Genomic DNA, 144,179 nt, shown 5'->3' on the forward strand with positions numbered 1-144,179 from the left:
AAAGACACAATTAATATTTAAATCCACGATCTAATCCTTTCCTGCCTCGACTAATGCAACTTCATCCTCTCTGGTCTCCCTAGCTGCAGCCTAGCTCCTTTACAATCCATAATAAATGTCTCTGCCAGGCTCATCTTCCTTACATGTCGCTCTTCATCTGCCGCACCTCTCTGCCACTCCCTGCACTGGCTTTCTCTTGCCTCCAGGATTAAACACAAAATTCTCACTGACTTATAAAGCCCTCAACTGCATTTCTCCCCCCTACATCTCAGACCTTGTCTCCAGATACTCTCCCTCCCAACCCCTTCGCTCCGCTCATGATCTCCTACACTACTCCTCTCTTGTTACCTCCTCACATTCCCGTTTACAAGATTTTTTTCCAGACTGGCTCCCATGTTATGGAACTCTCTGCATCGCTCCACAAGACTCTCTCCTAGTTTTAAAAGCTTCAAGTGCTCCCTGAAGACTCTACTATTCAGGGACGCATACAACCTACACTAACTTTCCTATCTCCACTGCTATCCCCTTAAACCCCATAGCATGTAAGCCTATGAGCCCAGCTGTTTGTAGTCCACCTTCATAAGAGCCGACTACAACAGTGCAACTCTCGGCAGGACCCTCTACCCATTTGATCCCTGTAATTGTTTTTATATACCACCAATGTTCATAGCGCTGCGGAACCTGTTAGCGCTCTACAAATACCTGATAATAATAATTACTTAAGAGCATTAATGCACCAGCAATAAGTAGTAGAATAAGACTAGTATAACACATACTATGGTATTCACTTACATGATGATATGGCATAGCAATAAATAACCAACATAAGATGTAAACTACGGAAGAAGCAACACACGCCTACGAATACTACTGCAGAGCAATAGATAACAGAAATATAGAAGTATAGGTATAACTAACACATTAGGAATCACTGCACATGAAAAATATTGCACAGCAATAAATACCATTATACAAGATATGCAAATTAGTCTAGTATGTCCACACATTTAAGTAAGAGATTGAACAGCAATAAAAAGAAAGCTACCATTACTGTAGTGTGCACAGAAAATATACTATGTAACTGAGAATACATAATTTGCGCAACCACCAAATACTGTAGTATGCAAGCACAAGTGCTATAGAGTAAGGCTTATATGTTCCACACAATTACTGCACCGCTATAATTATTACAAGTATAAAGACCCCTGTAGGAATTACTCTGTAAATAAGTCAATACTGATGGAAAAATTAATTGAGCTTATTACCCACAGCAAATTGTTCTGAGATGGTTATGTATAGAGAACAATCAAGAATGGGGTCCTAGAGTGATTTGAAGTGCAGAGACTATGGGGATAGTAGGTACCCTATTGTCCAAAAAAACAACAACCATGTAAGCAGAGGCACAACAGGTTATCCTGGGTGCTAAAGGAAGCAATCACTAGTACATATAACATATAGGGACACTCCCATATATAAATTCTCAAGCTATCAAAAGGCAAGGAGCCATCATGAGGAAATAGAGAAGAGACCCACTCACCTGTGAGAGCGACTAAAATGTGCTGTTGAGGAATCGAAAACTCCTACTCCACAGCTGAATGTTGTGCTTGGTGCCCTAAGCAGTACTAAGATGCCGACCACTATATACCTGTGGACACTAAACGACAAAATGTACATTTGCACAGACAGTACTCTCCTAAAGCTCTCACTTCAAGGAACTATCCATTGAGGGTATTCCTGGGATAAACATCCTTATAATTCTTAAAAAAAAAAAAAAACACAAAAACAAAAAACACTATCCTTGCCTGCTCCTTGTTGAGGAGGCAAAGAACTACTGGGAGAGGGGGAAGTGGGAGGGATATTTAAAGCCTCGCGGTAGGGTGTCTGCCTTGAATTCCCACATGTAAAAAAAACAAAACTGGAACACCTCTATCCTTGCCTGCACCTTGTTGAGGAGGCAAAGAACTACTGGCAGAGAGAGAGGGAAGTGGGAGGGATATTTAAAGCCTTATTGTAGGGTCTCTGTCTAGATCCCCATAAGGAATTTTGTGAACTATCACAACCTTAGAAAGAAAAATAAACTGCTATCAGTCACCTAGAAGTTCATAGCCCATGCACCTCTCCCCACATATAAAGTAATGTCCCATATAGACAAAAATATATGAGTGATGTGAACTGTCTGAAATCTTTGACCCCTGGCTATGTTGTATTGTGTCAAACTGTACCTGCAAATAGCCTGTGGGCTATGTGAGTGTAATCAGTGAAACAGTACTTACCTGAACTGCACTCATTCTGTTGTGCTTACCCTCTACAGAAATGACTGCTTCCAGTAGATAGCCAATCCAGTGCTGTGAACATAAAAGCAGAGGATCACTGTGAGAAGTATATGGACGACCCTACAGGAGGCGGCTAGGGAACTGGTCCCTGTATCAGGCTTGTGACTAACTCCTTCACTGGGATTGTGTATGTATATATATATATATATATGTCACTTCCCCATACTCCAATATCCCCTCTGTCTTTCAGTAGCTGCTGAGAGGAAAATGGGCCTCAAATTGTTCTGAGGACAGCACTCTACGAAGAATCTGGAACACCTCAATTCTTCACCCACCTCCTGAGAGACAAAGAGACTGGCTTATCGGTGAGGTGTGAGGGATAGAATACTCTTGAAGTTTTGGAAATCGCTGTCTGCTCCTAGTAGCCAGGAGTTAAATACCAGAAGTAATGAACTTGTGGACTCTCACCACCTTACAAAAGAAATTAGTTGTATTTGCTTTTAAAACATTTATTATGTATATCAATAAAAACATTCAGAATAGATCATTAGAAACGCAGTACCTTGCATTGGTTAGACAATCATCTTTAGACATATCTTTATTAAAAAAAGATTTCTCTTTACATTGCAAGGCTCTCCCAACACAATTTTCATAGTGTGACAGGTGGTTCCATAATTGCATCCAAACACGAGACATGTACTTTGCTCCATGTCTTCCATAGTAACAGATGCAAGGTACAAACAATTCAGGTCCCTTCTAACACAACAGCACTATTAGCCGTAGTATAAAATAGGATACTGTTCCTTTAAATAGTAAACCTAGTAATCGTGTACTGTGCTTCAATGAAAAAAAACAAAATTTATGCTTACCTGATAAATTTATTTCTCTAGTAGTGTATCCAGTCCAAGGATCATCCATTACTTGTGGGATATTCTCCTTCCCAACAGGAAGTTGCAAGAGGATCACCCACAGCAGAGCTGCTATATAGCTCCTCCCCTCACTGCCATATCCAGTCATTCGACCGAAACAAGACGAGAAAGGAGAAACCATAGGGTGCAGTGGTGACTGTAGTTTAATTAAAATTTAGACCTGCCTTAAAAGGACAGGGCGGGCCGTGGACTGGATACACTACAAGAGAAATAAATTTATCAGGTAAGCATAAATTATGTTTTCTCTTGTTAAGTGTATCAAGTCCACGGATCATCCATTACTTGTGGGATACCAATACCAAAGCTAAAGTACACGGATGATGGGAGGGACAAGGCAGGAACTTAAATGGAAGGAACCACTGCCTGTAGAACCTTTCTCCCAAAAACAGCCTCCGAAGAAGCAAAAGTGTCAAATTTGTAAAATTTTGAAAAGGTGTGAAGCGAAGACCAAGTCGCAGCCTTGCAAATCTGTTCAACAGAGGCCTCATTTTTAAAGGCCCAGGTGGAAGCCACAGCTCTAGTAGAATGAGCTGTAATCCTTTCAGGGGGCTGCTGTCCAGCAGTCTCATAGGCTAAGCGTATTATGCTCCGAAGCCAAAAGGAGAGAGGTTGCCGAAGCTTTTTGACCTCTCCTCTGTCCAGAGTAAACGACAAACAGGGCAGATGTTTGACGAAAATCTTTAGTAGCCTGTAAGTAAAACTTCAAGGCACCGACTACGTCCAGATTATGCAAAAGACGTTCCTTCTTTGAAGAAGGATTAGGACACAATGATGGAACAACAATCTCTTGATTGATATTCCTGTTAGAAACCATCTTAGGTAAAAACCCAGGTTTGGTACGCAGAACTACCTTGTCTGAATGAAAAATCAGATAAGGAGAATCACAATGTAAGGCAGATAACTCAGAGACTCTTCTAGCCGAGGAAATAGCCATCAAAAACAGAACTTTCCAAGATAAAAGTTTAATATCAATGGAATGAAGGGGTTCAAACGGAACTCCCTGAAGAACTTTAAGAACCAAGTTTAAGCTCCACGGGGGAGCAACAGTTTTAAACACAGGCTTAATCCTAACCAAAGCCTGACAAAATGCCTGGACGTCTGAAACTTCTGCCAGACGCTTGTGCAAAAGAATAGACAGAGCAGAGATCTGTCCTTTTAAAGAACTAGCTGATAAGCCTTTGTCCAAACCCTCTTGGAGAAAGGACAATATCCTAGGAATCCTAACCTTACTCCATGAGTAACTCTTTGATTCACACCAATAAAGATATTTACGCCATATCTTATGGTAGATTTTCCTGGTGACAGGCTTCCGAGCCTGTATTAAGGTATCAATGACTGACTCGGAGAAGCCACGCCTTGATAGAATCAAGCGTTCAATCTCCATGCAGTCAGTCTCAGAGAAATTAGATTTTGATGATTGAAAGGACCTTGTATTAGAAGGTCCAGCCTCAGAGGCAGAGTCCATGGTGGAAGAGATGACATGTCCACTAGGTCTGCATACCAGGTCCTGCGTGGCCACGCAGGCGCTATCAGAATCACTGATGCTCTCTCCTGTTTGATTTTGGCAATCAGTCGAGGGAGCAGAGGAAATGGTGGAAACAAATAGGCCAGGTTGAAGAACCAAGGAGCTGCTAGAGCATCTATCAGCGTTGCTCCCGGGTCCCTGGACCTGGATCCGTAACAAGGAAGCTTGGCGTTCTGGCGAGACGCCATGAGATCCAGTTCTGGTTTGCCCCAACGATGGACCAGTTGAGCAAACACCTCCGGATGGAGTTCCCACTCCCCCGGATGAAAAGTCTGACGACTTAGAAAATCCGCCTCCCAGTTCTCTACGCCTGAGATGTGGATCGCTGACAGGTGGCAAGAGTGAGACTCTGCCCAGCGAATTATCTTTGAGAGTTCTAACATCGCTAGGGAACTCCTGGTTCCCCCTTGATGGTTGATGTAAGCCACAGTCGTGATGTTGTCCGACTGAAATCTGACGAACCTCAGTGTTGCTAACTGAGGCCAAGCTAGAAGAACATTGAATATTCTCCTCTCCTCCTAAGTCCACGATCCCTGAGCCTTCAGGGAGTTCCAGACTGCGCCCCAACCTAGAAGGCTGGCATCTGTTACAATCGTCCAATCTGGCCTGTGAAAGGTCATACCCTTGGACAGATGGACCCGAGAAAGCCACCAGAGAAGAGAATCTCTGGTCTCTTGATCCAGATTTAGTAGAGGGGACAAATCTGAGTAATCCCCATACCACTGACTGGTCTGAGATGCAGGCGCGCAAATGGCACTATGTCCATTGCCGCTACCATTAAGCCGATTACTTCCATGCACTGAGCCACTGACGGGCGTGGAATGGAATGAAGGACACGGCAAGCATTTAGAAGTTTTGATAACCTGGACTCAGTCAGGTAAATTTTCATCTCTACAGAATCTATAAGAGTCCCTAGGAAGGAGACTCTTGTGAGTGGTGATAGAGAACTCTTTTCCACGTTCACTTTCCACCCATGCGACCTCAGAAATGCTAGAACTATCTCTGTATGAGACTTGGCAATTTGAAAGCTTGACGCCTGTATCAGGATGTCGTCTAGATACGGAGCCACCGCTATGCCTCGCGGTCTTAGAACCGCCAGAAGTGAGCCCAGAACCTTTGTAAAAATTCTTGGGGCAGTGGCCAACCCGAAGGGAAGAGCTACAAATTGGTAATGCCTGTCTAGAAAGGCAAACCTTAGGAACCGATGGAATCGGTATGTGAAGGTAGGCATCCTTTAAGTCCACTGTGGTCATGTACTGAACCTCTTGTATCATGGGTAGGATGGTCCGAATAGTTTCCATTTTGAATGATGGAACTCTGAGGAATTTGTTTAAGATCTTTAGATCCAAGATTGGTCTGAAGGTTCCCTCTTTCTTGGGAACCACAAACAGATTTGAATAAAATCCCTGTCCTTGTTCCGTCCGCGGAACTGGATGGATCACTCCCATTACTAGGAGGTCTTGCACACAGCTCTTTCTTTATCTGGTTTGCTGATAACCTTGAAAGATGAAATCTCCCTTGTGGAGGAGAAGCTTTGAAGTCCAGAAGATATCCCTGAGATATGATCTCCAACGTCCAAGGATCCTGAACATCTCTTGCCCACGCCTGGGCGAAGAGAGAAAGTCTGCCCCCCACTAGATCCGTTTCCGGATAGGGGGCCGTTCCTTCATGCTTTCTTGGGGGCAGCAGCAGGCTTCCTGGCCTGCTTGCCCTTGTTCCAGGACTGCTTAGGTTTCCAGGCCTGTCTGGAATGAGCAACAGTTCCCTCTTGTTTTGAAGCGGAGGAAGTTGATGCTGCTCCTGCCTTGAAATTTCGAAAGGCACGAAAATTAGACTGTTTGGCCTTTGATTTGGCCCTGTCCTGAGGAAGGGTATGACCCTTGCCTCCAGTAATGTCAGCAATAATTTCCTTCAAGCCAGGCCCGTATAAGGTCTGCCCCTTGAAAGGAATGTGGAGTAATTTAGACTTTGAAGTCACGTCAGCTGACCAGGATTTAAGCCATAGCGCCCTACGCGCCTGGATGGCGAATCCGGAATTCTTAGCCATTAGTTTAGTCAAATGAACAATGGCATCAGAAACAAATGAGTTAGCTAGCTTAAGCGTTCTAAGCTTGTCAATTTCATTCAATGGAGCTGTCTGGATGGCCTCTTCCAGGGCCTCAAACCAGAATGCCGCCGCAGCAGTGACAGGCGCAATGCATGCAAGGGGCTGTAAAATAAAACCTTGTTGAATAAACATTTTCTTAAGGTAACCCTCCAATTTTTTATCCATTGGATCTGAAAAAGCACAACTGTCCTCAACCGGGATTAGTGGTACGCTTTGCTAAAGTAGAAACTGCTCCCTCCACCTTAGGGACCGTCTGCCATAAGTCCCGTGTAGTGGCGTCTATTGGAAACATTTTTCTAAATATAGGAGGTGGGGAAAAGGGCACTCCTTGCTAATAATTTCTGTAAGCCTTTTAGGTATAGGAAAAACGTCAGTACACACCGGCACTGCATAGTATCTATCCAGCCTACACAATTTCTCTGGAATTGCAACTGTGTTACAGTCATTCAGAGCAGCTAATACCTCCCCAAGCAATACACGGAGGTTCTCAAGCTTAAATTTAAAATTAGAAATCTCTGAATCAGGTTTCCCCGAGTTAGAGATGTCACCCACAGACTGAAGCTCTCCGTCCTCATGTTCTGCATACTGTGACGCAGTATCAGACATGGCTCTTACAGCATTTGCATGCTCTGTATCTCTCCTAACCCCAGAGCTATCGCGCTTGCCTCTTAATTCAGGCAATCTAGATAATACCTCTGACAGGGTATTATTCATGATTGCAGCCATGTCCTGCAAGGTAATCGCTATGGGCGTCCCTGATGTAATTGGCGCCATATTAGCGTGCGTCCCCTGATCGAGAGGCGATGGGTCTGACACGTGGGGAGAGTTAGTCGGCATAACTTCCCCCTTGACAGAACCTTCTGGTGATAATTATTTTATAGATAAATACTGATCTTTACTGTTTAAGGTGAAATCAATACATTTAGTACACATTCTCCTATGGGGCTCCACCATGGCTTTCAAACATAATGAACAAGTTGGTTCCTCGGTGTCAGACATGTTTAAACAGACTAGCAATGAGACTAGCAAGCTTGGAAAACACTTTAAAATAAGTTTACAAGCAATATAAAAAATGTTACTGCGCCTTTAAGAAACACAAATTTTCCCAAATTTTGAAATAACAGTGAAAAAATGCAGAGCATTGCACCCACTTGCAAATGGATGATTAACCCCTTAATACCAAAAACGGAATAACAAATGACAAAAACGTTTTTTAAACAGTCACAACTGCCACAGCTCTACTGTGGCTTTTTACCTCCCTCAATACGACTTTTGAAGCCTTTTGAGCCCTTCAGAGAAGTCCTGGATCATGCAGGAAGAAGCTGGATGTCTGTGTCTGTAATTTTTAATGTGCAAAAAATGGCTAAAATAGGCCCCTCCCACTCATATTACAACAGTGAGAAGCATCAGGGAACTGTTTCTAGGCAAAATTCAAGCCAGCCATGTGGAAAAAACTAGGCCCCAATAAGTTTTATCACCAAACATATGTAAAAAACGATTAAACATGCCAGCAAACGTTTTAAAATACACTTTTATAAGAGTATGTATCTCTATTAATAAGCCTGATACCAGTCGCTATCACTGCATTTAAGGCTTTACTTACATTACTTCGGTATCAGCAGCATTTTCTAGCAAATTCCATCCCTAGAAAAATATTTTAACTGCACATACCTTATTACAGGAAAACCTGCACGCTATTCCCCCTCTGAAGTTACCTCACTCCTCAGAATATGTGAGAACAGCAAAGGATCTTAGTTACTTCTGCTAAGATCATAGAAAACGCAGGCAGATTCTTCTTCTAAATACTGCCTAATATAAACAGTACACTCCGGTACCATTTAAAAATAACAAACTTTTGATTGAAGAAATAAACTAAGTATAAAACACCACAGTCCTCTTACGACCTCCATCTTAGTTGAGAGTTGCAAGAGAATGACTGGCTATGGCAGTGAGGGGAGGAGCTATATAGCAGCTCTGCTGTGGGTGATCCTCTTGCAACTTCCTGTTGGGAAGGAGAATATCCCACAAGTAATGGATGATCCGTGGACTGGATACACTTAACAAGAGAAAAATTATTGAGCCCCAATGTTATTTAGCAAAGTTTAAGAAATAAAGTAGTTAGGTGATCTATACAACAACTTCTGTAAGCTTCACCTGGGCCCCGTTTGATATGACAAACAAAAAAAATTAAACCTTCAGTCACCCTGCCACAGCTCCGCTGTGGCTCCTACCTGCCTCTGTATAACAAGTGAACCGCTTGTCTAAGGAGACGTTCCTCTCTGTTATGCTTGCAGCGCTCAGAAGCTGTCAGCACAATAGAAATATCCACCGGGCCTGAAAAGATACATAATAGCGCTAAAAAAATCGTACAACTGAAGCCCCGCCCATCATGGGCGTTAACCAACACGGAACTCGGGAGAGCTGGAAAAAAACTCTAAAACACAAGTTTGCCAAAATTCTTACAGCCCCAATACCAATAAAGGCAAAGCCCACTATTACTCCCATTATCTATTTCTAGATAGGAATGTAAATGTCCCAGCACTTCTGGCTACCAACTGCCTGACTGTCTAGGAAGCGTTTAATGTCCCAGTGCTTCTGGCTAATGCATGTCTGGGAAGCATAACATATAAGGCATTTGTCTGTTAAAAAGGCATTTATATTGTGAAGGAAAAATATTTTACTAGAATCCTCCTCAACAATACCATAACAGAGTACAGTTAGATCTGAGTATCTGCTGCAAGCCCCAGAAGTAAAACTGCACCTACCTTCATGCTGAGTAACAGCATGAAACCACTCACAGTGTCCAGAGGTCCGACTATCCCCTCCAGAGGTCCTGTGGATAAGAAGGGACTTATGCAAACTACTAAGACCATCTCCAGGCAGCACCAATAAGGGAGGCGCAGTGAGAGTAAAACACCACCAGTTCCCACACAATTGGTCTTCCAGAAGTTGCCCGGAATAAAAATAGTACACTTAGTTTAGATTCTTCAATCAAGATTTTTTTATTTTTAAATGGTACCTAACACCTCACTTTACCTCTTCCTATCACTAACACAGGCAAAGAGAATGACTGGGGGTTGGAGGGAAGGGATCGTACCTTGTAAAAGAAATACACTTACCCATAGCAAATCAGTACTGAAACATATTAGCAGAGGCTATGGAATGGGAGTAGAATGTAGATCTATAAAGGGAGGCAGAAGACACATCCCATTACAGAGGGTTGATGAAGGATTTCCCATGAGGTGAAACCATTGGATCATAAACCATACCCCAAATACATCCCTCTGAAAAGCACTGTACTCTGAGGAGAACTGGGCATCAACATTGACTGAAAATGCCTTTCTCTGAAGAACACATGCCAATTCTTCAACCACCTCCAGCAGAGAGTAAAGACTAAGGTATGCGTGAGGTGGGAGGGGTTTTATAGAGCTCTTGAGGTTTGGGAATCTTTGTCTCCTCCTGGTGGTAGAGAAAAGTGATTCCCATGAGTAATGGGTTGTGGACTCTCACCACTTGTATGAAAGATTATTTTGTATAATATAGCAAACATTGCTTTCCATGTGACACCTGGTTTGCAAAACATACATACATAATTACAAATCCATAGCAGCTAATTCCGAATAATTTACAGAAAATGCTTACTGTAATCTACAAAAATGTTGTTTCATATAAAGCCTAAATACTGATGCATTAAAACATAACATATATTGCAAAGTAATACAATGATAGAATTTATTGAAATTAATATTTTATACAAATTCTACCACAGTGACAAGGTTTTCACCACACAAAAAGACAGACCAAATCTAGACCTAAATGAAAATAAATTAGGCACATATTTTCTACAACAAAACTTCCAAATTCATAAAGGGTTGCATCACTTTAATATCGAGGAAATATATACACATATGATTTAACTTTTATTATTATTGAAAACTATCAATACAATTTCTAAAATGTGATTTTAATGGACCATTTTTTAGTATTCCATTTACAGTAACAATGCACTAAAAAAAACTACACTAACCAAAACAATCTCTGCAGACTATAGAGTGAATTCTTTATTGGTGTTAAAAATAAAAATCAGAAGAAACAAAAATGTGGGGAAAAAAACAAAATATAAAAGTTATTTCTGATAAACAACTCGTAGATCTATTGGAGTTATTTAGCTCATGAGAAAAAGTAGCACTGTAAGATATTGTAAAGAAACACTGCTATTAGGAATTGTCCTCAAATATATACATATTTCATATGGCTATTTTAACATGGGTAATCAACGGAACATACTTTTGTTCTATAGTTCTTTGCAAGATGATATTTTGATTGACTGAGTAGTGTGCACACATACTTAACTTGTTCGAGTATCCCTTAGAAAAATGATTGCTGCTACATATTCTTACATAGTAAACTAGTTCAGCTTAAAGGGACATATTTAAAAACGTTACATCATTTAGTTGAGCAGCGGTTACAAATGTTAAATTAAAAAAATAATTATATATTTTGCATGAAAATTTTCATTTGAAACTATTAGGAAGTGCATGATTTCGTACAACTGAGTCTTGAGACTGTACTGCTATTGGGCTGATAGGGACAACTCCCAAAGACAATGGTTTATTCAGTACAGGAAAATCAATTTTGTTAAAAAAAAAAAAAAAAAAATACAAAAATAAAAGCAATGCAATAGATAATTTTAGCTAAAACAGTGAAAACAAAATTGAGTGTCATGTATGTCCCTTTAAAAAGTAAAAGGTAGTAGACAATACTCCCTTGCAAAATTAAGTGCAAATTCAATCAAAGATCATCAGGTCGCAAGAAAAATTCCTCTTTAACCCATAATAACCTCCCAAACGAATAATATACAAATACATTATACAATAATATTTAGAGAGTCAATTATCACTCTTTTGTAACCAGATATTGCACCCCAATGTGTATTAGGATTTTTTTTATTACTACTACTATCATTATTATTGGCTGGACAAGAATACTGTTTTCTCTAAACATTTTTTACTTTTTGTGCAACACTGCTTCCAGACCCCCCCCCCCAGCAAAAAATAAAAATAATAATAATAAAAATATGCTGTAATGATAAATGTACCAGCACTTCATGCATTACAGAAGTTAAAAATTCAGGAAAATAAAGCAATATCTGCTTTCTATATATAAGGTTAAACTGCTGCATTATATCTTGTTGTGTAATCATAAAATCAATTATATTTGAATCAAAACCTACGTGCTGGTGTTTAATCAATGTTATCAGTAGCAATAAAAAAAAAAAACAACAAAAAAACAATCCCTACTGATCTCCTGATAAAGTAGTCCAGAAGAAATGTGTACGGTTGTGATAAATATAGGCCTATGTCACAATATAATATTTTCACTCAAAAAACAAACTGTGTCTTTGGCCTATTTTGTAGCTGCACAATAAAAAAATAAAAAAAATAACCAAAATACCCTGAAAAAGACAGTTTTTCCAACATAAAAATGTGTATTTAATTTTACACAAATTAACAAACAAGTTTGCAAGTTTACCAGTAAACACTGAAAAGAAAAAAAAAAGTGAGCTGGATCGTTACAAATAATTACAGAATGCTTTAGTGTCAATACAAATTTTTCTTTAAAAACTCTTGACAAATTTCAGTAATAAACTGCAACACATGCTCTATAACGGAGTCCGCAAACTGGTAAACCCTTCATGCCCAGTTTTAAACGCTTAATGCTGGTGATTCATTGGTTTTAAGGCCATGTTTATTCTATAGCGTTGTTGATGTACCGTCAGTTCCTAAAATATCATTATTTTCATAAATTACAGTCTTCTCAGAGTCATCTTCTAACCCTGCCCTATTGTCTATATCTGAGTCATTGTCGTATTTAATATCATAGAATTCTTCATTCTCACTATCCTCTTCAATAGGTTCTTGTAGGCTTGGACTTGGCAAAGAATCACTGTCACTATTGGTTCCACATGAACTGGATGACAGATCATCATCAGAATCTGAAAAAACCTCTGCGCCGTGAAAAATATAACGATTTGGTGCTAGAAACAAATACTGTTCACCTGGGGGGAAAAAAATGACAAACAGTGAGAATCATAACAGTACATGAATAGATAAATCCACAAGGAATACATTATATCTGCAATATTTAAAGGGACAAATTACTGTTCCGTACTATCTCCCCTTTAATGTGTTCCCAATGATCAATTTTACCTGTTGGAGAGCATTAAATGGTTTACATATAGCTCCTTTACCTTATTTTATTATTTGAAACTGCTGCTTTTGCCCATTGAAACCAACATCTATACTCACTTTTAATAGGACGGCAATGGATATAGAACAGTTACGTAAACCAGATTTTGCAGAAGAAATCACACCCCAAGTGGGGGTGGGAGAAATAGATAACAATTGAAAATTAACATTTTAGTTAATAGACTCTTAAAGTGAAGGTAAAGTTGCGTCATATGAAAAGCAGGATTTGACAGATCAATAAAAAATAAACATAAGTTTAATTCATAATTTTTTTTCATTTTGAATATTAAACAATATAAATGACACTGCAAACCTTAAATCCTAGAGTCCAGCGGAATGTCCGGCTCTGTCACATATTTTGTTATGGTGACGAAAACGCCAGCATCAAGTTGAAATCCTGGCCGTTAGGCAGCCACAAGTGTAGACAAACCGCCCCCTCTATCTACAGCGCATGCTCAACACAATGCGCACATCTTAGTCAATAGGGAGTGAGCCTGGCTGCTTACGTAGAAAGCGGGTGGGGCCGCTTTCTACATGGGATAGAGCACTAACCAGGAAGTCAAATCGAGGGTGGAGCGACGGTGCTGTCAATAGCAAAAGTAATTGTTATTAAAAGTTAGCGATTTCATATATTAGCGCATAGGCTACATATATGAATGATCCGAGAGCCGCAACTTTACGTTCACTTTAACACCTGCTTAACATTTTCTGAACTGTTTTAAAGGAATCAAAATAAGCAAATACACTGTTCTCAATGAGGTATGTTCATCTTACCACAAGCTCTTCAAGAACACTCCTCCCATTTTCTATGCTTATCCACAGCTTATGTTTTCCTACCTATGGTGCCACCTTGTAACGTTCACACTGGCGCTGCAGTCATGTGACACGTGTGCACCCAAGTCATGTGATGCGCACGGCAGCTTCTTTTGTTACCAATGGTATACAGGGCAGGCAAATCATCAATGCTCATTCACTGTAATTCAAAGCGTGCAAATTTTATATGTATAATACCGTATTGCATCTTCTTTTACCAAACATATTGTAAACGTTTTATCTATTGAACAGATCTACATTCTGTATGGTTCACTGCTATAACTGAAAGCACTAGCAATCTCCGATGTTCAGTGGCAGAGGGGAGGGAGGAGAGAGTCTAGCAGCGTTTTTTTTCAACTCCGTGTTATTCAGAGTTCTCTGCAATACCTGAAGAGAAATGTCTCTGTGTGTTACAGGAATTTACTTTTGTTTTCACCATCACAATATTTTAATGATCAAACAGCACCACACTTTTTATATAGATGCATAAAAAGTGTGGTGCTGTTTGATAATTAAAATATTATGATGGTGAAAACAAAAGTAAATTCCTGTAACACACAGAGACATTTCTCTTCAGGTATTGCAGAGAACTAGTTGAAAAAAACGCTGCTAGACTCTCTCCTCCCTCCCCTCTGCCACTGAACATCGGCGATTGCTAGTGCTTTCAGTTATAGCAGTGAACCATACAGAATGTAGATCTGTTCAATAGATAAAACGTTTACAATATGTTTGGTAAAAGAAGATGCAATACGGTATTATACATATAAAATAGATTGTTGTCCTCAGATATTGCAACACACGCTCTGAATTACAGTAAACGAGCGTTGCAGATTTACCTGCCTTCTATAACATCAGTAACAGAAGCTGCCGTGCGCATCACATGACTTGGGTGCACATGTGTCACGTGACTGCAGTGCCCATGTGTAACGTACAATACAAGATGGTGCCATAGGAAAACATAAGCTGTGGATAAGCATAGAAAATATGAGGAGTCTTTTTGAAGAGCTTGTGGTAAGATGAACATACAACATTGAGAACAGTGTATTAGCTTATTTTGATTCCTCAGATACAATTCAGAAAATCTTAGGCAGGTGTTAAGTGTCCCTTTAAAAAAGCTTGTAACGAGTAATGAGATAATGAGATCTGTTCTCTATGCAAATTCAGCCCATTTTAATGGGTTGTGGTTTCTAAGAGCAAAAATAGTTATTTCACATACAAAAAACAAAACAAAGGAGCATTTTATACACTACAACAGGTATGACAAGGCACTGGAAACACATAACGAAAACTAATTTACAGTACACTATACCTCTAAAGGGTTATAAAAATCACAATTTTTACTTCAGATAGAGCATAACATTTTAAACAACTTTAATAAAAATAATTTTTATTGCCTGGAGATTTATGCACCGAGAGAAAAGGGATTACACCTTCTTTTCCCATCCCAACAAATCTTACAGCAGATTAGACTACATCATTACAAATCAGAGTGGCCTCACCCACATAAATAGGTGCGATATAATACCTACTTTCTGGTCAGACCACTCATCAGTCCAACTAAAATTCACTTGGCCCAATACCCCCCTTAATCCATATCAATGGAAAATGGATGATAGTCTCCTCGATCACCCAGACCAAATCCCTAAATTAACCAGATCTATTGAAGAATATTTTGCCATAAATTCAAACTCGATTAACAATAACTTCTCTATTTGGGAAGCACATAAGTGTGTACTCCGTGGGGAGCTAATCAAAATGAAAGCCCACTACACTCAGACCAATCGTAAAAAATACCAAGACCTGACAACAAAATATGCTCAGCTTGAGTACATACATAAGCAATCTCCAACAAATACTAGCATTCTAACCGAAATCCAAACAACTCGAGAAGAACTAGACAACTTTTTAGACATAGAATACCACTCCCAATGTAAAAGAACTAACAGCATGTTTTACTTCGAAAATAATAGGGCCGGCAAACTTTTAGCTAGAGCGTTAAAGAAAAAACGATTCAAATCACACATTTATGAGTTACACAACCCCAGGGGAAAACCACTCCAAACTACCCCAGACATCATGAAGTCCTTTCATGAATACTACACATCACTATATAATCTCCAATCAGAACCCCCCACAATGGATCATACAGCAAAACTTATAGAATATATAACAAAATATCCAATGCCAGTGCTGACAAACGATCAAAAAGATCAACTTAATAAATCAATATCCCCCCAAGAAGTTCAAATAGCCATTAAGACCTTAAAAATTGGGAAAAGTCCAGGACCAGACGGTTTCACAGCCAAATACTATAAGACTTTTTCGGCCGCACTAACGCCTCACCTCACTACGATGTTCAACGAAGTAACAGATGACAATCCCTTCCCATCTTCAATGCTAGAAGCCCAAGTAGTTGTGCTACCGAAGCCAGGTAAACCCCCAGACACACCTGCAAACTTCCGCCCTATTTCCCTTTTAAACTTTGATGTAAAACTCTTTGCAAAAATCATAGCCACCAGAATAAATTTAATTCTACCCTCTATTATACACATCAACCAAGCAGGCTTCACTCCTTCCAGAGAAGCTAGGGATAACACCACCAAAATAATAAACCTAATGGAATATGCAACAACTCAAAAAATCCCGTCAGTATTCGTGTCAATGGATGCGGAAAAGGCCTTTGATAGGCTAAATTGGTCTTTCCTGAAACAAACTATGCACGTATTTGGTTTCCCCCAAGAGATCATAGGAAAAATATTTACCCTTTATAATAATCCACAAGCCAAAATCAAACTGAATGACTCTATCTCTTCCCCTTTCAATATAACTAATGGAACAAGACAGGGCTGCCCACTCTCACCCCTCCTCTTCATAATGGCAATGGAGGTGCTAGCCTCTCAGGTGAGAAACAACACCAATATCCAAGGGTTCCAGATTGGTTCCACTATATATAAGATAACTTTATATGCAGATGATATTTTCCTAACATTAACAGACCCTGAACAATCATTACCCCCCCTGATGCAAACTCTACAACTTTACGGTACATACTCCAACTTTAAAGTTAACATTACGAAATCTGAACTACTGGCCACACACTTACACTCAGACATAATAGACAGAATCCAACAGCGCCATAATTTCCGCATACAGCCCAAAGCCATAAAATACCTAGGAGTATACATTGCACCATCCGCGGATACCATGATCTCCTCAAATTATAAAACTCTTACCGCAACAATCCACAACACCCTTAATACATGGAACCCTAAACCCCTCTCCTGGTTAGGGAAAATTAACGCAATCAAAATGATCATCCTACCTAAAATTCTATATGTTCTGCAAACCCTCCCGATCACGCTCCCAGAACATCTAATATTCTCCCTACAAAGACAAATCAATTATTTCATATGGTCACGTAAACGACCTCGAATTGCCACCTCCACTTTATATCGTCCAAAGGAGTTGGGGGGGTGGGAGCTCCCAATATATCACGTTACAGACAGGCAGTATTCCTCACACGAATAGTCGACTGGTGTAAACATAACACGAACAAAGAGTGGGTCCAACTAGAGCAAACACTCTCTGATAAGAACTATCTATGTGGGAATTGCTGGATCCCCAACGCCCACCGTAAATTATTACACACAACTCCAAGCCTGGTGAGCGAAACGTTTAGACAATGGGACAAAATACTCAAGAAACACCCGAAGATCTCCACAATGTATTCTCCCCTAACACCAGTTAGCAAAAATACCCCGCTCTCCTCCTTAATAAAAACACCTAATGCAGCCCACTCTTCCTCCTTTTTGCAAAGCTCAATCCCACATCACCTCTTATACAAGGATAACGGCATCCAACCCCAACAGGTAGTCAGTGACATTCTTGGAACTCACTTTCAAAACTGGTTCACCTATACACAGCTGAAACACTACCTATCCACACACCCTTTTAGATCCCAATTAAATAGACGCCTATCCCAATTCGAAACAATATGCTTCCAACCCCACCCACAGAGGGGAATCTTATCTTTAGTATATAACATGCTAGCGCAGGTGTCCCATACAACACCCCCCACTTATATAGCTAAATGGGAAACAGACTTAGAAAATACCTTAGACCCACAAGACTGGACTATCATTTTCCAACAAATGACTAAAGCCTCATCATCTATCTCAATGCTAGAGATGAATATAAAACTATTGAGCAGATGGTACTACACACCTGCTCGACTACACCATTTATTTCCCAACGCGACTGCCATGTGCTGGAGGGAGTGCGGACAGCCGGCAGGTTTCGCACATATATGGTGGACTTGCCCGGTAGTAATATCCTACTGGCACGCCCTCAAGCCAGAGATGGAAAAATTGCTGGGGGCGACACTCCCATTCACACCGTGGGTTTTTCTATTTAATAAATTTCCTAAAATCACATGCAAATTAAAACGAACACTTCTCACCATCGCAATTAATACAGCAAAGAGGTTAATACCACTGAACTGGAAAAAAACAACCTTGCCATCACCTGCAATATGGAAAGCGAAAGTCACACACTATCTCCACTTAGAAAAATACCATTACACTCACACCAAACGAATAGACGAATACCATAACATAGTATTTCTATGGGAGGAATACATAAACAATTAGCACCAACTAATTCCCTCACAATCTCTCAGGCACCGACCAAACAAAGAATCCTCAGCTATGATTTCCTAAGACCTAGATCCCTAAAATAACTATTAAATGTAACCCATCCATAGCAGTCAGGAGGCAGTCACTCTTACTAATTCATCACTCATAGATGATTCATACATATAGACGGCAACTGTATTGGTACTTTCCATCTAAACCACTAGCAATAGCTAACCTCGAGTCTTTCTGTTGTAAGAACAGTGAAATATTTGTAACAATGTCCTATCTATTGTAATAATCATCGTTGATTTGAAACTTTTGTTTTTATGTTAACCTATGTATACCTTGGAATATTCTCAATAAAAGTATTAAAACCAAAAAAAATAAAAAATAAAAAAAAATAAATAATAATTTTTATTCTCTTTGTATCATTTGTTGAAAAGTATACCTAGGTAGGCTCATAAGCTGCCGATGGGTGGCTGCCCATGTATACCTACTATGAATGGCTTACAGCTAGCTCACAGTAGTGTACCGCTGTTCCTTCAACAAAGAATACTAAGAGCATGAAGCAAATTAGATAACAGAAGTTAGAAAGTTGTTTAAAATTATATGATCTATCTGAATCAAGAAAGATTTTTTCGGTTTCATGTCCCTTTAAGCAAGCACTACCTATCTCCATTATTACAATGTGTTTGGAATGGTGTAGCCTATTCACACCATTTCTAGCAGTTACTACTACAAGAAAATAAATCTGTGTAAGAAAAAGGAGTGTACAGTTTTTTCGGCAGCTGCTGCCAAACATTTATTAATATATTTTACGTTAAAGGGACACTGTACCCAAAAATTTTCTTTCGTGATTCACATAGAGCATGACATTTTAAGCAACTTTCTAATTTACTCCTATTATCAAATTGTCTTCATTCTTTTGGTATCTTTATTTGAAATGCAAGAATGTAAGTTTAGATGCCGGTCCATTTTTGGTGAACAACCTGGGTTGTCCTTGCTGATTGGTGGATAAACAAACCCAAAAAATAAAAAAGTGCTGTCCAGAGTACTGAAACCAAAAAAAAGCTTAGATGCCTTCTTTTTCAAATAATGATAGCAAGAGAACGAAGAAAAATTGATAATAGGAGTAAATTAGAAAGTTGCTTAAAATTGCATGCTCTTTCTGAATTACAAAAGAAAAAAATTTGGGTTCAGTGTCCCTTTAAGTTCTTGCAAATGATAAACTAAAGTGAGTTTTAGGTCATCTGTGTTTATTTTCTTCTTTGTTCTGTTAACCTTGGTAGAGCTGGTTAAAATGCACAGTACTAACAGCTGAGAATCATAGTTCCAATATATTTCGTTCAGGTGATTTTAAAGGGACAGTCAACACTAAAATTGTTATTGTTTAAAAAAGACAGACAGCGTCTACTACCCATTCCCCAGATTTGCACAACCAATATTGAGATATTAATAAACTTATAACATTTAAACATTTTAACATTTTTATTTGCTTTTCACAACAGGAGACTGCTAGCTCATGTGGGCCACATAGATAACACTGTGTTCACGCCCGATAAGTTATTTAAGATTTAGCACAACACAGTACTAAATGCAAGTCAATAGACAATAAATAAAAAGTCATGTGATCAGGGAGCAGTCCGCAGAGTCTTAAATACAAGGTAATCTCAGAGGTAAAACGTATATTAATATAACTGTGTTGGTTATGCAAAACTGGGAAATGGGTAATAAAGGGATTATCTATATTTTAAAACAATAAAAATTCTATTGTAGACTGTCCCTTTAATAAATCATGCAAAAATTACAGTTACAAGTGTGCACAAAATTAGACGTGTAAACAGGAGTACTGGATTAAAAAGCTCAAAATAGATATGTGTATGAGTGCATTTGCAGTTAAAGGGACATAAACCCCAAACTTTTTCTTTCATTATTCAGATAAAGCATGAAATTTCAACCAACTTTCCAATTTACTTCTTATAATCTAATCTGCTTCATTCTTTTGATAAAAAAAGAATATCTAGCTTGGCTCAGGAGCGGCAAAGCACTACTGGGAGCTAGCTGGCGATTGGTGGCTGTACTTATATGCCTTTTTATTTGCTAACCAGATGTGTTCAGCTAGCTCCCAGTGTTGCATTGCTGCTCCTTAAACTGTATGCGCTATCTGAATGAAAGACAAAAATGTTTTTTTGATCTTTTAAATAGAAACAATTTTGCAATATACAATTAAAAGTTATTACTGCTGTAATGTGAGTCTTCACTGACAATACACACAACCACCAGCTCTGTGAGCAGGCATAGTGTTTGAATAATAATCACACACAGCATATGCAGCTGAAAAAGTAATAACTTTTACTACAAGCATTTTTGCGAATGGGAGTATACAGCAAATATATTTAAAGGGATGTTAACCCGTCTGTTTCATTGTTTTAATAAAAAGCACTAAGCAGTTGCTTATACTAATCACATTCCTTACAATATGTATTATTAATCTATTTAAAAGGATTTTACTTTTTATTTCTTTACACTACATTTGTGCTTCCTGTCACAGTCCTACAAGGAGGCGGCGGCCTTTGCAGGAAGATTTATCTTAGCCTAATGTCAAAGTTCTAGACTTGTGAATAGACTAGATAACAGGGAGTCAGACTTGCTCATGACAAGAACTGACAGAAAAAAAATTCTCTGCTCTTAAAACGCTGGCAGCAGCGGCTGAACTGAGAATTTCTAAGTGCTAGTTTTGCAAGAAAACAAGTTATTTGCTGGGGTTTTGTTTTATTTTTTTACACAATCTTTTTCTTTTCATATTTACTTTAATTTAACATATTTGTTTTTACCAAAAATACACTCTTTATTCTTCCTTCATACACTTCTGCCCTTCACTTAGCCAAGCAAACCTACTTCTCTTCTCTCATATCTACTCTTTCCTCAAACCCTAAACGACTCTTTCCACCTTTAACTCTCTCCTCTACCCACCTGCTCCACCCCCCCCCCCCCCCCCCGTCGGTCTTTAGTGCTCAAGCCCTGGCAGACTACTTTTTAAACAAAACACGTACTATCCGAAGCAACATTGCAACACCAACCTGCAATATTCCAACAACAGGCCCAATTACACCTTTTGCCACCCTCTGTATCTTCCATCCAGCCACTGAGAATGAAGTTTCTTCCTTACTATCTTCCTCACGCCTCACTACCTGCCCTCTCAACCCTATCCCTTCCCATCTAATACCCTCCCTATCTTCCACCCTCACTCCTGCTCTTACCCACATCTTCAACCTCTCTCTCTCTCTCTCTCTACCGGCTCATTCCCATCTTCTTTCAAACACACAAAAGTCACTCCCATACTCAAAAAACTCTCCCTCTACCCTAATTCTCCTGAAAGCTACCGCCCCATATCACTGCTTCCACCAACATCAAAACTCTTTGAAAAACTAGTTTACAATCGCCTAACCCACTTCCTGTCCGCCAACTCCTTGCTTGACCCACTGCAATCCAGATTACGCCCAAAACACTCAACTGAGACTGCTCTTACCAAGGTTACAAACGATCTCTCTGCAAAAAATATTGGCCACTACTCTATACTCATCTTACTCGACCTCTCAGCTGCCTTCGACACAGTTGACCACCCCCTCCTCTTACAGACCCTTAGCTCTTTTGGCCTCTGTGACAATGCTCTTTCCTGGATTCACTCCTATCTTTCTCACAGGTCTTTTTCTGTGTCATTTGCCGGCGACTCCTCCTCTCCCATGCCTCTGTCTGTTGAAGTACCTCAAGGATCTGTTCTGGGTCCTCTACTCTATCTATACTTCTTTGCTGGGAAAACTTATCAACAATTATGGCTTCAAATATCACCTCTATGCTGATGACACCCAGATCTACCTCTCCACCCCTGCTCTCTCTCCCTCTGTCCTTTCCCATGTCAGCGACTGCTTGAATGGTTGTAAATCGAAACCGTTGTAAATTGAAACCCAGTTTATAATGTAAGTCAATGGGAAGTGAGGGAGATAGGATCCAGGCCCCTCTCAAAATTGTCATAAGTAACACCTAATACATTTTTTTTTAAAGCTTTTAAATGAAGACTTTAAATGCTAAACAGCATTGTAAACCTAATAAAATAAATCACACAACACAGAATATATAATTAAACTTAGTTAAATGAACAAAAACATTTGCTAAACAGCATTATAAACCTAATAAAAAAATCACACAACACAGACTTCACTTGCATTTTTCTGCAAACAGTTCTTTCTATGCATTCCAATGTGGACTGATTTATAGACAGGAAGATCTTGTTCCTTTGAAATCTGCTTGATAGGTCAGGTCTGGTTAAGCTGATTAATTTCAGCTTGCTTGGCTCTGCTGCAACACAAGCAGACAGCTCCACCTACTGGCTATTTTAATAAATGCACTGCTTCTCAATGCTTTTCAATAGCAGTCACATGACTGGAAAAAAACATAATTTATGTAAGAACTTACCTGATAAATTCATTTCTTTCATATTAGCAAGAGTCCATGAGCTAGTGACGTATGGGATATACATTCCTACCAGGAGGGGCAAAGTTTCCCAAACCTCAAAATGCCTACAAATACACCCCTCACCACACCCACAAAATCAGTTTAACGAATAGCCAAGAAGTGGGGTGATAAGAAAAAAGTGCGAAAGCATAAAAAACAAGGAATTGGAATAATTGTGCTTTATACAAAAAAATCATAACCACCACAAAAAAGGGTGGGCCTCATGGACTCTTGCTAATATGAAAGAAATGAATTCATCAGGTAAGTTCTTACATAAATTATGTTTTCTTTCATGTAATTAGCAAGAGTCCATGAGCTAGTGACGTATGGGATAATGACTACCCAAGATGTGGATCTTCCACGCAAGAGTCACTAGAGAGGGAGGGATAAAATAAAGACAGCCAATTCCGCTGAAAAATAATCCACACCCAAAATAAAGTTTAAATCTTATAATGAAGAAAACTGAAATTATAAGCAGAAGAATCAAACTGAAACAGCTGCCTGAAGTATTTTTCTACCAAAAACTGCTTCAGAAGAAGAATACACATCAAAATGGTAGAATTTAGTAAAAGTATGCAAAGAAGACCAAGTTGCTGCTTTGCAAATCTGATCAATCGAAGCTTCATTCCTAAACGACCAGGAAGTAGAAACTGACCTAGTAGAATGAGCTGTAATCCTTTGAGGCGGAGATCTACCCGACTCGACATAAGCATGATGAATTAAAGATTTCAACCAAGATGCCAAAGAAATGGCAGAGGCCTTCTGACCTTTCCTAGAACCGGAAAAGATAACAAATAGACTAGAAGTCTTTCGGAAATTCTTAGTAGCTTCAACATAATATTTCAAAGCTCTAACTACATCCAAAGAATGCAATGATCTCTCCTTAGAATTCTTAGGATTAGGACATAATGAAGGAACCACAATTTCTCTACTAATGTTAGAATTCACAACCTTAGGTAAAAATTTAAAAGAAGTTCGCAACACCGCCTTATCCTGATGGAAAATCAGAAAAGGAGATTCACAAGAAAGAGCAGATAATTCAGAAACTCTTCTAGCAGAAGAGATGGCCAAAAGAAAACAAAACTTTCCAAGAAAGTAATTTAATGTCCAGTGAATGCATAGGTTCAAACGGAAGAGCTTGAAGAGCCCCCAGAACCAAATTCAAACTCCAAGGAGGAGAAATAACAGGTTTTATACGAACCAAAGCTTGTACAAAACAAGGAACTTGCAGACAAACCTTTATCCAAACCATCCTGAAGAAACTGAAAAATTCTCGGAATTCCAAAAGTATGCCAGGAAAAATGATGAGAAAGACACCAAGAAATGTAAGTCTTCCAGACTCGATAATATATCTTCCTAGATACAGATCTACGAGCATGTAACATAGTATTAATCACAGAGTCAGAGAAACCTCTTTGACTAAGAATCAAGCGTTCAATCTCCATACCTTTAAATTTAAGGATTTGAGATCCTGATGGTAAAAAAGGACCTTGTGACAGAAGGTCTGGTCTTAACGGAAGAGTCCACGGTTGGCAAGAAGCCATGCGGACAAGATCCGTATACCAAAACCTGTGAGACCATGCTGGAGCCACCAGCAGAAAAAACGAGCATTCCTTCAGAATCTTGGAGATTACTCTTGGAAGAAGAACTAGAGGCGGAAAAATATAGGCAGGATGATACTTCCAAGGAAGCGACAATGCATCCACTGCTTCCGCCTGAGGATCCCTGGATCTGGACAGATACCTGGGAAGTTTCTTGTTTAGATGAGAAGCCATCAGATCTATTTCTGGAAGTCCCCACATTTGAACAATCTGAAGAAACACCTCTGGGTGAAGAGACCACTCGCCCGGATGTAACGTTTGGCGACTGAGATAATCCGCTTTCCAATTGTCAATACCTGGGATATGAACCGCAGAGATTAGACAGGAGCTGGATTCCGCCCATACCAGTATTCGAGATACTTCTTTCATAGCCAGAGGACTGTGAGTCCCTCCTTGATGATTGATATATGCCACAGTTGTGACATTGTCTGTCTGAAAACAAATGAACGATTCTCTCTTTAGAAGAGGCCATGACTGAAGAGCTTCTGAAAATTGCACGGAGTTCCAAAATATTGATTGGTAATCTCACCTCCTGAGATTTCCCAAACCCCTTGTGCTGTCAGAAACGCCCATACAGCTCCCCAACCTGACAGACTTGCATCTGTTGAGATCACAGTCCAGGTTGGAAGAAAAAAAGAAGCCCCCTGAACTAAACGATGGTGGTCTGTACCACGTCAGAGGGTGTCGAACAATCAGTTTTAAAGATATTAAATGAGATATCTTTGTATAATCCCGGCACCACTGGTTCAGCATACAGAGCTGAAGAGGTCGCATGTGAAAATGAGCAAAGGGGAACACGTCCAATGCAGCAGTCATAAGAACCTAGAATTTCCATGCATAAGGCTACCGAAGGGAATGATTGAGACTGAAGGTTTCGATAAGCTGAAACCAATTTCAGACGTCTCCTGTCCAACAGAGACAGAGTCATGGACACTGAATCTATCCGGAAATCTAAAAAAGGTTACTCTTGTCTGAAGAATCAACAAACTTTTTGGTTAATTGATCCTCCAACCATGTTCTTGAAGAAACAACACTCATAAAAAGCTGGAAAGGGTCTTTCCATTGAAAATGAGCAAAGGGAATTGAATCCAATGCTGTTAAAACTTCTATGCATATATAGCAACTGAAGGAAATAATAGAGACTAAAGGTACCGACAGACGGAACCCAATACAAATTGTCCCTTGTCTGATAGAGACAAAGATAGTGACATAAACCATCTGGAAACCTAAAAAAAGGTGACCCTTGCGTGAGGAATCAAGAGCTTTTGAAAAAAGATCCTCTAACTATGTCCTGAAGAGCAAGTGAAACATATGAGAATCCGCATCCTCAGGAAATAATCTGAATGAAAACAGAAAAATGAAGAATACGCATTTATTGTATCTAAAGAAAACAAATAATGCTATCAATGACCACAAAAAGGCAGAATAGTTAGAATAAACTCCAAAACCCAGTTCCTAGAAAAGGAACTGGAATAAAAACCCCAGAAGATTCCAGGTCTGAGCAGCGCTTGAACCCCATGGGTACCCAGCCATGCCTCAACAGTATCCAAAATATATAGGACAGAAACACACTGAAAGAAAGTGTTAGCCTTACTGGAATAAAATCAAAGAAATTTGGACAAAATAGAACCAAATACATTTCAAAGAAGTCTTAACCTGCCCCTTACCAGCCAAGCTGGAATACGGCACGTGCATCGCAACATTAGGGAGCTAATTTCGAACCCCAATTAAAAACATGTTACTTGGGAAAGAACTCTGGATTCGTTCCTTAATAAGAACAACCAAACTAGTATAAGCTTAAAGTTTTAGTCTTAGAACTCAATCTTGAAGCCCATAGTAACAGTTAAGAATTGAATCCAATTATAATTGATTATCTTAGAACAAAAGAAATATGGATTTTCTTTTTTTTTTTTTTTTAAAAATCAGAGAATTCTTCTAGCTAAAATAGCTAAAGACATAGATTAACCCTCATGTGCGAATATATTCAATAAAATGAAGACACAAATGAAATCATTAGCATGATAATCCAGTTTAAAGGACCAGTCAAAACAGAGGACTTGCAAAATGCAAAACAACAAGAAAAATGCAACGGCACCTAGTCTAGTAAATGTTGTCCCTTAACAATGCTAAAATAAATCATGATCTGATACTTGATCTTAAAGTAAACAGAAAAAATGAAGCAATTGCAATATCACAGGACCAAGAAAAGTACCTGAAACTAAATAATTTTCCAAAAATAAGATACAACTATATAAAGGAAAATAAATACTATTTTGCTATAAAAACAATAGCATAATTAGTAGGAGTAGAGATAGCTCCAATAAATTGGAGAACCCTCCAAATTGAATTTAACTGCTGACAAAGAATATAGTTTAAAAATAAAAGAAAATTCTCAGCCTATTCCATTCCCTAGTATGGGGAATTGGAAAGAAAACCTCTGAAATCACAGAAGAAATAAAAAGGCAGAAATAGTGTCAGCTAGTCTTAAAGAACTAGTTACCTTAATATCCAAAATAATCAACACCTCTTCAACAAAGAACAAATGTACTTTAATAATAAAAAAATTATATAAAAAAGTAGAATTTCTGAAAGAGAAAAAAACCATCATCAGAGAAGGATAAATCAGTATGTTGATGGTCATTTGAAACTTCAATAATTAAAAAAGAAGTGAAAAAGACCTAAAAATCGTATTAGAAGGCACGAAGTCAGACATAGCCTTAATCAGAAAAAATATTTCTTATAAATCTTCTAAACATTTCTTGCACTTAAGAATGGAAATGTATAAAGCATAAATACTAATGGAATCTGCATGTAAAAGTATAGCCTAATAACTTATTACAAACCATAGCTAAAGATAAACATTTATAACATTTAAAATAAATGAACTTAGCTTTGGTAGAACTGAAACTCAGTTAAGCATTTTTCCAGAAGTGGCTTCTGACTCAGGGACAAACGGAGACATCTTGCAATATGTAATAGAAAAAACAACATATAAAACAAAATTGATCAAATTCCTTAAATGACAGTTTCAGGAATGGGAAAAAATGCCAGTGAACAAGCTTCTAGCAACCAGAAGCAATAAATAATGAGACTTAAATAATGTGGAGACAATAGTGACGCCTATATTATATTTTTTAGCGCCAAAAAAAAGACGCCCACATTATTTGGCGCCTAAATGCTTTTGGCGCCAAAAATGACGCCACATCCGGAACGCCAACACTTTTGGCGCAAAAAAAGTCAAAAAAATGACAACTTCCGGCGACACGTATGAGCGCCATATTATTTAAAATATATTTAAAACTTTATATAAAAAGTGCCCAACCATAGCTTAAAGTGTCACAGAAAATAAGACTTACTTACCCCAGGACACTCATCTATAAGTAGTAGAAAGCCAAACCAGTACTGAAACGAGAATCAGTAGAGGTAATGGTATATATAAGAGTATATCGTCGATCTGAAAAGGGAGGTAAGAGATGAATCTCTACGACCGATAACAGAGAACCTATGAAATAGACCCCGTAGAAGGAGATCATTGAATTCAAACAGGCAATACTCTCCTCACATCCCTCTGACATTCACTGCACGCTGAGAGGAAAACCGGGCTCCAACCTGCTGCGGAGCGCATATCAACGTAGAATCTAGCACAAACTTACTTCACCACCTCCATAGGAGGCAAAGTTTGTAAAACTGATTTGTGGGTGTGGTGAGGGGTGTATTTGTAGGCATTTTGAGGTTTGGGAAACTTTGCCCCTCCTGGTAGGAATGTATATCCCATACGTCACTAGCTCATGGACTCTTGCTAATTACATGAAAGAAAAGGTTGTTATTCTGAAACTGTGTAAATTGAACCGTTGTAAAACGAGGGCCACCTGTACTTCTTCACTGGGTAAACTTATCAACAGTTATGGCTTCAAATATCACCTCTATGTTGATGACACCCAGATCTACCTCTCCACCCTTGCTCTCTCTCCCTCTGTCCTTTCTCATGTCAGCGACTGCTTATCTGGTATTTCTTCCTGGATGGCCTCTCACCACCTAAAGATTAACATGTCCAAGACTGAGCTCCTTCTTATCCCCCCCCCTTAAGCTCTACGCCAACTTCTGACTTCACTATCCCTGTTGACGGCATCACCATTTCCCCATCGCCCCAAGTCCGCTGCCTCGGAGTTACACTTGACTCAAATCTATCCTTCGTCCCCCATATCCAATCACTTTCTATATCCTGCCGCAATCATCTACGCAATATTTCCAAAATTCGCCCTTTTCTGAGCGCTGAAATCACAAAGCAAATAATCCACTCCCTTGTTATCTCCCGACTTGACTACTGCAATAACCTACTCTCTGGCCTTCCTCTTTCCCGCCTCTCCCCCTTTCAATCCATCCTAAATGCCTCTGTCAAGCTGATCCACCTTTCCCGTCGATCTGTATCTGCTGCACCTCTCTGCGAGTCCCTTCATTGGCTCCCCATTCACAGCAGAATTAAATTCAAAATTCTCACCCTTACATACAAAGCTCTCACCAACGCCGCTCCCCTCTACCTATCCTCTCTAATACACAAGTATACTCCAGCCCGTCCACTAAGATCCAACAATGACCTGCTCCTTGCATCCGCAACTATCACCTCCTCTCATGCTAGACTGCAGGACTTCTGTCGTGCAGCACCTACCCTCTGGAACACTTTTCTGTTCAGGGAAGCCTACCACCCAACTCAATAATAAATTAATTTCACTTACCTACATTTCCCTCATCTAACTCTGTATTAACATCTTTCCCAATCTTGCAGTCCTCACCTCCTGTTTCTCAACCTCCTACCCTTCTAGATTGTAAGTTCCCACGGGAATAGGGCCCTCAATCCCTCCTGTATGCGTTTGTAAATTTTGTCCTGTCTCTTACAAGTCTTGTATTGTTTTATGTAAATGAATTGTATCCATGGACAGCGCTGCGGAATATGTTGGCGCTTCATAAATAAAGTATAATAATAATAATAATAATAATAATAATCCCTTTATAACTAATGCATACATTTCAATTGTGAACTTTTCATCCCTTTAAGAGCAAAGAAGAGCTTATATGAGGTCTACTTCAGAATACTTATTAGAAATAATAATAAATAAATTAAATTACTTTTTTACATTTCTGCCAAATTTTGATTAAACCTTAAAAAGGGACATTAAACACTAAATAAATGCTAGATAGAATGATGCATTTAAGAAAAGATCAGTCTCAGAATAACTTGTAGATGTATTTTTAAACGTTTCCTTAGCTGTTTAAATATTGACCAAATAATTGTGAAGTTTTAGTGTCTATAAAACAATGGGAGCTGCCATGTTGTAACTTGTGTTACCTTCTCTGCTGTGGCCAATTAGAGACAGTTATAAATAGGTCACTAGAGTGTGCAGCCAATGGCTGTGTGGAATATAACAATGCTCTGCACCTCCATTTCTAACTAACTGAAAAGCTCACAACCTCAGAATGGAATTACAGGAAAAGGGAACAAAATAAATAATGAAAGTATATTGCAGTTTTTTTGTTTGTATATACACACATATATATATATATATACACACACACAATTTATTTTATATTACCATCTTAAAGTGTTTAATGTCCATTTAAAAAGATAAAGTAAATATCCATGTATATTTTATTAGACAAATCATTTCAATTGAGAAAAGAATGATGAAACATACAAAACTATATCCATATACATGGTCTATACTCACCATCTAAACGTTTGCTTATTTGTTCCTTTATAAATTTATTTTCCAGACACTTCTTTGGTGGTTCAGTATATGAATCCTTTTCCGGGATTTCTTGATCAACACTGTTGGGATCTGATCCCTTTGCAGATTCAGTGAGTTCTGATTGTGGACCAATATCACTCTTCTGTGTATTATCTGTTGGAAATAGGTCTGTATTTCCACCAATACAATTTTGTGAAAGTTCTGATTTTGTAGAATCACAGATATTTTCAGACTCAGTCAAATTGTTTTCTGGTTGAACCAAATTGCCTTGGCATTCATAATCCTCCTTTGTATTTAAAGAATTAGGCTGGGAAATATCTGAACTGATAATTGCCTTGTTTGGTCGAGGAGGCTTCTCCGTAATCTGTGAAAGTTTTAAGGAATTGTTACAAAGTTGGGTGTATTTTCCCTCCAGTCTTTGACATAACTCATTTATTATTATGTCGCAATCTCCAAGTAGCTCTATATCAAAATGTAGATGAGACAATGGTTCTCTATTAATTAAAATTTGAGGCACATCATGTGGGATTGAACCTAAGAGAAAAAACAAACAAACAAAAAAAAAAACAGTCTTATTGATCAATATGCAAGAAGAACAAACAGTTATAATTGGTTATGTTCTGTGGGTTTGTCAATATTGTTTTTAAACTTGTGTTTTAAATTTTCATTAATCCGATATTACATTAAACCATTGACCAATTATGATATTTGCACTCCACTTAGTAATACCAGCGTACGCAAATTGTGCTCATATTACAAGTTAGGTTTGGAGAGCGTGCTTCCATAGGCTCCAATGGGAACCTCATTCTTATGCAGTGTCTGACACGGCATGAGAACCTAGTGCAGCGAAGGGGTTAAGTCGCACAGCAATGGGCACCAGATCTTAAATAACATAATTTATGTAAGAACTTACCTGATAAATTCATTTCTTTCATATTAGCAAGAGTCCATGAGCTAGTGACGTATGGGATATACATTCCTACCAGGAGGGGCAAAGTTTCCCAAACCTTAAAATGCCTATAAATACACCCCTCACCACACCCACAATTCAGTTTAACGAATAGCCAAGAAGTGGGGTGATAAGAAAAAAGTGCGAAAGCATATAAAATAAGGAATTGGAATAATTGTGCTTTATACAAAAAAATCATAACCACCACAAAAAAGGGCGGGCCTCATGGACTCTTGCTAATATGAAAGAAATGAATTTATCAGGTAAGTTCTTACATAAATTATGTTTTCTTTCATGTAATTAGCAAGAGTCCATGAGCTAGTGACGTATGGGATAATGACTACCCAAGATGTGGATCTTTCCACACAAGAGTCACTAGAGAGGGAGGGATAAAATAAAGACAGCCAATTCCTGCTGAAAATAATCCACACCCAAAATAAAGTTTAATGAAAAACATAAGCAGAAGATTCAAACTGAAACCGCTGCCTGAAGTACTTTTCTACCAAAAACTGCTTCAGAAGAAGAAAATACAACAAAATGGTAGAATTTGGTAAAAGTATGCAAAGAGAACCAAGTTGCCACTTTGCAAATCTGATCAACCGAAGCTTCATTCCTAAACGCCCAGGAAGTAGAAACTGACCTAGTAGAATGAGCTGTAATCCTATGAGGCGGAGTCTTACCCGACTCAAAATAGGCAAGATGAAATAAAGATTTCAACCAAGATGCCAAAGAAATGGCAGAAGTTTTCTGGCCTTTCTAAAACCGGAAAAGATAACAAATAAACCAGAAGTCTTTCGGTAAGACTTAATAGCTTCAACATAATATTTCAAAGCTCTAATAACATCCAAAGAATGCAACGATTTCTCCTTAGAATTCTTAGGATTAGGACATAATGAAGGAACCACAATGTCTCTACTAATGTTGTTGGAATTCACAACTTAGGTAAAAATTCAAAAGAAGTTCGCAACACCGCCTTATCCTGATGAAAAATCAGAAAAGGAGACTCACAAGAAAGAGCAGATAATTCAGAAACTCTTCTGGCAGAAGAGATGGCCAAAAGGAACAAAACTTTCCAAGAAAGTAATTTAATATCCAATGAATGCATAGGTTCAAATGGAGGAGCTTGAAGAGCCCCCAGAACCAAATTCAAACTCCAAGGAGGAGAAATTGACTTAATGACAGGCTTTATACGAACCAAAGCTTGTACAAAACAATGAATATCAGGAAGAATAGCAATCTTTCTGTGAAAAAGAACAGAAAGAGCAGAGATTTGACCTTTCAAGGAACTTGCGGACAAACCCTTATCTAAACCATCCTGAAGAAATTGTAATATTCTCGGTATTCTAAAAGAATGCCAAGAAAAATGATGAGAAAGACACCAAGAAATATAAGTCTTCCAGACTCTATAATATATCTCTCTGGATACAGATTTACGAGCCTGTAACATAGTATTAATCACAGAGTCAGAGAAACCTCTTTGACCAAGAATCAAGCGTTCAATCTCCATACCTTTAAATTTAAGGATTTCAGATCCTGATGGAAAAAAGGACCTTGAGACAAAAGGTCTGGTCTTAACGGAAGAGTCCACGGTTGGCAAGAGGCCATCCGGACAAGATCCTCATACCAAAACCTGTGAGGCCATGCCGGAGCTACCAGCAGAACAAACTAGCATTCCTTCAGAATCTTGGAGATTACTCTTGGAAGAAGAACTAGAGGCGGAAAGATATAGGCAGGATGATACTTCCAAGGAAGTGAAAATGCATCCACTGCCTCCGCCTGAGGATCCCGGGATCTGGACAGATACCTGGGAAGTTTCTTGTTTAGATGAGAAGCCATCAGATCTATTTCTGGAAGTTCCCACATTTGAACAATCTGAAGAAATACCTCTGGGTGAAGAGACCATTCGCCCGGATGCAACGTTTGGCGACTGAGATAATCCGCTTTCCAATTGTCCATACCTGGGATATAAACCGCAGAGATTAGACAGGAGCTGGATTCCGCCCAAACCAAAATTCGAGATACTTCTTTCATAGCCAGAGGACTGTGAGTCCCTCCTTGATGATTGATGTATGCCACAGTTGTGACATTGTCTTATCTGAAAACAAATGAACAACTCTCTCTTCGGAAGAGGCCAATACTGAAGAGCTCTGAAAATTGCACGGAGTTCCAAAATATTGATCGGAAATCTCACCTCCTGAGATTCCCAAACCCCTTGTGCCGTCAGATACCCCCACACAGCTCCCCAACCTGTAAAACTAGCATCTGTTGAGATTATAGTCCAGGTCGGAAGAACAAAGAAGCCCCCTGAACTAAACGATGGTGATCTGTCCACCATGTCAGAGAGTGTCGTAAAATCGGTTTAAAGATATTAATTGAGATATCTTTGAGTAATCCCTGCACCATTGGTTCAGCATACAGAGCTGAAGAGGTCGCATGTGAAAACGAGCAAAGGAGATCGCATCTGATGCGGCAGTCCTAAGACCCAACATTTCCATGCATAAGGCTACCAAAGGGAATGATTGTGACTGAAGGTTTTGACAAGCTGAAATCAATGTTAAACTTCTCTTGTCTGACAAGGACAGAGTCATAGACACTGAATTTATCTAGAAACCTAAAAAGGTTACCCTTGTCTGAGGAATCAATGAACTGATTGGTAAATTGATCCTCCAACCATGAACTTGAAGAAACAACACAAGTCGATTCGTATGAGATTCTACGAAAATGAGAAGACTGAGCAAGTACCAAGATATCGTCCAAATAAGGAAATACCAAAACCCTATTCTCTGATTACAGAAAGAAGGGCACCGAGAACCTTTGAAAAAAATTCTTGGAACTGAGGCTAGGCCAAACGGTAGAGCCACAAAACTGGTAATGCTTGTCTAAAAAGAGAATCTCAGACACTAAAAGTAATCTGGATGAATCGGAATATGCAGATACACATCCTGTAAATCTATTGTAGACATATAATGCCCTTGCTAAACAAAAGGCAGGATAGTCCTACAGTAACCATCTTGAATGTTGGTATCCTAACATAACGATTCAATAATGATAGATCCAGAACTGGTCTGAAGGAATTGACCTTCTTTGGTACAATGAAGAGATAAAATAAAACCCCAGCCCCTGTTCCAGAACTGGAACTGGCATAAATACTCCAGCCAACTCTAGATCTGAAACACATTTCAGAAATGCTGAGCCTTGCTGTGTTAACTGGGACACGGGAAAGAAAAGAATCTCTTAGCAGGAGGCCTTAACTTGAAGCCAATTCTGTACCTTTCTGAAACAATGTTTCTGAAACCAGAGATTAAGAACGGAATTGATCCAAATTTCTTTGAAGAAAACGTAATCTGCCCCATACCAGCTGAGCTGGAATAAGGGCCGCACCTTCATAGGTACTTAGGAGCTGGCTATAGGTTTCTATAAAGCTCGGATATATTCCAAACTGGAAATAGTTTCCAAACTGATACCGCTCCTGAGGATGAAGGATCAGGCTTTTGTTCCTTGTTGTGAGGAAAGGAACGAAATGATTATTTACCCTGGAAAGAAAGGGAAAGCAAAGTTGACTTAGAAGACATGTCAGCATTCCAAGTTTAATCCATAAAGCTTTTCTAGCTAAAATAGCTAGAGACATATACCTGACATCAACTCTAATGATATCAAAAGATGGTATCACCAATAAAATTATTAGCATGTTATAGAATAATAATAATGCTATAAAATTATGATCTGTTACTTGTTGCGCTAAAGCTTCTAACCAAAAAGTTGAAGCTGCAGCAACATCCGCTAAAAATATAGCAGGTCTAAGAAGATTACCTGAACATAAGTAAGCTTTTCTTAGAAAGGATTCAATTTTCCTATCTAAAGGATCCTTAAATGAAGTACTATCTGCCATAGGAATAGTAGTACATTAGCAGGAGTAGAGACAGCCCCATAACCTTAGGGATTTTTGTCCCAAAAAACTCTAATCTGTCAGATGGCACAGGATATAATTTGCTTAAACGTCTAGAAAGAGTAAATAAATTACCCAAATTATTCCATTCCCTGGAAATTACTTCAGAAATAGCATCAGGGAGATAAAACACTTCTGGAATAACTACCTTATTTAAACGTTTACATTTAGTATCAAGAGGACCAGAATCCTCTATTTCGAATGCAAATAACACTTCTTTAAGTAAAGAACGAATAAATTCCATCTTGAACAAATACAAAGATTTATCAGCATCAAAATGATGATGTTCATTTAAAAATTCATCTGAAAAAAAGAGAAGTTTTAAAAGACTTTTATGTATACTAGAAGGAGAAATAACAGACATAGCCTTCTTAATGGATTTAAAATAAATAAAATCTCTTATGTTATCAGGAACACTCTGAAAATTAGATGTTGACGGAACAGCAACAGGTAATGTAACAGTACTAAAGGAAATTTTATCTGCATTAATAAGTTTGACATGACATGCAATACAAATAACAGCTGGAGAAACAGATACCAAAAGTTTATAGCAGACTTAGCTTGGTAGCTCCAGCACTGTGCAGTGATTTTCCTGTAGTAACTTCTGACTCAGTTGCAACGTGGAACATCTTGCAATATGTAAAAGAAAAAAACAACATATAAAGCAAAATTGATCAAATTCCTTAAATGACAGTTTCAGGAATGGGAAAAAAATGCCAGTGAACAAGCTTCTAGCAACCAGAAGCAATAAATAATGAGACTTAAATAATGTGGAGACAAAAATGACGCCCATATTTTTTAGCGCCAAAAAAGACGCCCACATTATTTGGCGCCTAAATGCTTTTGGCGCCAAAAATGACGCCACATCCGGAACGCCGACTTTTTTGGCGCAAAATAACGTCAAAGAATGACGCAACTTCCGGCGACACGTATGACGCCGGAAACGGAAATAGAATTTTTGCGCCAAAAAAGTCCGCGCCAAGAATGACGCAATAAAAAGAAGCATTTTCAGCCCCCGCGAGCCTAACAGCCCACAGGGAAAAAGTCAAATTTTAAGGTAAAATATGTTAAATTAAAATGCATTATCCCAAATATGAAACTGACTGTCTGAAAATAAGGAAAGTTGAACATTCTGAGTCAAGGCAAATAAATGTTTGAATACATATATTTAGAACTTTATAAACAAAGTGCCCAACCATAGCTAGGAGTGTCACAGAAAATAAGACTTACTTACCCCAGGACACTCATCTACATATAGCAGATAGCCAAACCAGTACTGAAACGAGAATCAGCAGAGGTAATGGTATATATAAGAGTATATCGTCGATCTGAAAAGGGAGGTAAGAGATGAATCTCTACGACCGATAACAGAGAACCTATGAAATAGACCCCTTAGAAGGAGATCACTGCATTCAAATAGGCAATACTCTCCTCACATCCCTCTGACATTCACTGCACGCTGAGAGGAAAACCGGGCTCCAACTTGCTGCGGAGCGCATATCAACGTAGAATCTAGCACAAACTTACTTCACCACCTCCATCGGAGGCAAAGTTTGTAAAACTGAATTGTGGGTGTGGTGAGGGGTGTATTTATAGGCATTTTAAGGTTTGGGAAACTTTGCCCCTCCTGGTAGGAATGTATATCCCATACGTCACTAGCTCATGGACTCTTGCTAATTACATGAAAGAAATATATGTATATATACATATATATTTATGTGTTTATTTAAAATCTCAATGTATCCTTTCTGGTAAAATATTTTATAAAATAAATAAATACATATATATTGTCAGGGTATTGCTGAGTGACATTGGATAAACTATATATGTATCACATAGATTAATATTGCATCCATATATAAAGCTGTTTTGATATAAAATTACTTTGACCACTTGTGAATGACTGAGGTGGGACAACCCCCCTTACTGTGGCCAGATATACTTCAAACAGGATGCCTCAAATATACACACTTCAAAAGGGTCTTTGGTCTGTGTTTTGCACGGATGAATATATCTAACTTAAATTGCCCTGATAAACTTCATGTTGTTTAACGACCCCCTGCAATGGTCAGTATTTGAAGCTAGCAGAATCTCAGCAAAAGAGTTAATTACCCCACACTGAGTTTCAATATACAAATACAGACGTTGCGTCTCTACTGACTATGCAAAGAAAGTCTCCTTGAAGTCCCAATACACAATATGCTGGCTAGAGGAGACACTTACAGGCATGTGAAAGAAAAATAAAATGTATGCTTACCTGATAAATTTATTTCCGGACATGGAGAGTACACAACGTCATTCCAATTACTAGTGCGATATTCACTCCTGACCAGCAGGAGGCCGCCAAGAGCACCCCAGCAAAGCTGTTAAGTGTCACTTCCCTTACCCATAACCCCGAGTCATTCAGCCGAAGAGAAATGGAAAAAGAAGATAACACAAAGGTGTAGAGGTGCCTGAGGTTTAGTAACAAATTACTGTCTAATCAAAAAGGGTGGGGTTGTGGACTCTCCATGTCCGAAAAGAAATTTATCAGATAAGCATTACATTTTATTTTATTTCCCAAGACATGGAGAGTCCACATGGTCATTCCAATTACCCAATACCCAAACTAGAGGACACAGAATGAACAAGGAGCGAGAGCAAGACAGGCAGACCTAAACAGAAGGCAGCACCATTTAAAGAACCTTTCTCCCAAAAGAGGCCTCAGCCAAGGCAAAAGTATAAAATTTGGAAAATTTGGAAAAAAGTATGCAGAGAGGACCATGTTACCGCCTTGCAAATCTGTTCCAGACACGCTTCATTTTTGAAAGCCCAAGAAGAGGAGACAGCCCTAGTGGAATGAGCCGTAACTCTCTCAGGAGGCTGCTGTCCAGCAGTCTCATAAGCCAAACGAATCAAACTTCTCAACCAGAGGGAAAGAGAAGTAAAATTGGCCTTCTGACCCTTATGCTTTTCTGAGAAATAAACAGGGCAGAAGACTGACGAAAATCTTTAGTAGCCTGTAGGTAAAATTTTAGATTTTGCACAAAATCCAAGTTATGCAAAAGACGTTCCTTCGGAGGAGGATTAGGACAAAGAGGAGGAATAACAATTTCCTGATTAATGTTTTCATCCGAAATCACCTTAGGGAGAAACACCAATTTAGTACGAAGGACCGTATGAAAAATAAGCTAAGGGGAATCACACGAGCAGAGGAAATAGCAATAAGGAACAAAACTTTCCAAGATAACTTAATATCTACAGAATGCATTGGCTCAAACTGAGCCTGCTACAAAACTAAGTACAAGGTTCAAACCCCAAGGAAGAGCAACAGGCTTAAACACAGGCCTGATTCTGACCAAGGCCTGACAAAAAGATTGAACATCTGGCACATCCGCCAGACGTTTGTGTGAAAGAATAGACAGTGCAGAAATCCTGACAACCCTTTCTTCAGATCTTCCTGGAGAAAAGGGAATCCTGACCCTACTCCAAGAGAAGCCCTTCGAATCACACCAATATAGGTATTTGCGCCATACCTTATGGTAAATTTTACGAGTAACAGGCTCGTGAGCCTGAAGCATGGTATCAGATCCAACTCTGGCACCCCCCACTTGAGGGTTAACCTGGAGAACACCTCCGGATGAAGAACCCACTCCCCGGGATGAAAAGGTCTGTCTGCTCAGAAAATCCGCCTCCCAGTTGTCCACTCCTGGAATGTGGATGGCAGATGGAAGACAATTGTGATCTTCCGCCCACTGAATAATCTGAGCCATGGCTAAGGAACTCAGAGTTCCTCCCTGGTGGTTGATGTAAGCCACTGAGGTGATGTTGTCCAACTGGAATCTGATAAACCATGCTAAGGGCAACTGAGGCATTGAAGATCGCTCTCAACTCTAAGATGTTTATGGTGAGAGAAGACTCCTCCCGAATCCATAGGCCCTGAGCCTTTAACGAGTCCCAGACTGCTCCCCAGTCTAACAGGCTGGCGTCCGTGGTCACAATCACCCAGGAGGGTCTCCTAAAGCATGTGCCCTGAGACAGGTGATCCTGAGAAATCCACCACGAGAGAAAGTCTCTTGTCAACTGGTCCAGATCTATCCTCAGACAGATCCGAATTGTCTCCGTTCCATTGTCTAAGCATGCATTACTGCAGGGCTCTCAAATGGAATCGAGCAAAGGGAATGATGTAAATGGAAGCGACCATCAGTCCAATCACCTCCATGCATTGAGCCACTGATGGCCGAACAGTAGACTGCAGAAAGAGGCAAGAGGAGAGAAGTTTGGATTTTCTGACCTCCGTCAGAAAAATCTTCATAGATAGGGAATCTATGATGGTCCCTAAAAAACACACCCTTGTAGCTGGAACAAGGAAACTCTTCTCAAGATTCACTTTCCATCCGTGGGAATGTAGAAAAGACAAGATCTCTGTATGAGAGTTTGTTGAAAAGATGGCGCCTGAACCAAAATGTCTTCAAGGTAAGGCGCCACCACAATTCCCTGAGACCTGACAACTGCCAAGAAAGCCCCCAGAGAAAATTCTGGGAGCTGTGGCAAAGCCAAACGGAAGATCAACAAAGTGCTTGTCTAGCAAGCAAATCTCAGGAATTGGTGATAATCCCTGTGAATGGGAACATGAAGATATGCGTCCTTCAGGTCTATGGTCGTCATTAACTGACCCTCTTCGACCAAAGGAAGAATGGAACAAATAGTTTCCATTTTGAAGGACGGAACCCTGATAAATTTGTTGACACTTTAGGTCTAAAATGGGTCAAAAATGTCCTCTTTCTTGGGAACCCCAAACAGATTTGAATAGAATTCTAGACCCTGTTACCTTATTGGAACAGGAACAATCACTCCCAGGGAGGAAAGTTCCTAAACGCCGTTTAAGAATGCCTCTCTTTTTACCTGATCCGCAGATAACCTTGAGAGGTGAAATCTGCCCCTGGGAGGACAAGTCTTGAAGTCTATTTTGTAACCCTGAGATACTAATGTCCACAGCCCAAGGGTCTCGGACATCGCATATCCAAGCTTGTTAAAAAAAGGAAAGTCTGCCCCCCACTAGATCCAGTACCGGACCGGGGGGCAGACCCTTCACGCAGACTTAGTCTCAGGTGAAGGCTTCTTTGATTGTTTCCCTTTATTCCAAGTCTGATTGGGTCTCCAAGAGGACTTGAACTGCTCCGGCTTGAAGGAGGAAGAGGAAGACTTTTGACCTTTGAAGTTACAAAAGGAACGAAAATTAGAATTTTGACGCCCCTTATTCTTGTCTTGTGGAAGAAAAGAGCCCTTTACAACCGTAATTTAAGAAATTATCTCCGGCAGACCGAGACCAAACAGGGTCTTACCCTTGTAAGGTCTTGGAAATAACATCAGCCGACCAAGATTTTAGCAACAGAGCTCTGCGGGCTAGGACAGTGAAGCCAGACATCTTGCCTCCCAGTCTAATGACTTGCATGTTAGCATCAGAGATAAAGGAATTGGCTAGAGTGCCTTAATTCTATCTTGGATCTCCTCCAACTGAGTCTTCTCTAAAATAAATTTGGACAAAGCATCGCACCAATAAGATGCTGCACTTGTCACAGTGGTAAAACAAACTGCAGGTTGCCATTGTAAACCCTGATGAGCATACATTTTCTTTAAATAAGCCTCCAGCTTTTTGTCCATGGAATCCTTAAAAGAACTTCTATCCCCAGTAGGAATTGTGGTTCTTTTAGCCAGAGTAGAAATAGTCCCTTCTACTTTAGGCACTGTGCACCATGAGTCTCGAATGGAGTCAGCAACAGGAAACAGCTTCTTAAAAACGGGAGATGGGGAGAAAGGTATCCCTGGCTTATCTCATTCCTGTGCAATGATCTCCGACACACAGTCTCGAACAGGAAACCCTTCTACAGAGGAAGGTACATCATAGTATTTGTTAAGTTTACTAGATTTCTTAGGTTTGACAGCGACTGAAACATCGGAGTCGTCAAAAGTAGCCAGTACCTCCTTAAGTAGTAAACGGAGGTGTTCAAGCTTAAATCTGAAGTTTACTTCTTCAGATTCAGAGGCTACCAAGGTATTCTCCTCATCAGATTTATAAGGAAGGTCTACCTTTGCAGCAGCAGACAGACACCTTAAACTCAGAAAAAACAGAATTTATGTTTACCTGATAAATTTCTTTCTCCTACGGTGTATCCGGTCCACGGCTTCATCCTTACTTGTGGGATATTCTCAATCCCTACAGGAAGTGGCAAAGAGAGCACACAGCAGAGCTGTCCATATAGCTCCCCTCAGGCTCCGCCCCCCCAGTCATTCGACCGACGGTTAGGAGAAAAAGGAGAACCATAGGGTGCAGTGGTGACTGCAGTTTACAAAAAATAAATTTAAACCTGACCAAAATGCCAGGGCGGGCCGTGGACCGGATACACCGTAGGAGAAAGAAATTTATCAGGTAAACATAAATTCTGTTTTCTCCTACATTGGTGTATCCAGTCCACGGCTTCATCCTTACTTATGGGAACCAATACCAAAGCTTTAGGACACGGATGAAGGGAGGGAACAAGTCAGGTAACCTAAACGGAAGGCACCACTGCTTGCAAAACCTTTCTCCCAAAAATAGGCTCCGAAGAAGCAAAAGTATCGAATTTGTAAAATTTGGCAAACGTATGCAGTGAAGACCAAGTCGCTGCCTTACAAATATGTTCAACAGAAGCCTCATTTTTGAAAGCCCATGTGGAAGCCACAGCTCTAGTAGAGTGAGCTGTAATTCGTTCAGGAGGCTGCCTTCCAGCAGTCTCATAAGCCAACCGGATGATGCTTTTCAGCCACATCAAGATTGTGTAACAGACGTTCCTTGTTAGAAACTGGATTAGGACACAGAGAAGGAACAACTATTTCCTGGTTGATATTCTTATTGGAAACCACTTTTGGAAGAAAACCAGGTTTGGTACGTAAAACGACCTTATCTGTATGAAACACCAGATAGGGTGAATTACACTGCAAAGCAGACAATTCAGAAACTCTTCTAGCAGAAGAAATAGCTACTAAAAACAAAACTTAATATCTATGGAATGTAGAGGTTCAAACGGAACCCCTTGAAGAACTGAAAGAACTAAATTTAGACTCCATGGAGGAGCCACAGGTCTGTAGACAGGCTTGATTCTGACTAAAGCCTGTACAAACGCCTGAATATCTGGCATGGCTGCCAGACGCTTGTGTAACAAAACAGACAGAGCAGATATCTGTCCCTTTAAAGAACTAGCTGACAGACCTTTCTCCAATCCTTCTTGGAGAAAAGATAGTATCCATGGAATCCTAATCTTACTCCATGAGTAACCCTTGGATTCGCACCAGCAAAGATATTTCCGCCATATCTTATGGTAAATTTTCCTGGTGACAGGCTTTCTAGCCTGGATCAGAGTATCTATAACTGATTCCGAAAACCCACGCTTAGCTAGAATCAAGTGTTCAATCTCCAAGCAGTCAGTTGCAGAGAAACTAGGTTTGGATGTTCGAATGGACCTTGAATTAGAAGGTCCTGCCTCAAAGGCAGCTTCCATGGTGGAACCGATGACATATTCACCAGGTCTGCATACCAAGTCCTGCGTGGCCACGCAGGAGCTATCAGAATTACCGAAGCCTTCTCCTGTTTGATCCTGGCTACTAGCCGGGGGAGAAGGGGAAACGGTGGAAAGACATAAGCTAGATTGAACGACCAAGGCGCTACTAAGGCATCTACCAATGTCACCTTGGGATCCCTGGACCTGGACCCGTAACGTGTAACTTTGGAGTTCTGACGTGACGCCATATGATCCAGATCTGGAATGCCCCATAGCTGGGTCAGCTGAGCAAAAACCTCCGGGTGGAGTTCCCACTCCCCCGGATGGAAAGTCTGACGACTCAGATAATCCGCTTCCCAGTTGTCCACTCCTGGGATGTGAATTGCTGATAGATGGCAGGAGTGATCATCTGCCCATTTGATGATCTTGGATACCTCCCTCATCGTCAGGGAACTCTTTGTTCCCCCCTGATGATTGATGTACGCTACAGTCATGTTGTCCGACTGAAATCTGATGAATTTGGCCTCCGCTAGTTGAGGCCATGCCTGGAGCGCATTGAATATCGCTCTCAATTCCAAAATGTTTATCGGGAGAAGAGATTCTTCCCGAGACCATAGACCCTGAGCCTTCAGGGACTTCCAGACCGCGCCCCAGCCTAAGAGGCTGGCGTCGGTCGTGACAATGATCCACTCCGGTCTTCGGAAACTCATTCCCTGAGACAGGTGATCCTGAGACAACCACCAGAGGAGTGAGTCTCTGGTTTGCTGGTCCATCTGAATCTGGGGAGACAAATCTGCAAAATCCCCATTCCATTGTTTGAGCATGCACAGTTGCAATGGTCTTAAATGAATTCGAGCAAAAGGAACCACGTCCATTGCCGCAACCATTAGTCCTATTACTTCCATGCACTGAGCTATGGAGGATTGAGGAATGGATTGAAGAACTCGACAAGTGTTCAAAAGTTTTAATTTCCTGACCTCTGTCAGAAAGATTTTCATTTCTACCGAGTCTATTATTGTTCCCAGGAAGGAAACCCTTGTGAACGGGGACAGAGAACTTTTTTCTATGTTCACCTTCCACCCGTGAGACCTTAGAAAGGCTAGAACAATGTCCGTATGAGCCCTTGCTTTGTGAAAGGACGACGCCTGTAATAAAATGTCGTCTAGGTAAGGTGCTACTGCAATGCCCCTTGGCCTTAGCACCACTAGAAGGGACCCTAGCACCTTTGTGAAAATTCTGGGAGCAGTGGCCAATCCGAAGGGAAGAGCCACAAACTGGTAATGCTTGTCCAGAAAGGCGAACCTCAGAAACTGATGGTGATCTTTGTGGATAGGAATATGCAGGTACGCATCCTTTAAGTCCACGGTAGTCATATATTGACCCTCCTGGATCATTGGTAAAATTGTCCGAATGGTTTCCATTTTGAATGATGGAACTCTGAGGAATTTGTTTAGGATCTTTAAATCCAGAATTGGCCTGAAAGTTCCTTCCTTTTTGGAAACTACAAACAGGTTTGAGTAAAATCCCAGTCCTTGTTCTGTTGTTGGAACTGGGTTTATCACTCCCATTTTTAAAAGGTCTTCTACGCAATGTAAGAATGCCTGTCTCTTTATCTGGTCTAAAGATAAGCGAGACATGTGGAACCTTCCCCTTGGAGGAAGGCCCTTGAATTCTAGAAGATACCCCTGAGAGACAATTTCTAGTGCCCAGGGGTCCAGAACATCTCTTGCCCAGGCCTGAGCAAAGAGAGAAAGTCTGCCCCCTACTAGATCCGGTCCCGGATCGGGGGCTACCCCTTCATGCTGTCTTGGTAGCAGCATCAGGCTTTTTGGCCTGTTTACCCTTGTTCCAGCCTTGCAATGGTTTCCATGCTGGTTTGGGCTGGGGTGCGTTACCCTCTTGCTAGTGGCTGTAGAGGTAGAAGCCGGTCTGTTCCTGAAATTGCGAAAGGAACGAAAATTAGACGTATTTTTAGCTTTGAAAGGTCTATCCTGTGGAAGGGCATGGCCCTTTCCCCCAGTGATATCTGAAATAATTTCTTTCAACTCTGGCCCGAATAGGGTCTTACCCTTGAAAGGAATATTAAGCAATTTTGTTTTGGACGACATCCGCCGACCACGATTTTAGCCAAAACGCCCTACGCGCCACTATTGAGAAACCAGAATTTTTCGCCGCTAATTTAGCTAACTGAAAAGCGGCATCTGTAATGAAAGAATTAGCCAACTTCAGGGCGTGAATTCTATCCATGACTTCATCATAAGAAGTCTCCTTCTGGAGCGAGTTTTCTAATTCCTCAAACCAAAAAGCAGCTGCAGTGGTTACAGGAATAATGCAAGAAATTGGTTGAAGAAGAAAACCTTGTTGAACAAAAATTTTCTTAAGTAAACCTTCTAATTTTTTTATCCATAGGATCTTTGAAAGAGCAACTGTCTTCTATTGGTATAGTTGTGCGCTTAGCTAGCGTTGAAACTGCCCCCTCTACCTTAGGGACCGTCTGCCATGCGTCCCTTCTGGGGTCAACAATGGGGAACATTTTCTTAAATATAGGAGGGGGCACAAAAGGTACACCTGGCTTCTCCCACTCCTTATTCACTATATCCGCCACCCTCTTAGGTATCGGAAACGCATCAGTGTGTACTGGGACCTCTAAGAATTTATCCATTTTACACAATTTTTCTGGGACCACCAAAGGGTCACAATCATCAAGAGTAGCTAGGACCTCCTTAAGTAGAGCGCGGAGGTGTTCAAGCTTAAATTTAAATGCTATGGTATCAGGCTCTGCCTGCTGAGAAACTTTTCCTGTGTCAGAAATTTCTCCCTCAGACAGGCCCTCCCTCACCGCCAAGTCAGATTGATGTGAGGGCACTACAGATAAATTATCCTCTGCGTCTGCTTGCTCATTTTCTGTATTTAAAACTGAGCAATCACGCTTCCTAGGAAAAGCTGGCAGTTTGGATAAAAATGCTGCAAGAGAATTATCCATTACTGCTGCTAACTGTTGCATAGTAATAGCAATTGGCGTGCTAGATGTACTGGGCATCGCTTGCGCGGGCATAGCTGGTGTTGACACAGAAGGAGAGGATAGTGAGCTATCCTCACTACCTTCAGCTAAAGAATCATCTTGGGCTATATCTTTAAGTGTGATTGTACGGTCCTTAAACTGTTTGGACGCTATGGCACACTTCACACATAAATTTAATGGGGGAACCACCTTGGCCTTTGACCCTTCAGATAACCTATGTTCTGTATGTTCAGACATGTTTGACAGACTTAAACAGATCTTCAATGCAATAAAAATTATTTTTGACAAAAACGTTACTGTGTCTTTAAATAATAAAAGTGCACACTTTATTACTAAAACATCAAAAAACCATCAAATAAACATCCGATTTTAATGAAATTTTCACCAGTGTCTTAATGCTTTGAAATGATTGCACACAAATTTTCAGACCAATTAACCCCTTAATGCCCAAACCGGTGCTAATAACAGCAATTAACCTGTTAAAAACACTACAGTACTATGCCACAGTGGCCTTTACCTTCCTTAGGGATTATTTTAGTAGGAAATAAGCCTCTCTGGAGTCTTTTCCTGATGCCTCTGGACTCCCCACGTGAAGCTGCATGAACTGCCCAAGCAAAACAACTGTGCAATTGAGGCCTGAAAATGAGGCGGCCTCCCTCTTCATTCCAGAGTGGAGGGGCCTTTCTGACTAGAATAGGTGTCCAAATAAGTGCCCGGCGCAAAAAAACACACCTTATTTATAGTGAAAACATGCTAAAAAGCAATCGATTTAGCCCACAATAGTGTCAACCAGCATAGAGCCCTTAATATAAGCCATAATTTTATACAGAGTCTAAGAAAAATAGCTTACCTATCCCAGAGGGGATTGCTGACAGTCTTCTAGCATTACTAGGTCTTGTTAGAAAAATGACTGATCATACCTGAAGCAGTTAAGCCTGCAAACTGTTCCCCCCAACTTAAGTTCTCTGGTTTCAACAGTCCTGCGTGGGAACAGCAATGGATTTTAGTTACTGGTGCTAAAATCATATTCCTCTCGGCAGAAATCTTCATCACTTTCTGCTGCAGAGTAAATAGTACAAGCCGGCACTATTTTAAAATAAACTCTTGATAGACGAATAAAAAACTACAACTAACCACCACATACTCTTTACCACCCCCGTGGAGATGCTACTAGTTAGAGCGGCAAAGAGAATGACTAGGGGGGCGGAGCCTGAGGGGAGCTATATGGACAGCTCTGCTGTGTGCTCTCTTTGCCACTTCCTGTAGGGATTGAGAATATCCCACAAGTAAGGATGAAGCAGTGGACCGGATACACCAATGTAGGAGAAATACTTAGATTTCCTCTTACGCTTCCCCATCATGGGAAAAGCAGACAAAGCTGCAGACACAGCAGAAGATATCTGTGCAGCAAAAGCTACAGGCAAATATACGCCTCCAGGAGGCTGAGAGGAACCACAGTGCACTGTATGCGATGCCATTAAGGCTTGGGACGTTTGAGGAGAAAGCTGCGGCATAACCTGAACAGCATTTTCCTGGGAGATAATAGACTCAGAGGGCAATAATTTATCTTTACACTCTAGCGTTCTAGCTAAACATGAAGCACAAAATTGCAAAGGCAAAACAATTTGGGCCTCTAGACATAAGCATCTATCAAAAGAAAAAAGCGACTCTGGTGGGACTCAAACCCACAACCTTTGAATGTCTTCATCTTCTAGAAGTCCAATGCGCTATCCATTGTGCCACAGAGCCTTGTCCTCTCCACATACAATAGGTGCCTGCACACTGCCCAAGTAAATCCTATATAAAGGATGAATCATGTCCCAAAATTAGTGCAGATTTAAATAATCTCAAGTGCTCTAGAAGACAAAAGCACTTATCTGCAAATCTAGCTGTCCGGCAGGAAGACAGCTCACAAGGCGTGAAAGGACACATACTCCTTACAGAGACCTGTAGAAAAAGAAAGAACAGAGTAACTAACTCTGGCTTTCTATAACTAGGTTAGCAAATATGTCAGAAACCAAAGCAAGGACAACCTCACCACTTTCTAACAGCTTAAAAACCACCACTACTCTTACTCAAGAGATTGACGTGAAAACAGCTAAACCCCAATCCTTGCTTGTAGGGAAAAGTACCCATAAAAGGAATAAAATCTTTAGACATTAACTTCACATCCTCCATTGACAGAGGCAAAGAGAATGGCTGGGGGTTATGGGTAAGGGAAGGGACACTTAACAGCTTTGCTGGGGTGCTCTTTGCCTCCTCCTGCTGGCCAGGAGTGAATATCCCACTAGTAATTGGAATGACGTTGCGGACTCTCCATGTCTTAGGAAAGAAATTGGGATTTTAAATAACTCATATTAGAAATTATCAGATATTTCATTTGTACCTCGGCAATGTATTAATATATTTATATGGGTTCTGAGGGATATGTCATGTCTCACCCATGTTGCACCATATATTAAATATGAAGTGAAATGGGGGGCGGAGATAGCAATTGTGCAGCTAGGACGTCTGTGTCTGGAGCTCTAAACACAGACCCAGTTAAAATAAGTCTATAAAAAGGTACCCAAATCAATCTTATATCGCAATATATGGAGTTTAAAATACTTACATTACATCTTTGTTTTACAACTTTGAAAGAGGAAGAGAAAGAACGAGACTCCGTTGGCCAACAAGCACAACACGCCAGGCCGGGCCCTACCATTGTACCCAAAAAATACTAAAATCCAACTCAACCCAGTTGGCTCAAACACACCGGAGGGTCGGGGATCCGCTTCGGTGAGCTAGAGAAGGTACAGTGTGTTGTTCTTAAGCCAAAGCGCCCCACTACCTGATAATTGGCATGACGCCATATTTGGCCCTACCGGGTAAACACTACGGCCCCATACTGATGATAGATAGTTCTGAAAAGATTCAGAGGTCACAGATAACCACTGTATGGCAGAGACAACGTACCTGGCACTAAACTTTAGCAATGAAGCTGGGACAGTTGTGCATCCCGGTGAACCCTTTATACCGGCCAGTTACTGCACCGGACTGTTCACGGGTGCTATCTGCATGTTCCCGATGCGACAAATCAGCCTGCATTGATCAACAACCAGAGCGATACTTGGCGATACCACCTTACTACACATAGACTTGTGCAGAGTGTCAGATCCCATACGAGTAAAGGAGGCAGTAAATAACGCTCTTAAAGTGCAAAGTATAAATGCTGAAGATTTGCCACGTGGGGGAACTACCATTAGGCCGCAACATGGAACATAGTAAGTGAACTGGTTATGATCTTTTAATGACTGGGAAGACACTGGGATCTATATAGTGCCATTAGGCATAGTTGGTGAGGAAGGCTATAATTGCTGTTTATAGACCTAATAGTACAACTTGAAGACATTGTACACGTAAAGATCTCATTTGGGCTTTAATAACAAAAAGGTACAGCCCCAACTAGCAGTATAAGATAACGGTCAAGACAGTGAAGCTACTAAAGACCCCACCAATCTGACTTCATTAAAGAAAACTAAGGACAGAAGGGCCTAATAACTTCAAAGTGATTTAAGGTGGGCAGCTAGTCCTTAGGGAATCATCAGTTCATAGTTGCAGATTGGGAAAGACATTCCTAGAACATAAAAGGAACTAGATCTCACTGACCCCCTCCATTCCCACTGTCCTAAGTGGCAGTGGGTCATATCCCCACAACCCTTAACCGGTCTGGTCCAGAGGTGACGTGCTCCCCGGGGGGAGGTGAGGTCTGTTCTAAGTGAACCTAAGTGCTAGAACACCAGCAATATACTGAAATATAAAATTACCTAATTACCTATATACTTACTCCCTGGACTAAAATATAATTTGGACAAGAGGATGTGCTTTTCCGCCTAAATGTGACCCAGGGGGTTGAAGGGGGGAGCTCCAAGAAACAGTTTGGAGGAAGATATATAGCTAATTTGACTACATAGGTGAATAGGGGGCTGAGCCATAATGGCGCACTAACAAGAAGAAGCAGAGGCAGCTGGATGGCCTAAAGAGAACTGTTGCAGACCATTTTCATAGCAAAGCTGCTATAGACAGAAGATTTGGAAGAGGAGTCAAGAGATTCAATACGCAGTTTTCAGGACCACCAAGCTGGTGGCCCATCGGAAGTACCATGACAAAGAGATAACGACAATTTAGTTATGGAGTCCATCAGGGCCCTGTCATCCAAAATGGATAACCATTACGCTTCACTAAAGAGCGAAATTAAGACCTCTGTCTTAGAGTTAAAAAGAGATATCAGTGCTTTAAGCGAGAGAACAGAATCCATAGAGCGGAGACAAGAAGACCTGTGAGTTGACCAAGCTAACTTACTCTCTTACTCGCAAAATTTGGCTGAACGGATCTCAGATCTTGAAATGAAGTTGGTTGACTTGGAGGACAGATCCCGCCGTAACAATGTGAGGGTCAGAGGAATCCCGGAGGAGATCTCGGCAGCAGAGCTTCCTAGTTTCCTGATGGGCTAATGCAAAGCTATCCTGGGGACGTATCAAGACACAGAAGCCATAATGGATAGAGCCCACAGAGCTCTTCGACCCAAGAATACATCCCAGGATCAACCAAGAGATGTGATTATTAGATTCCACTATTTTACTTTTAAAGAAAGGCTCATCAGAGCAGCCTTTAACATAAAAACTCGGACCAATATGCCAACATCCAGATATTCCAAGATCTTTCAGTGCATACGTTATCTAAGAGAAGATCCTTTATGCCGGTGACACAGTCCTTACAGAAAGCTGGAATCAAGCATCGATGGGTATTTCCAGTCAAACTGTAATTCCAATAGGACAACAAGTCGTATATCATCTCTGATCTAGAGCAGGGTACTAACTTGCTAAAAAAGATAAACCTGGACATACATAATCCTGCACAAGCTTCAAATGGAGACCCAGTAAACCGCTTACGTGCTTCAGCCCCAGCTTGGAATCCTTTACCACAAAGAAGCTCTACAGCTGTTAAATGAAAAGAACAGACACCGGGACATACATAATCTATGCCGAGAGAAGTACTTACCCAGCTCTGCGGATAAGGTAGTACAGTAAAGCAAACTACAGTTAATGTTATGTTGGTTATCAAGGTTAATGCGGACTCCCACTGGCAAGAAGTTAGGTGGTAAAGCTACTCCTATTGACACACAAAGCCAGTTGCAATAGAGACTTATGATCCCAGATGTGTCTATTAGGTGATGGACTTATATGATAGACTATTTTAAGTGAAATGTTATGTATGTACTACAAGTGTAACACAAAAAATGGTGAATATGTTGTCCCCCCACTGTTATATTCATATAAATGTTATGTATAAGATACTCAGACAATGGTTCTAGCCCTTACAGACATCATATTCTTAAAAGTTTCATAAGACGAGGAGTATAACAGGGATCGCAGCAGAAATCGGGAACCACCTCATATAGGATGGGTAGGTGGTAACACATTGGGCTTAGACGAGAAATTACTGTCAGTATGGGTTAGCTATGAGTAGGACGCTATGCACAGAGAGTGGTTTTTACAGGGATGATCTTTGAAACACCTTATTTTAGGCTTTTGATAACTTATGCAGATAAGTCGGATTAATCAACAGAGTTGAGTAGGGCCTTAACTGTCAGTGCGCTAGCGCAGAGGACAGATGCTGCAGGCTGGGTTCTTTACAAACCTTTAGAGTTGAACACAATAAGTTGTAGTTGGTTTATATTTTCTACACTGTATTCGACTTTATGTATATATGCATTTGCATTCAGCTGAGGGAGTTTCCCCCCACAACCAACCCCCTCCTTATATCGAGTTTTCTCTTCCTCATTTGTGGGTTCATTAATTATTTTATATATTTATTATTTACTTTCCCCTCTCAAATCCTTTTCAATTCGGCTAAACACCCCAAGCATATATTATAATCCGAGAGGTGATATACAGTTTCTTATTTTCTGCTTTATAGTATAATTTAAGCCTGACCTTTGATATCACGCCCCCCCCCCCTTATTTCCCCCTCGATACACAATAGATAATATGTTAAGCTGGTTTCTAATTGTATTGCATCAAAGTGGCGAAAATCTATTTTTTACACCTAACCGGCTAGTTAACAATAGTACCTCTACACAGTGTTGAGGGGGAAGCAATACTCCCAGTAATTAGTCTGGGCTATTTAAAGAGCGGCTCTGGTCTGCTATTTTAAACTATTTCTTGATTCATATTATAGTAATACATTGCTATGATACTCTGCATATTAGGCCTTAGTCTCCTCACAGGATAACAAGTGCGGTGTCCCCCCCCCCCCCCTCTTTTTTTTTTCTTCCCCTGTCATACCCCCCTTATATTAGTGTTCCTTTTCCCGTTGTGCTCTCAGATCCCACACCTAACCCCTATCTCGTTCACTCAGAAGTGAAATATGGGATACTAGGTTAGCAACCCATAACACTCAGGGACTTAACATTCCCACTAAACGAAGCCTCTTAAAGGGACAGTCTACCCCAGAAATGTTATTGTTTTAAAAGATAGATAATCCCTTTATTACCCATTTCCCAGTTTTGCATAACCAACACAGTTATAATAATATACTTTTCACCTCTGATTATCTTCTATCTAAGCCTCTGCAAACTGCCCCTTTTTTCAGTTCTTTTGACAGACTTGCAGTCTAGCCAATCAGTGCCTGCTCCCAGATTACTTCACGTACACGAGCACAGTGTTATCTATATGAAATATGTGAACTAACACCCTCTAGTGGTGAAAAACTGTTAAAATGCAATCTGAAAAAGGTGGGCTTCAAGGTCTAAGAAATTAGCATATGAACCTCCTAGGTTAAGCTTTCAACTAAGAATACCAAGAGAACAAAGCAAAATTGGTGATAAAAGTAAATTGGAAAATTGTTTAAAATTAAATGCCCTATCTGAATCATGAAAGTTTATTTTGGCCTAGACTGTCCCTTTAATAAATTAAGAAAAAATAACTGTGTCACTTAATACTAAGTCAAGGGGAATGGCCATATTGTTTAAAGACTCCCTCGCGTATGAAACAATTAATGCTGAGAGAGATAAGCAAGCAAGATATATCATAGTATGCAAGATTAATAATGTACTTTTAACATTCGTGAATGTCTACGCCTCTAATTCAGGCCAAATTAGGTTGTTGAGAAAACTCCTGAGGAGGGTGTCTCCTATTAGGCAGGGTGAGTTGATAATGGGGGGGGGGGGGATTTTAACTTAGTTTGGGACCCAGCCATAGACAGACAACTGCCTATACGAGGAAGATCAGACAGGGCAGCGGAGTCGCTTTCACAGGCTTTTCAGAACCTGATGGCCCAATATCAGCTTTAAGACGCGTGGAGAGCTTTGAACTCAGTTGAGAGAGAGTTTACTTTTTATTCGAACCCTCATAAGTCATTCTCTAGGCTTAACACTTTTTTCACCTCTTCTAGGCTTATAGATAAGACCACATATTCCAACATTATTCCATCTTACTGGTCTGATCACCAAGCAGTTCTGATAGTAGTTGGCACTTGCCCGAAAACTAGTGGTTTTTCATGGAAACTAGCTGACTGGCTTTTAAGCACCCCTGTGCAGAAAACAGAGATTGACCGAGTAATTAAGGACTTTCTTAATATAAATGACAATAGGGAGACCTCCACACAGACATTATGGGCAACCTTTAAAGCTTTCATAATGGGATACTTTATTAAACAGGAAGCCGTCGCCAGGAAAAAAAGGGGTGGGTCTCTGGCAGAATTAACATGTCGCTTGCGACATTTACAAAGACAACTTGGGGACAATTCTCACATCAGGTAAATGATCAGATTCAAGCAACCAGATCCCAGATTAGAGATTTAGAGCTTTTGAGGGTGCAAAGAACATTGGAGAGATTCAAGCAGATATATTATCATAGTAACAATAAGGTGTCCACCCAGTCGGCCAGCAAGCTCCGAAATAGGACGGCGCAACGTAGAATTTTAGCGTTAAAGGAGGGATCATATATATTTTCATATATATTACAGTTCCCTCTATAATCTAAATCCTATGGCTGAAGAACATCAGCTAAATAGGACACAGATAAAGCCATACCTAGAATCTCTTAATCTTCCAGTTTTAACATTAGAAAAAATAGAACAGCTGAAGAGACCGGTGTCTTTGGAGGAGGTCATTTTGGTGGTGAAGGACTTGAAACTGGGAAAGGCCCCGGGCCCGGATGGATTTTCTAGATTTTAAAAAACTTTAGCGAGCAATTGACCCCTGTTCTTATGAGATTCTTTAATGAAACATTAACATTAGGCAGGTTTCAGGCTGAGTTTCTAGAGGCATCGATCATCACACTACTAAAACCAGATAAGGACCCCCAAAATTGCGGGGGCTACAGACCAATTTCCCTATATCAACATAGATACTAAGATCTATTCTAAAATACGGGCCAACAGATTAGCTAAAGTGATCCCCTCCCTGATTCACGGAGACCAGGTGGGCTTTATCCCTGGTAGGGAGGGCCCGAATAATACAAGAAGGATCATGCACATATTTACAGAAGCCAAGAAAAGAGGGATCCCTCTCCATGCCCTGTCGCTAGACGCCGAGAAGGCTTTCGACAGGGTGAGGTGGGATTACTTTTGGGAGGTATTGAAGGTGTCTGCGATCCCTAAAGAGCTTAGAACTGCAATACAGGCATTATATTCATCCCCTTCAGCAAGAGTAAGGGGAATAGATTTCGTGTCCCACAAGTTAGATATTTCAAATGGCACTTGTCAGGAGTGCCCTCTGTCACCTCTTGTTTGCATTGGCGGTGGAGCCTCTGAGGGTTGCAATAGGGGACTCTCGGCATAAAATAGCGCTATTTGCAGATGATATTACGTTACTTTTAACCCCCCCCCCATACTTCACTGCCGGCGGTTATGTCTATTTTAAGGCTCTTCGGTAACCTAAGTTATTACAAGCTAAATTAATTAAAAACAGAAGTGTTGCACATCAACGTTGGAACAGAGGACTTCGTATTCTTCCAGAGTAGATATAAATTCAAACGGTCAGCAGACTACATCAAGCATCTGGGGGTCTATCTGGGGCCGGACATACCAGTTGTCATTGCTAGAAATTATGCGGACAGGATACCTGAATTTAAGCGACTGCTGAATTCATGGGAGTTCGCCGAAATATCCTGGACAGGTAGAATAGCAGCTATAAAAATGACTTTCCTCCCCAAGATCACCTATTTATTTAGGTGTATCCCAATGCAAGTACCTAGGTCGTTATTGAATAAACTACAAAGCTTAGTGGCCAAGTACATTAGGAAAGGGAAAAGACCGCAAACTTCTAGGGCCTTATTGCAAGAACCCATAGATAAAGGTGGGCTGGCGCTGTCGAATCTGATCCACTATCATGATGCGACGCGCCTGTCCCATATCCTAGCATGGGGGCAATCAACAAGCTCCTTTAGGTGGCAAGATGTAGAGGGAGCTCTCTTACCTCACCCTCTAGAACTATAGGACTTGATATGGATTCCAACTCACTATAGACGGCAGATGGGTATTGATCACCCCATACTGCTTGATAATTTGAATTTTTGGGATAAAGTCAAATCTAGAAGGGGTAGCTCCCCATCCCTCACCAATATACCCTCTTAGGAGCATAACGAGATGCATGCTGGAAACACATTGTTCCCTTTGGAATGACTGGGATAGTAGCTGCATCAGGGACCTATACGAGAATGATAGATGGATGAATATGAGAGACTTCATCGAAAAATGTAACCTGCCTCAGAAATATAATTTTTAAATAATTAGATTGTTTAGCCTGAGAGCCTGGGGTTTTATGGGTGAGAGCCCGAGGAAGTTAACCAAATGGGAGAGTTTACTACAGTTAAGTAAAAGGTCGGGGGGAATTATGACATTTCACTACTACATTCTATCTGAGGTCCATATAGATCATATATATCAAATCCTCAGAGAGCATGGGAGATAGACCTGGGCTTTGGGATGGACACCCACATCTGGAATAGAGAATTAGCATTTTCCAGGAAGGTATTACATAATGTGGGGCTTAGAGAACTCCACTATAAAGTAGCGGTTAGGTGGCATTTAGTACACACAAGATTACATAAGATATACCCAAATTCCTCCCCGCTTTGCTGGAGAAATTGCGGTCAACTGGGGTCGTGGACCCATATATGGTGGGATTGTCCCATGGTTAGGCCTCTCTGGAGGAAGTGCTTTAAAATCCTAAGAGATATGAACTATAATGTCCCATAAACGCCTATAATAGGTTTACTACATTTGTCACTCCTGAAAATGGCACTGCCTAAGAAACGGTTTCTTATTTATCTCTTTACGTCAGTGAAGCTACTCATAGCGAGAGCGTGGAAACGGCCCTCACCACCTACAGTTCAGGAGGACATCTCTCAAATGACATTCACCCAAAAAATGGAAGAGTATGTTTTTAGGATACAGGATAGATTACATATACACTATGAAACATGGCAACAATGGAATGAACTGTTCCAGGGGTAGACTTAAATTGATAGAGGAGTAGATATCTCTTTGAGATAAACTTTTGCGAGTGCCTAGACTTTGATAGGTCTATGTTACAATATATATATATATATATATATATATATATATATATATATATATATATATATATATATATATATATATATATATTATTATTTATACAACAGAGACTCATGCTTACATGTTGGAGGTGACGAACAGGAGATATAAACTTCAAGGTATAGGTTACTTAAGTTTATCACTATATTATGTTTATAGGGCTAAATCATAAAACTTTTGTTACAATTATGTTATGATGATGAGCAGTTAGCCATGTTCTCTGATGTTGTATATTTTTGCTAAAAATTAGGTATAGAAATGTACTTTAATGTAAAATAAGGTCAGTATACATGTGAAGGCTGCAATAAGTAGCACAGTATCTATTTTGCACTAAATGTCAATCTGTTTGGTATTTGTTTACCTGTACCTTATTGTCTGTTTTCTTTGGACATATGTTATATGTGTTGGATACCTTAATAAAAATATTTAAAAAAAAAAAAATATGAAGTGAAACAAATAATTGTGTTGGTGAATTTAAAACGTTTGGCAAACTGAAAAACAAAGAAAAATAAATAGTTTATTCTGAAACAGACATCTGAGGTACCAATGAGATTTTGAAACAGATGCCCACAAAATAAGCTATCCTATAAATATCATAGAATGATGAAATAATATATATATATATTAAATAGTAAGCAATAAAAGTCAAATCTCTCTCTCTCTCTCTATATATATATATATAATGAATTCATTACTACAGAATTCTAATTAAATGCAATGTGGTATCAGAATATGGAATGATAGGATTCTATTAAACTCAAATACTTAATATAGCTGATAATTAATATCATACTGAAAGTATTACATTAAAATCCTTTTAAGTCCCCCAATAGAAATGTGACTCTTAAAGGGACACTGAACCCAAATGTTTTCTTTCGGGATTCAGATAGAGCATGCAATTTTAAGCAACTTTCTAATTTACTCCTATTATCAAATTTTCTTCATTCTCTTGTTATGTGGCGGTGGTGGGACAGATCAAAGTTGTGAGCAATAAAGTGCCTTACTGACTTTTTTTTTTTTTTCCTTCTGCGACGCATAACATTGAGTTTAATTACATTTTACAATATATTTTATTTATATATGTTCATTAAGGGTTGCTTGTAGGATGTATTGTGCAGTGAATTGTAAATAATAATATATTCAACATGATGTTACTATGTAACTACAGCACAGGCAGATAATTTTATTTTAACTATGTTGTGGTTTGTATTTTTATGCTCCAAAAGTGTATTGGACATTGAGAAACATGTACAGTAAGATTCTGTAGTGTTAAATATACTTTATTGAAAAATTAAGGCGTTATAGTAATTTTTAATAAAATTGCGATTAACTCGCAATCACGTTTTTTTTTTCACCCATATCGCCCAGCCCTAGACTGCATTGTAAAGGCACTAAAACTGCTTAGTGCAGTTTTAAAAAAAAAATGCTACATATTTTTATTTTAACAAAGGGACCTCACAGTTGATTCGGGGGGCAATTGGGGGACATTACAAAAATTTACCAGAGTTCTGACCTCATGTTAATTTTTTGAGCATGAATTGCTATCGTGAGGTCGCGGTAGCAATAATCAGCCTCTTGTAATGGATGGTTATTTATCGTGCGTTTGTAAAAGGCGAATTTGCCCGTTTACGGGTGCGATAAATAAGCGCTCCACTTGTAATCTAGCCCATAACCTTTAATCACAAGCATTCTTCTTTAGTACAGAAAAAAAATTCTGTAAATGTATTTCTTTAATTAATTATTTATATTTTTGAATTATTTTGGTAACCAATGATTAATGGATTTGGTTTAGAAAAATAATATTTTTTAAGGATGCACCTGCTAAACAATTTTATATATTCAAAACAAAGTTTACTTACTTGGTATAAGAGCTACCGGTCTAACTTTTAATGATGATCCAATAACAATAAGAAGATCTGCCTCATTTTTGTCATATTTCATAGCTCTGTGGAACTGTTCCGGTAAATTCTCACCAAAGAATACAATATCAGGTTTCATGATTGCAAGAGGCTCATTGTGTGAACATCTTGGGCATCTGGGAACAATCTACATTTAACGATAAGTAAAACAGATTAGTATTACTTCATAAATGAAAGTTGTATTCAAAATGAATGATTATTGCAGTGATTATTTTTATGTACAGCAAATTTACTATCACTTTAAAGAACCTGTTCTAAATTTTATTTTCTGCTTTGTGACACCATAAGATTTTACAAAATAAAGATAAATCTACCAACTATCAATATAACATCAAGCAAACACAGATGTTGCTTTTATCCTAATGTATTAAGTATAGCAATAATAGTGATTTTGTGCATCTTTGCGCATTCCAGTTTTCCTCCTGAGCTACCATAAACTAGAACATTCTATTCTTCTATCTGCCAGCTTTCTATACTATCTTTATATCATTCATGACTAAAGCTTGGGTGTGTGTACACTATACTTATGCCATTCATAATATTTCAATATAAGGGAAAATAAAGTAAAAAAAGTTTCATGACAAAGCATGCAATTTAAAAAAAAAAAAAAAAAAAAAAACTTTCCAATATATTTCCATTATAAAAACATACACATTCTCTTTATATGTGCACTTTGAGGCTTTAGCTCCTACATATATGCATTTTGTGATTGGCTAATGGCTGTCACATGATATGGGGAGGACATTGGATTAACTTTGAAAATTTAAATGGGAAAAGCCCATGTACCACTATGCCTAGGGTGATTACATAAGTATGCGCTCAATTGACTTGTTCCCAGTTTGTTTTATTGAGAGCTTGCATTGTATGGCTGTATTAGGGACCCAGGTTTGCCGATATATAGAGAACACACGTGTGTGTGTGTGTGTGTGTGTGTGTGTGTGTGTGTGTGTGTGTATATATATATATATATAATTAATTAATATTATATACACATATACACACACACACCTTACTCATTTTTAACACCTAATACATACATAACATTACATTTAAAGAGAGTATTGAAAAAAAGAGTAATAACAGTACCTGGTTAAAAATGTCCTCTCTGACAACTTCACAGTCAACTTTGTATTTACATATAAGGCAAGAAGCTGTAGCAAATGACCCTGTTAAAACAGACACATTATTTCAATAAAACAAATTATATGTAATATTTATTTGTGCCCTAAAACCGAAAATAATGAATGATACATTTTTCTTAATAATTACTTTGTCGGGGTATAAAGAGAGTTACAATAAGGTACATGATTTTGTATTGGCAAATGAGAACATGTACACAATGTCATAGAATGTAAAATGGTAAGAGTACACCAACATGTTTCAATAAACATATGGCTTGGAACCTTTGGTGATCATAAAGCAGCACACACAATACAATGTTTCAAAGCTCTCTTGTATATAACTCCTAAGTATAATTAGGATAAGGGCTGTCAGTAAAATGTATTAGCAATAGTAAACGAGTAATAAAAACATGCAACTATGAACAATTGCAGTGTTAAAGTGAATGTAAATTTTGATGCTAAAGTGCCCAGTTTTTAAAAATTTCGATTAAAAACAGGGGCACTTTAATTCATCAAAATTTACACTTCACTCGTGTTGTGAAAAATAAAACTTACCTTTTAATCTTGACAGCCGCTCCAGCTTCCTCTGCCCGTTGCAAAGCCTCTTCCTGGGTCTAAAATGAGGAATCCGGCTTCCTCCAATCACAGCGTTGAATCAGACACTAATTCCCCCAGGGGGAAGCCGTGATTGGAGAATAACTGATCCATCATTTATGACGTCAGAAATGGCTTGCGACGACCGGGTGAAGCTGGAGCGGATGTCAAGTTTAAAAAGCAAGCATATTTTCACAACATGAGTAAAATGTAAATTTTGTTTAATTAAAGTGCCCCTGTTTTTAATCAAATTTTTAAAAACCCGGGCACTTTAGCATCAAAATTTACATTCACTTTAAATCAGTGATTATCATCACATCAGAATAAGGCAACAATTGCATCATAGAGGTTAGCGAGCTTATTTCCTAATAAATAACTAGTAACTATCATTCACAGGTCACTTGTTCTATACAAAGCAAAAAATAGAAACTGACTGCAAATTTAAAAAGGAAATACTGGTGCAAATTAGTGAATGCGTTTCTGTGAAATAATCTGCAGGTAAGAAATTATATTTCAAGGTTAACCATTTAGTGGAAATGTTTTTTTATACCATGTTCGATGCATTTATAAATATTTATAGGAATTCTTGCAGCATAAAACAATTAGAATAATTTAGAAATAAAATATATTGTTCATTTAGAAACAGATGTCCAGTTGCAGAAAAAAATTGGAAATCATCTCTCAATAATGGGGAAGAAAAAAAATGTATTTAACTGTATATTGCAGTAATAGTCCTGAGTTAGGAAGACTATGTGAAGATTTATTTGCAATTAAATACGAGAAAAATATATCTACTTTTAATTACATTCCCTACATTTATCACCAGTCATGCTACCTCTGAATAAGTGTTAAAAAAAAGGACCTTAAAGGGACAATGTACTGTAAAAATATTTTACCCTCAATGTGTTTCCAATGACTTGTTAAACCAGCTGCGGAGAATAAATTATAAGAAATTGCTTCTTAAGGTTTATTTTTGTATATAAAATAGCTGGTTTTGTTCTTTGAGACAACAACTTATTAAATGGACTGAGCTTCCTTATTTTATTGCTCATCTCTCCTACCTCCCACTGGGAGTGTAACTGCTTCTGCTGGCTACGTTTACACAACTTTTCTATAGCCTATACTTAAAAGGGACATAAAACCCAACTTTTTTTCTTTCATGTTTCTGATAGAGCATGCGATTTTAAACACCCAATTTACTTCTATTATGTAATTTGTTTTGTGTTCTTGGTATCCTTTTTTGAAAAAGATACCAAGGTAGGCTCAGGAGCTGCTGATTGGTAATTTGCACATATATGCCTCATGCTATTGGCTCATCCAATGCTTTCAGCTAGCTCCCAGTAGCGCATTGCTGTTCTCTATATGAATCATGAAAGAAACATTTTAGGTTTCATGTCGCCCTTTGAGTAAAGATACTTTCAGTATAGGTAGGGATATGAATGGTAAAATCAGCAATTTCAAATATAGATATAAAAGGTAAACAAGCTGTTAGTAAACAATTTAATATACTCCAGCAGGTAAAAAGGATCATTGGGAACAAAGCTCTGATGCCTAGAATCAAGAGCCAAGATATGGAATGCGGTTTAATTTCCATTTATCTTGGTTCACCCTAATAGCATTCTCTGATAACGATTTACCAAGAAGTATAAGCTAAGAGTGGTCAGAAAGGAGAATACAAAAATAAGTAAAAATTATGCTGAAAAATAGAAAAAGTTAATTAAGAAGTCAATACAGAAAAAATAACTCTTCTAAACTGGAATACCAGAAAAGTGCAAACACACAATTTGTAGCGTTTCAGAAATGTTTTTGGAGAATTCCAAATTGCAGTTTTACATAGACAACATAAAAAAAATGTCTGCTTAAAGTAAATGTCAATTTTTCCGGTTTGGATGATATAGTTATGTAGACAATCATCCTATTAAGCATACCGCCACAATAATTTTTTTAATAAAAGTAATAAATTCTAATTTTATATAGTAAATCTCGTTCGTTTACTTTACCCACTCCTCCCACTCACTGTTTCCTTATTCTCCTCCATATTACGTAAACAGCGGGTGGGACCGCGCTCCCGTTTACAATATGACCATTATGACGATTCACAATATGACCATTATTGGTTAGATCGATAATACAAAGTACTTATATACGGAGCCCTTTCATATCAACTTACCGAGCGGTACAATAGTTAGGAAATGACAGGACTCCGTATACTGTTCTATTGCGCGTGCGCGAAATGTGCACAAGCTTACGATAGATGAGCTTTGAACCACAATCGAACGCATGCGCAAGGAGGACTTATTACGTCATCCTAAGGGGGTGGGTCCCCCTGTGGTTAGAGCCGTTATTGGCTAGGAAGACGTCCATTATAAACAACAGGAACGGAGCGCGAATGTCGGGTGGAGGATGATAACGAGAATCAAGATAAACTATAGAAAATAAAGATAACGATTTAAAACCTTAGCAATTGATGAATGAAAGTCCACTTTTGTATACACAACTGTTACACAGATGTTTAGACAGAAGGCTGACGTTACATACACTTTAAGAGGACTGTGCTCCCATGCAGAATGAGTCTTAAGCCACAGAGGAATTGGTACACAACGAGAAGCCCACTCACAGGAACGAACAACCAGCTCATTAACATTTTTAGCCTGTTCTATGGCAATTTACCACCTGGATGCAGCTTCCTTTTAGCCCAGTAATGCTTTTCACATAGAACTTTTCTGTGGAATCAGACTGATCCCGCCTGTTACAGTAAGTCCATCTCCAAAATACCAGGCAATTTCTCTCTGAACAAGGAACACAGCAACCTCATACAATAGTTTCGGCCTTCATTGGGCCTCGTCAATGAGGTAGCCATATTCCTCTAAGCACATCTGGTTGCCCCTTATTCCCATAGGGAGACTAAATTCACACAGAGAGAATCACACTCACAGGAACGAACAACCAGCTCAATACCATTGTTTGCCTGTTCTATGGCGATTTACCACCTGAGGAATTGATGTCTTTACCACTTGCCAAACTTAGATAATGCATATATTTTCGGTCAACCTTTTAGATGGCCCAAGGAATAATTAATAGTAAAAACAGATATAAAGCTATCAAGCCACATCCGAGGTTAGCCTTTTTCTGGGGTTTTATCAGGATAGAATTGTGAGCCACGCAAGTCAGCAACTAATTTTGGAAGAAATACAGGGACCTTTCAGTGAACTACCTTATCTTTATGGACTACCAAATAACCTTACTGTGGTGATGGCCAAAATAAACACCATCTTTATTGTGAGATTACAAAGCGATGCTGGGGGGAAAAAAAAAAAAAAAAAAAAAAAAGGATGACTATTCACAAAATCTCAATGCTGGCAGGTGAATTAGTCTGAATGAACCCTAAAAACATTATCGGATATTGAAACAAAATTTTCGACCACCGTCCTACTTAATAGATCCAGGGGTGTTACCCCTTAATCATGCTATAGAGACCATTGCAAAAAACATCTTATACATTACTTAGAGATCCCAACTGGTGAAGCTATTCATAGTACATATTATTAGTGTTACATACTGTGAATAGTTTGACCAGTAGGGGTCTCTACATCATGTATTATATGTTTTTAAACTTTTTAGGTATGGTACCTTTATATGAAATGTGGGACAGGTGTTTCCCTATAAATATGTGATTATGTGCAATGGTCTGTATAGCATGAAAAAGGGGTAACACCTGAAACATTGCTGTCTTGTGTTTTTTGGAGTAATTTGTAGAGTGCTGCAGCCCATGCTTGTTTTTCTGACTGTTATTTGGGAACTTATGCAGGGTTCCTGGGCTTGCTTGCACCCATATTTTGAACTTTATAGTGCATTATCCCATATATGAACTCGATGACTAGAGAGCATTTGAAAAAGTACATCTCACATTCAGGTGTCGGATGCACCAAGATCACTGGGATATGTGATGAGCTGACAGCTTTTTTTTTTTTATGTGCTTTAGGTAAGGATCACATCAGAGAACCTTGGGGAAAAAATATCTGAAGTAGTAGCCAACAAAAATGAAAAGTGCTCTCTGATACACTATGCTTTGTTTTGAGAACAGCATGATTTGAGTTGTACTACAAAGTGCAATTCTATGACCAAAAGATGTAAATCAGCTATTAAAGGGATACTAAACCGATATTTTTTGTTTCATGATTCGATAGAGCATGCAATTTTAAGAAGATTTCCAATTTACTTCTATTATCAATTTTTCTTCATTTTCTTGCGAGCTTCATTTGAAAAAGCAGGAATAAAAGCTGTGGAGCCGGCCCATTTTAGGTTGAGAACCTGGGTTGCACTTGCTGATTGGATGGCTAAGTGCAGGCACCAATCAGCAAGCCCTATCCAGGGTACTGAACAAAAAATTGGCCAGCTCCAAAGCTTTAATTCCTGCCTTTTCAAATGAAGATAGCAAGAGAACAAAGAAAAATTGATAATAGGAGGAAATTAGAAAGTTGCTTAAAATCGCATGCTCTATCCAAATCATGAAAGGAAAAAAAATGGGTTTACTATCCTTTTAAGTATAGAAGTTAAGCAAATGCAATCAGAGTCAAAAATCCTCAGAACCAGTAACAATCATGAAGTAGATATATTTTAAAGACCAAGGCTTTGTGGCAAATTATAACATTACTGAAAAGACAAAGGCACATTATTACATTTTGATAAGACAGAATACAGAAATATACACATCAGCAGATCATCCATGGGTAAGTTTTTTGGATGCAACGGGCGTTTAGAAAAAAAAACATGAAACCCTTGGTTTTTAAATGTACAGGGAACAGAATTCAATCAGATTTTCTAGGCAAACATTTCTGCATAATATTTTGTAAAACAAGACAAGTCTTATTTAATACAGTAATATTTGAATAACATAAATGCAATACATACCATGGCATTGTATTATTCGTTGGATTCCTGCTACCTGTTCCAGCGTATCTATATTCTGCGTGTAATTTCTAAGCAGTTTCCCTTCTTTATCCAACATAGCAATAAACTTATGACATAGAGATGGCTGGAATTGACCTGGATATATTTCCTAAAGAGAGAATTTTGTTTTATTAAAAGTATATTATATGCTGTATTAAAGTGAAACTGTACACTTGTTTTCTAGCATTCATATAAAAGAGCAGCATTTAAACACAAGGTAATCGCAGAGGTAAAAAGTATATTAATATAACTGTGTTGGAAATGCAAAATGGGGGGATGGGTAATACAAGGATTATCTATCTTTTTAAACAATTAATATTAAGTAATTTCCTCCTGTGTCATTTTTAAATATGCTTGAATAAATTTCAAGTTTTTAAGAAGCTTTGGAGTGCAACTTTTTTGTGTGAGATAGGTTAGAAACCCCCTGGTCTAGTTTGGGACTTGTGCAGCCCTAAATATATAGCTTATGTTCAAAATCTAAGATGTACCTTTGCAAATTTAAAAAAAGGCCTTGGATCTTTTCTGAAGTATTCAATATCGAACATGGCTTGAGGATTTGGAAGGTCAGGAAAATCCACTGCAAGGCGAGCATAAATTCCATCTCTAGATCTAAAGTCCGGTATGCCACAGGAAACAGAAACCTAAAATTTGTGTTGAAAGAACATGGAAGTGTAAACTATTTAATACAATTAATTTGAAAAGTATTTAAAACAGACATTAAAGATACCTGCTGTAAAATATTAAGCATAGTGTAAAAGACTAATAAGATTTTTTTTTTGCTATTCTTGTAATTTCCATATGTAAATGGTCATGTTCCTCTAGTGCAAGATTCTTCAAACCACGGGTCGGGACCCATTACTAGGTTGCAACACCATGTGCACTGGGTTGCAACTTGTGTATGTGGTGTGTGCATGTGTCATAGGAGAGTGTGTATGTGGTGTGTGCATATGTCATAGGAGAGTGTGTATGTGGTGGGTGCATATGTCATAGGAGAGTGTGTATGTGGTGTGTGCATATGTCATAGGAGAGTGTGTATGTGGTGTGTGCATATGTCATAGGAGAGTGTGTATGTGGTGTGTGCATATGTCATAGGAGAGTGTGTATGTGGTGTGTGCATATGTCATAGGAGAGTGTGTATGTGGCGTGTGCATATGTCATAGGAGAGTGTGTATGTGGCGTGTGCATATGTCATAGGAGAGTGTGTATGTGGCGTGTGTGCATATGTCATAGGAGAGTGTGTATGTGGCGTGTGCATATGTCATAGGAGAGTGTGTATGTGGCGTGTGTGCATATGTCATAGGAGAGTGTGTATGTGGCGTGTGCATATGTCATAGGAGAGTGTGTATGTGGCGTGTGCATATGTCATAGGAGAGTGTGTATGTGGCGTGTGCATATGTCATAGGAGAGTGTGTATGTGGCGTGTGCATATGTCATAGGAGAGTGTGTATGTGGTGTGTGCATATGTCATAGGAGAGTGTGTATGTTATACGAGTGTGCATGTTATACGAGTGTGTGTGTGTGTGTTATTACCTTTTACAACATTTTCAAGTTTAACTATAATCAGAAATAAAAGTATGCACACATTTTAGTCACTTTACCAAAATATTCAGCTATCTTGCTGTATAATACTTTAGAAATGTTCAGAGCAAGCATAAAAATAGTGTTGCAAAGGTATGTGGTATCATGGCACTGGTGTTTTGGGGAAAAAAGTTTGAAGACCCCTGCCCTAGAGGAACTGGAGACCTGCAAGTACATAGTGCAGTTATGCTTTGTAAAGGGAACATAGTAGATGAGGTTGGGGGAAAAAAAAAACAAAAAAAACAAAGACCTAGTCCATCGAGTTCAACCTATGCAAATCTAATATACTTACAAAAAAGCTTGAGTTGATCTTAAATTCCTCCCATTAAAAGGTGACCAAATTTAACACAAGCAATCATATAAAGAGAAGGAAACTATTATATGTAAAGGATTTCAACTTATTCACCTTGTCAGATACATTTATGGGTTATCATAAGTAGTAGTACTTTAAGCAATAATTCAATAGAGTAAGAGCAGAGACCACAAATGAATGGGTATGCTCAAAAAAAGGTTTGCTTTTATGTAAATACTTGAATAAAAAGTTATATTAAAATGTAACTTAATTAAATTTGAATTTAAAAGGGTTTTAAGAGCTGCTTGTTGCTCACATTTAAAAAACACACCACCAGTGTAAATATATGAGGTAAATAGTTGAAACTATTTAATTAAATAATAGTACTAGAGGGTGGAGACTGATATATTCTTATGACACCAACGGGTACTGTGTCTAAGTGCTTTTGATCTATCGCTCAGCATATATCAGCTTTTACTCAACACATTAACAACATTAATGGTGTCACCACTCCTAGTAATACTAAGAGATTGCCACCAAGTCTTCCAAACTCAAGCCAAAATTATGTTACAATTAACAGCTTAAAGGGACACTAACCCCAATTTTTTTCTTTCATGATTCAGATAGAGCATGCAATTTTAAGCAACTTTCTAATGTACACCTATTATCAATTTTTCTTCGTTCTCTTGCTATCTTTCTTTGAAAAAGAAGGCATTTAAGCTATTTTTTGGTACAGAACCATGGAAAGCACTTGTTTATTGGTGGGTGAATTTATCCACCAATCAGCAAGAAGAACCAGCAATTATCAGCTAGCTCCCATTAGTACTTTGGTGCTCCTGAGCCTACCTATGTATGCTTTTCAAGAAAGGATACCAAGAGAGTGAATCAATTAGATAGATGTAAAGTGTTTAAAATTGCATGCTCTATGTTAAAGGGACACTGAACCCAAATTTTTTCTTTCTTGATTCAGATAGAGCATGCAATTTTAAGCACTTTCTAATTCACTCCTATTATCAATTTTTCTTCGTTCTCTTGCTATCTTTATTTAAAAAGCAGGAATGTGATGCATAGGAGCCGGCCCATTTTTGGTTGAGAACCTGGGTTATGCTTGCTTATTGGTGGGTAAATGTAATCCTCCAATAAGCAAGCACTATCCAAGGTGCTGAACCTAAAATGAATTGGCTGCTAAGATTTACCTTCCTGCTTTTAAAATAAAGATAGCAAAAACACGAATAAAAATTAATAGGAGTAAATTAGAAAGTTGTTTAAAATTTTGCGCTCTATCTGAAGCATAAAAGAAAAAAAAATTGGGTTTAGTGTTCCTTTAACTGAGAAAGGCAGTCAGTACATAGATCAAAGATTGAGAGAGTATCTTTATACATTACCTTCCTATGTGAAGGACACAATGGAATTCTTACAAAAATTGGAGAATTTAACTTTAAAGGGCCATGATACCCAAATGTTGAAACACTTGAAAGTGATGCAGCATAGCTGTAAAAAGCTGAATAGAAAATATCACCTGAACATCTCTATGTAAAAAAGAAAGATATTTTACCTCAAAAGTTCCTCAGTAGCCACATCCCATTGTAAAGGACTTCTAAGCACCAAATCAGTAGGTCTGTCCTAGGACTGCTAAGGGAGTGAGCTTCGTGAACTCTAATCTTATTTCACTATTCAGTTTAAGGAAGTTTACTATGCTGTTCAATTCTTCATATTTTCTTTTTTTACCTGCAGCTGGGCAGCAGCTGAGTATAACTTGTTACACAGAACAAATTCTGCTGAGCGAAGGAAGTTGAGTTAAAATATCTTCCTTTTTTACATAGAGATGCTCAGGTGATATTTTCCTGTCAGCTTTTTACAGTTATACTGCATCAGTTTCAAGTGATATAGCATATGAGTATTATGTCCCTTTATGTAGTGAGTCTATTTTAGTAACAGCTGATGTTGAGTCCTTATATACAAGCATCCAACACGAATTGGGCGGGCTATTTCCTATAATCTAATCAGAATAATAATACAATTTATAATTCTTTAACAATAGAATTATTGCATTTTGTTTTAAATCATAACTACTTTACTTATTTATTCCTTGGATGGTGGGAGAGTAAGTGTTTTTAAGGCAGAAAATGATATCTATATACAGCATGTCCCTTTATGGATTTTCTTTATAGATGATGTGCTGTTTGTCTGGGAAGGCCCTTTGGATACTCTAAAGGAATTTACGAACATCCTCAATACCAACAGTCTCAATCCGAGAATAACGTATTAACACTTATCACAAAGCCAGTTTCCTAGATTTGGAAATTAATAAAACAAGACTGGACAAATTAGCACCAAGATGTATAGAAAAGCAACCGCTACTAACACCTTTCTACATCATACCAATGCTCATGCTCCTAGCACCCTTAAAGCCATTCCCAAGGGAGAGTTCATAAGATTGAGACGCAATTGTTCTAATACCACAGAATACAGACGGAACGAAGGCAGTTAAACTGTCCAACAGACTAAAAGAAAGAGGTTATATTAACCGGTCTGTAAAACGGGCACACTCACAGGCATTAAAAATGGAACAAAAATTGTTACAACCCCGTCAAAGAAAGTAAGTAGACTTATTACTACTTTTAATCCTCAAATGAAACAAGTTATTCAGATAATCAATAACAATTGGCACATTTTACAAAATGACCCTCTCCTGGCTAGTCAAATATGCAACCAGGTTTCAATAGGCTATAAAAGGCCAAAAAACCTCAGAGACATATTGGTCAAAAGACACTATATTCATAAACCACAAAAGACAAGTCAATCTCCCGGTATGTTCCCATGTGGTACATGCAGCACAAGCCTAAAAGTGATAAAAATGAAATATGTACAAGACAAATATGGTAAAAAACACGTGCTAACCTTACATTTTTCTTGCACTTCCATTGGAGTTTTATATGTACTACAGTGTCCATGTGACCTGTTCTATGTCGGCATGACGACAGAACAAGAATATTAGAACATAGAAACATTTGCAATGCCAAAAATGATTTAGAAAAAGGAAAAATTATAACTAGTGTCGCTAAACATTTTTATAATACCCATAACAGTAATGATTCAATGATGAAAGAATGGAGTGCAAATGGATTCATTTATTAAATTGTGTTTAAAATCATATGGAATGAATGATAATAATATGTACTTATAACTTGTCATAATATAATCAAACATTATGTAAGGTCAGATGAATAGACATATGCACATAATAATCTCACCTTATGGTAGATGTAAAGATATTAAAGTGAATGTAAATTTTTTATGTTTGTCTAATATAGTTTGGTCTAGAATCATCCGATTAAGCTACAAGAACTTTTTAATAAAATGTTTATTTTCTTTTTTAGGTTATATATTGAATATCGCTCATTCACTTACCTGCTCCTCCCACTCACCGTTTCCAAATTTTCCTCCATATTACGTAACAGCGGTCCCACCCGCTGTTTACGTATAGGCACTGCGCGCTCCCGTGTCTATTTTACATTGCGCATGCGTTACTCCTGTTTACGCTAAACATAGTTGTCACATAGATAAGACAAATAAAAAAATCTAACCTATATACGGAGCCCTTTCAGATCCACTAATCCAAGCTTGACAATACAGAGGAAATGACAGGACTCCGTATAATAATCTATTGCTACGCCGTGTTTACTACTATTGAGCATGCGCGAAATGTGCACGAGCTTACAATAGATTAGCTCTGCACCGAGGACGAACGCATGTGCAATAAGGATGTATTACGTCATGATAAGAGGGTGGGTCCCCCCGTGGTTAGAGCCGTTATTGGCTATTAAGACATCCATCAAAAAGGACAGCAACGGAGCGCGAATGCCGGGAGGAGGATGATTTAGCAGCAAATTGATAGAAAATAATGAAAATAAAAAGGTATCCATTTGAAATCTTTAAATTTGATGAATGAAACTCTAGTTTTTTCACGATAACTGTTACAGAGCTGTTTAGACCGAAGGCTGACTTTACATTCACTTTAATATTTCTTTGTTTTCACATTTAGTGAAGCTTCACTTTTCACACATTTTTCTTTGTTATTTATTTAACAGAATAGGTATTTATTCTCCACCACAGAGATTATATTTTGTCAATGCAGCTTAGTTCATGTTCACTATAATGTTTATGTGCACTGGTAACACTACACACGTGTTCATTATGTAAAGTCAAGTTGTTGTATCACCAATATGGGTTTTAGCAAACATGTTTGATCACACTAAATATAACTTGTATAAATATACAATATTCTATTAGATGTTAGACACATAATACCCGATCGGTGGTGAGTTAGGTACCTAGATCACTACTATTTTTTCAGCACTTTAGTATACACAAGTTTCATACATTCTATCACATACCGTTTTTCTATAAAATAACCATATTTCTATAAAATTACATATTGACAAGGAATCATCATCTGTTACAAGTACATAGTCGGTATATAGTATCAACCTCATTCCATAATGCAATATCTACAGATCAAGATAATATATTCAGACAACTCAAGAGGCGTGTGTGATACAAGGTAGTGATAGGCAGATTCCATTTTGCCTTTTACCAGTTATGAACAAGATTCGTACATGAAGTATCTTATACTTCATGAATGAAAGTCCCCTTTATTTGTTTCAATAGTCAATCCTAGCGTTTGTACAATGCTAGGAATTACTTTCCCTTTAAGATGCGGGCGGAGTCAGTAAAAATGTACGGTCTGTTCTCAATATAAAACCTTAACAAAATACTATTTTATGGGAACATGGAACTCAAACTATTTTCATCAAGAGTTTTAAACCGTATCATTTAAACGAGTTAAAATATTTTATTTGCGTGAAAAGGATAAACGTTAAAGCTGTTAATATTTATTATGAACAAGTAGTGCACACTGATTGGTGGGAGTGCATACGCACATACATCTCTTACAGCTCTATTGAATAAACACAAGCATACCCCACAAGAAGGAATCCATAGTAAGTTTCCTTTTGCAGCAGATACATTTGCAAAAACAAAAGAAAACTAAATAAATAACATGTAATGCATATAAAAATACCCTCTTTTAAAGGGACACTAAATTCAAAATTCAACAGTCAAGATTTAGAGCACAAAATTGAACAACTTTCCAAATCACTTCCATTATCAAAATATACACAATTGTTTAATATGCACACTTTCTGAGGCACTAGTCCCTGCTGAGCATGTGCAGGAATTTACAGGATACATGTATATGCAAGTTGTTATTAGTTGATGGTTGTCACATGGTGAAGGGGGAGGGAAATTAAACTAATTTTAAAATGCGTCAAAAAAAAAAAAAATCTACTCATTTGGATTAGGTGTTTTTGCATTGTCTTTTTATTATGCATTTGTTGATTATGCAATTCTACTGTATTTAACGGTCCTTTAAATTCACTAAACAGTCCCTCTAACACTAATTCTGAAGCAGCCTCTAACCAGGAGACAACACTTTTTGTTATTCTTTGGAGATAAAGGGGGGGGGGGGGGAATCTCATGAACTAAATTATTATTTAGCATGAAAACTTAAATATATTAAAACACACATTTAAGAAAGAAAAAAAAAAGGAGAAAAAAAAAAAAAAAAAAAAACTTAGTGGAAAGAAATGTACTTTAATCCCTTGCGCCACATTGACTTAGGTACTGCACCACACAGTACTTTGCCCATCGTACTGTGAAAGCTCCTTTATTTGTTCCAAGCGATCGCTTTCACTGAGCTGCTAAGGTAGCCCGCCGGCAGAACGCTATTTTGCTATATGGCAGAGAGGTAACGTCTCCACCTCTTAGCCAATATCATTGCGGGAAATCTGACTATTGGCTAAGAAGTGGAGACGTTACATCTCTGCCAGATAGCGAAAATAGTGTTCTGTCGGTGGGCTGTCTAAGCAGCTCTGTGAAGGCGATCGATTAGAACAAATAAAGGAGCATTCAGCATGAAGTATTTTATACTTCATGAATGAAAATCCCCTTTATTTGTTCCAATGGTAAATCCTAGCATATTAGAAACGCTAGGATTTACCATCCCTTTAAGTACTTGGCATTTCAAATATGAAAAGAAATACTTACTCCAGCTCCAGTTAATACAATTATTTTCTTGCACTGTTGTAAAAGTTTCACAGCATCTTCAATAGTATTGATATCTTTGCGCTTTTTCCGTTTAGGAGGGTCAGAAAGTATGTTTATAACAATCTGCCATAAAGTCATATCGTCTAACTCTGGTGGTGCAACAGAGTCTGGTAGTAGATCTTTAAGAATTGTTCTGGGATCAGTGCCCATCATTAAATGCCTCTGAACAAAAGTGTAGGGACCTGTAACACAAGAAAAGCGTGTTTTGGTAAACCAGGAAATATATATTTAAAAAAAAAAAAAAAAAAAAAATCATGGACCGGTAAAGTATATTAAATGAGGAACTGAACAAATTATATTTAAGAGCTAGCTCATCCTTCCTTTTTAATTTACATTTATCTTTATAAAATAGCAGGAGCGAGCTGCACTTAAAGGGACACTGTACCCAAAAAATGTATTTCGTGATTCAGATAGAGCATGCAATTTTAAGCAACTTTCTAATTTACTCCTATTATCAAATGTTCTTTATTCTCTTGGTATCTTTATTTGAAATGCAAGAATGTAAGTTTAGATGCCGGCCCATTTTTGGTGGACAACCTAGGTTGTCCTTGCTGATTGGTGAATAAATTCATCCACCAATCAAAAACTGCTGTCCGGAGTGCTGAACCAAGAAAAAAGCTTAGATGCCTTCTTTTTCATATAAAGATAGCAAGAGAACGAAGAAAAATTGATAATAGGAGTAAATTAGAAAGTTGCTTAAAATTGCCTGCTCTATCTGAATCATGAAAGACAATTTTTGGGTACAGTGTCCCTTTAATCTTATGGCGGTCGTGCCGGGCTGTGACTATACAGCTGGCCCGATGCGCTGTGTGAATAGAACAGACCCGCTCAGCAGAGTACAGAGAGCGGGTCTGTAAAACAGCGTTTTTTAAAAAAAAAATTAAAAGGGTATATTATGTTTTATAAAGTTTGGCTAATATAATGTTATATAATTCTGCACTATGTGCAGAATTATATAACATTATTTTTAAGGTTTACTGTCCCTTTAAGTGCCTGGAAAGAAATGAAACCCAATATTTTTTATTTCAGACAGACCATATAATTTTAACCTTTTCCCGCCGTTATATTCCATCACAACGGCGCTGGGCTTTAAAGCCGTTATAATGGAATACAACGTCATAGCCAACTGCGCTTGCAGGATTTGATCGCGGTCTGGAGGGCGTTCCTAGCGTCCCCCAGACCCGATCCCATAATTGAAATCTCACGATCGTTTGCACGATCGCATCATTTCAATTTGTCTACCTGGTCACAAAAGGGTTAAATAACTTTCCAATTTACTTCCATTATTAAACATGATTCATGTCTAAAGATTATTTCAGAAGCACATTCTTGAAAGGAGCCTTTTTTATATTCTTCTACAGTGAAATTTACAATTTTTACTCAAATGAAAGGAACATGAAACTTATTTTTTTCTTCTTTTGCGATTCAGATAGAACATGTAATTTTAACCCCTTCACTACTGGGACTTTCAGAGAAAAACGCCCAAAAATACCAGATAATTTTTAGCTTTTTTGCCATCACTCCATTTAAACAGAAATTGAGCCTTGTTTCTTTTTTTATTTACATGTCAAACTGTATATTTTTTTTATTTACATGTCAAACTGTATATTTTTTTTATTTACATGTCAAACTGTATATTTTTTTATTTACATGTCAAACTGTATATTTTTTTTATTTACATGTCAAACTGTATATTTTTTTTATTTACATGTCAAACTGTATATTTTTTTTATTTACATGTCAAACTGTATATTTTTTTTATTTACATGTCAAACTGTATATTTTTTTTATTTACATGTCAAACTGTATATTTTTTTTATTTACATGTCAAACTGTATATTTTTTTTAAGTATGTGAGCTGATGGTGATGTAATACTTTTTATCTGCAACTTGGAATTCATGTTGAACTTTTAAAACTCTACTTTAAAGCTCAGACTGTCTCTGTCATTTCCTAATTTATGATTATATTTTTTTAAGTAATGAACCTAAGGTATTGATCTAGGCCCAATTTGGTATATTTCATGCCGCCATTTCACTGGCAAATGTGATCATATAAAAGAATTGTTAACTTTTTCACAAACTTTGGATTTCTCACTCAAATTATTTACATACCGCTTGTGCAATCATAGCACAAATGATTGTAAAAGCTTTTCTGGGATCCCCTTTGTTCAGAAATAGGAATTTGTGAATAAATCACAAAGAGAGAGGGCGCCTCCTAGTGCAATACAGAGATAATGATATATACAGAGCAAATCTTGTACTGAACTGATACTCACAAGGGAAGCAGCACCAAATGTGCTTAATGGCGCAGGTTGGGATATCACAGTGGCCCAGCTACACTGATCCTGCAATAGGATGTTAAGATCCAGGAATTCCAGATGATGTGATAGGTAATGCAGGCTCATGCTTCCATATGGTACAACACATATTTATTTAAAAAGTATTAAAAACAGTGGGTGTAAAGCTACCCTCAAAATAGTATAAAAACAAATGTAACAGATTGCAACGCGTTTCTCAGCTAAACTAGCTGTTTTTAAATAAATATGTGTTGTACCATATGGAAGCCTGAGCCTGCTTTACCTATCACATCACCTGGAATTCATGGATCTCAACATCCTATTGCAGGATCAGTGTAGCTGGGCCACTGTGATATCCCAGCCTGCGCCATTAAAGGGCCACTGTAAGTAAATATTTTCTATGCCTGTTACTAACTAACTACCCCAAATACGCTTTTTATCAATAGCATTTCATTAACATATCTCTACCATATATAAGAAATCTTGTCTGCAAATTTAATTGTTTTCCAAACCCACTCCGTGGGTATCCTTTGCTCTGTACCAATCCATTTACAATACCTAGGTTTCAAAATGGCGTTTTAAACACAACGTTATTGGTTTAAGTATTTTGAACATGCAGTGCTGAAAATAGTGGGCAGAATAACGTGACATCATCGGCGAATAAAAGATATAACTTTTAGAACGTTATAAAACTTCGTTTTGGAGAAAATATAGGTCAGTAGGTTTTAATTAATGTTTATTAACTTTAATATGTTAGTTGTTTAGCTTAAAAATTATAACAGAAAGTAATCCTTTAAGCATATTTGGGTGCTGCTCCTCTTGTGAGTATCATTTCAGTACAAGATTTGCTTTGTATATATCATCTCAGTGTTGCACTACCAGGCGCCCTCTCTCTTTGTGATTTATTCACAGATCCCTGTTCTCTGCCTACTATCCATGAGAGGAGCTGCTCAGATCTATAGAAATTGACCTGAATTGGCTTTATTTGGATTGCCAAATGCAGACAAAACATTTCCTATGATGATTACATCAGGACAATTTTGATTTCCTGAATTTGCGCCACAAACTTCCACATAGATACGGTCAAGTCTAACCCCACGATTGGTGACTATAACTGGCTGTTCTTGATGTGTACTATAATTGTATCACTTTTTGGTTTTTATTGCTGTGTTTCACAATTGTCTGGTTGATCTCCATGTGATTTAAGCTTTTGCATGAGACCACTTTATGAAATATTGTGAAAATACATATTATAACTATATCATATATACATCTATGTCTATATTAGATAGATTAACATATCCCATAATTTCCTAATCTTTTGGTATAACTATAGCGCCCCCTAGGGTTGGACACGGTGTCACAACAGTTGAATATAATAATTGTTCAGAAATAGCAGACATACATGGCTTTGCCATTGCTTTTTGGTAATTAGAAGGCTGCTAATTGCAGCTGAGCACCACACTTCGTCTATTCCCGGCAGTGAAGGAGTTAAGTTACTTGTAAGGTAAATTTTAGCTTTAGTGTAGAGAGTACCCTCCCACCTGACACTTCCCATCCACTGATCCCTTATATTTTATTCAGATGGCCAGATAAACAGTATCATATGAAAAAAACTAAAGAAACACAAATACAATGAATTGGGGGGAAATAAATCCTCTTATACAAACAATAGAATTTGGAAAAAGAAAAAAAAAAACTAGTACCTATACATGGCTTTGGAGTCCAGTCACTTGAACTTGCATGTGAAGCTGCGTCATCTTCATCACTGTCACAGGAATGGAACCCATTTCCAAAATCATCATGAAAATGAATGCTCTCTAGAGACAAAACAAATTAGCACATTTTTTATTTTTTTTGGAAAACAAGTTCTCTAATAAAATGAACACAACAAGTCATTTGAACTACAGGGAGTGCAGAATTATTAGGCAAATTAGTATTTTGACCACATCATCCTCTTTATGCATGTTGTCTTACTCCAAGCTGTATAGGCTTGAAAGCCTGCTACCAATTAAGCATATTAGGTGATGTGCATCTCTGTAATGAGAAGGGGTGTGGTCTAATGACATCAACACCCTATATCAGGTGTGCATAATTATTAGGCAACTTCCTTTCCTTTGGCAAAATGGGTCAAAAGAAGGACTTGACAGGCTCAGAAAAGTAAAAAATAGTGAGATATCTTGCAGAGGGATGCAGCACTCTTAAAATTGCAAAGCTTCTGAAGCGTGATCATCGAACAATCAAGCGTTTCATTCAAAATAGTCAACAGGGTCGCAAGAAGCGTGTGGAAAAACCAAGGCGCAAAATAACTGCCCATGAACTGAGAAAAGTCAAGCATGCAGCTGCCAAGATGCCACTTGCCACCAGTCTGGCCATATTTCAGAGCTGCAACATCACTGGAGTGCCCAAAAGCACAAGGTGTGCAATACTCAGAGACATGGCCAAGGTAAGAAAGGCTGAAAGACGACCACCACTGAACAAGACACACAAGCTGAAATGTCAAGACTGGGCCAAGAAATATCTCAAGACTGATTTTTCTAAGGTTTTATGGACTGATGAAATGAGAGTGAGTCTTGATGGGCCAGATGGATGGGCCCGTGGCTGGATTGGTAAAGGGCAGAGAGCTCCAGTCCGACTCAGACGCCAGCAAGGTGGAGGTGGAGTACTGGTTTGGGCTGGTATCATCAAAGATGAGCTTGTGGGGCCTTTTCGGGTTGAGGATGGAGTCAAGCTCAACTCCCAGTCCTACTGACAGTTTCTGGAAGACACCTTCTTCAAGCAGTGGTACAGGAAGAAGTCTGCATCCTTGGATGGCAGGTTTTTGAGTGTCCTTGCAAAGAAAGGTGGCTATATTGGTCACTGATTTGTTTTTGTTTTGTTTTTGAATGTCAGAAATGTATATTTGTGAATGTTGATGTTATATTGGTTTCACTGGTAAAAATAAATAATTGAAATGGGTATATATTTGGTTTTTTGTTAAGTTGCCTAATAATTATGCACAGTAATAGTCACCTGCACACACAGATATCCCCCTAAAATAGCTAAAACTAAAAACTACTTCCAAAAATATTCAGCTTTGATATTAATGAGTTTTTTGGGTTCATTGAGAACATGGTTGTTGTTCAATAATAAAATTAATCCTCAAAAATACAACTTGCCTAATAATTCTGCACTCCCTGTATACATTTTTAAAAACTGTATTACACCGCTATCGGTTCAAATTTGAACAAAGCACCAGCAAAACTCCTATGTGTCTGCCTTCACATTCCAACCGAGAAGCAAAGAAAGCATAAGATTGCACTTTTTAAAAAAAGTTTTCTTAAATTGACATTTTATTTAGTCAATTTTGATGCTAAAGTGTCCGGTTTTTAAAAATTTGATTAAAAACAGGGGCACTTTAACTCATCAAAATTTACATTTCACTCCTGTTGAGAGGGGAAAAAAATTACCTTTTAAACTTGACAGCAGCTCCAGCTTCCTCCACTCTTATCGCAAAGCCTCTTCCTGGGTCTAAAATGAGGAATCTGGCTTCCTCCAATCACGGCGTTGAATCAGACACAGATTCCCTCGGGGGGGGGGGGGGGGGGAAGCCGTGATTGGAGGATGACCTATCCATCATTTATGACGTCATAAATGGCTTGCAACAACCGGAGGAAGCTGGAGCGGCTGTCAAGATTAAAAGGTACGTTTTTTTTTCACAAAAGGAGTGAAATGTAAATGTATTAAAGTGCCCCTGTTTTTAATCAAATTTTTTAAAAACGGGCACTTTAGCATCAAAATTGACATTCACTTTAAGCTGCTTAATTTCTTTTATAACTATTTTTGGAGGGGCTTGTGATCCAGTGTGTATGTGTTTATATGCATGCATGTGTGCACATACATATTTACGCAAATAACTACGAAACTGATAAACTACCAAAATGATCCTCTGTAATACCCTTCAAAACTGGATTATGATGGGGAGGAATGACAAGAAAAATAACTGCAGGTGTGAATCTTCTTATAATTTATATTTTGAAGTCTGAAAAAAAACTATGGCTTAGGATCTATAATGAATGATTCTAAATAAAATATAAAAGTCTAAAGCTAAAAATATATCCTTAGCAACCTGTTGCATTCTAAAACCACGTTCAGGTAATAGCAGCCAACAGAATAACACAGCTACTGATATGTTTATAAAGTATTTCCATTCTAAACGCACTTCACAACAGTTGTGGACTCTCACTAGCTACAGCTGGATATGCGTTACTACAGAGCGCGCTCATTACTGTGTACGAATCACTCACCTCCATAACCAATAGCTGACTGCGATAGATCTCCATTCGCCAACTCTTCCTCCTCCTCCTCGTCGTCATGATGTACTAGGAGCATCATCCTCTGCCGCTCCTCTACAGGAAGGCCTTTCGCTTCAGCGCTATTGTGTGATCTGGTATTTGCCGCTGAGTCCGCAGAGGCCTCTCCCTCCTCCCTAAGTGAAATCACCGCCGATGTAAACACAGCGCTGCCTTCATTCTCCATTTCTAACACCTGCCCGCTGTCAGTTGCTTCCTCCGTACGTTGTCTCTTGGCATTCGGCTCCCCATTTCCTTTGCCCATAGATAACATACAGGCCGTGCGAATCAAGCCTACGCGCTCCATGTCCGCCATCTTCCAGCAGCCTAACTAGAAACTGGAAGGAGTTGCCAGAGTCAAGCCGCTAGCAGAGCTGGGCGTGTCACGTGCCGCTTCTTCCACCATAGAACGCGAGGCACTGAGGAGTCTCGTGACGTAAACAATAACAAACTGTGTCACGTGTAGGGAGTAGATTCTGTCAAACAGCAAACTGTGAAGATTGTTTCTATTCGTTATCACATCAATGCGTCAAGTTTAGTTACATAATTTGACCTATTTTTGTTTTGTATCAACATTCTTATTAGCCAATCGCATGTTTTTTTTTATAACTGCATTAGCTTTCATGTGACTCAGTGCAAAGCTTGTGTCCCGCTTCCATATCCATTGTTTTACATTGATTGCGTTTTCATTTTGCCCTGCATATATATTCATTTATTGGCCTTTAGTGCATTTGTTTATGAAGACTAAATTCGAAGTTATGGTAGAAGTTTGCATAACTTTTTTTTGCTAACTCGCTGAGTTTCATGGCTCAGTATGATTTTTCTACTTTTTTTTTTTTTTTGGTAACTGCTCTGAGTCTGTTGTGCAGTTACTGGTTCCCTTTTTATATTTTAAGGATTTAATGCATTAATATTAGGGCTATATGCTCTTAGCCTCTGCATAGTATTGGCCGCATAAACTATACATCATGTGCCAGTGGGTGGTAGGAAAGAAACTATGGAATAAGATTGCTGTCAAAAAAGACCAGCGTGTGTGATTATCATTTACATAAATTGTGAAAAAAGAAACCATTTCTAAATTTCCAAATACAGGTAGCCCTCAGTTTATGCCGGGGTTAGGTTCCAGAAGGAATGGTTGTAAATCGAAACCATTGTAAATTGAAACCCAGTTTATAATGTAAGTCAATGAGAAGTGAGGGAGTTAGGTTCCAGGCCCCTCTCAAAATTGTCATAAGTAACACCTAATACATTATTTTTAAAGCTTTGAAATGAAGACTTTAAATGCTAAACAGCATTATAAACCTAATAAAATAATCACACAACACAGAATATATAATTAAACTAAGTTAAATGAACAAAAACATTTGCTAAACAGCATTATAAACCTAATAAAATAATCACACAACACAGACTTTGCTTGCATTTTTCTGCAAACAGTTCTTTCTATGCATTCCAACCTGGACTGATTTATAGACAGGAAGATCTTGTTCCTTTGAAATCTGCTCGATAGCTCAGGTCTGGTTAAACTGATTAATTTCAGCTTGCTTGGCTTTGCTGCAACACAAGCGGACAGCCCCACCTACTGGCTATTTTAATAAATGCACTGCTTCTCAATGCTTTTCAATAGCAGTCACATGACTGGGAAAAAGGTTGTTATTCTGAAACGGTGTAAATTGAACCGTTGTAAAACGAGGGCCACCTGTACAATTTGTTTGTTTTTTAAATACATTTTATTTATTTTTTAAATACAAATCTTTAATTACAAATACAATTATCTTTTCTTTTTTTTTTGGAAGTACATCCTTTCTTTTTTTGGAATGACACTTTCTTGTTTTTTTGAAATACAATACGAATTTTTTTTTTTTTGGAATTACACTTCCAGTATGTGTCAAAATATGTGTGTGTGTGTGTATATATATATATATATATTGGTGCAGTGGTTATTGCTGTAGGTTTATTAAATAATTTTCAATGCAAAAAGAACTTGAAGGTTTCTGATGCACTTAAAGGGTTACTAACTTTTACTTTTTTTTAATCATAAACCGATCACAAATTTCATATAATACACATGAATTTAAAAAAGGACCTACTTTTATTTGCAAACGATGCTGCATAACGGTTACAAAATAAGTTTTATTTTTCTCAGATGGCGACACTGAATCCAGCCCTCAAATATGGGCAGTACGTTCCAAAGCCCTAACCTATCGGATCTCTAGTTTTTGCATATCATTATTAAACTATTTCATTACATTGCGCATGCGCATTTTAATTGTTCTAATCGTGCATGCAGGATTCTTCTGTGTGAAGCCGAAAGTACCCGAGCAGGTCTACTACCTTTCATACAGTGATTCTGAGAGTGACGTGTTCGATGACGCTGCGCAAGCTTGCACATGAGCATCGCGATTAAGAAGCGTCATGTTCCAACCTGGGTTGTCAGCCCAGATTGGACAACACATAACTAGGGTTGCACCAATACCATTTTTTTAAGACCGACTACAAGTACCGATACTTTTTTCAAAATACTCGCTGATACCAATTACCGATACTTTTTTAATGTCATGTGACAGTGTCCCAAGCACAATACAGACTAATGATTTTAAGATAGCTTCTTTATAATTATGAAGAACTGTAACTCAAAAGATATTATGAAATAAGTTTTATTTGCTTGTTGTCACAAAGTTGTAAAAACATTAAGAAATTTCACAGAACATGTTTATAAATAAAAATATTACATTAAAATATATTTATAACTACAACAATAAATAACAAATGTAATATCACAAACAACCAAAAGTGCAATGCAGTAAAAAATATACCAGTGCACTGTTTAAACATGGGGAACAACACTATGGGCTAGCTTACATTTGACTTGTAAGCTTTACCAATGCTTATTGCATGTCCAACTCCATTAAAGTCTATTGAGTTGGAAATGTGAACAGAGCATTGGTAAAGCTTACATATCAAATGTAATCTAAATCTAGTCCTATTATTGTAAGATGTGTGTTCATAGGATTTAACTTAATTTTTACTATGAACACTCTTCCTGCAATTATATAAGCTAAGGATGTTCCTCAGAGTACAGTATGTTTTGAGCATAATTGTGCAAGTATGTATGTTCAGCTATACGTCTGTTTCTGCTATCAGTAATGTTGTTTGATGCTAAGATGAACAGTCTCACTTTCAGCACTACTGCATGGGGCAGAAAGATAATTTTGGGCCATTTTAGCCAGAGCTGGAAATCTCAGTTTATTAACTACCCAGTACTACAGGAGTTTGTCTGAACGAGGTACAGTGATCTCTCTTACGATAATACAATACAACAGCAATTTGTATTGGCAGTGAACCATTTTTAGTTGAGTCTCCACTAAAGCTTAAAATGAAATGGGAACATGCAGTTTAAAAAACTCCAAGATAGCGTATGGGTAGGAAGTGTAGGTATCGGTTTAAGTATCGGTGCATTTGCATGAGTACAGGTCGCACGCCCCAAAGGCCGGCCCTGCATGTCTAAATATATGTACAGTATGTGTGTATACATACATACCTTACGTCAGTGATCAGCAAATAGCTGATTTTGAGTCCTCCAAGTGAGCGGTATTTTTGATTATTACAAACTGCACACTTAGCGGTAGCGATTTGGACAGCTCGATCTCCTGGACTTGCAGTAGGATCATCCGTGCCACTTAATTTTACAGCCACAGCAGTTGGGACTCACGGACCAAGAAGACTTGTGATTTGCAGAGAAACATAATCCCAAACTGGGATCTGCAAGAGTGTTTATACATACCTCATATTGTTTGAGGACAGATCCTGTGAGTAGACAACCTACGGGTTTTTTTTACAACACGTATGTTTGTGTCTTTTGTAAATAAATTGATTTGCACTATGTAGGTGCATTTGTGCGCTTTTCTACTTTCTTCTGTTTTTATATATATATATATATATATATACACGTTTATATGTGTGTACATATGTATGTATTTGTTTATATATGTATTTACAGTAGCTGAAAATATGTAAAATCATATTTATGCAATATTCATATCTAATAAATGGGTAGATTATGAGTCTTGCGTTATGAGCTGTGCGGTGCTAACATGCAGTTTTTTCTCACCGCTCACTTCCCTACAGCGCTGGTATTACAGGTTTTTACAAACCCGGCGTTAACAGGCAAGAAGTGAGAAAAAGTCTAACACCTGCAATAAAGCAGCGTAAAGCTCCGTAACGCAGCCCCATTGATTCCTATGGGGAAACTAAAGTTATGTTTACACCTAACACCCTAACATGAACCCCGAGTCTAAAGACCCCTAATCTGCCGCCCCCGACATCGCCGACACCTACATTATACTTATTAAACCCTAATCTTCTACTCCGGATATCGCCACCACCTACATTATACTTATTAACCCCTAATCTACTGCCCCCAACATCGCCGACACCTACATTATATTTATTAACCCCTAATCTCCCTCCCCCAATGTCGCTGCAACCTATCTACATTTATTTAACCCCTAATCTGCCGCCCCCAACGTCGCCACCACTATATTTATTTATTAACGCCTAAATCTAAGTCTAACCTTAACACCCCCTAACTTAAATATAATTTAAATAAATCTAAATACAAATTACTATCATTACCTAAATTATTCCTATTTAAAACTAAATACTTACCTATAAAATAAACCCTATGCTAGCCACAATATAACTAATAATTATATTGTAGCTAGCTTAGGTTTTTTTTTATTTTACAGGCAAGTTTGTATTTATTTTAACTAGGTAGAATAGTTACTAAATAGTTATTAACTATTTAATAAGTACCTAGCTAAAATAAATACAAATTTACCTGTAAAATAAAACCTAACCTAAGTTACACTAACACCTAACCTTACACTATAATTAAATAAATTCCCTACATTAAATACAATCATATAAATTAAATAAAATTACATTACAAAAAAACAAACACTAAATTACAGAAAATAAAAAACAAATTACAGATCTTTAAACTAATTACACCTAATCTAATAGCCCTAGCAAAATAAAAAAGCCCCCCAAAATAAAATAAACCCTAGCCTAAACTAAACTACCAATAGCCTATAAAAGGGCATTTTGCGGGGCATTGCCCCAAAGAAATCAGCTCTTTTTTCCTGTAAAAAAAATGCAAACCCCCCCAACAGTAAAACCCACCACCCACACAACCAACCCCCCAAATAAAAGCCTAACTAAAAAAAAACCTAAGCTCCCCATTGCCCTGAAAAGGGGATTTGGATGGGCATTGCCCTTAAAAGGGCATTTAGCTCTATTGCTGCCCAAAGCCCTAACCTAAAACATAAACCCACCCAATACACCCTTAAAAAAATCTTAACACTAACCCCCGAAGATTCACTTACCAAGAGAAGTCTTCATCCAAGCGGCAAGATGTCCTCAACGAAGCCGGCAGAAGTGGTCCTCCAGACGGGCAAAAGTGGTCCTCCAGACCAGTGTTAATTTTGACAGCAAATTTCAATTTAGTCTTAGTTTTAGTCTTTTGACTAAAATTCCATTTTAGTTTTAGTCATATTTTAGTCATCTGAATTTTTTTAGTTTTAGTCTAGTTTTAGTCAACTAAATTTCAAGTAGATTGTAGTCGACTAAAATCTAAGGGGTTCAGTTGAAGTGTAATGTATTATTTATGCATTTCTCTATAATTTCCACCAAACTCATTATATACTCCAGGAGTAAACATAACACTTGATATTATTTATGGTATAAAGGTTTAAATATGCATTACAGATTTAGCCGTTGTGCTATATAACGTCTTTATTAAACTTAAAATTAAATAAAGCCAAGTTTCATAAACAAACAGAAGTGCAACTTTAAAATATAAAAAAAAATCTGTAAACTGTACTGGCTGTAATGCCTTTGCACATATTACCCAATATAAAAATGTTAACAGTTCTCTGTCAATAATTAAAACAAGTATCAAGTAACTCAACACAACAACACGTTTATGCAGCTAGCACAGGCACAGCATAACTTAAACCCATACTCTTTTTATTAACCTGTTTTTACTTATGGTATTAAGGTTTGAACATGCAATACAGATTTAACTGTTGTGGTATATAACAATTGTTAATTTTGACAGCAAATGATTTAGTTTTAGTCATAGTCTTTTGACTAAAATGTCATTTTGATTTAGTTTTAGTCATAGTCTGTTGACTAAAATGCCATTTTAGTTTTAGTCGTATTTTAGTCATCAGAATTTCTTTAGTTTTATTGTCGTTTTAGTCGACAAAATTAACACTGCTCCAGACGGGCAGAAGTCTTCATCCAGACGGCATCTTCTATCTTCATCCTTCCGATCCGGAGCGGCTCCATCGTCAAGAAATCCGGCGCGGAGCATCCTCTTCCAACGATGGCTTCTTTGGAATGAATGTACCTTTAAGTGACGTCATCCAAGATGGGTGTCCCTTAGATTACGATTGGCTGATAGAATTCTATCAGCCAATCGGAATTAAGGTAGAAAAAAATCCTATTGGCTGTTCCAATCAGCCAATAGAATGCGAGCTCAATCCTATTGGCTGATTGGATCAGCCAATAAGATTGAAGTTCAATCCTATTGGCTGATTGCATCAGCCAATAGGATTTTTTATACCTTAATTTCGATTGGCTGATAGAATTCTATCAGCCAATCGGAATCTAAGGGACGCCATCTTGGATGGCGTCACTTAAAGAGATATTCATTCAGCAAGAAGAATTCATTGGAAGAAGATGCTCCGCACCAGATGTCTTGAAGATGGAGCCGCTCCTTGCTGGATGGATGAATATAGAAGATGCCGTCTGGATGAAGACTTCTGCCCGTCTGGATGAAAACTTCTGCCCGTCTGGAGGACCACTTCTGCCCGTCTGGAAGACCACTTCTGCCGGCTTTGTTGAGGACATCTTACCGCTTGGATGAAGACTTCTCCCGGTAAGTAAATCTTCGGCGGTTAGTGTTAGGATTTTTTAAGGGTGTATTGGGTGGCTTTATTTTTTAGGTTAGGGCTTTGGGCAGCAATAGAGCTAAATGCCCTTTTAAGGGCAATGCCCATCCAAAAGCCCTTTTCAGGGCAATGGGGAGCTTAGTTTTTTTTAGTTAGGCTTTTATTTGGGGGGTTGGCTGTGTGTGTGGTGGGTTTTGCTGTTGGGGGGGTATTTGTATTTTTTATTTACAGGTAAAAGAGCTTATTTCTTTGGGGCAATGCCCCGCAAATGGCCCTTTTAAGGGCTATTGGTAGTTTAGATTAGGCTAGGGTTTTTTTTTATTTTGGGTGGGCTTTTTTTATTTTGATAGGGCTCTTAGATTAGGTGTAATTAGTTTAAAGATCTTGTAATTTGTTTTTTATTTTCTGTAATTTAATGTTGTTTTTTTTGGTAATTTAGCTAATTTTATTTAATTGTATTTAATGTAGGGAATTTATTTAATTGTAGCGTAGTGTTAGATGTTATTGTTAATTAGGTTAGGTTTTATTTTACAGGTCAATTTGTATTTATTTTAGCTAGGTAGTTATTAAATAGTTAATAACTATTTAGTAACTATTCTACCTAGTTTAATTAATACAAACTTGCCTGTAAAATAAAAATAAACCCTAAGCTAGATACAATGTAACTATTAGTTATATTGTATCTATCTTAGGGGTTATTTTACAGGTAAGTATTTAGTTTTAAATAGGAATAATTTAGGTAATGATAGGAATTTTATTTAAATGTATTTAATTTATATTTAAGTTAGGGGGTGTTAGGGTTAGGGTTAGACTTAGGTTTAGGGGTTAATACATTTAGAATAGTGGCGGCAAAGTTGGGGACGGCAGATTAGGGGTTAATAAATGTAGGTAGGTGGCGGCGATGTTGGGGGCAGCAGATTAGGGTTTAATAAATATAATGTAGGTGGCGGCGATGTCCGGAGCGGAAGATTAGGGGTTAATAAGTATAATGTAGGTGGCGGCGATGTTGGGGGCAGCAGATTAGGGTTTAATAATATTAAACTAGTGTTTGCGAGGCGGGAATGCGACGGTTCAGGGGTTAATTTGTTTATTATAGTGGCGGCGATGTCCGGAGCGGCAGATTAGGGGTTAAAAATTGTATAATAGTGTTTGCGATGCGGGAGGGCCTCGGTTTAGGGGTTAATAGGTAGTTTATGGGTGTAGTGTACTTTTTAGCACTTTAGTTATGAGTTTTATGCTACAGCGTTGTAGTGTAAAACTCATAACTACTGACTTTAAAATGCGTTAGGAATCTTGTCGGTAGATGGTGTACCACTCACTTTTTGGCCTCCCAGGACAGACTCGTAAAACCAGCGCTATGGAAGTCCCATAGAAAAAAGGGTTTTACGAAATGTATGTAAGTAGGTTTGCGGTAAGGCCAAAAAAGTGTGCGGTACACCTATTCCTGCAAGACTCATAATAGCAGCGGACGTAAAAAAGCAGCGTTAGGACCTGTTAACGCTGATTTTTCACCTTACCGCAAAACTCGTAATCTAGGCGAAAGTGTTTAACTGTTTGTTTTGAAATAGCTATCCCTATATATATCTGTATATATCTATACACACACACATATATATATATATTACATATTTTACCTAACAACCATCATATATAAATATAAATAAATATGTATTTATGAATAAGTAGAACATATTCTGCTATGTGAAGAACATTGGAATGTGAAATATTAATATTTCATTTCTGGTTAGCATACTTAAGAAAATGTGATCACGTTTGCATGACTTGTTGTGTGTGTTAAGTTTTTTTCCACTTTTCGCACTGTCAGAGTATATGAATATTATGATGAATATTACATATGTATACATATATATGTATATATATGTATATTTTATACACTGTATATGTTAGATGAGACCTCAGGATTAATTGAACATGAGTTTGTTGAACACAGCTTCTAATCCACGGGGGTCCCAACCCCCTACCAGATGGGTTAGTTGGGTGAATACACGTTTATCAGGATTGAAAATAAGCATAGCTTTTGAAGCACCACCTCCTGTGGTGTAAAACACACAAACATTTTTTTCCCTACTCATTTGACTATGTATGCAGAGTTTTATAACTCCAAGACATTTGGTGATGAGAGAAAGGAATGTGTTCAAGGGCCCTCTGGAATTTGTCACCTAAATCTTTGTGATTTCAAAGTAAGATGTGTTGCAAACACACAGCTAGGGGGAAGGTGACACAAATAGAATTAAATATATTTTGCAAAGGGAACAATGCCAGTTTTCCATGTATGTTTAAAATGATTCATGATATATATGTTGAAATTAAACACATTATATTAAATAGGTAATTGCTGCAGGGGATATTTATATAGGAAATAAATTAAGAATTAGTATAGATTAAATGACCATTTTTTTTTAATCCCATATTTGAAGTGCATATATATATATAACATAAATTTTCTATTTTTCAGATGGACCACGGGAAAAATTCCTGCATGCAAGGACTGTGGGAGACATAGAACATACTATATCATGTGAAAACATATTAAATATATAAATGCCATACATTTCAAAATAATTAGCAATATTAAATTGCCTTAATATAATACAACATAAATAATATAACATATTTGATATCAAAACGATCAGGGAATTGATCTGATGCTGTTCCATCTATGATTGATGTTGAGAGAGATTAATACAAGAAATTATGGCAGTTATTACATAGTTTAAAGAAATATTTCACTGTCTAAAAATGTTTAGAAATGTTAAGGATGAATTTGTTTTGTGCTATCTGCTGCCACCGAAGGGCCGATACCGGTATAGCAGTTGAGATTTAACTGCTTAAAGGATGCATTTCCGTGGTGACCAAGGGCCAATCCAAATAGACATCCCACCTAACCAATGGGATGTGATCAGATCTCGTAGGGCCACTCCCATGGTTTCATAAATGAGTGAAAAAGTTATTTAAGTGAATACATGAAGGAGAAGAGACACAGATTTTTGCTGACTTGAAGGATATACTGCTGGGCGTCCAAAATACATTCATTCCGAACAAGCTGATCTACCTGTTTCTCAGTGATTGCAAAAATTTACTTATATATTTTCTGAGATGAAACAAGGAATCCTTGGTAATGTATATATATAAAAAGAAAGAGGGCAGTCTGCATTTTACTAGTATTCAGCCTGTGTAGGGTCAAACAAATCCTTGCTGCTAAATTATTTTATCTGTACAACTATAGAGTGATAACTCAGAATTGGGTTTTTACATAAATAATATATACAATTTCTGATGTTTTTAATAGAAGTGTATATTGTACTATTGTTTAAGTTAGCACTGTAAATCATATTGCTGAATGTTTGTTAGCTACTATTTTAGATCTCATTGTAATATTTTAAATGCAGTCTGAATGAAAGGTTGGTTTTAAAGATAAGCGTGTATAAACTTTGCATAGCATATTTAAATAGTTTTCAAGCGCATATAAATTTATTTCATATTCCTTTTATTGCAAATATATTTCAAAAATGTTCATGGATATTAACTAAATAAAGGAATTCAGATATTTATATTAATTGTATGGTCTAGTAGGTGCATGTTGATTAAGGGTTTCTATTTTTAAGGAAAATTATCATTTGTATTGTGTTATAACCCTGCCATAAGCTGATATATTATTTGGAGAGCACTACTTAGATTTTCATAAATATACTGACATAATAATTGGAGGCACTGTTTAAGATTTAATAATATTCATCATATTTGATAGAATATATTTGTAGTAAATAGAAATTATTATAAAAGAGAGAAAAAGTTTCATATTTCGATATTAATATTTTGAAGATATAATTTTTGAAAGGTTGAAATATTTATTTTCATATTTCGAGATTGATATTAATATCTTGAAATATTATTAAAGATTAATTTTTGAAAAATTAATAAAAATATTAATTTTTCATATTTAAAAATTAATAAAAAATAATTTTTCATATTTTCAAAGTTAATAAAAAATACAAATTTTTCATATTTCGAAATATTAATTTTTCATATTTCAAAATTAATACTATTTTTTTTTTAATATAATTTTTTTTTCTCTCTTTTTATTGGCAAAAATTGTATTAGCGTTTTAATTTAACTGAATACTAAACCAATATAATAATGTCTGTAGCCAGAAGTGACTCATTTAATTCTATACATAGTGATGAAATTGGTCCCATTACCATACCTATTACTAAAGGTCAGGTCCTTAAGAAAGATATCTTAAGTTACATTAAAGGGAAGTTTAATATTGCGGGTGAATTAAATGATTTTATGGAAATGCTTGAAACTAGAGCTAAAAATATTACCGTTAATAATAATATGTGGAATGAAGAGAATGAATTCTTCCAAGAATTATTAATGATTAATCAATGCAAAACTCCCAGAAAGCGAGAGGAACTAATGCTAAAATCTTGGCCCCTTTTAATATGCATTATTGACAAAATGTTGTTTTGTGTCATAGACAAACGATTGCAAATACAGGAGCTAGAAGATAGTATTTGTTCCTCACGCAGACGCGAAGAGGATTTAAAAATAGCCAAAAATAAAATGGATGAATTTGCCCAAAACCTAACCGCCTTAGATAAGCATAACATTGCACAGATAAAAGATTTAAATAAACAGCCTGCGCAAAGCCAGAGAGAATTAAGTGATTTAAAAAGGTCATATCGCCATAATGAAAACCCTTATATTAACAGTGAGAATAATACAGATAATGCTAACTCCTTTAGCGAACGCGTCAGGAACGAGGTACAAAAATATATGGAACAGTATAGACAAATGACCCCTAATGGGTCAGAAATAGATTTCCCAAATAGACAATCCCCTCATGATGTAAATCCAGAGGACTGTTGTAGCGCAGCTGGTGCGGGGGAGGGAAACTCTGACAGAAAACTCCAAAGTCAGTCTGATAAAGTATATGATTCCCATAAAATAATCACCTTCGTACAGCACGCAGTACCTATATTCTCCAATAAGGGAACAACATCTGTAATTGATCATTTAGAGGCTTTTGAAAATGCGTTAGCTATACTGAATGTTGCAAGTGAGAAATTGAAAATTGAATTTCTGCCCTGGGTATTTGACAGTAATCATCACAAATTCTTTCCTTCACTAAAGGATATGAATATTCATTCCTGGAATGGGATAAAACGACAATGCAGAAAAGAATTCGGGCAATATCGCACTAAAACTGCCGCGAAAATAGCGGTATATGGTTTAAAATGTCGTGCAAATCAGAGTCCAATCGAATTCTTTTCTGTATTGAAAAATGCGTACAGTATGGCTGAAGATAATCCCAGATTTGATGGCTCAGAATTTGTAAATTTATTTTTTGAAGCATTGCCTACACCCATCAAAATCAACTTAGCTAGAGATTTTGATGAGGACTGCTCATTGGAATGGCTGATCAAAGAGAGTACAAAATTATACTCTATTCAGCAGTTTAGTGAGCAGGGGGTTAAAAAGGAGTCAAAACCCAAAATTGTAGCAGAAACTAGGGTGTCACCTAGCCCCCTCAATTTGGAGTCTAAACAGAGAACCTATGCGGAGGTGGCCAGTCAAAACAGGCCATCTCCACAGAGGTTTAACTCCCCTACACAGGTTGAGGCACAGGGAGACTATAACCAAAGTGGGGGACATAATCAGGTGAATAAATACTCACAAAGAGAATACTCACCAAATAATTGGTATCCGCGCAAGGGTAGATACAATAGACGGCGAATATATTCTCAGGGTAACCAGACACCCCAGGTATATAATGCTCCCCAAGGTACTAATACTGAGCAAGCTGAACCCCAGGGGCAACCACGCCAGAATAGAAATAGCGGCCCTGATTCTGAGGGAACCCAATGGTCCAGGAATCATTATTATGGGGCACCAAGAGATAGGCCCAGGGGTAGAGGTAACTTGTACAATCAGGTAGATATGCTGTTTACCCAGTTAAATCGGTTGAGCGAACAATTCGCTAATATGAGTCAACTTTCTACGGCTCAGCAACCGAACAATACTTTTTTAGGGGTGCAGCCAGTGGTCAGCAGTGGACACAGGCACAGTCATAAATACTGCAGCATCACCTGAGGGGGAGGGGAGAGATGTACAAAAATGTAATAATAAATATCAATGATACTAATCATGTTCTCTCCCCACAGACCGAAAACGGACAATTTAGCTGTGATGATAGGCAACCTCATCCGGGAAAAATTAACAAACCTCTTCCCTTGCAGCACTCTCTTAACCTTATCTCCACAGATGCAGTACACAAGAATCCAGTCGAACCTGTCATAGAGGAGACCGGTAGGTATGAAGCTTCTTCTGCATCGGAAAGCATGGCAAACTCAGGTAACACGTGGCGAAGCCCACAAATGTATGATAACGCCAACTTTATGTGTGAAATGGTAGAAACTGCAGGAAGATATTATGTATTAGTTGAGCTGCAAGATTCAGTTTCCAACCCTATCAGGAGATTAATTGACACTGGGTCACAGGCAACTATCTTATCCCACAGGTACTACACACAGCTAAATGAGCTAACACCCCACAAACCTAAAATAAAAGAATTTGACGGTTCTCTAATAGGTGTTGGGGGTGACTCCCTAAAAGTCTACGGTACTGCCTGGTTAAAATTTAAATTGGGGAACAGGGCCCTGTCATTATAGTGGATCTGCCAACTGATCGTTTAATTATTGGTAGTGATCTCCTGAAGCGATTAAGCACCATAATTGATTGCATAAATAATGTAATTTGGTCACAAGTTAAACGGCCTATCAATTATGAAAAATCTGGTATATCTCGCACCCGACATAGCTGTCACGTGGTGGAAGAGAAACCAGATGCTGTGTGAGATTCATTTCAGGAATAACTCTGTACCTGAAATCACTATTCTACAAATAGATGATCAAACTCCTTTTAGTGGCTCTGATGGTAATACTTTTAAAATATCGCCTGGAAAGATAGCGAATATTTCCCTAGATGGCGATGTATTAACCATATCACTCCACAAGGGGGATCATAAAATCCCTAAGGGGGGAGGCCACGCTCAATACCGCACAGGGATTGAGAGAGTTAAAGAGGATCTATTTATCCCTATACAAGTACATGACCTTGGTAAAACCAAGTATGCTAAAATAAACTTAAAACAGGAAGCTAGCTATTTAAGCGAAGGTTTATTAGCGCAAATAGCTGAACCTGAAGTGATTAAATATCTTTCTTCCCAAGACCACTGTGTCAACGGCCTGGATGACAGGTCTGAAAGCTATAACATCACAGCTAAGTGCTTATTATGTATCTCTATTGGTAATAAGTCAGTGAAGCACCTGTTTTTAGTTTTAAATACTCCCCATAATCAAATATACATTGGCAATGATATCTTACATAGATATGCCATACAAATAGATTTGATTAACTCTTGCCTCTGGATCAGGTTAAAGGGGGACCCTGAAGTATTTCAGGATGAAAATGCAGCCCTAAAATCAAACCAGCAATTGCCATATGCTGTGAATATGCAGGTATCTAGCGATGTTATAATTCCTGCTGGGGCTGATAAATTTCTCTTACCCTTACAGGTAAAGAGAGGTCAGAAATTAAAAATTTCTGAAACTCTAATTTGCCTCTCCCATAGAATACAAAATCTGGGTGTCACAGTGACTTACACTCCTATGGTGAATATTGGAACTGTTCCAATACATATTGTTGTGCATAACATGACCCCACAGGATATAACATTATCCAAGGGAACTACCATAGGATATGCACTGGAATCAAGCTATTACACTTTTGGATTCCAGAATAATGTAATTGGGCTAATACCTGAAGGATACTTAACTGAAGAACAATTAATAGAACAATCCTTTGCATCTATGCCAGAGGGTCTATTTAATATTCAGTCTATTTATCCCTTCTGCTCAGAGGAAGGCATCTGTAAAATTGAAGAAGCCTCTCTAGTGTTTGATCAACCAATCAAACAGCAAGATTACCCCAATACCCAGAGTCATGGGAGCAATGTAAACTATAACCAAGGGTATCTCACCTCTAGGTTGGAAGAAGCCTATGAAATAGGACAGCCTGAAATCTTTCCAGGATTTCAGCAAATAGTCGAAGGGCAAATATCCTTAGCTAATGGCTGTTCCAGCGATGATGAACGCCAACAGATGCGAGAACTCCTGATGGAGTACAAGGATATTTTTGCTAAGGATTCGTATGACTGTGGTACTACAGACTTGCACATTGCAAGAATACAAACAGATCCCGATGCGCCACCTGTATTTGTCAAACAAAACAGACTTCCCTTAGCCTCTTATGATTCTCTTGCAGAGATCATAAGGAATTTGGAAGAAAGAGGTATTATCAGACAGGTGCACAGCTCTTATAATAATCCTATTCTAGGTGTCCTTAAGCCCAATGGACAATGGCGTTTGTGTGCTGACTTAAGACAGCTAAACAAACGAGTATACATGTCTGGCTGGCCTGTACCATACATTGACCAGTGCCTATCACAAATGCAGGGATCCAAAATATTCACTGCCATTGATTGTGCACAGGGATACTGGACCATAAAGGTACATGAAGAGGACCAATATAAGCTGGCGTTCTCTTTCCAAAAGGTCCAATATGCATTCCAGAGACTTCCATTTGGATACATAAATTCTGGACATGAATTTGCTGTATTCATGCGTAAGGCTATGCCTGATGCACTGGAAAGGGGGACCTTATCTTATGTTGATGATGTTTTAATCAAAAGCACAGACTTTGAAAAACATGTTGCAGAGCTTAAACACGTCCTCAGCCAACTTAAAAGGGCAGGTGTCAAATTATCCCTACAGAAAGCTCAATGGTGCCGCACTCGTGTAAACGTCTTGGGATATGAAGTTACCTCTGAAGGATTAAATCCCCAAAAGAAAAAGGTGGAAGCTATAGTGAATTCTAAAAACCCAACTAACTTAAAGGAATTGAGATCATTCCTGGGTATGACCAATTATTCTTGCAAATTCATTGATAATTATGTGGAATTAGCTAAACCACTACTACTTCTTCTAAAGAAAGATGTGAAATGGCACTGGAGTGAGTATCAAGAGACAGCCATCAGAGAGCTGAAGAGAAAACTCACTCAAGCACCTTGCTTAGCGTACCCTGAAGGTGGTAAACCTTTCTTCTTAGAGACAGGTTACACAGATATAAGCATGAGTGCTGTTTTATACCAAAAGCATGATAATTTGAACAAAGCCATTGCTTATGCGAGCAAAAATCTATCCCCAGTAGAAATAAAGTTTAACAATTGCGAAAAAGCCCTCTTATCTACTGTATGGGCTCTACAAAATTTCCGCAGCTATATACAGGGCGAGAAAATTATTGTAGAAACGGCCCACCAGCCTTTGCTATATTTGCAAAGTGAGAGAATAAGAGATGGGAATTTGTCTAATAGCCGCATAACAGCATGGACTCTTTCCTTACAAGGCTGGCCCTTAAAAGTTCGCTACAAGCAGAATAAAAAGAATCCAGTCGTACAAGGGCTTGCTGAGTTCCACGACTGTACTGCTAGAAATCCTGGGGAAGAATTATCAGAAGATGATTTTCTGGAGGAACAATTGCTTTCCCCATATAAAATGTACAATGAGGAAAATTGCCAAACATTACCTTGGGTGTATGTTGATGGTTGTTCTTACCATGCCACTATTGATAATGAGCGCAGATTAGTCGCTGGCATTGGTATAACTGGGGCAAATGGATTCCCAAATATATCTATAGGTTTCAACATTGGACCAAGATCCAGTCAAGTTGCAGAACTAACTGCTGTTTTCAAAACCATTGAAATTGCTATTGAACATGGTATTCATGAATTTGTGATCATAACTGACTCAAATTATGTGCGTGACAGTTTTGTTGAATACCTGTCAACTTGGAAAAGAAATGGCATGCAGAAAAGCAATAACAAACCAGTCAAGCATGGCAAATTGTTCTGCGAGATTGATAATCTGGTGGTATCCAATGATTTAACCATACACTGGAAAAAGACCAAGGGTCATTCCAGAGTTCTAGGTCCTGATAAGGAAGGCAATGATCTTGCGGATTCGTTAGCCAAACAAGGCGCCATAACTGGAGAACTCCTTAGTACTGACTACTTAATGGGTGCAATTCAGGTAGAAGCCATTACCAGAAACCAGGCAAAACAACAGAGTGAGCCTAACTTGGTACAATGGAGTCAGGATTCTCCTAGTGAGGACCTGATCACTAGTCAAAAAGAAGACCCCATTATAGACATCTTCACAAACACATAGAAGATCCTGAAAGCAACCCCATCTCAAAAGATGATTGTATTGTCAAAGAAGATCTGAGAATCTTAATAAAATCTAGATCACAATTCAAGTTACAGGATGGTTTATTAATTAGAACCTCCAAAACTGGCATCCAGCAGTGGGTAGTACCCACCATGTTCAGAGGTCTAATGCTTCAACATGCCCATGATGCTCCCACATCTGGTCATCGCTGTGCCAAACTCACGTATGAAATATTGCGTGATTATGCTTTTTGGTCACACATGTTGAAAGATGTTCAAACCTACTGTCAAGGGTGTTTAATCTGCCCACAGTTTCAACCCACTGCACCCACGCATAGAGCGCCATTGCAGAAAAGGGGGATGGTAATACCATGGTCAGATATACAAATTGATTTTATTGGTCCGGTAACAAGGTCATCAAGAGGTAACAAGTACATGTTAACAGTGACATGCCTGTTCACTAAATGGGTAGAGTGCATTAGTGCACCTAACAACAGTGCTGAAACATGTGCAGCGTTGCTCATCAACCATGTGTTTTCCAGATTTGGTTTGCCCCAAAGAATCGAATCAGATCGGGGAACCCACTTCACTAGCGAATTGATGACCAAAATGTGGAAAATACTAGGGGTTAAAAGAAAGCTCCATATTGCTTATAGAGCTGCCTCAAGTGGTGGTGTAGAGCATTACAACCAGTCCATTGTTAAAATCCTCAAAAAGTTTGTGAGTGAAATGGGTAAAGACTGGGATGTAAAACTACCTCTAGTCTTAATGGCATTAAGAGCAACTCCAAGTAGTGCTACCAAGATGTCACCTTTTGAACTGATGACTGGTAGAAGAATGGTTCTACCTCAGCATCTACTGTACCGTACATCAGACCAAAACTTGATAAACGCTGCCAATACACATCAATATGTGGAAAACCTAAGAAAGCACCTGCAATATGCCTTTGCATTTGCTCAAAGGAATTTAGAAAGAGCCGCAACTGCCGCCAAAACCTATTATGATCTCAAAACGTCCAAAAAGGAATATGAAATAAATGATAAAGTTTATCTTTATAACTTTGGAAGAGATCAGGTTAAGGAGAAGAAATTTCTTCCCTCATGGAAAGGTCCTTTCGTCATTACTAACAAAATATCTCCAGTGGCCGATAAAATAAGGATCCCCAAAAATGAAAGTTTCATAGATAAATGGGTCCATATCAATCAATTGCAGGCATGTCATCCCAGATCCCAACTACAAGTCATAGAGGGAGAATGAAGTGTCATATCCCCAAATGAACTAAAGACATACTGTAGTTTAAAAATGCCCAACTGATAAACATGAAGGCTCAAAATAACAAACTTTCTACATAAGAGACTGTCTATGAGGTATACAGTTGATCCTCATCAAATACCACTGACTTTAAGCCAATTCAAATACATGTGTCCTACATCTATTTGAAGTTGGAATGGGGATTTATGTCAGAGTATATGAATATTATGATGAATATTACATATGTATACATATATATGTATATATGTATATTTTATACACTGTATATGTTAGATGAGACCTCAGGATTAATTGAACATGAGTTTGTTGAACACAGCTTCTAATCCACGGGGGGTCCCAACCCCCTACCAGATGTTTATCAGGATTGAAAATCAGCATAGCTTTTGAAGCACCACCTCCTGTGGTGTAAAAGACACAAACATTTTTTTCCCTACTCATTTGACTATGTATGCAGAGTTTTATAACTCCAAGACATTTGGTGATGAGAGAAAGGAATGTGTTCAAGGGCCCTCTGGAATTTGTCACCTAAATCTTTGTGATTTCAAAGTAAGATGTGTTGCAAACATACAGCTAGGGGGAAGGTGACACAAATAGAATTAAATATATTTTGCAAAGGGAACAATGCCAGTTTTCCATGTATGTTTAAAATGATTCATGATATATATGTTGAAATTAAACACATTATATTAAATAGATAATTGCTGCAGGGGATATGTATATAGGAAATAAATTAAGAATTAGTATAGATTAAATGACCATTTTTTTTAATCCCATATTTGAAGTGCATATATATAACATAAATTTTCTATTTTTCAGGTGGACCACGGGAAAAATTCCTTCATGCAAGGACTGTAGGAGACATAGAACATACTATATCATGTGAAAACATATTAAATATATAAATGCCATAAATTTCAAAATAATTAGCAATATTAAATTGCCTTAATATAATACAACATAAATAATATAACATATTTGATATCAAAATGATCAGGGAATTGATCTGATGCTGCTCCATCTATGATTGATGTTGAGAGAGATTAATACAAGAAATTATGGCAGTTATTACATAGTTTAAAGAAATATTTCACTGTCTAAAAATGTTTAGAAATGTTAAGGATGAATTTGTTTTGTGCTATCTGCTGCCACCATAGGGCCGATACCGGTATAGCAGTTGAGATTTAACTGCTTAAAGGATGCGTTTCCGTGGTGACCAAGGGCCCATCCAAATAGACATCCCACCTAACCAATGGAATGGTCAGATCTCGTAGGGCCACTCCCATGGTTTCATAAATGAGTGAAAAAGTTATTTAAGTGAATGCATGAAGGAGAAGAGACACAGATTTTTGCTGACTTGAATGATATACTGCTGGGCGTCCAAAATACATTCATTTTGAACAAGCTGATCTACCTTTTTCTCAGTGATTGCAAAAATTTACTTATATATTTTCTGAGATGAAACAAGGAATCCTTGGTAACGTATATATATAAAAAGAAAGTGGGCAGTCTGCATTTTACTAGTATTCAGCCTGTGTAGGGTTAAACAAATCCTTGCTGCTAAATTATTTTATCTGTACAACTATAGAGTGATAACTCAGAATTGGGTTTTTACATAAATAATATATACAATTTCTGATGTTTTTAATAGAAGTGTATATTGTACTATTGTTTAAGTTAGTACTGTAAATCATATTGCTGAATGTTTGTTAGCTACTATTTTAGATCTCATTGTAATATTTTAAATGCAGTCTGAATGAAAGGTTGGTTTTAAAGATAAGCGTGTATAAACTTTGCATAGCATATTTAAATAGTTTTCTAGCGCATATAAATTTATTTCATATTCCTTTTATTGCAAATATATTTCAAAAATGTTCATGGATATTAACTAAATAAAAGAATTCAGATATTTATATTAATTGTATGGTCTAGTAGGTGCATGTTGATTAAGGGTTTCTATTTTTAAGGAAAATTATCATTTGTATTGTGTTATAACCCTGCCATAAGCTGATAATATTATTTGGAGAGCACTACTTAGATTTTCATAAAAATATTGACAGCACTCTATTGAAGTCTATAGGGGAAAACGTTAACGTAATCTCGATATTCCAAGTTTGACTTTTTGCACGCATCGGGTTAACTTTGTACTTTCATCTTCTAATACGTGTGTTACCCGACGTGCGCAAAAAGCCAAAGTCTAGCGGGGTTAATGTGTGAGCAGGAGCTTAAACGATATCTCCACTCGTAATCTAGCCCTTTGTGTGCAGAATCATTATTTTTTTCTTGCAGTAAGCGCTTCACACTGGTTGCACATTTATATTGCGGTGATATCATTGCTGGAACTGGTAGGTCTCCTACCTTGGTGGGGGGATCATCAGTGGGCGGAGTTTTGCAGCCATTTCAAAGTGGCCAGAAACAATATTATTTTTAAAATTACTTTTATACCGTTCCTGCTGCATTATATAGAAAGGGGCACAGGAGGCTATGTGCAGTTTAATCCAAGGTAAGACTTTAAGATGACGAAGGTGTAGGCTGTTCCTTTAAGCCTACTTTAAGCAGTAACAAATTCCAGTGGGCACTAATGATTGAATTGTGCAGTACAGGGTGTGGCTGTCAAAAGATACCAGGTAGGTACAGCAGGCACAACTGGACTGAGGAAAGCTGTCACTGGTATAGCAGACACAGGGTAGTCAGCAGGCACAGAATACCAAACGGGTACTGTTGGTGAAACTGTCACAGGATACCAAGTAGGTACAGTAGGCCCAGCTGGTTTGAAGAACACTGTCATTGGTATAGTAGACACAGAATTCTCAGCCGGATTCTGAGACTGTCATGGAATACCAGATAGGTACAGCAGGCACAACTTCAGGAACAAGGTGAGCATACGCAGGTAACAGGTAAGTATGTTTGGTCTCTGGAACAAGGTGAGCATACGCAGGTAACAGGTAAGTATGCTTGGTCTTTGGAACAAGATGAGCATACGCAGGTAACAGGCAAGTATGCTTAACTCCAGGAACAAGGTAGGTAAGGCAACAAACCTTTTTTTAGGAATTCCCACTCCAATAGCCTCCAGGTGGGAGTTCTGGTAATTAGGATGTAGCACCTTTAAATCTAGGCAAGGTGCAGCCACACGGGCCTAGAGAGCTGCAGCAGCAGCTGTAGGAATTGAGTCTCTGAGTCCTTCCATATAGGATGTCAAGACTGAAGAAATCCCTCTTGGCGTTCGTAGAGACAATAGTAGCATACCTTTTCCTTTGGGTGTAAAATATTTAACAACAATAATAATTTCTCAGTGGCTGGTTATATTGCACACAGTGCATGCCTGTTGCCTATACTGTTACTAGTATACTATCGGTATTACATGTATTGTAGTACGGTGAACCCCTCATCTGATTGAAATGGTATTTGTTATTGCAGTGGGGGGCACCAACAAAAAAATAGTAGCTTAGAATACATAATTATATTATTCTGTCATAAAATTGTTAGTCAATCAGAGTATACTATGCTTCTGGCTGCCACCACCAGTAGTACTGCCACCAGCACCGTCACTACCACTGTTGCCTCTGCTACACAAAGTCAAATATAATTTTCAAGGCTATTTTTAAGCATGTAGAGGAGCAGCGGCATTTGCAGCAGCATGGGTCATATTCAGCATCTGCTGTAGCAGGCAATCCCATGTCCACCAGGAGTAGGAGATATACAGGACACACCAGTACCAGAACTAGTAGCAGCAGCATCAGTAGCAGTTAGGGTCATCTAAATCTGTCCATAAAAGTAAATAGGACAATAAGGGGAACTGAAGGTGTAGGTGCTTTAAGGGATACTAAACTCAAATTTATTTCTTTAAAGGGAAAGTCAAGTAAAAAATGAGCTTTCATGATTCAGATAGAGCATGCAATTTTAAGGAACTTTCTATTTTACTCCTACTATCAATTTTTCTTTCGGTCTCCTGCTATCTTTATTTAAAAAGAAGGAATTTAAAGCTTAGGAGCCAACCCATTTTAGGTTCAGCACCCTGGATAGCGCTTGCTTATTGGAGGCAACATTTAGCAAACCAATAAGCAAGCATAACCTACGTTCTCAATCAAAAATTGGCCGGCTCTGAAGCTTTACATTCCTGCTTTTAAAAATAAAGATAGCAAGAGAATGAAGAAAAATTGATAATAGGACTAAATTAGAAAGTTGCTTAAAATGAAATGCTCTCTCTGAATCATGAAAGACAAACTTTTGGTTTAGTGTCCCTTTAATTGCCATTGTTTGACTCATAGCCTAGTATTATGATTGGGAGGGGTCTGAGGTTACCAAGCAGCCTCCATGTACACGTCAACTCTCCAGTCTACTCTCGAAACCACCTGTACCAGTGTTCACCCCAGTGCTACCATCAGTTCTACTTCTGCCAGTTCCGCCACTCTCCCGATTTCCTTCATATTTTATAGCAGCAGCTGGGTGGGTATATCAGAATCAGAAGGTTGTCTCTCAGCAGCAGCAGGACAGACATTGCAGTAGTAGATGATCCCATGATGAAAAGCAGTCCGGAAGAAGAGGGAATTGAGTATATTTCCCAGTCTCTGGTTTGGCCGATGAGAATATATTATTTTAACTCTGTCTTCTATAGCTGCCCTTTACTCTTGACCAAGAAGAACTTGATTATTAACAGAAAACTGTGCAAAAATATCAAAAGCTTTTTTTGTAAAAGCAAATAATATTTAATTACTATGTCCATAATATCCAGAAAATACAGATATGGAAATGGTTCCAGGTTAATTCCAAATTCTTAAAGTGGACCGAGAAACCTGTTGGAGAAAAACAGGACAAAGAAAACCCCCCAAATGGGAAATAAATTCTTGTAACATGGCCCCCGACCCATTACAGATTGCACTCACGGAACGGGAGTAATAGGGTGCGTTGGATATACTCTCTTTCAGCAGTGGCTTCTCTTGTGTCTGCTCATATTTCTCAATGGCTCATTTGTTTCTCTCATTTGTTGATTTGTGTACTACTTAGTGGAGAGTTCTGATCAATTCTCTTTTACTCGTCCCTGGTTTGCAGAAACAAATTGTAGTCACTTATATCCTTGTGCAGCTATTCATGAGGAGTGTGATATGCTGAAGAGCTGATAAATAAAAAATTGTATACATTGTGCAGCAATTCATAAGAAGTGTGATACATAGCAGGACTGATAAATATCCAGTTGTATAGCTTGGAAGTAACACATGAAGCAAATGAGAACTGAAGATGGTAAATACACAGAAGATGAATACTTGCAAAGTTTGGAAACTGGGGCCTAGATTTAGAGTTGGGCGGTAGCCGTCAAAACCAGCGTTAGAGGCTCCTAACGCTGGTTTTGGGCTACCGCCGGTATTTGGAGTCAGTCAGGAAAGGGCCTAACGCTCACTTTCCAGCCGCTACTTTTCCATACCGCAGATCCCCTTACGTCAATTGCGTATCCTTGGGATCTTTCTAACTCCGGTATTTAGAGTTGTGGCTGAAGTGAGCGTTAGAAATCTAACGACGAAGAACCAATAACCATAGGAATCGGTGACTTCCTGTGGGAGGAGCGTTGAGGAAGGAGCACTCACGCTGAGCTCTCTCGTATGTGGAGCTAACTTTAGACCTAACACCCTACCACGAAGCCCTATTGCTGGGGCAAAAGACATACCCAGCCTGGGGGCGAGAAAGTGTGGTGTGAGGAAGTCATAGCACCCCTAACAAGTGGACATAACATACCCGCTGGGAAGGAATGCGGCAGCCACCCCTGTAAGGAAGACAGACATAACTCGGAGCTAACACTGTGCACGGAGGGAGCTGAATCGTACCTGACTACAGAAAGGTGGGGATCCGAGGCACAAGAGGTGCGGTGGGCTCAGGAGAGTGACGAGGGGGCAACCGCACAGAGCATAACTGTGAGCGGCGCTAATACCCCCCCCTGCAGGAAAGGCGGCGAGGAAACGTGACGTCATAACCGCAAGGCGGTGGCGCTGAGAAAAGCTGCCAAACGGGAGCTGCGGTGTAAGCTGAACCGCGGGCTGAGACACAGACTCTACAGGCGGACTAAAAGCAGAGGCCCCCCGGGTGGGGCAAACCAACGGAGAATGGCTACTCGAAACCTGCCGTGAAGAAAGGGGGGGGTAAGTCTACAAAACATTAATTCACATATGACTGAATGAAAAGCTGCGGAGGCAAGATTTGATGTATGCAAAGCTTGAGGGGTTAAAGGAACAGGGGGAAGGCACGCAACTGTAACGCACCCAGGGCTGGAGTGGCTTTACTGATCAGAAGTGACTATACACAGATACATAGCAGCAGCCACTGGAACTCTTAAAGTAACAGTAGAATATAATCCCTTCAGTAATAGAGGGCATCACCCACTTCATATACGTTTTCTGCCCCTTCGAGAGTATAGAGGGTAGAACATATAAAGGCCGGTGTGCTCAGAGTAACAAAGCGGGACCAGTTCAATAAAAAATCCAAAGACTTAGGTTCATGAGACTTGAGTACTGGGCCGGTTTTTTCACAGTTTGAGGACATGATGTGAACAGGACTTGCTGGGAAATAAGCTATAGATTACCCTGTACTCTCGGAGTTAACCCCGGCAAGCATCAAAAGGGAAAGTGTAAGAGGCCAGAATTTATGTGGCAGGAGGTGGTGTAATTTAAAGCAGCTTCTTTCTCTCAGTATTAAATTGAGGAAGAACTCTGTGACTTAGAGATGCAGACGTGGTAGCTGCTTCTTGGTGCAAGATAAAGGAGCCACTGGAACAAGGCTAGAACTTTGTTTGGCATTTAATTTTGTAAATAGCCGCTGGCTGAGGTTGAGAGACATTTCACACTGTTAATGTGGTAAAATACTAGACATGTTGTACAAGATAGCGTGCTGATTAACAGACTAGGCTTGCTTAATTCCAGCTGAAAGTAATACAGCTGAGTGGTTTGTGATTTTTTTCTGATTATCAAGGCATCTGAGGATTGAAAAAGACCGCAGACAAGAAAAAAAGGCCTAGATTTAGAGTTCGGCGGTAGCCGTGAAAACCAGCGTTAGAGGCTCCTAACGCTGGTTTTGGCCGCCCGCTGGTATTTGGAGTCAGTGATTAAAGGGTCTAACGCTCACTTTTCAGCCGCGACTTTTCCATACCGCAGATCCCCTTACGTCAATTGCGTATCCTATCTTTTCAATGGGATCTTTTTAACGCCGGTATTTAGAGTCGTTTCTGAAGTGAGCGTTAGAGCTCTAACGACAAAACTCCAGCCGCCTGAAAATAGCAGGAGTTAAGAGCTTTCTGGGCTAACGCCGATTCATAAAGCTCTTAACTACTGTACCCTAAAGTACACTAACACCCATAAACTACCTATGTACCCCTAAACCGAGCTCCCCCCACATCGCCACCACTCGAGTAAAAATTTTTAACCCCTAATCTGCCGACCGCCACCTACGTTATACTTATGTACCCCTAATCTGCTGCCCCTAACCCCGCCGACCCCTGTATTACATTTATTAACCCCTAACCTGCCCCCCACAACGTCGCCGCCAGCTACTTAAAATAATTAACCCCTAATCTGCTGACCGGAGCTCATCGCTACTATAATAAATGGATTAACCCCTAAAGCTAAGTCTAACCCTAACACTAACACCCCCCTAACTTAAATATAATTTACATCTAACGAAATAAATTAACTCTTATTAAATTAATTATTCCTATTTAAAGCTAAATACTTACCTGTAAAATACATCCTAATATAGCTACAATATAAATTATAATTATATTGTAGCTATTTTAGGATTAATATTTATTTTACAGGCAACTTGGTAATTATTTTAACCAGGTACAATAGCTATTTAATAGTTACCTAGTTAAAATAATAACAAATTTACCTGTAAAATAAATCCTAACCTAAGATATAATTAAACCTAACACTACCCTATCAATAAATTAATTAAATAAACTACCTACAATTACCTACAATTAACCTAACACTACACTATCAATAAATTAATTAAACACAATTCCTACAAATAAATACAATTAAATAAACTAGCTAAAGTACAAAAAATAAAAAAGAACTAAGTTACAAAAAATAAAAAAATATTTACAAACATAAGAAAAATATTACAACAATTTTAAACTAATTACACCTACTCTAAGCCCCCTAATAAAATAACAAAGCCCCCCAAAATAAAAAATTCCCTACCCTATTCTAAATTAAAAAAGTTAAAAGCTCTTTTACCTTACCAGCCCTGAACAGGGCCCTTTGCGGGGCATGCCCCAAGAATTTCAGCTCTTTTGCCTGTAAAAAAAAACATACAATACCCCCCACCCAACATTACAACCCACCACCCACATACCCCTAATCTAACCCAAACCCCCCTTAAATAAACCTAACACTAAGCCCCTGAAGATCTTCCTACCTTGTCTTCACCATCCAGGTATCACCGATCCGTCCTGGCTCCAACATCTTCATCCAACCCAAGCGGGGGTTGGCGATCCATCATCCGGTGGCTGAAGAGGTCCAGAAGAGGCTCCAAAGTCTTCCTCCTATCCGGCAAGAAGAGGATATCCGGACCGGCAAACATCTTCTCCAAGCGGCATCTTCGATCTTCTTCCATCCGGTGCGGAGCGGGTCCATCTTGAAGCAGGCGACGCGGATCCATCCTCTTCTTCCGTTGTCTCCCAATATCCAGCAAAAATTACGGTCCTGGGCATGGACGGTGTCACGGCCCTTAATACGGTGGAAGAAGCGAAAGCTTTTTGCGCAGAGAACAACATAGAACTATGATGTACTGGTAGGGGTGCCAGAAAATCTCCGTAATTGTAGAGTAATGATGAGAAGGAACAGAGAATCAGACACGGGGGGGGGGATGGGGGGGGCATGGGGGGCGCGGGGGGGGTCTTTATCTTTCCTCTTTTTTTTTTTTTTTTTTTTTTTTTTTGTATGCTCGCCAGCCCTCCTGTTGTGGTAGAATAATGGCTGTAAAAGATAGATTACTACTTGTAAAAGATGAGTGTGTCACTTAATTTTGTATCATGGAATGTGGGAGGGATAACCTCCCCCATTAAACGAAAAAATATTTTCAAATTATTAAAAAAGCAGAAACCAGATATCATATTATTGCAAGAATTGCATTTGAAAGCGCCCGAAATAGATAAACTACGAACCAATTGGCTTGCTGAAGTTATTGCAACTCCTTGTGAGTCACGTAAATGCGGGGTGGCTATATTATTAAATAGGAGTTTGGACTACGAGATAATTAAGGTAAAACTGGATCAGAAGGGGAGATTTATTATTATGCAAATAAAAATTGACGATAGAATATGGACCCTGTGTAACATATACGCACCCAACACATTCGAAGTTAAATTCTGGCACCTGATACAAAAAGAGCTGACTCCGTACTTAGGTCAGAACTTGATTATCGCGGGAGACATGAATACAACACCACATCCAAACAGCGACAGATTTAAGGCAGGGCACAGACAAGCATACCATCGGGAAGCGAGAATTTTTCGGAATTTCTTAAAAACAATCAAAGTCAACGACATTTGGCGACTACAGCACCCAGATGATCGTACCTACACGTGCGAGTCTAAGGCTCATCGGTGTTTCTCTAGGATAGACATGTTTCTAATAGAAGAACAGCTTTTAAAATACGAAATTAGGACACACATAGGAGAGATAATATTATCTGACCACGCAATAATTAGTTTCAAGATTGTACCGCCGGACAGGTCAAGTTTTAAGACAAATACATTCAGATTCCCTGGATATATGTCTAACAATCCAAAATTCATTAATTGGGTATCGAATAAATGGAAAGAATATATTTCATTCAATAGGGAGTACATGGATAAACCAGAGACTTTGTGGGAGGCAGGGAAGGCGGTCATGCGTGGGGAGATAAAGGCGTACATGGTCAAATTAAATCGGAAGAACAAGGCGAGAGAAATTCAGCTGGCCAATCAGGTTAGAAACGCACACGCGAGGTATTTGTACAGTCCCAATGTCGGTCGGTGGGAAAAATATACGCAAGCTAAAGCAGAAAGAGAACAATTTATGAAAGAAAAATGGGCAAACGAAGAGGCAAAGTGTAGAGCAAAATTTCAAGGCCTTCAGGGAGTTTCGGCAAAACATCTAGCCAAGATAACAAAATATCGTAAGAAACAAAATATAATTTCTCTGATCAAAGAAGGTGAGAATATACACACTACTCCCACTGCAATTAGAGAGGCATTCTCCCAATACTATCAGAAGTTATATTCCAAGGAGGGCATAAATAGGGAGTGCAAGGAACAATTTTGGGACCAGATAAAAACTCCTAAAATCACCCCAGAAGCATTACAGCAGGTTAACGCACCAATTTCGGAAAGGGAGGTGTTGGGAGCCATTCAAAAAGCCAAAACAGGAAAAGCACCAGGACCAGATGGTCTCTCTGCGGAATTTTATAAAATAATCTCAGAAATGATAGTAGGGACTCTTACCAAACTATACAACGGGTATTATATTAAGAAAGACATGAAATCCCCATATTTTTCTGACGCAATAATATCACTAATATTAAAAAAAGGGAAAGATGCCTCAAATTTGTCCTCATATCGCCCGATCTCATTACTAAACCAAGATTACAAAATATTAATGTCTATAATAGCAGACAGATTAAAGAAAGTAATACCAGATTTAATAAATGCAGATCAGGTCGGGTTCATACCTGGTAGGAATTCGGTACGTAACATGAGAAGGGTGTTGACAATGGTGGATCATTTTTATCAGGTCGGACGGCCCGCCTCACGACAGAAAAAGAATAGGATGGATCATGACATTGCAATAGTAACAATAGACGCCGAAAAGGCATTTGATTCTATAGGATGGGACCATCTTTTCGTAACTCTGGAGAAATTTGGTCTCTCGGGTGCCCTGCTCGACCTGGTCAGAATGATCTACAAGAAACCTAAGTCACAGCTGTTAATTAATGGGGAATTACTGAAGCCGGTAATACTGGGCAGGGGAACGCGTCAAGGGTGTCCTCTTTCCCCTTTATTGTTTGACATTGCGTTAGAACCCCTCGCAATATACATCAGAGATAAATTACCACCGGTAAAGATAGGTGCAGAAAAAATGACGATTTCATTATACGCAGACGATATTCTGTTATTTTTACAAGATACAGCTACTTGCGTCCCTCAACTTCTGCTGATGATCCAGAAATTTAGTTCATTTACAGGTTACAAAATAAACCCCACAAAATCTGAAATTCTATGGCTAAAGAAAACCGAAGCGAGTCAGAACACAATTTTCAAAGAAGTCCAACATATTAATTACTTGGGGATTAAAATTGCGAAAAATCCATGTGAATGGTATCAGCTGAATTATAAAGATCTGTTTGACAATATCCAAATGGAATTAGGAAAGTGGAATATGTATTATTTATCATTATCAGCGCGAATTATACTGATAAAAACAATTCTCTTTCCGAAGGTATTATTTCGTCTCCAGAATTTACCTCTAGTAATCAAAAAGGAAGATATAGACAGGTACAATAGAGCATGTGCACTGTTCATTTGGGGTAAGCAGAAGCCCCGCATTTCTGCGGAGAAGCTAAGCTACCCAAAACAATATGGCGGATTTGCCCTCCCCAACATTAGGTATTACAATTATGTCTCCTTGATTAAGTTTGGAATAGACTGGCTAGCTGAGTCAGAATATGTCACCTATTACAAGCTGGAAACTGAAATGGTGAAACCTTTTAAGCTACAAGCAATATTACACTGCCCATATAAGAGCTTACCAAGTAATGTGGCAAATTTGCTAACATTCTCTAGTATCGTGTGGGCATGGCAAAAATACTGCGACATATTGGGACAAAAGTATCAGGTGTCAACAATGCTTCCGATTGTTGGGTGTGTAGATTTTGCTCCAGGGTTGCATAACAGGACGTTTCGAGAATGGGAAGACAGGGGCTTGAGATACTTTTCCCAGATAAGAATGGGGCAGGAGAGACTATCACGGACCTTTGAGAGCTTAGCGCTAGAATATAATCTCCCCGCCAAATACTTTTATACATACCTGCAAGCAAGACATTATGTAGAATCACATATTATGGAACATGGCGTGGATTGGAGTCAGGATGCTATCGAAGCGGGTCTAAAATTATACAAGGCAGGAGTGCGCTCAATAGCAATGTGGTATCAGAATATAATGCGGGGGCTAGGATTGAGACAAATAAATCTGAGTACAGAAACATTTTCTAGATATTTTCCCTCTATACAAGCTGAAAATATTTTGGATAGTATCAAAAGGGTGGAAACAGCCTCTGAGAGAACTAGTTGGAGGGAGTCGCACGCGAAATTGTTAAATAATTTCTACTTGACTCCAGAGAGAATCAGTGGGTGGACTAGAGCCGCCCCAGTAAGCTGCTACAAATGTAATTATATGAAAGCAAATCTGCTGCATTGTTTATGGGGTTGCCCAAAAGTGCACCAATTCTGGTTGAGAGTTCAGTTCTGGCTCAATAAATACTTACATGACAAGATAAAATTAGAAGCAATACAGATATTTTTCTTTTACCAGGCTGAAAACCCAGGCGATACAAATCTTATAAATTTGGCTATTTTAGCAGCCCGTAGTCTCATATTTAAGAAATGGAAACAGATAGCGGCTCCAAGTATGAATGAGTTTATCAATAATATGAAAATTCAAATGACAGTAGAAAGGCAGGACTTGAAAAACACAGACAAACATTACAGAAGGTATTTTTGTAAATGGAAAAAATATATTGAGTCTTGGCCAATAGTTTTACAACAGCAGTTCCTCGAACCATTGCAAGGCACAGTTCCTTTCCTGAATTTAGTAGTTGCAGAAATTCTGCCGTCACATTGGATGGAACAGATAAGATGACACACCCGTTTGGGGTAGTGTTTTGAAATCTTTAGAAAAATACACAAATATTCTCAAGGGGAAAAAAAAAAAGAAAACATTTTTTTTTTCTCTCTCTCTCTTTCTCCTTCTCATCTCCCCCCCCCCCCGGCTTCCCCTGCCCCCCCCCCCCCCCCGGGTGTTAATATTCACCCGCAGTAAAACTGGTGTTAATCGGTAGTCTAAATCTAGGAGAAGTTGTGTTTACTTCTTTGTAACCAAGAGACTAATAGCAATAGAGATAGACTGAGGATAGTTGGTAGCCTCAATCGATAGGAATATAGCACTGAGGGTCTATATACCTCAGGGCTATTAAGATCGGTGGGACAATTTGGAGCAAGGAAGGGTCAGAGAATGGTTTAATGTAGTATCTAAATGTGGAAATAGGATCCCTCACTTGTAATAAGAGCTAGAGGTGAAGTGTTGGAGGCAGTAGAGGGTGTCATACTAGAACACATAACGATAAATTGTTTTTCTTTTTTTTCTTCTTGCTTTCTTATGATGTTCAAAGGATAAATGTAATAAGATGTAATGGATTATTTTTGAGATGGTTATGATGGTCTAATATGTTTTATCTTTAATAAAATTTAAATTAAAAAAAAAAAAAAAAAAAAAAGAAATCTAACGACAAAACTCCAGCCGCAGAAAAAAGTCAGTAGTTAAGAGCTTTCTGGGCTAACGCCGGTTTATAAAGCTCTTAACTACTGTGCTCTAAAGTACACTAACACTCATAAACTACCTATGTACCCCTAAACCGAGGTCCCCCCACATCGCCGCCACTCGATTACATTTTTTTAACCCCTAATCTGCCGACCGCCACCTACGTTATACTTATGTACCCCTAATCTGCTGCCCCTAACACCGCCGACCCCTATATTATATTTATTAACCCCTAACCTGCCCCCCACAACGTCGCCGCCAGCTACCTACAATAATTAACCCCTAATCTGCCGACCGCCACCTACATTATACTTATGTACCCCTAATCTGCTGCCCCTAACACCGCCGACCCCTATATTATATTTATTAACCCCTAACCTGCCCCCCACAACGTCGCCGCCAGCTACCTACAATAATTGACCCCTAATCTGCCGACCGCCACCTACGTTATCCTTATGTACCCCTAATCTGCTGCCCCTAACACCGCCGACCCCTATATTATATTTATTAGCCCCTAATCTGCCCCCCTCAACGTCGCCTCCACCTGCCTACACTTATTAACCCCTAATCTGCCGAGCGGATCTCACCGCTACTATAATAAAGTTATTAACCCTTAATCCGCCTCACTCCCGCCTCAATAACCCTATAATAAATAATATTAACCCCTAATCTGCCCTCCCTAACATCGCCGACACCTAACTTCAATTATTAACCCCTAATCTGCCGACCGAATCTCGCCGCTACTGTAATAAACGGATTAACCCCTAAAGCTAAGTCTAACCCTAACACCCCCTAAATTAAATCTAATTTAAATCTAACTAAATAAATTAACTCTTATTAAATAAATTATTCCTATTTAAAGCTAAATACTTACCTGTAAAATAAAACCTAATATAGCTACAATATAAATTATAATTATATTATAGCTATTTTAGGATTTATATTTATTTTACAGGTAACTTTGTATTTATTTTAACCAGGTACAATAGCTATTAAATAGTTAAGAACTATTTAATAGCTAAAATAGTTAAAATAATTACAAAATTACCTGTAAAATAAATCCTAACCTAAGTTACAATTAAACCTAACACTACACTATCAATAAATTAATTAAATAAAATACCTACAATTACCTACAATTAAACCTAACACTACACTATCAATAAATTAATTAACCCCTTAATGACAACTGACGTACCAGGTACGTCATGCAAAAACTAACAGTTAATGACAATGGACGTACCTGGTACGTCAGTTGTCTAACAGAGTGCTGGAAGCGATCACAAATGCTTCCAGCAGCTCTGAGGGTATTGCAGTGGTGCCTCGATATGGAGGCATCCTGCAATACCACTTTACAAGCCTCCGATGCAGAGAGAGCCACTCTGTGGCCCTCTCTGTACCGGTAGCGATGGTGCCAGTGTCCGGTAGTGCACTGTCCGGGTGTGAGGGTATAAAAGGATCTGGGAGGGGGTGGGGGTATTGTGGGGGGGGGCTGCTACACTACAGAAATAGTTTTAAAGTTAAAAATAAAATAAAAAAACTTTTTGGGGGGGTTTTGGGGCCAAAATGGGTACTGGCAGACAGCTGCCAGTACCCAAGATGGCGGTAATTAGGTAGGGGAGAGGGTTAGAGAGCTGGAGGGGGGATCAGGGAGGTTGGGGCTAAGGCAGGGGTCCATCACAGCTAAAATATTTTATTATTTTTATTTAAAAAAAAAAACAACAACTTTTATTTAGTACTGGCAGACTTTTGGCGGGAACAATTGTGGGGTGGGGGAGGGAAGAGAGCTGTTTGGGAGGGATCAGGGGGTGGGATGTGTCAGGTGGGAAGCTGATCTCTAAAATTAACCCTGCAAGCTCCCTACAAGCTACCTAATTTAACCCCTTTACTGCTGGGCATAATTAACGTCTGGTGCGCAGCAGCATTTAGCGGCCTTCTAATTACCAAAAAGCAACGCCAAAGCCATATAAGTCTGCTATTTCTGAACAAAGGGGATCCCAGAGAAGCTTTTACAACAATTTCTGCCATAATAGCACAAGCTTTTTGTAAATAATTTCAGTGAGAAACCTAAAATTGTGAAAAATGTAAAGTTTTTTTTTTTATTTGCTCGCATTTGGCGGTGAAATGGTTGCATAAAATATACCAAAATGGGCCTAGATCAATACTTGGGGTTGTCTACTACACTACACTAAAGCTAAAATTAACCCTACAAGCTAGTGATGTCCGGTTCATGAACGAATCGTTCATTTGAACCGGATCTTTTCACTGAACTGCATGAATCAGTTCACCAGACTGAACTGATTCGTTTGAAACAGTTCATTTCCTGAGTCATCAGCAGCCCTGGTAATACGATCCTAGAGTGAGTTCTGCTCTGCTAACTCCTCCTTTAATGAATCACACAGCAGAATCTCACTCTAGGATCATATTACCAGTGTTGTTGAATCAGTGTACTGTTAGCTAACTTGTTTGCAATGAATCAGTCTGTTAACAGTTCACTGATTCAAAAGAAGTGAACTGTTTGCAAACGACTCAGTGTACTGTTAACAGACTGATTCATTGCAGACGAGTTAGCTAACAGTACACTGATTCAAATATCAGGTCACACTCACAGCAGTTCTCAACAGACCCCTGCATTCCTTGTTGCTTCTGAAGGGATTTGTAGTAACTTCCCCTCTGAGTGAGTTAAAGCCCTGGAGAATGGTGGCAGTTTGGGGGACAGGGGGAAGATTCTGATCTTCATCATTTGCTTTGAAGTTGGAGGAAATAACTTGTGGTGCTGGAGCTTTTGCTCTGGGCCACCAGAAGAGTAAAGATTATAACGGATGATTACTAAAGATTTGACAGAGCTACAATAATATATTTCATCCTTGTATTTGATTACTTAATAGAGTTGTTTAATGTTTTCTTCTAATATCAGTCTGAGCAAACAGCCCGCTTTATATCGAATGGCCTCCAGAAGTTTAATATGTATTTGTGCTCTTCCTTGCGGCGGCTTTTTTGTAATTTCACGAGTTGCAGAAAATAAACTGAGCGTGAGGACTGAAGAGACTTTTGTTTACTTGGGGTTAATACGTTACAATCATCATATGTAAATAACGGGTTGTCATGCTGGAGATAAAGCGTCACAATACAGAGCTGTGATGTTTCTTCAGATTTGTATTGTCTTGTTGTCCTTGCGACACAAACAACCTCCAGAAATGTGTTAAAATATACAATCAGACTAATCATTTCAAAATATATAATCATAGACTAAAGCCGCTAAACTAAATAGAGCCGCTAAAACCAAACTACTATAGGACGAGAGCATAATGGGACTTTAATTACCTTCAGATAAGTATGCTTTTCCGAGGTTACATAAATAGCTCTTTATTCCATGTTAGTATATATATATATATATATATATATATATATATATATATATAACCCATTCAGTATCCCATGTTTGTTTATTTATATATATATATATAATTTGTTGTTCTTCCTCTATATCTAAGCTAACTTTTACTTAGCAACAGCTACAAATTATATATATATATATTTGTAGCTGTTGCTAAGTAAAAGTTAGCTTAGATATAGAGATAGCTTGTGCAGGAAACGGATCTGCAAATCTGCGGCTCTACAGTTCACCTACTGAACATGAGGTAGAGCCTCTACCTCATGTTCAGTAGGTGAACTGGTGAATCGGTTCATGAACCGGTTCAGTTAATCGAACCGTCCAAAATGAACCGATTCACCCAGAAGAACCGAACTTCCCATCACTACTACAAGCTCCCTACAAGCTCCCTAATTAACCCCTTCACTCCTGGGCATAAAATAAGTGTGGTGCGCAGCGGCATTTAGCGGCCTTCTAATTACCAAAAAGCAACCCCAAAGCCATATAAGTCTGCTATTTCTGAAAAAAGGGGATCCCAGAGAAGCATTTACAACCATTTGTGCCATAATTGCAGAAGCTGTTTATAAATAATTTCAGTGGGAAACCTAAAGTTTGTGACAAATTTTGTGAAAAAGTGAACTTTTTTTTTTTTTTTATGGCATTTGGCGGTGAAATGGTGGCATGAAATATACCAAAATGGGCCTAGATCAATACTTTGGGATGTCTTCTAAAAAAAATATATACATGTCAAGGGATATTCAGGTATTCCTGACAGATATCAGGGTTCCAATGTAACTAGCGCTAATTTTGAAAAAAAGTGGTTTGGAAATAGCGAAGTGCTACTTGTATTTATTGCCCCATAAATTGCAAAAAAAGCAAAGAACGTGTAAACATTGGGTATTTCTAAACTCAGGACAAAATTTAGAAACTATTTAGCATGGGTTCTTTTTTGGTGATTGTAGATGTGTAACATATTTTGGGGGTCAAAGTTAGAAAAAGTGTGTTTTTTTCCATTTTTTCCTCATGTTTTATTATTTTTTTTTTAGTAAATTATAAGACATAATGAAAATAATGGTATCTTTAGAAAGTCCATTTAATGGCGAGAAAAACGGTATATAATATGTGTGGGTACAGTAAATGAGTAAGAGGAAAATTACAGCTAAACACAAACACTGCAGAAATGAAAAATAGCCATTGTCATTAAGGGTAAGAAAATTGAAAAATGGTCCGCTCATTAAGGGGTTAAATACAATATCTACAAATAAATACAATGAAATAAACTAACTAAAGTACAAAAAATAAAAAAGAACTAAGTTACAAAAAATAAAAAAATATTTACAAACATCAGAAAAATATTACAACAATTTTAAACTAATTACACCTACTCTAAGCCCCCTAATAAAATAACAAAGACCCCCAAAATAAAAAATGCCCTACCCTATTCTAAATTACAAAAGTTCAAAGCTCTTTTGCCTGTAAAAAAACCCACATACAATACCCCCCCCCCAACATTACAACCCACCACCCACATACCCCTAATCTAACCCAAACCCCCCTTAAATAAACCTAACACTAAGCCCCTGAAGATCTTCCTACCTTATCTTCACCATACCAGGTTCACCGATTGATCCAGAAGAGCTCCTCCGATGTCTTGATCCAAGCCCAAGCGGGGGGCTGAAGATGTCCATGATCTGGCTGAAGTCTTCATCCAAGCGGGAGCTGAAGAGGTCCATGATCCGGCTGAAGTCTTCTATCAACGGCATCTTCAATCTTCTTTCTTCGGGATCCATGTTCATCCCGCTGACGCGGAACATCCATCTTCACCGACGACTTCCCGACGAATGACGGTTCCTTTAAGGGACGTCATCCAAGATGGCGTCCCTCGAATTACGATTGGCTGATAGGATTCTATCAGCCAATCGGAATTAAGGTAGGAAAATTCTGATTGGCTGATGGAATCAGCCAATCAGAATCAAGTTCAATCCGATTGGCTGATCCGATCAGCTAATCAGATTGAGCTCGCATTCTATTGGCTGATCGGAACAGCCAATAGAATGCAAGCTCAATCTGATTGGCTGATTGAATCAGCCAATCGGATTGAACTTGATTCTGATTGGCTGATTCCATCAGCCAATCAGAATTTTCCTACCTTAATTCCGATTGGCTGATAGAATCCTATTAGCCAATCGGAATTCGAGGGACGCCATCTTGGATGATGTCCCTTAAAGGAACCATCATTCGTCGGGAAGTCGTCGGTGAAGATGGATGTTCCGCGTCGGCGGGATGAACATGGATCCGGAAGAAAGAAGATTGAAGATGCCGTTGATAGAAGACTTCAGCCGGATCATGGACCTCTTCAGCTCCCGCTTGGATGAAGACTTCAGCTGGATCATGGACATCTTCAGCCCCCCGCTTGGGCTTGGATCAAGACATCGGAGGAGCTCTTCTGGATCGATCGGTGAACCTGGTATGGTGAAGATAAGGTAGGAAGATCTTCAGGGGCTTAGTGTTAGGTTTATTTAAGGGGGGTTTGGGTTAGATTAGGGATATGTGGGTGGTGGGTTGTAATGTTGGGGGGGGGGGTATTGTATGTGTTTTTTTACAGGCAAAAGAGCTGAATTTCTTGGGGCATGCCCCGCAAAGGGCCCTGTTCAGGGCTGGTAAGGTAAATGAGCTTTGAACTTTTTTAATTTAGAACAGGGTAGGGCATTTTTTTTTATTTTGTTGGCTTTGATATTTTATTAGGGGGCTTAGAGTAGGTGTAATTAGTTTAAAATTGTTGTAATATTTTTCTAATGTTTGTAAATATTTTTTTATTTTTTGTAACTTAGTTCTTTTTTATTTTTTGTACTTTAGTTAGTTTATTTCATTGTAGTTATTTGTAGGTATTGTATTTAATTCATTTATTGATAGTGTAGTGTTAGGTTTAATTGTAGGTAATTGTAGGTATTTTATTTAATTTATTTATTGATAGTGTAGTGTTAGGTTTAATTGTAACTTAGGTTAGGATTTATTTTACAGGTAAATTTGTAATTATTTTAACTATTTTAGCTATTAAATAGTTCTTAAAGGGACATGCCACCCACATTTTTTCTTTTATGATTTAGAAAGAGAATGCAATTTTAAACATCTTTCCAATTTACTTATATTATCTAATTTGTTTTATTCTCTTGATATTCTTTGATGAAAAGCATATCTAGATATGCTCACTAGCTGCTGATTGGTTGCTGCACATAGAAGCATCGTGTGATTGGCTCACCATGTGCATTGCTTTTTCTTCAACTAAGGATATTTAAAAAATGAAGCAAATAAATAATGGAAGTAAATTGTAATGTTGTTTAAATTTCTATTCTCTATCTGAATCATGAAAGAAAGATTTTGGGTTTAGTGGCCCTTTAACTATTTAATAGCTATTGTACCTGGTTAAAATAAATACAAAGTTACCTGTAAAATAAATATAAATCCTAAAATAGCTATAATATAATTATAATTTATATTGTAGCTATATTAGGATTTATTTTACAGGTAAGTATTTAGCTTTAAATAGGAATAATTTATTTAATAAGAGTTAATTTATTTCGTTAGATTTAAATTATATTTAATTTAGCGGGGTGTTAGTGTTAGGGTTAGTCTTAGCTTTAGGGGTTAATACATTTATTAGAATAGCGGTGAGCTCCAGTCGGCAGATTAGGGGTTAATGTTTGAAGTTAGGTGTCGGCGATGTTAGGGAGGGCAGATTAGGGGTTAATACTATTTATTATAGGGTTATTGAGGCGGGAGTGAGGCGGATTAGGGGTTAATAACTTTATTATAATAGCGGTGCGGTCCGCTCGGCAGATTAGGGGTTAATAAGTGTAGGCAGGTGGAGGCGACGTTGTGGGGGGGCAGATTAGGGGTTAATAAATATAATATAGGAGTCGGCGGTGTTAGGGGCAGCAGATTAGGGGTACATAGGGATAATGTAAGTAGCGGCGGTTTACGGAGCGGCAGATTAGGGGTTAATAATAATATGCAGGGGTCAGCGATAGCGGGGGCGGCAGATTAGGGGTTAATAAGTGTAAGGTTAGGGGTGTTTAGACTCGGGGTACATGTTAGGGTGTTAGGTGCAGACGTAGGAAGTGTTTCCCCATAGCAAACAATGGGGCTGCGTTAGGAGCTGAACGCGGCTTTTTTGCAGGTGTTAGGTTTTTTTTCAGCTCAAACAGCCCCATTGTTTTCTATGGGGGAATCGTGCACGAGCACGTTTTTGAAGCTGGCCGCATCCGTAAGCACCGCTGGTATCGAGAGTTGAAGTTGCGGTAAATATGCTATACGCTCCTTTTTTGGAGCCTAACGCAGCCATTCTGTGAACTCTAAATACCAGTGGTATTTAAAAGGTGCGGCCGGAAAAAAGCCAGCGTAGCTAACGCACCCCTTTGGCCGCAGAACTCTAAATCTAGGCGAAAGTGATTGCAAATTTGTGGCGATTTGGCTATTACATATATTATAACACTTTTGTTTTTATTATATTTTATGTGAGACATATTATTAAATATTATTTGCTTTTGCAAAAAAAGATTTTGTAATTTGTTTTTGTTATCTGTTCAATCCCTTGACCAAAAAGGATGTATATATATATATATATATATATATATATATATATATTCATATGTCATGTGGTACTTTGCCCATCATACCGCATAAAGTATATATACATCCTAGCATCAGGTAATTACAGCAGCCATCGCTGTAAACTTACAGCCAAGAGCTGCTGTCCCTGAACTGCATGCATATGTCTGCATATGGAACTGGAGCATGATTGGTGCTGTGTCACTGTCAGTAAAGAACATCTGTTTGTGCTGTTGGAAGGTTCGGGAGGAATGGAGGGAGGCGGGTGGGCGGCACAGCGGTGGAGGGGAAAGGAGTGGGAGGAAGGGGCAGGACCTTATGCTGCAGAAAAATAAGTGTAGATGGGAGAGGGCGGAAAAGGACGCTACACTAAAGAAAAAAATATGAATTCAAGTGGGAGGACCCTACATTAGTGATTGGAGGGCGGTTAGTGTCTGGGTTGGAACACTACACTACAGAAAAATATATAAAATAACTAATAAATAAAAAAAGCAAAATAAGGACCAGGTTACAAGGGGAGCTCTAAATATCGCTTTCAAGAAAGCGATATTAGCGATCCACTTTGTAATACCAGCGCACGCTAATGTGCGCTGGTATTACAAGTTAACATCAATGCAAATGCGAGCTCGCGTTCGCCTTGCTGGGAAGCATTGTGTTCACAAGAGCAGGCTTCCAATAGTTTCAATGGGAGCTTTGTTCTGATGCTGGCAGAGACGGCATCAGAACCTTGCACAGCAATGGGCAGCAAATATAAATATATATGTATATGCTGATATACATATATATTTATGTGTTAAAATGTATATATATACATGTTAACACATAAATATATATGTATATAAGCATATACATATATATTTATTGGGAACACACAGTTCCCATAGACCCCACTCCCACCAACCTTTTTTTTTTTTTTTTTTAAATTCTTTTTATTAGTCAGGAACAAATACAACAGGTACAATCAAAAACAATCAGATGCAGGTTATTGGAAGATACAAGATACAATATAAACAAGTACATCAAGATGATACCGGTTCCGGAGCAAGTCATGATGAAGTGCGCTAACAAAGTTTTATTCTATGATGAATAGTGAGTCGTACATCCGAGAGTGAATCAGATAGACTTAGTGCATCTGAATAGGAGTCTTTTGTAATCACAGGTTAAGGTCCGTCATATCTGCCCTGATTTTGCAAAATTTTCTTTTTTTTTAAAACATCTAAACAGTGCATAACAATATGTAACATATAACAACATGCTAACGGATTACTCCGAAATTACTCTTCTTGGATGGAGGGGCATGGGAGGAGGGATGAGGGCGGAGGATGGAGAGAGAGAGGAGAGGAGAAAAAAAAAAAAAAAATTAGAAAAGCATAATTTCCGTTGGGAGGGTCGCGCCACCAACCTTTTTTTAATAAAAATGCTACATTTTTTAAATAAAAAACTACAATGTCCTCTATTTTGTAAAATAATTTTGATTAAAGAAAAAACAAATACAAACCCAAAAACTTCATACTGGCAGATGGTTGTCAGGAGTGTGGATGTGGGAAGGGAGAGAGCTGTTTGGGAGGGATCAGGTAGGTGGGAAGTATGAAACGGGAGGGTAATCCCTGTATTAAAATACTATTACCATTACCAGCTAACTAATTAACCCCTTCACTGTCGGGAATATCAGAAGTGTGGTGCACAGCTGCAATTAGCGGACTTCTAATTGCTAAAAACTAATTGCAAAGCCAATCATGTCTGCTATTTCTGAACAAAGGGGACCCCAGAGAACCTTTTACAACCACGTGCCTTATGACTGCAGTAGTTGTATGTAAATAATTTCAATGAGAAACCCAAAGTTTGTGAAAAGTTAAAAAGAAAAATTTAATACGATCGCATTTAGCAGCAAAACAGGGGCATGAAATATACCAAAATGGGCTCAGAGCAATACCCTGGGTTGTCTACTAAAAATATATATATAAAGTTTTATATAAACAAGGCTTTATTTCTGTTTCAATGGAGTAATAGCAAAAATGCTAAAAATTCTTCTGTATTTTGGGCAAATTTTTCTCTGAAATTCTCAGTTGGTTTAATTAATTAATACATTTTTAGCCCTTCAATACAAGACTACGACTCCTATAATATTAAATATTATTGGAACTTGATTATAAACCTGAGGAGATAGTGAAAGAGGATATTCAACTACAAAGACTTTGCATTGTGTTTTTTAGGCCAGCAGTCACCACCTGCATTGATTCTCTCCATCACCACCATCATCTCCAGTTGTAGAGCAGCCAGGTAGTGCATCAGTGTCAACCACTACACATGTTGCCAGTTACCACATTATGTATTGTGAGCAAGACTTATGATGTAGGCTTTAATTCTTTTGGCACAAGTAGTCAGTGTGTGCCTCATAGCACAACCATTTTGTAAGAGAAATTAAAGGGACACTGAACCCAAATTTTTTTCTTTCGTGATTCAGATAGAGCATGCAATTTTAAGCAACTTTCTAATTTACTCGTATTATCAAATTTTCTTCATTCTCTTGGTATCTTTATTTGAAATGCAAGAATGTAAGTTTAGATACCAACCCATTTCTGGTGAACACACTGTGTTGTTCTTGCTGATTGGTGGATAAATTCACCCACCAATAAACAAGTGCTTTCCATGGTTCTGAACCAAAAAATAGCGTAGATGCCTTCTTTTTCAAATAAAGAAAGCAAGAGAACGAAGAAAATTTGATAATAGGAGTAAATCAGAAAGTTGCTTAAATGTGCATGCTCTGTCTGAATCATGAAAGAAAAAAATTGGGTTCAGTGTCCCTTTAAGGCAGAAATGCTGAATCAATTCCTTTAGAATGTAAGTGTTGGGTGATTTCCCATAATGCTTGCTGAATTTGGCATGATAAACAGGCAGCTTGCATTTGTTCTTGTGTTACTGCAGTGAGAGTGCTTGTAAGAAGTACAACAACTTCTACATCATCCTCCAGTTGAACATCCGGTGATGGCAAAGGCAAGCGAGACAGACAATGAGCTGTCACATTTTCATTTCCTGGCCTGTACTCATATATAAAAAAGAGTAGTCTAGCTGATCATCTAGCAATGCCTGCTTGACCCAGTCCGTTTGTATTTAGGTAGTAAAGTTGTTAAGAGTCTATGATCAGTACCCTGTTTGAATACATGTCCCCATAGATAAGTTCTCCACTGCTCACTGTGCATTTGCATTTTTCTTTTCCTAATTTCATTACACATTTCTAAGTCTGCCAAATAGTATTTTTTTTCTCTTTATTGACAACTAAATACAACGCTGTCTGAAAAAAATTACAAACAATCAGCTACTTCCCTTAATGTTATGGCCATAATAATGGAATTAACCTTTTCCAACCATTTTGCTTCTGGATGCAAGCTTTTATTGAAAAAGGGTTTCAATGGATATACTCTGCATGTGATTTTTCATATACTCCTACAGCCTCCTGACAGCCTCCTACTGCAACTTCACTAGTTAGTATGCCACCAAGAACCACTTCACAATGTTCGAGAAAGGCATCCACCTTGCTCAAGAGATGACTGAACAAGGCCATGACTTAGAAACATACGGCTAGATTTAGAGTTTTGTCGGTAAGGACCCGCGTAGCTAACGCTGGCTTTTTTCTGGCCGCACCATAAAAATAACTCTGGTATTGAGAGTCCACATAAAGGCTGCGTTAGGCTCCAAAAAAGGAGCGTAGAGCATATTTAACGCAGCTTCAACTCTCGATACCAGAGTTGCTTACGGACGCGGCCAGCCTCAAAAACGTGCTCGTGCACGATTCCCCTATAGGAAACAATGGGGCTGTTTGAGCTGAAAAAAAACCTAACACCTGCAAAAAAGCTGTGTTCAGCTCCTAACGCAGCCCATTGTTTGCTATGGGGAAACTCTTCCTACGTCTGCACCTAACACTCTAACATGTACCCCGAGTCTAAACACCCCTAGCCTTACACTTATTAACCCCTAATTCTGATTGGCTGATGGAATCAACCAATCAGAATCAAGTTCAATCCGATTGGCTGATCCAATCAGCCAATCAGATTGAGCTCGCATTCTATTGGCTGATCGGAACAGCCAATAGAATGCGAGCTCAATCTGATTGGCTGATTGGATCAGCCAATCGGATTGAACTTGATTCTGATTGGTTGATTCTATCAGCCAATCAGAATATTCCTACCTTAATTCCAATTGGCTGATAGAATCCTATCAGCCAATCGGAATTCGAGGGACTCCATCTTGGATGACGTCCCTTAAAGGAACCGTCATTCTTCAGTTGGACGTCGCCGGATGAAGATGGGTCCGCGGTGGAGGTCTTCAGGATGGAGCCGGTCCTCATCGGATGAAGATAGAAGATGCAGCTTGGAAGATGATGGTTGCCGGTCTGGATCTACTCTTCTTCCCGTATAGGATGAAGACTTTGGAGCCTCTTCTGGACCTCTTCAGCCACCGGATGATGGATCGCCAGCCCCCGCTTGGGTTGGATGAAGATTTTGGAGCCAGGACCGATCAGTGATACCCGGTGAGGTGAAGACAAGGTAGGAAGATCTTCAGGGGCTTAGTGTTAGGTTTATTTAAGGGGGGTTTGGGTTAGATTAGGGGTATGTGGGTGGTGGGTTGTAATGTTGGGGGGGGGTATTGTATGGTTTTTTTTTACAGGCAAAAGAGCTGAACCTGTTCAGGGCTGGTAAGGTAAAAGAGCTTTGAACTTTAGTAATTTAGAATAGGGTAGGGCATTTTTTATTTTGGGGGTCTTTGTTATTTTATTAGGGGGCTTAGAGTAGGTGTAATTAGTTTAAAATTGTTGTAATATTTTTCTTATGTTTGTAAATATTTTTTAATTTTTGTAACTTAGTTCTTTTTTATTTTTTGTACTTTAGTTAGTTTATTTCATTGTAGTTATTTGTAGGTATTGTATTTAATTAATGTATTGATAGTGTAGTGTTAGGTTTAATTGTAGGTAATTGTAGGTATTTTATTTAATTAATTTAATGATAGTATAGTGTTAGGTTTAATTGTAACTTAGGTTAGGATTTATTTTACAGGTAATTTTGTAATTATTTTAACTATTTTAGCTATTAAATAGTTCTTAACTATTTAATAGCTATTGTACCTGGTTAAAATAAATACAAAGTTACCTGTAAAATAAATATTAATCCTAAAATAGCTATAATATAATTATAATTTATATTGTAGCTATATTAGGATTTATTTTACAGGTAAGTATTTAGCTTTAAATATGAATAATTTATTTAATAAGAGTTAATTAATTTCGTTAGATTTAAATTATATTTAAGTTAGGGGGGTTTTAGTGTTAGGGTTAGACTTAGCTTTAGGGGTTAATACATTTATTAGAATAGCGGTGAGCTCCGGTCGGCAGATTAGGGGTTAATAATTGAAGTTAGGTGTCGGCGATGTTAGGGAGGGCAGATTAGGGGTTAATACTATTTATTATAGGGTTAGTGAGGCGGATTAGGGGTTAATAACTTTATTATAGTAGCGGTGCGGTCCACTCGGCAGATTAGGGGTTAATAAGTGTAGGCAGGTGGAGGCGACGTTGAGGGGGGCAGATTAGGGGTTAATAAATATAATATAGGGGTCGGCGGTGTTAGGGGCAGCAGATTAGGGGTACATAAGGATAACTTAAGTAGCGGCGCTTTGCGGTCGGCAGATTAGGGGTTAATTATTGTAGGTAGCTGGCTGCGACGTTGTGGGGGGCAGGTTAGGGGTTAATAAATATAATATAGGGGTCGGCGGTGTTAGGGGCAGCAGATTAGGGGTACATAAGGATAACGTAGGTGGCGGTCGGCAGATTAGGGGTTAAAAAAAATTAATCGAGTGGCAGCGATGTGGGGGGGCCTCGGTTTAGGGGTACATAGGTAGTTTATGGGTGTTAGTGTACTTTAGAGTACAGTAGTTAAGAGCTTTATGAACCGGCGTTAGCCCAGAAAGCTCTTAACTACTGACTTTTTTCTGCGGCTGGAGTTTTGTCGTTAGATTTCTAACGCTCACTTCAGACACGGCTCTAAATACCGGAGTTAGAAAAATCCCATTGAAAAGATAGGATACGCAATTGACGTAAGGGGATCTGCGGTATGGAAAAGTCGCGGCTGAAAAGTGAGCGTTAGACCCTTTTTTGAGTGACTCCAAATACCGGAGGTAGCCTAAAACCAGCGTTAGGAGCCTCTAGCGCTGGTTTTCACGGCTACCGCCAAACTCTAAATCTAGGCCCTAGATAGCCTTATGCATAGAAACATACACCTAGATTACGAGTTTTGCGTTAGAGGCTGTGCGGTGCTAACGAGCAGTTTATGCTCACCGCTCACTTACAGACAGCGCTGGTATTACAAGTTTTTACAAACCAGACAAGAAGTGAGCGTTGAGCAAAATTTTGCTCATTACCGCACTCCAATAACAGCGCTGCTTACGTTAGCGGTGAGCTGATGTAACGTGCTCATGCACGATTTCCCCATAGGAATCAACGGGGAGAGCCGGCTGAAAAAAAGTCTGACGCCTGCCAAAAAGCAGCGTAAAGCTCCTTAACGCAGCCCCATTGATTCCTATGGGGAAATACATTTTATGTCTACACCTAACACCCTAACATGAACCCTGAGTTTAAACAGCCCTAATCTTACAGTTATTAACCCCTAATCTGCTGCCCCGGACACCGCCGCCACCTACATTATACTTATGAACCCCTAATCTGCTGCCCCCAACATTGCCGAACCCTACATTATATTTATTAACTCCTACTCTGCCGCCCCCAATGTCGCCGCCACCTACCTACACTTATTAACCCCTAATCTGCCGCCCCCAACGTCACCGCCACTATAATAAACATATTAACCCCTAAAACGCCGCACTCCCACCTCGCAAACATTAGTTAAATATTATTAACCCCTAATCTGCCGGCCCTAACATCGCCGCCACCTACCTACATTTATTAACCCCTAATCTGCCACCCCCAACGTCACCGCCACTATACTAAATGTATTAACCCCTAAACCTAAGTCTAACCCTAACACCCCCTAACTTAAATATAATTAAAAGAAATCTAAATAAAAATTCCTATCATTAACTAAATAATGCCTATTTAAAACTAAATACTTACCTATAAAATAAACCCTAAGCTAGCTACAATATAACTAATAGTTACATTATAGCTAGCTTACGATTTATGTTTATTTTACAGGCAAGTTTGTATTTATTTTAACTAGGTAGAATAGTTATTAAATAGTTATTAACTATTTAATAACTACCTAGCTAAAATAAATGCAAAGTTACCTGTAAAATAAAACCTAACCTAAGTTACAATTACACCTAACACTACACTATAATTAAATTATTTCCCTAAATTAAATACAATTAAAATTATCTAAAGTACAAAAAAAACCCACTAAATTCCAGAAAATAATAAACAAATTACAGAAATTGAAACTAATTACACTTAATCTAATCCCCCTTACAAAATAAAAAAGCCCCCCTAAAATAAAAAAAGCCCTACCCTACACTAAATTACAAATAGCCCTTAAAAGGGCCTTTTGCGGGGCATTGCTCCAAAGTAATCAGCTCTTTTACCTGTAAAAAAATTTACAAATCCCCCCCCCAACATTAAAACCCACCACCCACACAACCAACCCTACTCTAAAACCCACCCAATACCCCCTTAAAAAGATTGAAGTTCAATCCTATTGGCTGATGCAATCAGTCAATAGGATTGAGCTGGCATTCTATTGACTGTTCCAGTCAGCCAATAGAATGCGAGCTCAATCCTATTGGCTGATTGCATCAGCCAATAGGATTTTTTCTACCTTAATTCCAATAGGCTGATAGAATTCTATCAGCCAATCGGAATTGAAGGGACACCATCTTGAATGACGTAATTTAAAGGAACCTTCATTCAGTCTTTGCCGTCGGATGAAGAGGATGCTCCACGTAGGATGTCTTGAAGATGGACCCGCTCCGCGCCGGATAGATGAAGATACAAGATGCCGTCTGGATGAAGACTTCTGTCCGTCTGGAGGACCACTTCGCCCGGCTTGGATGAAGACTTCTCCTGGCTTCGTTGAGGACTTCAGCCCGGTTGGATGAAGACTTCTCCCGGTAAGGTGATCTTCAAAGGGTTAGTGTTAGGTTTTTTAAGGGGGTATTGGGTGGGTTTTAGAGTAGGGTTGGTTGTGTGGGTGGTGGATTTTAATGTTGGGGGGATTTGTAATTTTTTTTACAGGTAAAAGAGCTGATTACTTTGGGGCAATGCCCTGCAAAAGGCCCTTTTAAGGGTTATTTGTAATTTAGTGTAGGGTAGGGCTTTTTTTATTTTGGGGGGGCTTTTTTATTTTGTTAGGGGGATTAGATTAGGTGTAATTAGTTTAAACATTTTGTAATTTGTTTATTATTTTCTGTAATTTAGTGTTTTTTGTTTTTTGTACTTTAGATAATTTTATTTAATTGTATTTAATTGTATTTAATTTAGGGAAATAATTTAATTATAGTGTAGTGTTAGGTGTAATTGTAACTTAGGTTAGGTTTTATTTTACAGGTAACTTTGTATTTATTTTAGCTAGGTAGTTATTAAATAGTTAATACCTATTTAATAACTATTCTACCTAGTTAAAATAAATACAAACTTGCCTGTAAAATAAAAATAAATCCTAAGATAGTTACAATGTAACTATTAGTTATATTGTAGCTAGCTTAGGGTTTATTTTATAGGTAAGTATTTAGTTTTAAATAGGAATTATTTAGTTAATGATAGGAATTTTTATTTAGATTTTTTTTAATTATATTTAAGTTAGGGGGTAATTAGGGTTAGACTTAGATTTAGGGGTTAATAACTTTAGTATAGTGGCGGCGACGCTGGGGGCGGCAGATTGGGGGTTAATAAATGTAGGTAGGTGTCGGCGATGTTAGGGACGGCAGATTAGGGGTTAATAATATTTAACTAATGTTTGTGAGGTGGGAGTGCGGCGGTTTAGGGTTAATATGTTTATTATAGTGGCAGCGATGTCCGGTTCGGCAGATTAGGGGTTAACATTTTTATTTTAGTGTTTGCGATGCAGGAGGGCCTCGGTTTAGGGGTTAATAAGTAGTTTATGGGTGTTAGTGTACTTTTTAGCACTTTAGTTAAGAGTTTTATGCTACAGTGTTGTAGTGTAAAACTCTTAACTACTGACTTTAAAATGCGGTACCAGTCTTGACAGGAGAGGGTCTACCGCTCACTTTTTGGCAGACTCGTAATACCGGCGCTATGCAAGTCCCATTGAAAAAATAGGATACGCAATTTACGTAAGTGGATTTGCGGTATTTCCAAGTCTGGCCAAAAAAGTGAGCGGTACACCTGTACCTGCAAGACTTGTAATACCAGCAGGCGTTAAAAAGCAGCGTTAGGACCTCTTAACGCTGCTTTTTAAACCTAACGCACAACTCGTAATCTAGCCGATAGACTTTGCCAGTAGATAAGAACCAAAAGGCCCACCAAGTCTACCCATATTACATGTTACTGTTTTTTTAGGATAGTCTTATACATGCCCCGTGCATTTGACTTAAAAGGACAGTCAACACCAGACTTTTTGTTGTTTAAAAAGAAAGATAATTCCTTTATTACCCATTCTCCAGTTTTGCATAACCAACACAGTTATATAAATACACTTTTTACCTCTGTGATTACCTTCTATCTAAGCCTCTGCAAACTGCCCCCTTATTTCAGTTCTTTTGACAGACTTGCTTTTTAGCCAATCAGTGCTCACTCCAGGGTAACTTCACGTGCATGAGCTCAATGTTATCTATATGAAACACATGAACTATTGCCCTCTAGTGGTCAAAATGCATTCAGATTAGAGGCAGTCTTCAAAGTCTAAGAAATTAGCACATGAACCTCCTAGAATTAGCTTTCAACTAAGAATACCAAGAGAACAAAGCAAAATTGATAATACAAGTAAATTGGAAAGTTGTTTAAAATTACATTTCCTATTTAAATCATAAACGTTTTTTCGGACTTGACTGTCCCTTTCACCAAGACTGATTGTGTTTTGGCTAAAGTTTTCAGTGATATACCTTAAAGGCTTTAGGATTGCCAATAACTGACCAATCATGGCCCACTCATCTCTGCCTAATGGACTCCCAATGAATTGACAGGAAGCCATAGCATGGAGGATAGTATTCTGGTGCTCCAGCATTTTGTCATTTCCAAAGTTGATTTCCACTTAGTAGTGATGTTGTCACTTATATCCTTGTGCAGCAATTCAAGAGGAGTGTGATATGTTGCAGGACTGATAAATATCCAGTTGTATAGCTGAGAGGTAACACATGAAGCAGATGAGAACTGAAGTAGGTAAATACACAGAAAGTGTATACTTGCAAAGCTTGGAAACAAAATGATTGCAATATTGTTGCAATTTGACTATTGGGACTAACACTTGTTTTTATTATAATTTATGTGAGACATATTATTAAATATTATTTGCTTTCACAAAAAAGATTTTGGCATTTTTTGCACATACAGTTATCTGTTTAATGTTGATAGAGTGGGATTAATTGCGATGGGGGTATAGCGGATTAGGGTTAATAGTGTAAAGTTTTTTTTGCAATGGGGGTATGGTGGATTAGGGGTTAGTAGAGTAGGGGGTTAATTGCGATGGGGGTATAGCAGATTAGGGGTTAATAGTGTAAAGTTTATTTTGCAATGGGGATATGGTGGATTAGGGGTTAATAGTGTAGGGGGTTAATTGTGATTGGGGTTATGGTGGATTAGGGGTTAAAAGTGTAGCTTGTAATACTTTATTTTTATGTTTCCTTTTTAAGTGCAACTTTTTAAAATCCTAAACCCTTTACACAAGCTTTGAAGTCACATAAAACGTAAAATGCAATTGTGTTTGAGTGATCGCATTTACTTTCAACTTGTAATATGAGCGTAAGTTAACACGATTGCGATATTGGAATATTGCGTTAACATTACTGATCCACTTATAATTCAGCCCATTAAGTATAGGGTCATTTTCCCTACACTTAAAAATGGTGGAAAACAGATAAAACTTAAAATTTCTGATTGTTTCCATCACTTTTAAGTGTAGCTATTTGAAAGGGCTAATCTGGAACTGTTAACTTACAGATAAGTTTCAAATGACAGATTGTAAACAACCCCTAAGTTTGACATTTTACATAATTATTTTGAAATCTAGAAATAGATTCCTCAGCATTATTTAAAATCAGTGCATACAGTGCAGCATCCAAAAAGTCCTCTTATTTATAAACATTATTTAAAGGGACATTGAACCCAAACATTTTCTTTCATGATTCAGATAGAGCAAACTATTTTAAACAAGTTTTCAGTTTACTTCAATTATCAAATTTGCTTAATTATCTTGGGATCCTTTGTTGAATGAACAGCAATGCACTTCCGGGAGCTAGCTGAACACACCAGGTGAGCCAATAACAAGAGGCATATATGTGCAGCCACCAATCAGCAGCTAGCTCCCAGTAGTGTATTGCTGCTCCTTAGCCTACCTAGGTATGCTTTTCATCAAAAGGATATCAAGAGAAGAAAGCAAATTAAATTAAGGAAGTAAATTGAAAGGTTGTTTAAAATTGCAAGCAGTATCTGAATCATGAAAGTTGCTCTTTATATTTTCTGTATCAGCAAAAAAAAACTTGCGGCTAGATTACGAGTTTTGCGTTATGAGCTATGCGGTGCTAACAAGCATTTTTTTCTCACCGCTCACTTACCTGCAGAGATGGTATTACAGGTTTTTACAAACCCGGCGTTAAAAGGCAAGAAGTGAGCGTAGAACAAAATTTAGCACCAAATCTCACTTCAGTACCAGCGCTGCTTAAGTCAGAGGTGAGCTGGTCGTACGTGCTCGTGCACGATTTCCCCATAGGAATCAACGGGGAGAGCCGGCTGAAAAAAAGTCTAACACCTGCAATAAAGCAACGTATAACTCAGTAACGCAGCCCCATTGATTCCTATGGGGAAATAAAATTTATGTTTACACCTAACACCCTAACATGAACCTCGAGTCTAAACACCCCTAATCTTACACTTATTAACCCCTAATCTGCTGCCCCCGACATAGCCGACACCTGCATTATATTTATTAACCCCTAATCTGCCACTCCGGACACCGCCTACATTATATTTATACTATATTATACTTATTAACCCCTAATCTGCCGCTCCCGACATCGCCGCCACCTACATTATATTTATTAACCCCTAATCTGCCACCCCCAATGTCGCCGCCACCTACCTACACTTATTAACCCCTAATCTGCCGCCCCCAACGTCGTCGCCACTATAATAAACATATTAACCCCTAAACCGCCGCACTCCCGCCTCGCAAACATTAGTTAAATATTATTAACTCCTAATCTGCCGTCCCTAACATTGCCGTCACCTACCTACATTTATTAACCCCTAATCTGCCGCCCCCAACGTCGCCGCCACTATACTAAATTTATTAACCCCTAAACCTAAGTCTAACCCTAACCCTAAATATAATTACAATAAATCTAAATACAATTACTATAATTAACTACATTATTTTTATTTAAAACTAAATACTTACCTATAAAATAAACCCTAAGCTAGCTACAATATAACTAATAGTTACATTTTAGCTATCTTAGGGTTTATTTTTATTTTACAGGCAAGTTTGTATTTATTTTAACTAGGTAGAATAGTTATTAAATAGTTATTAGCTATTTAATAACTACCTAGCTAAAATAAATACAAAAGTACCTGTAAAATAGAACCTAACCTGTTACAATAACACCTAACACAACACTATAATTAAATTAATTAACTAAATTAAATACAATTACCTAAATTAAATTAAATTAGCTAAAGTACAAAACAAAACAAAACACTAAATTACAGAAAATAATAAACAAATTACAGATATTTAAACTAATTACACCTAATCTAATAACCCTATCAAAATAAGAAAATGCCCCCCCAAAATAAAAAAACCCTAGCCTAAACTACCAATAGCCCCTAAAAGGGCCTTTTGTGGGGCATTGCCCCAAAGTAATCAGCTCTTTTACCTGTAATACAAACAACCCCCCCAACAGTAAACCCACCACCCACACAAACAACCCCCCAAATAAAATACTATCTAAAAAAACCTAAGCTCCCCATTGCCATGAAAAGGGCATTTGGATGGGCATTGCCCTTAAGAGGGCAGTTAGCTCTTTTGCAGGCCCAAACCCTAACCTAAAAATAAAACCCACCCAATACACCCTTAAAAAAACCTAACACTAACCCCCTGAAGATCGACTTACAGTTCTGAAGACCGGACATCCATCCTCAAGGAAGCTGCAGAAGTCTTCATCCACCCGGGCCAAAGTCCTCAACAAAGCCGGGAGAAGTCCTCATCCAATCCGGGCGAAGTGGTCCTCTAGACAGGCAGAAGTCTTCAACCAGACGGTATCTTCATCCATCCGACGCATAGCGGCTCCATCTTCAAGACATCCAACACGGAGCATCCTCTTCATCCGACGACTACCCGACGAATGAAGGTTCCTTTAAGTGACGTCATCCAAGATGGCGTCCCTTAGATTCCGATTGGCTGATAGAATTCTATCAGCCAATCAGAATTAAGGTAGAAAAAATCCTATTGGCGGTTGCAATCAGCCAATAGGATTGAGCTTGCATTCTATTGGCTGTTCCAATCAGCCAATAGAATGCAAACTCAATCCTATTGGCTGATGGATGACGTCACTTAAAGGAACCTTCATTCGTCGGGTAGTCGTCGGATGAAGAGGATGCTCCGCGTCGGATGTCTTGAAGATGGAGCCGCTCCACGTCGGATGAAGATAGAAGATGCTGTCTGGATGAAGACTTCTGCCCGTCTGGAGGACCACTTCGCCTGGCTTGGATGAAGACTTCTCCCGGCTTTGTTGAGGACTTCGGCCCGGTTGGATGAAGACTTCTGCCGCTTCTTTGAGGATGGATGTCCGGTCTTCAGAACAGTACGTCGATCTTCAGGGGGTTAGTGTTAGGTTTTTTAAGGGTGTATTGGGTTGGTTTTATTTTTAGGTTAGGGTTTGGGCCTGCAAAAGTGCTAACTGCCCTTTTAAGGGCAATGCCCATCCAAATGTCCTTTTCAGGGCAATGGGGAGCTTAGGTTTTTTTAGATAGTATTTTATTTGGGGGGTTGTTTGTATGAGTGGTGGGTTTTACTGTTGGGGGGGTTGTTTGTATATTTTTTACAGGTAAAAGAGCTGATTACTTTGGGGCAATGCCCCGCAAAAGGCCCTTTTAAGGGCTATTGGTAGTTTAGTTTAGGCTAGGGTTTTTTTTATTTTGGGAGGGGCATTTTTTATTTTGATAGGGCTATTAGATTAGGTGTAGTGATGTCGCGAACCTAAAAATTTCGATTCATGAACGGCAAACTCGAACTTCCGGTATTGTTAGCGAACCGGCGAACCGCGCGAACCGCTATTGACTTCAATAGGCAGGCGAACTTTAATACCTACAAGGACTCTTTCTGGCCACAATAGTGATGGAAAAGTTGTTTCAAGGGGACTAACACCGGGACTGTGGCATGCTGGAGGGGGATCCCTGGCAAAACTCCCATGGAAAATTACATAGTTTATGCAGAGTCTGCTTTTAACCTATAAAGGGCCTAAATCACCTAACATTCCCAAATTGTTTGCAATAACGTGCTTTAAAACATCTGTTATGATGTCGTATCTATCAGGTAGTGTAAGGGTTACGGCCGCTTCACAGTGACAGAGCAAACTCCAAGTGTAACGCACCGCAAACAACCGCAAACAGTCCATTTGCACAACCACGAGATAGATTTGATAGATAGATACATAGATTACAGGGAGTGCAGAATTATTAGGCAAGTTGTATTTTTGAGGATTAATTTTATTATTGAACAACAACCATGTTCTCAATGAACCCAAAAAACTCATTAATATCAAAGCTGAATAGTTTTGGAAGTAGTTTTTAGTTTGTTTTTAGTTATAGCTATTTTAGGGGGATATCTGTGTGTGCAGGTGACTATTACTGTGCATAATTATTAGGCAACTTAACAAAAAACAAATATATACCCATTTCAATTATTTATTTTTACCAGTGAAACCAATATAACATCTCAACATTCACAAATATACATTTCTGACATTCAAAAACAAAACAAAAACAAATCAGTGACCAATATAGCCACCTTTCTTTGCAAGGACACTCAAAAGCCTGCCATCCATGGATTCTGTCAGTGTTTTGATCTGTTCACCATCAACATTGCGTGCAGCAGCAACCACAGCCTCCCAGACACTGTTCAGAGAGGTGTACTGTTTTCCCTCCTTGTAAATCTCACATTTGATGATGGACCACAGGTTCTCAATGGGGTTCAGATCAGGTGAACAAGGAGGCCATGTCATTAGATTTTCTTCTTTTATACCCTTTCTTGCCAGCCACGCTGTGGAGTACTTGGACGCGTGGGATGGAGCATTGTCCTGCATGAAAATCATGTTTTTCTTGAAGGATGCAGACTTCTTCCTGTACCACTGCTTGAAGAAGGTGTCTTCCAAAACTGGCAGTAGGACTGGGAGTTGAGCTTGACTCCATCCTCAACCCGAAAAGGCCCCACAAGCTCAACTTTGATGATACCAGCCCAAACCAGTACTCCACCTCCACCTTGCTGGCGTCTGAGTCGGACTGGAGCTCTCTGCCCTTTACCAATCCAGCCACGGGCCCATCCATCTGGCCCATCAAGACTCACTCTCATTTCATCAGTCCATAAAACCTTAGAAAAATCAGTCTTGAGGTTTCAGCTTGTGTGTCTTGTTCAGTGGTGGCCGTCTTTCAGCCTTTCTTACCTTGGCCATGTCTCTAAGTATTGCACACCTTGTGCTTTTGGGCACTCCAGTGATGTTGCAGCTCTGAAATATGGCCAAACAAGTGGCATCTTGGCAGCTGCAAGCTTGACTTTTCTCAGTTCATGGGCAGTTATTTTGCGCCTTGGTTTTTCCACACGCTTCTTGCGACCCTGTTGACTATTTTGAATGAAACGCTTGATTGTTCGATGATCACGCTTCAGAAGCTTTGCAATTTTAAGAGTGCTGCATCCCTCTGCAAGATATCTCACTATTTTTGACTTTTCTGAGCCTGTCAAGTCCTTCTTTTGACCCATTTTGCCAAAGGAAAGGAAGTTGCCTAATAATTATGCACACCTGATATAGGGTGTTGATGTCATTAGACCACACCCCTTCTCATTACAGAGATGCACATCACCTAATATGCTTAATTGGTAGTAGGCTTTCGAGCCTATACAGCTTGGAGTAAGACAACATGCATAAAGAGGATGATGTGGTCAAAATACTCATTTGCCTAATAATTCTGCACTCCCTGTACATAGCTCAATCGATGCAAAATACATATGATCGATACAATTTACATAGATCAATAGATGCAATATACATTGGATAGATACGAATTACATAGATCAATAGATGCAATATACATTTGGTAGATACGAATGTTATCGAATCAAAGATGCAATATACATTTGATAGATACGAATTACATCAACCAAAATATGTAATATACATTTTATAGATACGAATTACATCGATCAATAGATGCAATCTACATTTGATAGATACGTTTGATAGTTCGATCGATTTGATAGATAAATAAATAGATTTGAAATATATATAATTTCCCTGACAGAGTATAACAATAAGACATGCGGTCTGTGACCCGTGGTGTGTTAAGTAGTACTATTCTTAGCAGTTTACTACAACCTGTTACTCCCCCTATCGGGGGAGGTCTATATGGCCTTCATTTTTGGAACCGGGAGATGGAAGAAGATGATTGATCTGTCCTCCTACTTCAAATTTGTCCAAAACACAAGTGGCTTTCTCAAAACAGTCCGTACAGAAGATAGATAGATAGATAGATAGGATAGATAGATATACATAGATTGATAGTTAGATAGAATCGATAGAAGAGAAATAGATAGATTTGTTAGATATATAATTACCCTGACAAAGTATAATAATTAAACATGCAGTCTTGGACCCATGGTAACTAGGTTGTGTTGTTAACAGTAGTACTATTCTTAGCACTTTCAGCCCTGTAACTCCTCCTATCGGTGGAGGTCTATATGGCGTGTATGATTACCCTGACAAAGTATAACAACAAGACACACAGTCTGGGACCCATGGTAATTCGGTTGTGTTAAGTAAAACTTTTCTTAGCACTTTAATCCCTCTTACCCCCCCTTTCGGTGGAGTTCTATATGGCCTGCATGATTAGCCTAAAAAAGTATAACAAGAAAACATCTGCTCTGGGACCCATGGTAACTAGGTTGTGTTAAGTAGTACTATTCTTAGAACTGTAATCCCTGTTACTCCCCCTATCAAGGGAGGTCTATATGGCCTGCATGATTACCCTGACAAAGTATAACAACAAGACACACGGTGTTGGACCCATGGTAACTAGCTTGTGTTAATTAGTACTTTTCTTAGCACTTTAATCCCTGTTACCCCCCCCCCCCCCCTATCGGGGGAGGTCTATATGGCCTGCCTGATTACCCTGACAAAATATAATAATAAGACATGCGGTCTGGGACCCATGGTAAGGTTGTGTTAAGTAGTACTGTTCTTAGCATTTTAATACCTGTTACTCACCCTATCGGGGGAGGTCTATATGGCCTGCATGATTACCCTAACAAAATATAATAGCAAGACATGCGTTCTGGGACCCATGGTAACTAGGTTGTGTTAAGTAGTACTCTTCTTAGCATTTTAATACCTGTTACTCACCCTATCGGGGGAGGTCTATATGGCCTGCATGATTAACCGAACAAAATATAATAATAAGACATATGCGGTCTGGGACCCATGGTTAGTTTGTGTTAAGTACTACTGTTCTTAGCATTTCAATACCTGTTACTCACCCTATCGGGGGAGGTCTATATGGCCTGCATGATTACCCTTACAAAATATAATAATAAAACATATGCTCTGGGACCCATGGTAACTAGGTTGTGTTAAGTAGTACTGTTGTTATTAGTTTAATACCTGTTACAACACCGAATGGTGGCAGGTCTATATGGCCTGCATGATTAGCCGCACCCAAACCCAAAAAAAAGCCATGCAGTCTTGGACTAACACCCATGGCTAACTCGGTTGTTTAAAGTTGTACTATTCTTAGCACTTTCATCCCTGTTACTTCCAGGCCTCTCGGGGGTGGTCTACATGGCCATCATGATTATCCTAACAAAATACAACAATCAAACCTTGGCTCAGTCTTGCTAGGCCGTTAATTGGCTGTATTTTGGTAGTACTGTTCTTATTAGTTTAATACCTGATACAACACCGAATGGTGGCAGGTCTATATGGCCTGCATGATTAGCTGCACCCAAACCAAAAAAAAGCCAAGCGGTCTTGGACTAACACCCATGGCTAACTCGGTTGTTTCAAGCAGTACTATTCTTAGCACTTTCATCCCTGTTACTTCCAGGCTTCTCTGGGGTGGTCTACATGGCCATCATGATAAGCCTAACAACATAAGACAATCAAACCTTGGCTCAGTCTTGCTAGGCCGTTAATTGGCTGTATTTTGGTAGTACTGTTCTTATTAGTTTAATACCTGATACAACACCGAATGGTGGCAGGTCTATATGGCCTGCATGATTAGCCGCACCCAAACCAAAAAAAAGCCAAGCGGTCTTGGACTAACACCCATGGCTAACTCGGTTGTTTCAAGCAGTACTATTCTTAGCACTTTCATCCCTGTTACTTTCAGGCCTCTTGGGGGTGGTCTACATGGCCATCATGATTAGCCGAACAAAATACAACAATCAAACCTTGGCTCAGTCTTGCTAGGCCGTTAATTGGCTGTATTTTGGTAGTACTGTTCTTATTAGTTTAATACCTGATACAACACCGAATGGTGGCAGGTCTATATGGCCTGCATGATTAGCCGCACCCAAACCAAAAAAAAGCCATTCGGTCTTGGAATAAGACCCATGGCTAACTCGGTTGTGTAAATTAGTACTATTCTTAGCACTTTCATCCCTGTTACTTCCAGGCCTCTCTGGGGTGGTCTACATGGCCATCATGATTAGCCGAACAAAATACAACAATCAAACCTTGGCTCAGTCTTGCTAGGCCGTTAATTGGCTGTATTTTGGTAGTACTGTTCTTATTAGTTTAATACCTGATACAACACCGAATGGTAGCAGGTCTATATGACCTGCATGATTAGCCGCACCCAAACAAAAAAAAAGCCAAGCGGTCTTGGACTAACACCCATGGCTAACTCGGTTGTTTCAAGCAGTACTATTCTTAGCACTTTCATCCCTGTTACTTCCAGGCCTCTCGGGGGTGGTATACATGGCCATCATGATAAGCCTAACAAAATACAACAATCAAACCTTGGCTCAGTCTTGCTAGGCCGTTAATTGGCTGTATTTTGGTAGTACTGTTCTTATTAGTTTAATACCTGATACAACACCGAATGGTGGCAGGTCTATATGGCCTGCATGATTAGCCGCACCCAAACCAAAAAAAAGCCAAGCAGTCTTGGACTAACACCCATGGCTAACTCGGTTGTTTCAAGCAGTACTATTATTAGCACTTTCATCCCTGTTACTTCCAGGCTTCTCGGGGGTGGTCTACATGGCCATCATGATTAGCCGAACAAAATACAACAATCAAACCTTGGCTCAGTCTTGCTAGGCCGTTAATTCGCTGTATTTTGGTAGTACTGTTCTTATTAGTTTAATACCTGATACAACACCGAATGGTAGCAGGTCTATATGGCCTGCATGATTAGCCGCACCCAAACAAAAAAAAAGCCATTCGGTCTTGGAATAAGACTCATGGCTAACTCGGTTGTGTAAATTAGTACTATTCTTAGAACTTTCATCCCTGTTACTTCCAGGCCTCTCGGGGGTGGTCTACATGGCCATCATGATTAGCCGAACAAAATACAACAATCAAACCATGGCTCAGTCTTGCTAGGCCGTTAATTGGCTGTATTTTGGTAGTACTGTTCTTATTAGTTTAATACCTGATACAACACCGAATGGTGGCAGGTCTATATGGCCTGCATGATTAGCCGCACCCAAACCAAAAAAAGCCAAGCGGTCTTGGACTAACACCCATGGCTAACTCGGTTGTTTCAAGCAGTACTATTCTTAGCACTTTCATCCCTGTTACTTCCAGGCTTCTCGGGGGTGGTCTACATGGCCATCATGATTAGCCGAACAAAATACAACAATCAAACCTTGGCTCAGTCTTGCTAGGCCGTTAATTCGCTGTATTTTGGTAGTACTGTTCTTATTAGTTTAATACCTGATACAACACCGAATGGTAGCAGGTCTATATGGCCTGCATGATTAGCCGCACCCAAACAAAAAAAAAGCCATTCGGTCTTGGAATAAGACCCATGGCTAACTCGGTTGTGTAAGTTAGTACTATTCTTAGCACTTTCATCCCTGTTACTTCCAGGCCTGTCGGGGGTGGTCTACATGGCCATCATGATTAGCCGAACAAAATACAACAATCAAACCTTGGCTCAGTCTTGCTAGGCCGTTAATTGGCTGTATTTTGGTAGTACTGTTCTTATTAGTTTAATACCTGATACAACACCGAATGGTGGCAGGTCTATATGACCTGCATGATTAGCCGCACCCAAACCAAAAAAAAGCCAAGCGGTCTTGGACTAACACCCATGGCTAACTCGGTTGTTTCAAGCAGTACTATTCTTAGCACTTTCATCCCTGTTACTTCCAGGCCTCTCTGGGGTGGTCTACATGGCCATCATGATTAGCCGAATAAAATACAACAATCAAACCTTGGCTCAGTCTTGCTAGGCCGTTAATTGGCTGTATTTTGGTAGTACTGTTCTTATTAGTTTAATACCTGATACAACACCGAATGGTGGCAGGTCTATATGGCCTGCATGATTAGCCGCACCCAAACCAAAAAAAAGCCAAGCGGTCTTGGACTAACACCCATGGCTAACTCGGTTGTTTCAAGCAGTACTATTCTTAGCACTTTCATCCCTGTTACTTCCAGGCCTCTCGGGGGTGGTCTACATGGCCATCATGATTAGCCGAACAAAATACAACAATCAAACCTTGGCTCAGTCTTGCTAGGCCGTTAATTGGCTGTATTTTGGTAGTACTGGTCTTATTAGTTTAATACCTGATACAACACCGAATGGTGGCAGGTCTATATGACCTGCATGATTAGCCGCACCCAAACCAAAAAAAAGCCAAGCGGTCTTGGACTAACACCCATGGCTAGCTCGGTTGTTTCAAGCAGTACTGTTCTTAGCACTTTCATCCCTGTTACTTCCAGGCCTCTCTGGGGTGGTCTACATGGCCATCATGATTAGCCGAACAAAATACAACAATCAAACCTTGGCTCAGTCTTGCTAGGCCGTTAATTGGCTGTATTTTGGTAGTACTGTTCTTATTAGTTTAATACCTGATATAACACCGAATGGTGGCAGGTCTATATGGCCTGCATGATTAGCCACACCAAAACCAAAAAAAAGCCAAGCGGTCTTGGACTAACACCTATGGCTAACTCGGTTGTTTCAAGCAGTACTATTCTTAGCACTTTCATCCCTGTTACTTCCAGGCCTCTCGGGGGTGGTCTACATGGCCATCATAATAAGCTTTACAAAATACAACAATCAAACCTTGTCTCAGTCTTGCTAGGCCGTTTATTGGCTGTATTTTGGTAGTACTGTTCTTATTAGTTTAATACCTGATACAACACCGAATGGTGGCAGGTCTATATGGCCTGCATGATTAGCCGCACCCAAACCAAAAAAAAGCCAAGCGGTCTTGGACTAACACCCATGGCTAACTCGGTTGTTTCAAGCAGTACTATTCTTAGCACTTTCATCCCTGTTACTTCCAGGCCTCTCGGGGGTGGTATACATGGCCATCATGATAAGCCTAACAAAATACAACAATCAAACCTTGGCTCAGTCTTGCTAGGCTGTTAATTGGTTGTATTTTGGTAGTACTGTTCTTATTAGTTTAATACCTGATACAACACCGAATGGTGGCAGGTCTATATGGCCTGCATGATTAGCCGCACCCAAACCAAAAAAAAGCCAAGCGGTCTTGGACTAACACCCATGGCTAACTCGGTTGTTTCAAACAGTACTATTCTTAGCACTTTCATCCCTGTTACTTCCAGGCCTCTCGGGGGTGGTCTACATGGCCATCATGATTAGCCGAACAAAATACAACAATCAAACCTTGGCTCAGTCTTGCTAGGCCGTTAATTCGCTGTATTTTGGTAGTACTGTTCTTATTAGTTTAATACCTGATACAACACCGAATGGTAGCAGGTCTATATGGCCTGCATGATTAGCCGCACCCAACCCAAAAAAAAGCCATGCGGTCTTGGAATAAGACCCATGGCTAACTCGGTTGTTTCAAGTAGTACTATTCTTAGCACTTTCATCCCTGTTACTTCAAGGCCTCTCGGGGGTGGTCTACATGGCCATCATGATTACCCTCAACAAAATATAACAAGAAGACGTGCGGTCAGGGAACCATGGTAAGGTTACTTCCTTTCGCAAAATCGAGTATAACAGTTGCAGGCAGAGGTTCTGACCCTGCATTATGGCTGCACCTCTCCCTAAAAGAGGCATCCGTTACAGAGTCTGTGGGCATGTATGCAAAGAGCTGGCCTGCCTAAAAGGAGCAGCAAGGCAGTACAGGTTGTTCTCCTTCAGCAGTTTTATACGATGGCCCACGACCCTCAACAGCCACAACAGAATGAAACACCACATATGCCATCCTTTTGAACAATAGAGTAAAGGTATGGCATTGATTTTAGTTACACGGAGATATTTTTTAGGAACCGTGAAATTGAACAAAAAACCATGCTTGGACACCCAGTACAGTACAGGTCATTCTCCTTCAGCCTTTTTAGAAGAGTGTCCCGGACCCTCAACAAAAACAACAGCAGGAAAGAGGACATATGGCATCCTTTTGAACAATAGAGTACAGGTACAGCATTGATTTTAGAAACCCAGAGATAATTTTTAGGAAACGTGAAATAAAAAAAACATTGATTGGACAGGACACCCAGTACACTTCTTTCTCCTTCGGCCTTATTATAAGAGGGTCCAGGACCCTCAACAGAAACAACAGCAGGAAAGAGGACATATGGCATCCTTTTGAACAATAGATTACAGGTAAGGCATTGATTGTACAAACCCGGAGATAATTTTTAGTAAACGGGAAATAGAAAAAAACATTGATTGGACACCCAGTACACTTCTTTCTCCTTCGGCCTTTTTATAAGAGGGTCCAGGACCCTCAACAGAAACAGCAGCAGGAAAGAGGACATATGGCATCCTTTTTAACAATAGAGTACAGGTACAGCATTGATTTTAGAAACCCAGAGATAATTTTTATGAAACAGGAAATAGAAAAAAACATTGATTGGACACCCAGTACACTTCTTTATCCTTAGGCCTTTTTATAAGAGGGTCCAGGACCCTCAACCAAAACAACAGCAGGAAAGAGGACATATGGCATCCTTTTGAACAATAGAGTACAGGTAAGGCATTGATTTTAGAAACCCTGAGATAATTTGTTGCAACCGGGAAATTGAACCAAAAAAAATGATTGGATGGACACCCAGTACACTTCTTTCTACTTCAGCCTTTTTATAAGAGGCTCCAGGACCCTTATATGAAACAACAGCAGGAAAGAGGACATATGGCATCCTTTTGAACAATAGAGTACAGTTACAGCATTGATTTTAGAAACCCGGAGATAATTTGTTGGAACCGGGAATTTGAACCAAAAAAATGATTGGATAGACACCCAGTACATTTCTTTCTACTTCAGCCTTTTTATAAGAGGCTCCAGGATCCCTCATATGAAACAACAGCAGGAAAGAGGACATATGGCATCCTTTTGAACAATAGAGTACAGGTACAGCATTGATTTTAGAAACCCGGAGATAATTTGTTGGAACCGGGAATTTGAACCAAAAAAATGATTGGATGGACACCCAGTACACTTCTTTCTACTTCAGCCTTTTTATAAGAGGCTCCAGGACCCTCATATGAAACAACAGCAGGAAAGAGGACATATGGCATCCTTTTGAACAATAGAGTACAGGTACAGCATTGATTTTAGAAACCCAGAGATAATTTGTTGCAACCGGGAAATTGAACCAAAAAAATGATTGGACACCCAGGACACTTCTTTCTACTTCAGCCTTTTTAACAGAGGGTCCAGGACCCTCAACAAAAACAACAGCAGGAAAGAGGACATATGGCATCCTTTTGAGCAATAGAGTACAGGTACGGCATTGATTTTAGAAAGCCAGAGATAATTTTTTGGAAACGTGAAATTGGCCAAAAAACCATGCTTGGACACCCAGTACAGGTCGTTCTCCTTCAGCCTTTTTATAA

The 144,179-nt window shown here is 38.7% G+C and overlaps 1 protein-coding gene and 1 non-coding gene across 2 annotated transcripts; both read right to left on the reverse strand.

Annotated features, from left to right (window-relative positions):
- Positions 1-10,541: 10,541 nt before the first annotated feature.
- SIRT1 (sirtuin 1) lies at positions 10,542-80,034 on the reverse strand. Its single transcript, XM_053692274.1, has 9 exons — positions 79,628-80,034; positions 77,048-77,161; positions 72,985-73,226; positions 65,495-65,647; positions 64,968-65,115; positions 59,428-59,507; positions 58,282-58,468; positions 30,366-30,920; positions 10,542-12,892 (listed from the first exon to the last, which is right to left on the reverse strand). The coding sequence occupies exons 1-9, from the start codon at positions 79,986-79,988 to the stop codon at positions 12,588-12,590; spliced, it is 2,145 nt and encodes a 714-aa protein (XP_053548249.1). The 5' UTR covers positions 79,989-80,034; the 3' UTR covers positions 10,542-12,587.
- TRNAR-UCU (transfer RNA arginine (anticodon UCU)) lies at positions 47,485-47,569 on the reverse strand. The gene is given in 2 exon segments: positions 47,485-47,520; positions 47,533-47,569. It is a non-coding gene; the product is annotated as a tRNA-Arg (tRNA).
- Positions 80,035-144,179: the final 64,145 nt, after the last annotated feature.

The sequence above is a fragment of the Bombina bombina genome, chromosome 9 (genome assembly GCF_027579735.1).
Source record: "Bombina bombina isolate aBomBom1 chromosome 9, aBomBom1.pri, whole genome shotgun sequence".
NCBI classification, from domain to species: domain Eukaryota; kingdom Metazoa; phylum Chordata; class Amphibia; order Anura; family Bombinatoridae; genus Bombina; species Bombina bombina.

Excerpts from the sequence above, each read along its gene's own strand:
- SIRT1 (XM_053692274.1), bottom strand. The coding sequence starts at position 79,988 with ATGGCGGACATGGAGCGCGTAGGCTTGATTCGCACGGCCTGTATGTTA. Across the intron at positions 59,508-64,967 it reads ACGAATAATACAATGCCATG|GGTCATTTGCTACAGCTTCT; the intron begins GTATGTATTGCA and ends CTGTTTTAACAG. Across the intron at positions 58,469-59,427 it reads GAGAGGACATTTTTAACCAG|ATTGTTCCCAGATGCCCAAG; the intron begins GTACTGTTATTA and ends CGTTAAATGTAG.